General features: G+C 38.4%; 2 pseudogenes; one reads left to right on the top strand and one right to left on the bottom strand.

The window, feature by feature from the left end:
- Positions 1-52,396: 52,396 nt before the first annotated feature.
- Positions 52,397-120,485, bottom strand: LOC136329792 (large ribosomal subunit protein eL42-like; annotated as a pseudogene).
- Positions 120,486-120,747: 262 nt separating this feature from the next.
- LOC136329791 (fatty acid desaturase 3 pseudogene) lies at positions 120,748-132,530 on the top strand (annotated as a pseudogene).
- Positions 132,531-144,179: the final 11,649 nt, after the last annotated feature.

Genomic DNA, 144,179 nt, shown 5'->3' with positions numbered 1-144,179 from the left:
TAGATATAATTATAAATGCAACCGAGCTTTACTTAATAATTATTAGATAATTTTTTTGTGGTCATGCTTTATTGTAAAAGGTGAGACAGATCCCATGAAACAAATCATCATTGTTCATTGTCATTTTTTTTCCTTTTTTTAATTTTTTTAAATTTTTTTTACATTTTTTTTTCAATATCCTCGATTAAAGATTTGGGAATATGTCAATGAGATTAATGCTGGATTGATTTTGGAAGAAATGGAGATCGGACCCTGAACTGAAATTTTTCCTTTCTAGGTCCATAAGGACAAATGGAACTTGGGGCAAGAAGATGTCCCTGTCTTTTGTCTAACATCTGAAAAATTAAGACAGGCATATTGGCCCTCAACCAGGATCATATTTTTAAAAGTAGAGTTCACTGCTTTTCAGACCTCCATTTGAAAACTTTAAAGTGTAAAGCTGAGTCTCAAACTGAAGAAGTGAAAAAGTTCAGTGGCAAAACAATAATCACCAAATCAATACAATAGAAAAATGCATATATTGGGCAAAAGTAATTTCATAAAATAAAAATAAAATAAATGACTGTTGTTAGTGAAAAAAAAAAAAAAGGTAGTTTTCTTAAGTCCCCAAGCCAGTCCATTCTAAAATGACAAAATTGTTGGGAGCAAAAATTATCTTATTCAACTCTGCATCCTTTCTTCACAGGACTTCATAAAAAAGAGCATTCACAGAACAGTGTGAACAAAAGAGGGGCCCCATATGAAACCTGACAAGCTCAAGGCAGGCCTGCATGCAGGCTTTACAAACCCAGAGACCCAAGTAATTACACAGGGTGCTGTGCATGGAAAAAATCTTAACTAAGAGTGGGTTATGGTAGGTAGTCACGTCCTAGGCCTGTAGCTCCTTTACTTTTGAAATTATTTATTATCTTTGTGCATCTAAGATAACATATCTTTAAAATGTCAGAGCAATTTTCTTTTCCAGACCCTTCAGGATATAACCTCTGTACAGAGCAGGAGACCACAGAAACGTCATTTGCTATCTGTTCCCCGCATACCATCTCTGTGTGCTGGAAATGTGAATTAGTAACTACCCTTGACCCACCGATGTAAAAGAAGTATGTGTTTCTTCGTTTTGCTTTTTATCCAATCCCAGAGATTCTCCACTTTGCTTTCTCTTGCCTCTCTAGCCTACCACCTATAAATTTCATAGTAATCATAGTCACATCTCCTACTTTGATCCCAATGTATAAAATGATCCACAAAACTGCCATTCTCTGGAGCATTTTGTCAATCCGTTGAAATTTTGCTCCTTGGCAATTGTCAGTTTGGCTCAAATAAACTCTTCGGAGACTTTTTCTTAAATTGGATATTCTTTTGTTGACAACAGATCTTCAATAAAAAGTTTCCCATGTTAGTGTGTTGCTTGTCTTGGTAGAATTTCCAAGTGCTGCTTGAACAACATAGCTCAGCTTGTCTAAGGAAATTAAGTAGTTAGTTGATGGCTCTTACTTCTGAGTACATAGCTGTTCAAAAGCAGAATACAGTCCCTTACATACCTGCCTTTCTCATTTTAAGGAAGGTAATATGGCTCTAGTACTCACTTAACATTACTGGGAAGTAAGTACTTGTGTAAAAGTTTCTGAGGAACAGATGGAAAACAGCTGCACACTTATACTTACTACAGTTACTGTCTTTACTAAGAAACCAACACTTACAGATGTTAATAAAAACATTTATTTCCATAAATGTATAGCTTTTTTAAGTGAGCAGCAATCTTCAGTGGGGTCAATGTAATTTCTGCAAGCTATATGAAAGCTTAGATTTTGTTAGATCTTTTTAGAAAAAGATCTAACAAATTGATATTATTAACCCATCCTTAATGCCAGTTTTTCTTCGTTATGATGTAGTAGCATCCACAACTGTATAAAATAGAAAACTCTGCTTTTTCTCCTGACACTTCTAAAATGTAGTTTGCTTGTTATTTTGACAACCGTGGTTTTTTTCACTTTGGCTGAGTCTCCTAGGAAGGCTGTCAAAAGAGCAGTCCCAATATTTTTGCAGTTGCTTTAAAAGGCAGATTTGTCAAGTATTTTCCAACAAACCTCTGTTTAAAAAAATAGGACATCCCTAAGCCAGTGTTAACTCTTTCTTATGCTAAGTAGCTCTTTCTGGTTTCATGTAACAAAAGCCTCCATTTCAAATGTAAATATGTCAGAAAATAAAGTTGAAGTAATTTATTTCCTCTCTGATTTACATCAGTGCAGTTTTCCAATTAATGATTTAATTGCCTCTAAAGTCATCCCTCACAACACTCAAGCTAGAAGCTATAGCACAATACATTAGAGAAGTATATTACTATGATTTTTATTTTTTAATTAAATGTAATTGATTTTTAAAACTCTATTATTTGAAACAATTTTATTTTTAAAAATTATGTATTTAATTTTTTTTGTTAAAGTAAACCTTGCAAGGATTGACTTATTTATTCATTTAAAGTGATTGTTCTATTTAGTCTTGCTCCCCCCCCATACCATTAAAAAGACTATCTTCTTCCAAATTGTTACCATAATAATAATAGCTATAGTCTTAGGACACTCACTTTCAGTGAGTATTTTTAATGTATTCTCTTGGCTAATTTAATTAACTATCACAATATTTCAATGAGAAAGATCCTATATTATCTGTATTTTGTAGACAAGGAACTTAGGTTTACAAATATATAGTGCTCTACTCCAGGTCAAACATCTAGCAAGAATTAGAGCCTAGAATTGAACTTCTACTTTCAGAGTTTATATCACTAATCACTTTGTACTTGTTTCAACTTTTAAATTTTTATTTATGAGAATTTTTAGATAGTAGAGACATTGATCAAAATTCTCTATCCCTTTGCTAAAGCCTAATCCCCCTCATGTTTCTATATGTGTTTATGAAGTCTAAGGGTACCTTATATGAGGAGAGTTTTCTACACATTATAGCAATAATTCCCCATTATTGCTCTGAAATGAGAGACATGGAGAACCTTGTTCAGAACAAGACAATAGGCCCAAAATGGACTTACTTATGCTAAGTCTCACAGCACCAAAATGAGACTTAAGTTAACTACAGTTTGGGCCATTTCAGAAATGAAATATTAAACCTGTTTATTAGAAGTCTCCTGATCAGCACTAATCTGCCTGATAAACTCCCACCATACCCTAAAGAAAAGTAACCTTGAAATAACCAACCTGCTTTTCTTTTTTTTGGTATGGTATAACTTCCCTATTCTTGCTTCCTTTTGCCTGTATGTAACCCCCCCCCCAAAAAAAAACAACCTTTCATTTTTTACAGCTCCTTAAAGCTCCTTTCTATCTGCTAGACCAGATGATGTTGATTCATGAATTGTTGAATAAAACTAATAAGATCTTTAAAATTTACTCAGTTGAATTTTTAAAAACTAACTTAAAGAAGAATTTTCTTACAAGGAATCATCTCTCTCTTGCATTTGATAGGAGGGATCTCCTCCTTCCACCTAGCCAACCCAAGGACACTGGAGCACTTAGGACCTGGAAGAAGCTCAGGTAATATTAAATAATGTGGAGGTAAGTACATCTGCCTTTGTGCACCTGCACTCCCTATATCAGATCTTTATTCATCTTTCGTTTTTCTAGGCCTCAACATCTTTTGCAGGGCCTGATGGCCACATGCATTTGAAATTTTAAAATATGGTCACTATCCCAATGGCAGTCCTTAAATCCTGTTCTTAAACATTCCTACTTCTTTAATTAATCCCATGGGAATTTTAATTGCATGCATTACTTTTTCAGGACAACACCATGCATGATGCTTTATTTGGACCAGAAGTGAGTTCTAATCCCCAAAAGATGACTGATAACAGTTTAAATTATTGTGAACTCAATTATGGGATTAGACATTAGATGTAAAAGAAGCCAAAGGGTAGATGTAAAGGGTTCTAGCATCTTAAAATAAGAATGTTTGAACATTCAAGTTCTACTTTAAAGTCTTCTATTACCCTTGTGACATTCAAGGACCCTCCACTAAACAGCCATATATTATCAAAGTGTGGATCCCACTCCTCTAACCCCCAAATAATCCTGGAACTTTCACTTTTGGTTACATTTTATATTTTCTTCTGATGTTGTAGACCCATTGGTGGGAGAGCACAGATAGTGCCTGGATTTTGAAGCTTTTCACTCCCCCCACAGAGGTGTACTTGAGCTCCCTGTTGTGATTTGATGGGACTCTGTGACTGCGTAGTCCCCTCATGCAAAAACTGGCCCTGCTGACACTCTGAGGCTGTGATTATCCTGAGATTCATCTTTTATTACCTGCCTCCCCCCCAATCTTAACAGTTGGAGAATCATCATAGACCTAGACAGGATATAGAAGTTTGCTCTGGCTCACACATCTCTTTCTGTTCAATGCAACAGATTTGATGATCTCCCAAAACCCTCTATACAAACTTGCTGTGGTTTTAGGCATGCTCCCTAGGGCACGAGGTACAGGATAGATTTATAAGGACCTGCTTGGAGGCCACCACAGGCAAGGGGCTGGAGGTGTTGAAAACCTGAATCTGGAACTTGGCAGTGGGGATGGAAAGGTACAGGTGGATACAAAGACCATTTGAAGGAAAGATCAACACCACTTACCGAGCAGGAGCTCCTGGATGAAGGAAAATACTGAATGAAAGATGACTGCAACCTTTCAGAGTTGGGTGTACTAGCTGTTTACGTGGCTTTAACAACACACGCACATCTCCGGAGTTTTAGATTCTGTAAATTCAGATGATTAGCTAAATTAGTACAAAAGCAAAGCAGTGGATGGGAGATGTCTTCAGGAAGAAATTTTGAATGTGTTAAGATGAGATAATGGTGAGGGAGTTGGAAATACCCATCTCTGAGCTCAGGAGAGAGGTGAGGACTAAAAATGCATGCTGTATAATTGCATGTAGACAGCTGAAGCTTCTGGGCAAGGAGAGCTACAAAGAGCAGAGCTCTGCCCAAGGACTAAGATTGAAAGGAGCATTTCTTTTTGACATGGTAGTAGATACAGGAAAGTCTTTAGAAGTCCTGATTACCAGTAGCATCAAATATTAAGAGTTGCCCCCTTGTTGGACAAATGAGTTTGTAAAATTTGTATTTTTTGAGTTTGCTCACTTTTATTGTTAAAAAATGGTGCTGGGCAGCCATGTGTGTGCTTGCCCTCAGAGCAGGGCAGTTGATGGGAAATTGCTGATTGCATTCCTGCATGGGAGGGGTCATTGTTTTGCTAATGTTTGCTGGAGAAGGGGTCTTTGTGGGCCCAGCCAGTTTTGCAAAGAGAGAGAGAGAGAGAAGGTGTACAGATGTGGAACCAGAGCTGAGGGGTTTTGTGAGCTCCGCTGAGATTGGTGGGGTCTTTGAGTCCAGGAGGATTTTCTGGTTGTGGAACCAGAGAATGCATCAGAGCTTTGGGAGCCCTGAATGAAAGGGAAGTGTTTTCCCTGCCTGTTTGCTCATCGGCCTGTGTGAGACTTTAATAAAGAAATGACCCACCATTTTTTGGCTCCACTGTTTCTTTACCATCTACCTGAACCCAATGTGAACCTGTATGGCCACGATGGTGGTGGCCCCTGGCCCTACAGCCCTAAAATAATATTTTTTAGAATCTAATTTTTAAAGAATCTTCTTTTATCTTGGTCTTGTTTTTATCTGTGACTTTTTTTTTTTTACCCCAGCCTGTTTCTTTTCCTTCTGCTTCTCCCTCTCTTCTTTAACTTTTTTTAAATTTTGGTATAGTATACATAACAAAAGTCGCCATTTTATCCATTGAAAGTTGTACAATTTAGTGACATCAACTACACAATGTTGTGACAACAGTATTACTATCTAATGTTAGAACATTTGCATCACCTCTGTGGACAAGTCCTGCTGAGGGTGAAGATGACGGAGACACAAAGACCCGACTCCGGGGACCAGGTTCAGTGACGCAGATCCACTTTATTCAGGAAGTAAGCAAGCTTATATACACAGGTTCAGCCTATAGGGTGTTACAGCGTGTTCCTCAAAGCCAATGGCTGAAAAGATCAGGGAGTTGCGTGGTTAGCGCTGAGTCACTTCCTTATAGCGGACAAGCTCCCTTCCTGGGTATGCCCAGGAGGGTTCTGGGAGCTGGAGTATTCTCACAGCATTGCATCAGCCACAGCTGCTAGGAATGCGCTCTGTGCTCCACCCACAACCTCAAGAGGTAGCCTCACACCCAGGAAGCAAAATGCCTTAAAGCAGCCACTCCCCATCCCCTCTCCCCACAGGTTCTCACAATCGCTCATCTGCTTCCTGTCTCTATGAATTTGCCTATTCTGGATAATTCATATAAATGGCTTATTTTATTTAAAACCATGTTTTCAAGATTTATATATGTTGTAGTATGCATCAGTACTTTATTCCTTTCTATAGACAATAAATATTGAATTGTATGAATTTTATTTATTTATTCATAAATTGGTGGACATTTGTGTTGTCCACCTTTTGGCTGTTATGTATAATGTCATTCTAAATATTTGCATATAAGTCTTTTTGGTTTTTTTTTTTCTGTGTGGATATGTATCTGTATTGCTCTTAGGTATTTACTTAAGGAGTAGAATTGCTGGGTTGGATGACAATTTTTTGTTTAACTCATTGCAAGCCCACCAGACTGCTTTTTACATTTTATAGTCTTGCCAGCAAGGTATGAAGGTTTCAGTTTCTTGATATCCTTACTAATGCTTGTTATTTCAGTTTAATTATTTTTTTAAATTCTAGTTATCCTAAGTGGATGGAAAGTGGTGTATCATTGTGGTTTTGATAGCTAATGACATTGAGCATCTGTCTATATGTTTGTTGGACAATTCATATCTTCTTTGGAGGTCTATTTATGTTCTTTGCTCATTTTTAATTAAGTGGTTTTGAATTTTTGCTGCTGAGTTGTAAGAGCTCTTTGTATATTCAGGATACTAGACACCACCTCCTGGCTTTTAAACTAGGCTCTGAAGGAAAAGTGGAAGTTAACTTGGTAGAGACTCATGGGAAGATCTTTCTGGGCAGAGAGTACCCACACTGCTGTCTTAGTGTGCTCAGGTTGCCATAAGATACCACAGACAGAGTGGCTAACACAATAGACGTTTATTTTCTCACAGTTTTGGTGGCCAGAAATTTGAGATGCGAATACCAGAAATGTCAGGTTCTTGTGAAAGCCTTTTTCCTGGCTTCCAGATGGTTGCCTTCTTTTTGTGTCCTCACATGGGGGGGGGGGGATTCAGAGAGAGAGAGAAAGAGAGAGAGAGAGAGAGAAAGAGAGAGGGAATATGCTCTACAAGGGCATTAATCCCATCACGAGGATTCCAAGCCGATGACAGCATCTAAACCTAATTATCTCCTAAAGACCACATCTCTGAATATGATCACATCATGGGTTAGTTAGGGCTTCAACATATGGATTACAGGGCACACATTCAATTCATAGCACCTGGGAAGGCTCTGTAGAGGATAGGGGCATGGTGAGTGAAGCACTGAGGGTATATGTGTGCTGCTGGGTTACAGAGACCCTTAAGGAGGTTGGTCCCAATGAGGCTGGTGCAGTGGAAGGAGGGCCAGATCATGAAGACCAAACCTTGATTCTGATTTGCATAAGAATCCCCCAAGATCTTGTAAAAACGCTGTACTGATTCAGTATCTCTGGGAATAGGCAGAGATGCTGCATTCTGAGTTCTGAGGCAATACTGATACTGATGTAGTAGCAAGGACATAAAGCCCCAAAGAGCCTGCTAACAATAGTGATATTTTCTAAGAGCAATCAGTTATTGAATGGTTTGAAAAGAGAGTAACAAGTTCAACTTTGAGTTTGAAAAGATCACTCTAATTGCTCAGTGGAAAATATATTGTAATAGGATAAAAGAATGGGGAAAGAGTAGCTGAATTAATGATGGTTAAGTAAATTAATGTCTTTATTCATGTGACTGGATGTTCTATAAACATCAACAATAATGGTTATGAAGACATTTTCATTACATAGGAAATATTTATGATATAATACTAAATAAAAAAGCAGAAATGAAAATTATGTATACAAGTTGCTTTCAATTTTGTAAAAAATGAGTGTAATAGGAGGCAAATATACCAAATTGTTCACAGAGTCTCTTGGGAAAGATGATGGGTGATTTTTATTCTTTATGTTTCCTCTGTACTATTTTTCTACCATTTTCATTTAGATATTTTATTTGTTTAAATTGTTTTCTGAACAACTGAATATAACCAAAGTTATCAAAGACCTGGACATTTTTCTCTCTGAACCTTGAATAAATCTATACTAGAACAGCAGCTCTGATACAGTAAATAGGAATGCTGGTTGAATTCATTTCCTGGCCCTTCTTAAGGTGCCATGCTGCTGCTGGTTGTCAATTTCACACATGCTATTTCTGTCCATTCAGAGCTGACAGCTTGGATTTCCCCTTCCATTGTAATAGCTGTTCTCTCTTCTGGCTTCCCCAGGCTTGCATTTGGTAACCTTTGCCCTTTCATTTGGTGCAAGCCAAAATGCCATCTTTGGAAAACTAATGTACCAGAGAAAATGGTAGCACGAAGCCACATAACCTACTGGTTTTTTTCCTTTCTGTTTGTAAAGGTTATTATTAGAGCTCATTTTAGAGAATTTCAAATCCATTCAAAGTATCATGGGTTTAATTTTTTTCTAATGGAAGCAAAGCTTTTGATGTTTGGGTTTAGAAAGCTGCCTAGCTCTTCAGAATTCAAATTTTCATACATTGGCACAATTGATCAAAGACTTTATTTTAAGATGGAGAGAAAAGGCGATTTACCTATAGTTGTTTTGTATTTTCAACATTATCATTATACATTTTCTTTTTTTCTCAGCCATCTCCTTGTTTGCAAATCTACGTTTTTACTAACATAGATTGGCTTCACCTTCTTTTTGATCATGAGAAACCATCTGGAAACAATTGAGAGTGACGTCACAAATCCAGCATTATGATTTCAATGTAGGATCAAAGAATAAGAAAAAAAAAGTCACGGAGTGGAGAAGCTTTATTTAACCTTTAAGCACAAATAATCTAACAGGGTAGAAAGAGGCAAGAAAACATGATAAAATGAAAGGATTATTGATGGGCATTAAAGTATGAGTATTTGTTTTACTTTGAGGTTCAACTTAGTTGATATACTGGCACCCATTTTTATATTTATTGTAGGAAAAAGAAAAAACAACAGTCTTCCAGGGTCAGTTTGAGAAGCAATGCCAAAGTTAGAAAGACTTTGTAGCATTGGGTTTGGCAGAGGGTCCTGAAGCTACGGAAAAAGACTTACATGGGGCTAAAGGTCATAAGCAAGGACAATAGACCTGGAATTTAGAGGAATTCATAGTCTACTCAAGAATTCCTAGACCACTCATAAAAATAACAGATTGCCTACTCACTAGAGAAAAGGAAAAATAAAACTAAAGCTAAAACTAAGCCAACCTGGAGAATGAGACAATGATTAAAAGGGGGGAATTAAGGAGTATAAAAGAGTGAGAACCTAAAGTCTTGATGTGAGTGATCCCAAAATTACAGCTCACATAGGAAGTGGTGTCCTTTTACCTCCAGAAACTGACAGACAGTTGTTCTTAAGAATATTAGCTCACTCTGGAGAGAAGTGTATGTTTATAGCTAGTCAGAACATGGATCTTCTAGGTATGGGTTTCAGCCAGAAGCTAAAGGTGGTGAGTGAATTTTAGGGAAGTGATGGGTCTGGCAAGGTGTAAGGACTTTTCTTTGGGAAAATCAGAGAGCAGCAGCTCCAAAAATTTTTTCCTGCTATTTAAATCAACAATCTTTCATTTTCTAGAGCTATTCCCAAATATATTATATTTGGGTAACTTTTTAATATCACCTTTAATATTATATAAAGATAATTTATTAAAAACATCTTTGAATGCTATTTTAGTATCTTTGCAAAATATCTTTATACCAAAATTTAGTCATTCATTTAAAAAATCATTATAGGGTTGTGTGTTCCAATTTGGGTGTGGAAAATATGGTTGCTGTACCAGTTCACAAACTTCCTTTGACAACCAAGCTATGCCCAAACAGATTTTTCACTAAATTGGTTGCTGTTACTCTTATCACCATAAAGGTTATTAAAATATTCCACTGAAGCCTAGCCAGGTGGTGGTACAGTGGATGCAGCATCAGCCTGGGACTCTGAGTATCCAGGTTCAAAACCTAGAGGTTGCTAGCCTGAGTGCAGGCTCACCAGCTTGAGCATGGGGTCACTGGCTTGAGTGCGAGGTTGTCAGCTTGAGCGTGGGATCATAGACGTGACCCCATAGTCGCTGGCTTGAGCCAAAGGTCACTGGCTTGAAGCCCAAGGTTGCTGGCTTGAGCCCAAGGCCACTGACTTGAAGAAGAGGTCATTGGTTCAGCTGGAGCCCCCTGGTCAAGGCACATATGGGAAAGCAATTAATGAACAACTAAGGTGCCACAACTATGAGTTGATGCTTCTCATCTCTCCCTTCCTGTCTGTTTGTCCCTGTCTGCCCTGCCCCCTCTCTTTTGCTAAATAAAATAAAATAAAATATTCCACTGAAGGCATTCTTATCTAATACACTATTTATTCCTACCCTTAATTTTCTTCTTCTTTATTTAACAGCATGCCCCAAATAAAACACCATAGAACCTTATTTTTTAAAGTGAAAGTACAAGTGGTCATACCTAAGAAAAATTAACATTTAGAAGAAATACATACAAAGCCACATTCTACTGTCCTTAATTTGATGTGAGAATTTTGTAAACACTTAGGAAAGGCAAACACATGTCTTGTGTGCCCATTCTTACACCAATGGAACATCATAAACACAGTGCTGCAACCTTCTTTTTAACTTGGTCAAGACTTCAGAATCCTTCTCAACACAATATTCCAGAGACACTAACAATTTATTGTAGCTTACACTTGAGTTTAAAAAACATTTGCTACCTGGCTCTAGATGAAGAACATTTCACTTGTTGATAATTTTGAAGAAGGATATATGTGATTTTAATTAGAAGGGAATGATTTTATATTTTTTTGCTTAAACACAATTATAACTGTATAGGCATATATTTCCAATTTACAAATATTACATTTTTAGGTTGCTTAAGACTCATAAGCTATGAAAACAGCATTGGGGCATGGGAGGACAAAGGCGACAGGCAGAGAATATTTTGCTTATTTCCATCGGCATAGCAGAACACTTAAAGAACCAAGTCAGGTAGAATGAGATGCCTTTGGTTTTAATTTTCTTCTTCATCATGTATTAAACTGTGTAAACTCCCACCTTCTAGTCTTGATTTCCTCGTTTTTAAAATGGGACTGTTTTCAAAATTAAATACAGTAACTCAGGCAAAGTATTTTGCTTGGTACATGGTACATGGTAAACTTCCCATAAGTGTTTTCTTTGATTAACAGAGAAATTACTTCTTTTCCTGAGGAAATAAAGACAATCCTACCCAATTCTAAACTTTTTTCCCAGTAAGATCCTTGGCAAATTTGTCTAATTAGACATCACCTGGATCACAGAGAACGCTGATACAGTACAGGTGGTGGGGAACTGTGTTCTGGGCTCCCAGACATAAACCATAGGTCCTTCCTGGTCTTCAAAAAGTTGTTGAGCAAGTTATTTACCTTTACAGGGTCTTCAGTTTCCCACATGTAAGTTTGTGACTCTAAGATACTATGATATTAGATGGCATTATTTCAGTGGGGTTTGGAAATTGGGATACCAGTGAATCAGTCTTATCCACTTACTCTTTATGCTCTCCCCTGACTCCCTCCTCTCACTCTCCTTAGGCACTTACTCCCATCCTCAGAGTCTTTACCCATGTCATGAGTCAAGTCCAGTCTACATTAAGTTAACATTTATATGTGAATCTAAGAGAAATAAAAACATGTGTCTGCACAAAAACTCGTATACAAATGTTCAGGGCAGCATTTGTATAATAGCCAAAGGTGGAAATATTTCAACTGTCCACCAATTTATGCATGGATAAATAAAATATTTATATAACACATTATTAATTGGCTATAAAAAAAGAAATGAAGTACTGAGACATGCTACAATATGGTAAAACCTTGAAAACATGTTAAGTGAATTAAGCCAGTCACAGAAGACCACATATTGCATATTCCATTTATATGAAATGTCCAGCATAGGCAAATCCACAGACAGAGGTAGATTAGTGATTGCCAGGAGATGGGGGAGGGGAGAGTGGGAAGTACTGCTAATGGGGTTGGGGTTTCTTTTGGAGGTGATTAAAATTTTTGAAAGTTAGCCTGACCTGTGGTGGCGCAGTGGATAAAGCGTCGACCTGGAAATGCTGAGGTCGCCAGTTCGAAACCCTGGGATTGCCTGGTCAAGGCACATATGGGAGTTGTTGCTTCCAGCTCCTCCCCCCTTCTCTCTCCCTGTCTCTCTCTCATCTTTCTCTTTCTCTTCCTCTCTAAAAATGAACAAATAAAATTAAAAAAAATTTTTTTGAAAGTTATTGTGATGATGGTTGTGCAACACTGTGACCATAAGAAATAGCTTTAAAGAATACATTTTAAAGCACAGTATATGGATTATAACTTAATAAAGCTGTCATTTAATTTTTTTAATTCTAGTTGAAAAAGATGCTGAGAACAAAATGGTGACCCATTCAGTTTCTAGATAAATTTCTGAGGAGCTTCCTGTGATACAAAACAAGCTTGTCTAAAAGTGTAAGTCAACACTGAGTCAGGAATATATCTTTTATTAAGGATGAAAGAAATTAATTCACAGCAGATGGATAAAAAAAAATTCAGCAACTAAATTTTGTCATAGTGTAGGTGGGAAACAGAAATATTCCTCTAAAAATTAAGGTGACTAGCCAACAAATTTATATTAATTGTTCTTAGGTTTTTCCTGTAGATAGATAAAATTAAGTCTCATCTGAAGAATGTGACCATTTACAATTGCTCTTTACTGAATTAAAAATTTTAAAATACTTTATTATAATTTCTAAAGATAAAATTTTTTTACCAATAAGGCCGACCCACAAAATTTATGAGCTTATCAGGCAATGATTAGTCACCTTCTTTCTTCACAGACACATAAATATCTGATTCTGGGACCTTCAACTTCTGTTTTAGAACAAATTTTTGTCTTGCAAACCTACACTGGAGACTAATTTTGAACTGGTATTACCAATATGTGTGTAATTGCAAATCATCTATGTTAAGTGTCTAGACATCCTTCTATAATTCTTATCACTAGTATTGTTCTAATTATTGGGCATAGTGAAAAATCTTACCCATGGTGGTTTAAAAATAGAAGCCACAAAACCCCCTTAGAAACAAAATAGTCTCACCAATCAGCAGATAAAGGCAAACACTGAGAAAAAGTGAGCTAGCAGAGGAGTTTTGCTCTCCCTTCTTCAAGAAAACGGGAAGCGTTCCACAGCTGGTTGCCAGCTTTTTGATGTACCATTAATCCCCGATACCTGCGGGACACTGGACTTCTTTCTTCCACTTCTACTGTGAACACTTAAGCAATCACTCATCCTTAGCAATCTTGCCACTGGACGGTTGGCCTTGCTGCTCATCCTGATGAAGATGGGTGGCTCTAGCAGCACACAGAACATGTAGATAACTTCCTCTTCCCAGAGCAAATGAGCAGGAGAGCACGTGGGTTCCAAGTGCAGGATGCACAGAGTGCTGCCCTGAGCCCAAGTTTACTAAAGGCAGGGGAGAGGAGGTCGCCTGAGCAAGTGAGAGGTGGGAAGGAGGAGGGAATTGGGACTTCTGAAAATGAAGTAAAAAGCTGAGCCACTCCTTCATTTTTTGTGTGAAATATACATGCACATGCTTGTTCATAGCACTATTCACAATAGTTAAAAAGTAAAAAACAACCCAAATGTCCATCAACAGATGAATGGAGAGACAAAATGTGATCTATCCATACAATGGAACATTATTCAGCCACTAAAAGGGTTAGAGCACTAACACATGCTACAATACAGATGACCCTTGAAACACTGATGTTTTTATTTCTGTCCTTAGAAAGAATACAGGCATCATCAGGAAAGTGGTAGAACACCACAGAGGGTTCACAGGCCACGGCTCTGGAAAGGGTCTCTTTTCTATCCTAAGGCACCGATGAGGTCATCCATTTGGCACCATTCATTTAGGATTTCTGATGTTCCAGTTGAAAAATCAAGAGAAGCAATCCTGCTTCTGCATAAATTGATTTTTAGAATTGGAACTGGTCTTCTAAAGTACTTTATACGTACGTGTCTAAAAGCAGGCAGTGAGTAATTTAGGAGTAAGAAGGCATTAAAATAAATAAATAAAAATCAATCAATCAAGATGGGTGGCCTGATCAAGTGGTGGTGCAGTGGATAGAGTGTCGATCTGGGATGCTGAGGACCCAGGTTTGAAATCCTGAGGTTGCCAGCTTGAGCGTGGGCTCATCTGGGTTGAATGCGGGTTCATTGCCTTGAGTGTGGGATCATGGTCACTGGCTGGAGGCCAAGGTAGCTGGCTTAAACAAGGGGTCACTGGCTTGGCTGGAGCCCCCCCCCCCCGTCAAGGCACGTATGAAAAAGCAATCAATGAACAACTAAGGTGCTGCAACTATAAGTTGATACTTCTCATCTGTCTCCCCTCCTGTCTGTCTGTTCTTGTCTGCCCGCCCCCCTCTTTCTATCTCTCTCTAACTAAAAAAAAAAAAAAGAAAGATGGATAGAATGATCAGAGCCTACCTACCCTTTTTTTTCTTAACTTTTATGACTCACCTTTCTGAGCTACCTGCCCTCTACTCCCTACCTGTTCCTCAGCCCACACCTTCCTATACACAGACCTGCCAGGCTCTTCTACGTTCTATGAATCTGTTTGCAAGTTGTTCTCTTGTCTATGCTCAGGTAGGCCAACAACCTGCCTCTTTTACTCTGAAAAATATCAAAGAACTTTTTTTTATAGATTTTATTTATTGATTTGGTTGGGGAGGGGGGAAAGGAAGAGAGGGAGCAATAAGCATTTGTATGCACCTTGACTAGGCAAGCCCGGGGTCTTTAACTGTGACCTCAGCATTCTAGGTGACACTCTGTCCACTGTGCCACCATAGGTCAGGCATCAAAAAACTTTTTGAGAATAAAAAGAATAAATGTCTAAAGGGAATAGCATATTCTCTTTCATTTTTTAAATTAAATAATATCTATTTATTGAATTATTCATTGCTTTTTTGAATTATTATATAAACGCTTAAATTTCTTTTGAATGTGATTTGCCAGAACAATAAAACATCAGCAATCTGAATTTAGAGAGTAAAAAAAAAAAGACACAACCATGTGTGTCTATATGTTTATGTACATATACATTATGAAGCTATGGTGCAGAAGAAGAAAATATAAAACAAAAAGTACATAATACAAAACATTCTAAGTAACAATCAATAATAAATTTATCAACAGGTCAGTGTCACTGATTCTGAAATCTCTTCTTTTGGAAAGTCACTTTTTTTAATCAGTAAAAAATTAACCATTTTCATTTCCTCTAGTTTATCCACTCAGTTGATGGAACTCTGTTTAGGCAATTTCCCCTTTTCTTCACTTTCTTTTATTACCAAACACCCTGAAATGATAAGGGAGCAGCTTGTCTTGGACCATGGGGTTGTCCCATCACCCTGAAATTATTTCTATTTCATTTGTGCTTTTTTTAAAAACTCCTTTTTATAAGAGAACAATAGAAGGCCCTAAATTTCTGTCTTAGCACTAAGTGCCTCTCAGTGCTGTGGAAATATCTTGTTTTCTAGTGATTTCAGGGTCTGTACATCCCCTGCTGTTATAGTTTTCATCCAAATAAAAAGAAAGAAAAAAAGAACAGAAGAAAGAAAAGAAAAGAAGAAACCCAACATGACAGGAACATTAAACCCCGAGGGTGGTTCATTTCAATTTTGAAGTCTTTCTTCACTACTGTAGGGACACTTGTGTCAACGTCTTAATAAGGAAAGTAAAGCAGTTTATACGCCTCAGAGCACGCGCGCTCAAACCAGAAAATTGGCATGAAGGGGAGAAGGTCATGGCCGCCACATAGTAAGGGGGCCTCTTCTGGACAGGCCAGATGACACAATTTATAGAGGGCAGGTTTAATGTTGTCACTGTTAGGTCTGGAAGGAAAACATTTTTGAAGAAACATTTATTTTACCCTTCTTTCTCCCAAAATCTTGAGGTCATCCCATACACATGTTTAAAATAATTCTACCCACATTCAATGAAATTGTATGTTTATAATGTTGAAATAACCTTGCACTGCAAATCGAAAAGGCATTTTTGTAACTTAGAGTAACTGCTATCATGAGAACCGCTCTATCAGACATTGTATTTCAATTTTGAACATCATGAATTATTTTATGTATAAATGAATAAATTATACAGAATAATCTATCAACAGTTCAATCCCATTTGCATTTTAATATATAAAAGCAAATGGAAAACTAAGAGCCATTAGCTTGTTTGAAGTTTTAAATCTTTCAGAAGTAATATATAATGATATAGAATTTTCATTACCACATTTTTTGCTTTATGCTATTTATGTATTGAGGTTTTAAGTCATAATTTGCCAGAACAAAATAAAAGCATGGAAATTAAAAAAATGTTTTATCCAAATATTTTGAAGTGTTTGTTTTCTGTAAACATATCTTTTTTTCCTCAGTTTTCTTTTTTATTATGTAATTTGCTTGAATAAAAAATCCCAGGCTTGGGATAGGACACTTAGTTCTGGCTTTTATGTGGATTTTATCTTGTGGGTCATAATTAAAGGGCTCATGAATTAATGACAATCTCTTTTAAAAACTGTAATTTATACAACCTTGGTTTGATAAAAGATCTTTAATAGTTAAGTTCAAAATCAATTTTCAAAGCAGTTTTATATATTAATGAAAGTCATCATATATATATTAGCCTGCATTCTCTCAGTTGCAAGGGACAGCAAGAAACTCCTGTTAACTTTGGCATGAAAAGGTAGACACATTTTTTCTTTTTCTTTTCGTAACTATAAAGTCCAGAGATTTAATTTGCTTCACTATTGCAGGTTGTAGGAACTCTCTTTTCTCTACTTTCTTTTTCTTTTTTTGATGTATGTTTAGGGTTTTCTATTTCTTTCTCTTCTTTCTCCAAGTGAGAGAAGGGGAGATAGAGAAACAGACTCCTGCATGCACCCTACAGGGATTCACCCAACAACCCCATTTAGGGCCGATGCTCTGCCCATCTGTGGCTATGCTCGCAAATGAGCTATTTTTAGTGTTTAAGGCAGAGGTTCCACAGAGCCTTGGCCAGTGTGCTTGAACAAATCAATCCATGGCTGCTGGAGGGGAAGAGAGAGAGAGAGAAGGGATAGGTGGAAGGGTGAAGAAGCAGATGGTTGGTCACTTCTCCTGTGTGCCCAGACTGGGAATCAAACCCAGGACATCCATATGCTGGGCTGACACTCTACCACTGAGCTAACTGGCTAGGGTAAGTTTTAATCTTAATTTATTTTCCAGTGTTTGCAAAAAAAAGGCCTTCAGCAACTCTGGGCTCGCATCTTTAAACCTTAGTAATCTCAGGAGAAAGCCTCTTTACCTACATTTTCAGTCATTTATTCTAATTGGGACAGTTTGGGACATACAATTCTTGAATCAATTACCTACACATGTTCAGAGGAATGCACTATTCTAATTGGCTAAGCCTGGGACAAGAAGAGCTCATTTCTGAAGCTAAGACATAGGCTCATCTCCATCTGATCCATGAAGACTGGAATAGAGAACAAAATATTCTAACGCCTAATACAAAAACCTGTATCAGTTAGTTTGATAGTCAATGCCTGTTATCATTGTTCAAGATCAATAGTGTAAAAAGAAAGAGAGAGAGAGAAGAGAGGAGACTAGGAACCAGAAGGTCAGTCTTTATTATCTGATAGTCTTTAGGTAAATAACTATAAATTATATTTCTAATTTATAATTATGTATTATAAATAAGTATAACTTTACAACTTTATGAGTTAAATTTTTAACCTCTGAAATGGGCCTCGTCTCTATCTCTTTATTTCATTTGCAACCCATATGGTGCTAAATCCCTAAATGTAACCTATAGATTTCCCTCTGAGCTAGAATATTCTAGAATATTCTCTGTAGAAGGTATTCTCCAGATATCTGAATCTCCAGATCCACCTTCTCCATTCCCTACCTTGCTGTGGGCCCCAGGAGGTCCACCTTTGTGGACACATGAACAGGCTTTCTTGCCCCTTGACTTCCATTTGAGTTTGGTCAATGAAAACCACTGACGAGAAACTGTAGGAGAGTAAAGAGGAGAGCACGTTCTTCCCTTGGTGCCCTTGCTCTCAGCAGTGGAGTTGTTAGTGGTGGTGTTCTTGTACTGATGACCACAGCTATTGTTTACAGCTATAGCTAAAGGCCTCTTTGAGTTGGCAACTGCTCCCTTCATTTATCCCTTTGAGCTTGGGAGTGGAGAAAGCTTACCTCTGACTGCTAGACTTGGGGTACGTCATCTTTTCTTATTGATTTCTTTCAAAGCTACTCACAACCCTGTAAAGAGTTTCCTCATTAAGTCTATTCAAATACTTTTTTGAGTACACCATATATTATTGTGTTGGGATCATGACAGAAACAGCTCTAGATGAATTCCCAAAGGCATCCCAGGTTTAATATTTAGAAAATGGTAGTATTTCAATTTAACTCAAAAGCATTTTTTTCCTTCATTAGATACAACATTATCCATCAATCATTCCATCTTAAAACTTTGATGATGCTTTCAAATGTTTATTCTTTACCTTCACATTCAACTATTAAATATTGCCAATTTTATCTCATAATTATTTTAAATAATACTCTCCCCTGCTACCCTTAATGCCATTGCATAGTGCTTTAAAAATGTCTGTCCACCAACCAGATTATGGACTCATTGATGACAGGCGCTATATCTTATCTGTGTTTGTAGTGTTGGTCTCTACTTACAGAGCCTGGTACATAATGGACTCTTAAAGAATAAAGCACATTGAAGAGAATGAAAGGACAAATTATAGACTGGGAGAAAATATTTGCAAAACACATATCTGATAAAGGACTCATCCAAAACACACAAAGAACTCTTAAAACTCCATGATAAAAAACAGTACATCTCAAAACATGGGCATAAAATTTGAATAGATGTCTCATCAAAGAAGATGTACAGATAGCAAGTATGCATATGAAAATATGCTACAAATTATATGTCATTAGGGAATTGTAAATTAAAACAATGAAACACTACTACCAAACTATTAGAATAGCTAAAATACAAAAACCTTAAAACCAAATGCTGGTGAAGATGTGTAGCAACAGACGCTCATTTATCAGGATGCAAAATGGGATAGCCATTTTGGAAGAGAGTTGGGCAGTTTCTCACAAAGCTTAACATAGTCTTACCATTTGATCCAGCAATTATACTTTTAGGTATTTACTCATATGAGTCGACAACTTATGTCCACACAAAAACTGGCACACAAATGTTTATAGCAGCTCTATTTATAATTGTCAAACCTGGAAGTAGCCAAGATGTCCTCCAGGATGTGAATAAATAAACAAACTGTGGTACATTTAAACAATGCAATATTATTCCATGCTAAAAGAAATAAATCACCAAGCCATGAAAAGACATGGAGGCCCCTTGAATGCATATTACTAAGTGAAAGAAGTCAATATGTAAAGGCTACATATTGTATGAATCCAAGTACCTAATGGAACCATTCTGTTTCTGTTCTATGATACTATACTGGTGGCTACATGATGTCATAAACTAAATGCTTGTGTCTGTCAAAATCCCTGTGTTGAAGTCCTCAACCCCAATGTGGCTACATTTGAAGATAGAGTTAATAAGGAAATAAAGAAGGTTAAATGTCATCATAAGGAGGGGGTCCTGATCTGATAGGATTAGTGCTCTTATAAGAAGAGACATGAGAGAGCTCTGAGCACTCTCTCCTCTTTTGGTTCACCATGGGGGACTCAGTAAGAAGGTCAGAAGAGAACCTCATCCAGAACCAACCATGCTGGCACCCTGATTTTAGATTGCTAGCCTCCAGACTGTGAGAAAATAAATTTCTGCTATTTAAACCACACCATTCACTCACTCATTCATTCATTCATGTTTTCAGCATTTAGCAAGTAATGAACACCTGATATAAACAAAGCAAGAGCTACAAAACTTTCAAATATCATTTGAATGTGTACTTTCTTAATAAGATTATATTGATGTGACTACATTCATTTTTTCTGTGTAGAATGCATTCAATATCTAGTCATTTCTATTAAAGTATCATATCTAACTACAATACTTTTAATTGTTTTTAGTTTAAAATTTTCAACATAAATGTAATGTAGGAATAAAAATGTAGTATTATTTTAAATAGATTGATGTTTTAAATGAGTCCTTATTTGTGGGACAAACTCATTTAAGGAAATTAACATCTTTTTTTGCTGATGAAAAAATTGTGGGGGTCCTGTGAAAGAGAGGTCTGGCAACATGGCCTACATTTCAGTGGTAATAAAGAGGTGTTTCTTGGTTCCAGTTTGGAACAAAAGCCTTCATATCACTCTGAAATGAAAATTGACAAAGAAAGGAGAAGAGAAATATATCTTATTTTAGTAAGGTATTTCTTTTAATGGATGTCAGTGAAGTAGTCTTCTTGCTTTCATTTTTACTGGGAGTTCAGGAAGTCATATAGATTTGGCAATGTTTGACCTCATCACATATATATATATTTTAAATATTAGCCCTTCTTGATGATGTAGTCATTTCACAGGTTATAAAACCTCACATTTCTTTTTGGCAAATTACATATATGAAATATGTGTTACCCAAAGTCGGGTGTGTACATTAAGAACACTTTTGATCTGTATTAATGAAGTAATTCTGGTGACTCTGAGGTAAGTTAAAATAATGAAAAAAAATTTAATAATAACAATTCACAGCAATTTACAAAAGAGTAAGTAAATGTTTTGTGTGTAAACACAGGCAGCCACCTATGTGGCAGTTTCAAACAAACACACCATAAATGCTTTGTTGTGGGCTCACATCCATGGAAAGCCTGGGTTAGAAAAGTAATGGAACACAATGAGAACAACAGTGCTGCTCCTCAACCAGTATATCTGTATCACCAAACTTTAAAGCTCATTATAGATGTTAGAGTATTTGATCACCCCATCTCTATACGGTAGAGATGTAATTCCCAACCGGAAACTGAAGAAAAGGGATTAAGTGATTTGTACAGATCTCGGGAAGCCAAGCTAAATCCCTGTGATTCTGTAGTAGGAAAATAACTTTCTTTGCATACTTTCATTTAAAGTGACTTAGGACTTAATTAAAATTATACACATTTTGAAATCCATAAAATTCTACATGCCAATCAAGACTGACCTTGACCTTGTCTGCTCATGGAGCATAAATAAATTATTTGGTTATCATTTAAAAATTTTAAAGATTTCCCAATGATTTGCCCTTTAAAAAACAATTCAGAGGTTATTTTTATTTACTGGGAGCATATCCCATTTATTGGCGAGATCTGTAAATGTCATTTTCACTAATGTCTGAGTGTGGGTACATATGCGTGTGTGTATTAAAACTTTAACATTCTAAAAATATTAGAAAAGATCAAACAAATTGTGGTAGTTTGTGGATCATGTTGTGTGCTCAGCAGGTGTGCTTGCTCCTTCAATGATATATATACTGTTTGTACTCTAATTCTTTGGAAAATAATTAAAGTAGATTAGAACAGTTGATTAATGAATTCCTTTCACTGTACTATGTAATCTCACAGACCTCCTTTATGAATTTTTATAATCATTTCACCATATTTATGAAATGACATAAAAAACTATTTTTAGGTAAAAAAAATCACTTCATGAAGTTTATGTAATATATTTAATATCCATAAGATGGAGTTAAATTTCAAAGTTTCTCTATTTCTCAAGTGACCTATGCTATCCAATATAATTTAAATAGAAAAAAAGTGATTTGTAAACAAATATTATACATTACTTAAAAATTAGTGATTTAACACATATAACAAAGAAAACTGAAATGCAATTGACATATTCCAGCATCCAAAATAAATAGAAAGTTTTTTTTTTAGCCTAGAATTAATATCTATTGTATTAAAATGAATACATCCCAAATAATCCATATATTACCAGCAGAGTGCCTGTGGAACACATGCATAATATATGATTTTACTTAAAAAAAATTTTTTTATTAATTTTTAATTTATTGTGTTTACATGGATTCAAGTGTCCCACTGAATATAACTCCCTCATGCCCCACTCCTGTATTCCTCCATGTTTATTGCAGCATTGTTTACAATAGCCAAGATCTGGAAACAGCTCAAGTGTCCATCAGTGGAAGAGTGGATTAAAAAGCAGTGGTACATATACACAATGGAATACTGCTCAGCCATTAAAAAGAAGGAAATCTTACCCTTTGCAACAACATCGCCTAGGTTGTCCAATTTTTTTGGCATACAAATCTTCACAGTATTTTCTTACAATCCTTTGCATTTCTGTGGTGTCAGTTGTTACTTCTCCACTTTCATTTCTGATTTTATTTATTTGAGTCCTCTCTCTTTTTCTCTTGATGAGTCTGATTAAAGGTTCAACGATCTTGTTTACCTTTTCAAAAATCCAACTCTTGGTTTTATTAATCTTCTGTATTGTTTTTATAGCCTCTATGTCATTTATTTCCACTCTGATCTTTATTATTTCCTTCCTTCTACTTCCTCTGGGCTTTATTTGTTGTTTTTTTCTAGTTCTTTTAGATGCAGGATTAAGTTGTTTATTTGAGCTTTTTCTAGCTTTTTAAGGTATGCCTGTAATGCTATGAACTTTCCTCTCAGGACTGCTTTTGCTGTATCCCATAAATTTTGAGTTATTATATGTTCATTTTTATTTGTTTTAAGAAAATTTTTGATTTCTTCATTGATCTTGTTGTTAACCCACTCATCATTTAATAACATTCTATTTAGCCTCCAAGTGTTTGAATGTTTTTCAGTTTTTCTATTGTAGTTGATTTCTAATTTTATATTATTGTGATAAGAGAAGATGTTTGGATATGATTTCAATCTTTTTAAATTTATTGAGACTTGATTTGTGTCCTAACATATGGTCTATCCTAGAGAATGTACCATGAGCACTTGAAAACAATGTATATTCTGCTGCTTTGGGGTAAAAGGTTCTGAAGATATTTATTAAATTCAGTTGATCTAGTGTCATTTAAGGCTGCTGTTTGTTAATTTTCTGTCTTGAGGATCTATCCATTGATGTTAGTGGGATATTAAAATCCCCTGCCATTATAGTATTGCTGTTGATCTTTCCCTTTATGTCCATCAAAATCTGCTTTATATATTGAGGTGCTCTTATATTAGGCACATAGATATTTACAATGGTTATATCCATTTGTTGGATTGCTCACTTTATCCCTTTATTGTGACCTTCTTTATCCCTTACTATATATAGACTTTGTTTTAAAGTTTGTTTTGTCAGATATAAGTATTGCTACCCCAGGTTTTTTTTTTCATTTCCATTTGCATGAAATACTTTTTTCCATCCCTTCACTTTTAGTCTATGTGTATCTTTTGTTCTGAGGTGGGTCTCTTATAAACAGCATATGTATGATTCCTGTTTTCTTATCCACACAGCTACCCTATGTCTTTTGATTGGAACATTTAATCCATTTACATTTAAGGTTCTTATTGATATGTAGTTGTTTATTGTCATTTTATTCTTTAAATCTACAATCCTCTTTTTCTCGATTTTTTTCCTTTTTTTTTTTTTTTTTACAGCAGGCCCCTTAACATTTCTTGCAGTACTGGTTTGGTTGTAATAAATTCCTTGAATTTTGTTTTGTCTGGGAAACTTTTTATTTCTTCTTCAATTTTAAATGATAACCTTGCTGGATAAATAAGTCTTGGTTTTAAGTTTTTGCTTTGCATCACTTTGAATATTTCTTGCCAATCCCTCTGGCCTCAAGTGTTCTTGTTGAGAAGTCAAATGTCATCCTTATGGGGGCTCCTTTGTAGGTAATTAAATGCTCTTCTTTTGCAGCTTTTAGTATTCTTTCTTTGTCTCTTAAATTTGATACTTTAATTATGATGTATCTTGCTGTAGGCCTCCTTGGGTTCCTCTTTAATGAAACTTTCTGTGGTTCTTGAACTTGTATGAAGGACTATTTCCTTCATCAATTTAGGAAAATTTTCAGCTATAATTTCTTCCAACATATTCTCTGTTCCTTGTTTGTTTGCTTCTCCTTCAGGAACCTCTATGGTGTGGATATTGTTTCTCCTCATGTTGTCACAGAGCTCTCTTAGAGTTTCTTCAGACATTTTGAGCCTCTTTTTTTTTTCTGCTCTGCTTCTGTGCTTTCGTTTATCTTGTCCTCTCAATCACTAGTTTGATCCTCTGCTTCATTCAGCCTGCTATTAATTCCTTCTAGTGCAGTGTTTATTTCTGATAAAATTTATTTGTCATTTTTGACTGGTTCTTTTTTATGATTTCAATGGTTTTTTTTTTTTTTTGATGCTTGCTATTTCTCTATTTAGGTGCTCATTATGTCCATCCATTGTTGCTCTAAGATTCTTGAGCATCCTAAAAATCATTGTTTTAAACTCTGCATCTGGTATTTTGGTTACTTCCATCTCATTCAGTTCTTTTTCTGGGGATTTCTCTTGTTGATTCATTTGGGTCACATTTTTTTTGTCTGCTCATTTTGTCTGTGTAATAGGTAGCGCTGTCTGACTTGAAAATTTTTGTGTTGTCTTTATGAAGAAGATGGGCTCAGTGGTATTGTCCTCCAGACCACTTGTTTTCTTTGTTTTAGGAATTCTTCTTGAGGGTACTTATTTTCCCTCTTGTATGTGAGTATTCATTGCAGTTGGTCCTTTCGTGGCTATGGTTATTTCTTCAGGCTGGCTGGCTTTAAGGGTCAACTTTGATTATGTGTAATATACACTGTGCAATGTCTGTCCTGCTAGGCATATTTATTTTCCACAGTGTCTGTTGCCTGCTAGACTTTAACTTTGGGTGTGCTGCTTGTGTAGGTAGTTGAGTCTAGGGTTGGTGCCGTCTGCCACTCACTACCAGTAGTGTTGGCTCTAGTTCTTTTTGGGTTGGCATCAGTTGTTGTTTGTAACCTGCTGTGGGCTACCAGTCTACAGTTATTGTACTTTTTGCTGTTTGTGTCTGTGTTTTCTGTGTCTGGGTACTGTGAGAAGTGCCAACCTTTGTATAAGGATCAGCTTCCTCCTGCTTAGAGATGACAACAGCTCCATAAAAGCTCCAAGCTCTTTAAGATTTGTCTTTACTTTTCAGCTGCTTCTCCTCTTGCAGCTTCCTGGTCTTCCCACAGAGTCTTCTGTAGCAAGACTGTAGTGTGGGCTCAGATTGGCCTCACCCAACCAACCCCTCTACAGGTTGCATGCTTGGTATATTAGGGCAGCTGACATTGTGAATACAAATTTTGTGGGACCCCTACTTCAGGAGTCTCTTTGTCAGGAGCTCAGTACAGGGAATATAGCCCCTACTCTAGAGGTTGATCCCTTAGCCACTGCTGGATACTAAAATTTTATTTCTCTCTAACAAAGATAGCAGCAGGTTCAGACCAAGTGTGGCTGACTGCCCCCTCTGCAGAAGTTCTTTCAGCTGTTAAGACCCCGGTCGCAGAGAGGAAGACTGAGAGAGTCCTCTCCTGGTGCTAACTGTGCCACTCCCATATGTGCCTAAGCCCCTAGACCAGATCCAACAATAGACCCACACTTTAAATGTCCATGCTCCAAGGCTCTCTCCCTTTCCCCTGTGGAATCTGTTCTAGCAGGACAGAATATTCTGCTCCCAGGCCAGCTGACTGTGAAGCTCCACCCTATCCAATTTACATGAGCCGCTGTGCCAGTGCTGATCCCAGAGAGTGGAACTTGCCTCAGGTGGGCCAGGTGTGAGGAGCTATTCCTTAGGATACCACTCTAGCAGGGGCTGTTAGGTCCTGAACCAATGCTTTCCAGAAGTGGCCCCTGGATGTGCCCACCCAGGGCCTCGCAAGCAGGAACCCAGTACAGACCAGTGGGAGACACTACCCGTGACTGACCCTCAGCAACCTCTTGGAGCTACAAGCAATTCAGAGTTTGTGGCTGCTTCTGCTGGAGATCCCAGCTGCATACCTAGGCTGGCTTTTACCCACTCTGGTCCTGGGGAAAAGTCTGCTCAAATGGCCAAGTTTCCCTGAGTCTCACCTTCTTCAGACTTTCTGCTGGCTGCTTGTTGGGATCAGCCATTGAGAAAAACCTCTGATAGAGTCTAGCAGGGGTCTCAAACTCGCGGCCCACGGGCGCATGCGGCCTGCTCACCAATTTTGTGCGGCCCACAGACTAATCAAACTTCTTGGATTAGTCTGCGGGCCAGTCTGCGGCTGCACAAAATTGGTGGGCGGGCCGCATGCAGCCCGCAGGCCGCGAGTTTGAGACCCCTGGTCTAGAGCCTGCGGCAATTCAGCAATTAGGAAGGGTAATGGGTGTGGCTCTGCCCCTTGGCCCCAGGTGTTAGTCTGTCTTGATTTTTTTTCACAGATCTCAGTAGGGTGAGTTCTGAGGAGTCTGGTGGGTGTTGCCTCTGAGGCCCAGAGGTATGATCTGCCCCCTCTCTGGACAGTTTTGGCTGATTCTTCTGTGAGGTGGAAGCACCAGTCATAGACTTGGGAGAGTATGGCGGGGAAGCTCCTGTCTCAACACCAGAATACTGAGTCACTGATGTGCCCCTGCTTCCTGGCCTCTCAGAATAACCCATTGCCATGATGGGTAGGAGAGACTCCTAAGGGTAGACCTGTTGCTTTTCCCCAGGCTGATGTCACTCAGAGGGGATACACTCTCCAAGAAAGATGGTGATTGCAGTACTGGAGAATGACTTAGCACAGCGATTTCATTGGTTGTCCCCCACAGTGTCTCTCCATGGGCCTCCAACTTTACACTTTCCTCACTCAACTCCAGTCCTCTCAGCTCTCCCCCACTAGAGCCCTGGATAAGTGGCTGTGAATGAGGTTTTCTGCACAGGCCCTTTAAAACAGGGTCTGCGTCCAAGAGCTATGTCTCTTTCTCGCAGACAGAAAACTGGCTCTTTTCACAGCTAAATGCAGTCTGGGCACCTCTTCTAGGCTGTGGGGCTCTAGAATGGGGCTCCGGGCCTGGAGCTGAGGACCCACACCTCTCAGGGCAACCCACCCCGCTGTAAGAAAGGGTTGGCCACTGCTCGCTCCTGGGAGCGGGACAGCCCCCACTGCATCTCCGCACTTCCTACCAGACTCAGTGTGGCTTCTTTGGTGATCCTTGGTTATAGACTCCTCTTAGTTTAGTCCAAAGTTGGTTTTTCAAGATGATTTTTCTTAAATTATGTTGTAATCCAATTTGGTCCTGGGAGGTGGCAGTTGGAATGGCTGCCTACTCTGTTGCCATCTTTCTTCTCTTAGAATAAGTTCTTATAACATCTGTGAAAAGTCTGTTGTAAACTTTAATTGTTCAATTGATTTATTTTCATACATTTAAAAATTTTTAGTTATAAAAATTTATAAGAAATTTTAAAAATTATTTTTAATTTCTTAAAAAATTTTTTAAAGATTTTACTCATTTTAGAGAAGAAGGAGAGAGAGAGAGAGAGGGAAGGTGGGGAGGAGCAGGAAGCATCAATTTTCATATGTGCCTTGACCAGGCAAACCCAGGGTTCCATACTGGTAACCTCAATGTTCCAGGTCAATGCTTTATCCACTGTGCCACCACAGGTCAGGCTAAAAATTATTTTTATAAATTTAAAACATTTTATAAGTTTTTAAAGAGATTTATATATATGAGTTAATTTGCAAGCATCTATCTATAAATTATATTATGGTGCATATATATCATCTTGACTTACAATAAATGCAAAGTCAATTTAGATATAGTAATCACCATACTCTTTTTAATCCTAGTTCTAAATTACTAGAGATAACTTGGTATAAACAATTTAATTAGGTAAATGCTTTGTACAGGTCTGATAAATATATAGTATACTGGGATAATTGTGCATAATTTTTATTTGTATGGTCTTCTTTAATGTTCTATATTTAAACATCTGTTCCTTACAGTTCTTATATTTACTTAGGAATTCATTACTGGTGTAAATCGAACAATATGTGCCATGAATAAAAACATTTGAAACCTGCATAATCATCTAAAGCTCCACAGTCACTAATGATGCACAAGTAGGTGGCAAATATCAAAAAGATTGAAACGTAAACAGGTATTTCAATTTTCCTCATTAATTTGCTATACATTCTTACTCAATATGTACTGGGGACTCTTAAATTGTTCCTCTATAAGGCATAAATTATTTAAATATTTTAATTGTCATTTCAGCCTTCAAGAATATAAATGCCCATGAACTGTTTTCCGAGCTCCAGTATTTGCCCATTCTCTGTTTAGAGATGCACCTAAATCTTGAAAAGGCGTTTAAGCATACTGACCCAATATTTGGGCTATTTGAAAATTTAGGTAAAATCAATGAATGGAGACAAAAAACACACAAGAAAAGGAAAACCAAGAAAAAGCTAAAAAATAAATAAAAATGGGCAGTAGGCAAATCCTTTTTTGCAGCATCTTCCCTTGTCCTCTGTGCTACAACCACACCCACTTTTCCTTACCTTGAACCTCCCTCCAATCACTGGTCCTCTGGTCAGCCTCTCATGGCTCTCGTCCTTGTGCCCCAAGTTCATTCATATCATTGCTCCTTCAGCTCAGGCCGTCATTAGAAACCTTCGCCTTCTCCTCTGATCCAGGCTAGATTACATCAAACCCACCCTCACCCCTGCCAATCCTGTGGACTTTTGATCCACAGCTTCTATCAGTGTTGTTTGTTATTAATTTCATTCATGGGCTTATTTAATTAGGGCCAGTCTCTACCCTATCTTGTAAGTTCAAAGAGGAGAGGAAAATTACCTGTTTATTTCGTTAAACACTGTATTTTTGAGCCACAGTATAAACTCTGGTATTTAATAGGTGTTCAAATAAATATATGCTTAAGGAGGAAGAAAAGGAAAAAAAGGAAGGAAGAAAGGGAAGGAGAAAATAACAAACAAAAGAAAAAAAATAATGAGATATTAGAAGCGGAGATAATAAGACATGTTAAATTAATTTATCTGACTCAGCACACAATTATTTGATACTTAGTATGTGGACATAGGGCCAGGATAGCGACAGGCCCACATGTGGGTGTGTTGAGAGGAATCAGTGAAGTAGAGACTAGGCTGACCACATAACAGCCCCATTGCATTCCCCCCGGACATCTCACTGGTATCTCAAATCCAACACATGCACAACTCTACTTTCATTCCATTTTTATTTTGGTCTGGGTTTTTTTTTTTTTTCTATCACAGAAAATGTCACCACTTCATCTAAGTGTAGCCAATTCTTTCTGAAAAGTTGATAGCACAGGGTGGTGAGAGATAGGGGAGTATCTCAATGGAGATAGGGACCAAGGGAGATTTTAGGGCAGCATTATTCCCACTTGGAAATAGTGGTCTTTTCTCTGAACTTTTATACTAAGATTAGCAGATAAAATAAAAAAGAATATTTGCAGTCAGAATTTAGAATGTGAGGTTAGTGTTTAGTAGAAGTTGATCAATGTGTTGGCTCTTTGGTACAATACTTACTTATTCATCTGTTTACTCATTCAGAAAAACAGCTTTAATATTGCTGTTCAAAGACCCAACTTAAGATGCTCATCAGACATACAGTAATAGGTTAGAAACTGATCTTTAGCCGCAAGAAAATGATGAAGTAGGAAGAAAGGTATGAAATATACACAAAATTAAAATTCATCTTGAAATATAAGTCCCATAAAAGTTTTATCAAGAAGGGACTTGGCCCTGGCCGGTTGGCTCAGCAGTAGAGCGTCAGCCTGGCGTGCAAGAGTCCCGGGTTCGATTCCCAGCCAGGGCACACAGGAGAAGCGCCCATCTGCTTCTCCACCCCTCCCCCTCTCCTTCCTCTCTGTCTCTCTCTTCCCTTCCCGCAGCCAAGGCTCCATTGGAGCAAAGATGGCCCGGGCACTGAGGACGGCTCTGTGGCCTCTGCCTCAGGTGCTAGAATGGCTCTGGATGCAACAGAGCGACGCCCCAGAGGGGCAGAGCATCGCCCCCTGGTGGGCATGCCGGGTGGATCCCGGTCGGGCACATGTGGGAGTCTGTCTAACTGCCTCCCCGTTTCCAGCTTTGGAAAAATGAAAAAAAAAAAAAGAAGGGACTTGAGCCCTGGCCTGATAGCTCAGTTGATTAGAACATCATCCGAAGTGGAGAGGTTGCGGGTTTGATCCCTGGTCAGGGCACATACAGAAGGAGCTCAGTGTTCTGCTTCTTTCTCTCCCTTCCCTCTCTCTCTGAAATTAATCAATAAAAATTAAACAAAAGTGATTTGATAGTTTCATTGTTCATTTATTATTTAGGAAATATTTATAAATATTTATAAAAATATAAATATATTTCTCTTTAGTGGTAGGGAGAGTTTCCAGGCCTCCCTGTGGCTGGGTCAGGTCTGTGTGTTGCTAGAAGACTCTTCAAAAGTGCTGCATCTTCTCCACCATCTGCTCTTCTCCTACGGAATCATGGAACCCATCTTCTGAGGGCTCAGAGAGCCAAGAGGAGGTTGGGGGTTAGGCCATCTTCTTCCCAGATACCCTACACCAGTGATTTTCAACCTTTTTTTTTTCATGGCACAAACACACACTAATTACTAAGGTCAGTGCCCCTGACTAAATACAACCATTTTCATTTATGGCACAAATAAATTAGTTACTAAGGAAGAAGAGGATAGGGCCCCCTTTTTTTTTAGTAATTAGTTTATGAGTGTGTGAGAAACAAAGTTTGAAAATCACTGCCCTACATGATCTCTTCTTGCCCTGCAGCAGTGAGCTGTCCACAAAGCCTCTTGTTTCCAGAAATGTCAAGCTGGGCAACAGACAAACAGGTCAAGTCAGGTTCTCTGCCTGTCCAGTCTGACCGGTGCTTCCCCTCAGTGCCCTGCCTCTCACTGGGGAAAGGCTGTCTCTTTTCCTCAGCTCTGCAATTCTGTAAGGCTGGTGACCCAAATGGTTTTGTTCTCTGTTCTAGGTCTTTCTTTAGATTGACTAAGTGGTGAGGGTAGGATGAGGAGGGGTTATGGTGTTTGATTTTAGTCAGGTGGATTTCCCCATTTCTTAGTGAAGGTGGTGAGAGGGGGGCTTGTCTGGACCTGGCTCTGGTGGTTCTTGTTCAAATGTGGGTGCTTCCTGCTCTTTATTCTTCACTTGAGACCATAAATATCACTGACGCTGAGGCAATAAGAAAAGTTCTGCATGATATAGACTAGGTATTGAAAAGGGCTACATACTAAACCTGACAAGTCAGGGGATGCCTGCATGGTGGGCCTTACAAACTTACCTAAAGTGACCACACAAGATGGTCTGAAATTAAAACTTTCTAACTAAAAGCAGTTCATGGTGGAGAGTTGTTGGGCAGATAAAATGTATTATGCTCACTTTGTTAAAGATGGCGCTGCCCACGAGGAGGACGTTGCCCAGGTGATATTAATGTGTGTTGGGGGTGGGCTAAAGGCAGGCAGAATCCTTGTAGCCTGGGGCTTGGTTTTGGGATTAAGCCTTTCCCACCCTTTTTGATGTGGGGTGGTACAATCCTATCATGCCTCAGAAGGTGACTTTGTAGTAGAGACTTCCCTATTTTGTATATTGGATTAAAGGTTTGGATTTCTACATTGTAAAATAGGGGCAGAACGGGAGCTTGCTCTCTTGGTTCCTGGGATGATTAGCATGAGAGAGCAGAGGGAGCAGAGCAGAGAGCAGAAAGAGGCCATGTGGCCAGGAGAAGCAGCCAAGATGGCGGAGTGCTGAGTGAGATGCCAGTTTGTGTAGTGAGAGGGAAGGAGATGGGGAACTGAGGAGAATAAGGCTGGTGAGCTAGAAACCTTTGATTCTAGGAAACTCGGATAAGTCAGTGGCTTTGTGAGCACTGAATGTGAGTGGGTTTTGGAGCCCAGTGTATATTTTTACTTGCCCGCCGGGTGCAAGCTAGAATTAAAGAAAATGGCCTATCAGTTTTTGGCTCCGTTGTTTCTTTACCAACTGTCCGAATCCAGTGAGAACCTGCATGGGCCGGGCAGCTGTGATGGTAGCCCTGGCTGCTGGCTTTACAAGAGTCATGTCCTAGGCTGGTATTTTCCCTGACAAAAGTCAATCTTTACCTTAACTGAGACTGTCCATTGTCTTAAAGCTATGATAACATAGCTTTGGAATGTCAGGGAAATTTTTCCCTTACCCCTACCTCAGGGCACAACCAGCAATCAGAGCAGAGACAACAAATACCCTCTTTGTTATTCTAACATGTTAATTGTTGCCTGTTAACTTCTATACCCACCAATATATATGGAACAATGTAAAAGAAGTATGTGTCTATTTGGTTTACTTTTTATCCAATCCCAAAGATTTCCTTGTTTTGCCTTCTCCCACCTTCCTAATTTATCACCAATGGAGTTCATGTAACCCCTTGCACCTCCTCCATTGATTGTAATGTAAAATGAGGTGCAAAACTACCATTTTCTGGAGCCATTTTCTCAATTGGTTGAGATTTTGCTTTCCAGCAATTGAAGCCAGTTTGGCTCAAATAAACTCATAAAAATTCTTACAGGTTTGGACATTTCTTACACTGACAATATTTTGCAATGTTTGATCCTAGATTTTTAAAAGTTTTCTTTTAATCTCAGGTATGTGTTTTACACTTTCAAGAAACTTTTTCAAGTTTTCAAGAAACTTTTTGTTGTTTCTATTAAAATGTTCATTTAGTTTATCTATTTTGCCAGATGATTTATAATGTCACTCAGTTTCCTGATATTAAACCATTGTAACATTTTTTTTCTGATTCTTTTAAAAATTAGTTGACTCACACTTAGGTGTTTTTCCAGTGCCAAAGAGATGACATTTTGAGGGCAGGCATTCCTTCCATTGGAAAGAATTGCTTGCTCCTGACCACTGCCTGGATAAGACAAGTAGCAGAGCATGTGAATGGGCAGAATGCAGTCAATGCAACTCCATTCCTTTCTTGTTACCAGATCTAAGACACGTGATGCAGAATTTGAGAACTGCTGAGCTCTTGAAGCCAACTTTTTGGTACTTTAGTTTATGATCCACTTTACAAACATGAGTTCTTTGGTTAATACTTGCTTAATTTTTGTCCAGGCATTTATTTTTAATCTGTTATGGTCATTTGTGTATTTCATAAAGGGAATGGTTAGATTTTAAAAATAGAATTTAGGCCTGACCAGGCGGTGGCGCAGTGGATAGAACGTCGGACTGGGATGCAGAGGACCCAGGTTTGAGACCCCGAGGTCACCAGCTTGAGCGCGGGCTCATCTGGTTTGAGCAAAGAGCTCACCAGCTTGAACCCAAGGTCGCTGGCTCCAGTAAGGGGTTACTCGGTCTGCTGAAGGCCTGCGGTCAAGGCATATATGAGAGGGCAATCAATGAACAACTAAGGTGTTGCAACGCGCAATGCAAAACTAATGATTGATGCTTTTCATCTCTCTCTGTTCCTGACTGTGTCCCTGTCAATTCCTCTCTCTGATTCACTCTCTGTCTCTATAAAAAAAAATAGAATTTAGTTGAGACTTTGTCATTTTAATTATTTAAAATATTATAAGGATTAATCTATTTGTACTTAATTTTGCTGTTACATGGAAAATTACTCTTGTGCAACAATACCGCAAAATATGTTAGCTAGGCTAACTATCCCAATGGTCATGGAACAGAGAAGTTCACAGACCAAATTAAAATACTCAAATCACATGGTTTCTTAAAATAGTCTAAAACACAGAGTAAGGAGCAAGAGGAAAGAGAAGGGGGAGGTTAACACACTTAGGATAGATAGGGTGCAGTTAGGGTAGAAGGTTTACACTGCCTGATTCCTGATCATTTTGGACTCCAAAACCTTCCAGTTGATGGTGTGGTTCTGAAGAAATCCAACAGATGGAATTTACCAACATTAACACACTTGCTGAATCTGAAAGAAGCAGGTAAATATACCTGACTAATCCTGTGACTTGCCAGTTAGCCTACTGAGCGAGTCTGGGTTTTATCTGGATTTCTTGAGCAAAGCACTTGTAAGGGCCACAATGAGACCATGATGGATGTTACCAATCGGTGGCTAATTCACAGATGACATAGTTGTATGTGTAGAGGTGACATGATCTATAATTTATTACTTGGTCTTTCCATCTTTTCCTATCTGTATTATCCTTGTTTGTTCTGTCATATATTCCATTTATTTTATGTATCTTCACATGCCTTAGAGGTCACTAACTTATTTTATATTTAATAAATCTTGTGTATGTTGCCTATGTCTCTTAAGCTTCTCATCATTTACTCATTATCTATAATTAATACCTCTTATAAGTTTCATCTATATCTCATGAACTTGCTTAATGACTGTTTAATCTTTCCTATGAGTTTCCTTCATACCATTTATTTTGCTTGTTTTCTGTAGCAGTTGAATATCCTCAAACAAGGTAGCAAATATATATTATCTTTGTATTTGGCAATGATATGAGAGTTAAAGAATTTTAAACCAGTAATTCTTTATTAACCAAAGTCAAGAATATGTGTATATATGTATGTTTAGGAAATTATTTAGCTTGATTTTACTTTTTCTTCCTAACTCCAGATGTTTATTAGTGTTTGTTTTATTAAAGACACTGGCTGTTTCTACTAAATAATTAAGTTAATCTAATTGTATCTTGCTTTCCTTTCAAGGTTTATCAGTAGCTTTTTTATTTGATTTTGTTTCTGCAGGCATTTCACATGTAAACTTAGTGCTATGCATGTGAATTGATTTTCACACACCTGAGCAAAAGTACTTCAATTCTTCTCCATTTTTTTTTGTATTTTTCTGAAGTGAAAAGCAGTGAGGCAGAGAGACAGACTACAGCATGCGCCCGACTAGGATCCACCTGGCATGCCCACCAGGGGTCAGTGCTCTGCCCATCTGGGCCATTGCTTTATTGCAACTGGAGCCATTCTAGTGTCTGAGGCAGAGGCCATAGAGCCATCCTCAGCGCCTGGGCCAACTTTGCTCCAGTGGAGCCTTGGCTGCAGGAGGGGAAGAGAGAGACAGAGAGGAAGGAGAAGGGGAAGGGTGGAGAAGCAGATGGGCACTTCTCCTGTGTGCCCTGGCTGGGAATCGAACCTGGAACTTCCACAAGCTGGGCTGACGCTTTACTGCTGAGCCCACCGGGCAGGGCCTTCAACTCTTCTTGACACCATTGGATGCTGTTAACAATTGTTCATATCCTGGCAATTGGACTAATAAACATTTGGGCTAGTGAAAAACTCTTGGGAAATGAGCCTATCCTTAGTAGAGAAGCTTTTGTATTTTCTGATAATATATTTATCTTTCAAGAAAGCAAAAATAAAAAATTATTAATGAAAATTATTTGAGCTGTAAGATGATTTAATAATGTGGCCTTTAGCAAAACAAATACACCTAGTACCAATTATTATAAGCAGAAAACAACAGGATAAAATTCCAGTTTAATATATTAGAAATCTCATCAAATTTATAACATATTTGGAATAAAATTGATAAATCAACAAAGAGATTCAAATATTCACTCATGTACAAAAAAAGTAAAAAAAAAACAACTCAAGAGATATGACAAGGTCTCAGAAAATATGTATTACCCTGGAAAAGTTAGTTAGAGACATAATTTAGCCAAAATAAAGATGGATGAAAGTTTAGAATCCAAGAACGAGGAAGTCATGATTGAAAAAGTCTGTGACAGCAAAGAATCTGACTGCAATTCAAGACAAGAACCTCACCATCCAGGACACAGCATTCTGGCTCTGCACGGTCAGCAGTACATACTCTAAGATGATTGCAAAGAAAACTTGAACTTAGCAGGTTTGTTATTGTCACTGAAGTTGTAAATTGTTTTTATATGCATTGTAGATTAGAGCAAATGATATCGCTATTATTGGAAACCAGGGCTCTGGGATGATATACAAATACACCTTAGAAAAAGAAAGAAATATGGTGGTGTAGGATTTGAATTAGAGGTGTATCAACTAACTTTAAATTTTTTATTTCTAAAAGTGAGACTAAGAGACATTGATAAGAGTGTGGTGGTTACGGGGGGAGGGGGGAGAGGGAAAGGGAAAGGGGGACGGGGAGGGGCACAAAGAAAACTAGATAGAAGGTGACAGAGGACAATCTGACTTTGGGTGATGGGTATGCAACATAATTGAACGACAAGATAACCTGGACATGTTATCTTTGAATATATGTATCCTGATTTTTTGATGTCACCTCATTAAAAAAATAAAATTATAATAAAAAATTTTTTATTTCACAGCTACATCCACGGAAAGAGCCTAAAGCAAAGACACTCCAGAAGCAGTGAGCACATCTGGCATCTATATCTTGGTCTCTAATAGCATTCCCCAGTAAAAAGATCAAGTCTCCAAGGAAAAATTGCTGATTCCAGGTGTGAGTAGGAAAGTGCAAGGTGAATCTGGAATATTTTTTGCTAAAAAAAAAAAGAATATGCTTGAAGAGTAATAGAAAGATGGCAAAAGGACACAGAAACTGTTTTAAGAGGAGCTTCCCTTGACCCAATTCAAGCATCAAAATTATTAGTAGGTAAGGTATCATAACATGGTTGACAGAAATTAATCTATGGAACTATTATGATACTGAAAAAAAGGTGACGAGTCAGGGACAAAAAGCTCTTCTCTAAGTAATAAAATGCAGAGTACTAGTAGAAAATTACTAATGTACAATATAATCATAACATAATAACTGATTGAGGCAAGGATTAGCCATTGATGCTAAAATTACTTATTATTTTTTAATGTTTATTTTATTGATTTTAGAGAGAGGAAGGGCGAGAATGAAAGAGACAGACACATGGATTTGTTCCTGTATGTGCCCCGATCAGGGATCTAAGAGGCAGCTTCTGTGCTTTGGGACTATGCTCTAATCAACAGAACTATCCAGCCAGGGCATAAAATTACTTATTAGTTACAAAGAAATAAATGTACCTTTAAATAGAAGAGCTGACAGAAACTACCAAGAGATCAAATTTAGCATCATCACTATCAAACAAAAGGATTTATATGCCTCCTGAGGTGGTATAGGGGTAAGCACTCAATATCACTCAGGCTGTTTCTTGCCAAAAATGTTTTATCTGAATCTAATCATGAGGAATTGATCAGACAATTCCAGACTGTAGGACACCTGGACCTTTCAAAAGTGTTAATGTTAAGAAAGGCAAAAACTCCAGCCTAGAGTCTTCAGAAATTTACAATGAAGTACTATGGGGGTGAGGTGTCATATTTGCAACTTGCTTTCAAGGTGTTTTACATCTATCGATCAGTCCATCTATTGATCTATCAATCTACTACCTACCTATCTATCAGGAGAATGAGTAAATGTACCTTAATTGGTGAATCTAGACGAAGGGTACATAAACTCTTTTCATTCTTATTCTTTCAACTTTTCTTTAAGTTGGAAATCTGTCAAAATAAAAGGAATTAAGGTGGAGGGGTAAAATGTTCTTGGTTAGAAAGAGATAATGTGTAGTTGATGGTTTTAAATAAAACTAGACTCTGAAATAATTCCTGTATATAAATCTTGGCTTAAATTTAAATCTGTTAACCATGTGGCCTTAGCCAAATTACTAACTCTTTACTATAAGGCAAATGTAATCAAGTGGGACAAATTTTATTCTTATCTCTGCCAGTGCTGAGGAAATAAAAAAATAACAAATAATTGCTGATTTATTGATTCTCACTATGTGTGATACAGGATTTTAGAGGTGAGTTGAGGGCAAAATGGACTCCTCGAACATTCTGGTTTTTTTTTCACAACCATTTTCTTTATTATTATACTGAAGAGTAAATGAAGATAAACCCCAATGTCAAAGAGTTTGTTTCTATAGTAAGCATAGTTTCCTTATTTTCAAAATCTGTATTATCTAGCACAAGTATATTAATTGTTTGTTTTTTATGTAAGTGACAGAAAGTCATCTTGAAGTAGCTTAGATAGGCAGAGGAGTTTACCAAAGGGAAGGGGTCAAGAGTAAAGGGAAGGGTGCTAAAGAGAAAGGTACAAGGGTAAAGATATGACTAGATCTTAGGAAAACCTGGAACTGGGGACATAAATGCTCACAGGTATTTTTCATTCTATCTCTCACCTTTTAATTTCTCTACTAGTTTCTCTCCTTCTAACAGCTAATCATGCTCTTCCGTGTAGCAGGGGAAATGAACATTAAAAATGACTGAGTTTCCCATTATGTAGCTTCTACCACTAGAGATACACAAACTCTCCACATTGCATTCAGTATAAAGGTCTGGAGAAGGAATCTGATTGGTTATTTCAGGTCAAATGTTCATTCCTGGACCAATGAACTGTAGCCCTGTGTTTGAGAGTGGTAGGTAGTCATGAAAGATCACCACTGCTCCTTTTTGGACCTACTATAGTTGGATTTGGGAAAGGAGCAGGTCCAGAGGAAGTGGAGTGCTGGCCGGCGGTGGTGTACATGTCTACCAGAATCTCAGGTTTTACGTTTAGTCTAATTTTGATCAACAACAACAACAACAAAAATACAAGATAAAATTTATATTTTAATGAAAGAAGTACCTTATCAATGTATACTTTTTCAGAAAAAAAAAATCTTGTGACTCTGAAGAACGCATTGAATTTCCAGAGAAAATATGAAAACCAAGGACAAGGTTACATAAAAAGTAAGCAAAATAATTATTGTTTTTCATAAATGAGGTATTGTTTGAGTGTTTTTAGTGTGAGAGAAGGTAGTGTAGTTTAATTATGCATCTGGGACTGAAATTTAGAGTGATAATACACTGGACATCATGATGACTAAGAAAAATGCAAGTCACCCACGGTGTAGAGGTTAAGAGAGGTTAAACTGAAGAGTTACCACTTAACACTGTCCTTCTAAAGACCAGCTAACTCAAATCTGCAACCGCAGTATTTGCTTTTGACCTGTATTTGATTGACTCCTACCACTGACTATCTTTAACTCCTATATAACTGAAATTTTACCAAAAACTTCTGGGAATCTTTCCATTTATTAGCATTCTTAACTGGTGAACACATCCACAACAAACAAGTGAAAATAGAAGTATTTCCTGCCTCTGAAGTACTTCCATGCCTTAATGTGTTTAGCATCCCCCACCTCTCGCATCCCCCAGATGAGAGCAAGAAGCAAAAATCATGCTTCACATGTGACAGATGGCACGTACTCCTTTCAAAAAGTAGTTAAGGATAATTGTCCAATTACGAGGCAGTGAAGTTGTGGGTAGCAAAAGGAGCCCAATTTGCTCAGTCTAAGTAGATGATGTTGAGTGTTGGGTTCCCTTGGCGTGGTGTGCTGCAGCTTGTCTGCTTACAGCATTGCATGCCAAGCAGTTGGGCGTACTCAGCAACTGTGCTGTGTTAAACAACTTACGACAATGTGAATAGATTCAGTGTTAATACCTCCAGTTTGGTTCCCAATGAGAGGATAAGAAAATAAAATAATGAGAGAAAAGAACAAAAATGTTCCTCTCCAGAGCAAGCTTGTGCCTTTTCCCTTCTCCTTGGGTTTCCCGACAGGCATATGCATCTCCTAAACTATACAAGGGTTACTATGAGACTTGGAACCAGGTAAGCAATGGGCAGCGGCAGCTTGTCCTGGGCTAAACCCCAGAAAAGGCCTCCTTTTCTCTGACTTCTTAGTGAGCCAAAGCAGCCCCACCTAGGCTCTCTTCTGTTGCTACTTCTGCCCAAAGGCCTTCCATATTTCACTATCTCCAGCTTTAGTAAATGTTCTCTAAATAAATAAATAAATAAATAAATAAATAAAAAAGTCCAAAACGTATGCATTAAGAAGCCACTTTCATAAAATAATCTATGGTTTCAGGTCATTAAATATTACGTGCAATAAATATCAGCACCACTATAGAGGTCTAGCTGGCCACAGTCAAAGCTTTCCTGCCTAGAGGTGAGTCACATTGTTCTGTGAAAGGAAGCAGTAAAAATTCAGTGCACTTACAGATTGTTGGGCAGATAAAATGTATTATGCTCAGTTTGTTAAAGATGGCACAGCCCACGTGGAGGCCGTTGCCCAGGTGATATTAATGTGTGTCTCTGTGGGCTGTGGGCAGGCAGAATCTTTGTAGCCTGGGGCTTGGTTTTGGGATTAAGCCTTTCCCACCCTTTTTGATGTGGGGTGGTACAATCCTATCATGCCTCAGAAAGTGACTTTGTATTAGAGACTTCCTTATTTTGTATATTGGATTAAAGGTCTGGATTTCTACACTATAAAATGGGGGCATAACGGGATCTTGCTGTCTTGGTTCCTGAGATTAGAGGAGAGAGCAGAGAGGAGAGCAGAAAGAGGCCATGTGGCCAGGAGAAGCAGCCAAGATGGCGGAGTGTTGAGTGAGAAGCCAGGGAGTGCAGAGTTTGTGCAGGGAGAAGGAAGGAGATGGGGAACAGAGGTGAATAAGTCTGGTGAGCTAGAAACCTTTGATTCTAGAAAACTCGGATAAGTCAGTAGCTTTGTGAGCACTGAATGTGAGTGGGTTTTGGAGCCCAGTGTGTGTTTTTACTTGCCTGCCGGGTGCAAGCTAGAATTAAAGATGACAGCCCATCAGTTTTTGGCTCTGTTGTTTCTTTACCGACTGTCTGAATCCAATGCGAACCTGCATGGGCCGGGCTGCTGTGATAGTGGCCATGCCTACTGGCATTACACAGATATTGTGATCTTGGACCTAGAGTCAGATATATTATAAGCATATATTATTCAAGAAATTAGAATTTTAAAAACACATTGCTTTGTTTGCTGAAAATGACCAGGGCAGAAAAATAAGAGCAAATATTAAAATAAATTAGAACTTTCTATCTTTGATCTGGTGACCTACAGGATATTTGCAAAACGTGCTATGTTTTAAATTTAATTTAATATTTTTATTTTTATTGTTTGCTTTTATAGAGCTAGAGAGAGTAAGGGAGAGAGACAGAAGCATTTCTTTGTTGTTCCACTTAGTTGTGCATTCATTGATTACTTTCTTTATGTGCACCAACCAAGGATTGAACCCAGCACCCTGGTATTTTGGGATGATGCTACAACCAACTAAACAAACCAGCCATGGCCTATGTTATTAATTTTTAAAAAGAATAAAGAAAAAAAGAAAAAGTAGGTGCTTTTGGCAAATTTTTAAATCACCTATACATCTGAATCACAGTAGATATACTATATGACTTAGACACATAATATATGTATTTAACTCAATAAAAAGTGTTTTTACAAGTTACGTATGAATCTTAGTGGAATCCCTCCCAATCTGGTGTTGTATGATAAATTCACAAGCCAGTCTTAGCTGGGAGAGCCTGGGGAATTGTAGAGTTGGGGGCAGTTAACACCGAGGAGCCACGATTTCTGCATCTGTACCTCCTGTTTGCTATTTGGTGTTCATGTTCAAGGTAGCCACATTATTTCCTTAGCAAAATGGTTAGACCAACTTCTAACATATGGAAACATCTCTACACTGCAAAATAGAAAAGAACAAGATTTCAAAATAATGTACTATGGAATATACAATTCCAGTGGAGAGTCCTAGATAATATTTCATATAGCAAAGGTAAAAATCAATGGAGTTTGTCTCTCTCCCCTTTTTCTTCTCAAAGCCGTTACTTATTTATTTGTTTTACAAGTGCTTTTTGAATTTACTTGACACAGTAGGGTACATTTTAAAATATTGATTCTTCTCTCTTATAGTCTTGGTTTGTTTCTCATATTCTAAAAAAGTTAAGTAAGAAAGAAGTGTTGGATTCCATAAAATTTAACAGCATAAGCTTCTATTTATCTAAAAAAAAAGAAAAAAAGAAAGAGGAAGGAAGAAAGGAAGGAAGCAAGCAAGGAAGGAAGGAAGGAAGGAAGGAAGGAAAAAAGAAGGAAGAAATACAAGTAGTAACTTTTATGGTGCTTGATAAGATTTATTTTAAAATTTAATATAATAAATATGATTTTATAAGCAAATCAATTTCTACATAATATAGGTAAAATTCATAAGGTAGCAGAGTTCTTTTTCTGTGGGTGTGACAGAGACAGAGAAAGGGATAGATAGGGACAAACAGACAGGAAAGGAGAGAGATGAAAAGCATCAATTCTTCATTGCAGCTCCTTCGTCTCCTTAGTTGTTCATTTATTGATTTCTCATATGGACCTTTATTGGGGGGCTACAGCAGAATGAGTGGCCCCTTGCTCAAGCCAGTGACCTTGGGCTCAAGCTAGTGACCTCTGGGCTCAAGCCAGTGACCTTTGGGCTCAAAGCCAGCGACCATGGGGTCATATCTATGATCCCATCTCAAGCCAGCAAGGCAGCACTCAAGGCAGATGAGCCTGTGCTCAAGCCAGCAACCTTGGGGTTTTGAACCTGGGTCCTCTGCATCCCAGTCCAACACTTTATCCACTGCACCACCACCTGGTCAAGTGGTAGCAGAGTCCTTAGATGAAAATATCCTTGACTATTTCCATGATTTTAGTATCTCCACTAGCTTCCTCCCTCCTTCCCTTCCTCCCTCCCTTCCTCCCTCCCTCCCTCCCTTCCTTCCTTCCTTTCCTCCCTCCCTCCCCCCTTACCTCTTCCCCTTTGTTTCCTCCCTCCTCCCTCCCTCCCTCCCTCCCTCCCTCCCTCCCTCCCTCCCTCCCTCCCTCCCTCCCTTCCTTCCTTCCTTCCTCCCTCCCTCCCTCCCTCCCTCCCTCCCTCCCTTCCTTCCTTCCTTCCTTCCTTCCTTCCTTCCTTCCTTCCTTCCTTCCTTCCTTCCTTCCGTTTCCCCCAGTGAAGAAGAGAACCCTCATAGCATCAAAATGTCCAGAAATGTTAAATCTCTATTTAACATGTCCCAATGTTAGCTGAAAATATCTGTAAGATTTGGACTTTTCTTTTAGTAGCGATAACTTGGTAAGTTGGTAACTTTTGAGAGTCTGGATGAAAGGATTTATATTCACTTGTGTGAGAGCATTGTGCCCACTTTACAATTATTTCAATTATTTAATTTTTAAACATTTCATTCCAAATGTCTTTCTTTTTTAGCACTCAGTTTTGGCAGATAGTTTAACATCACCAGTAGCCCCTTTTACTTGCATGACATTTATTTGAAACTATTGTGTTCAGCCTTTAATAATTATGTTGCATAGCAATGAAAACTGTTGTTCTACTAAAGACACATTGGCCCTCATATCTCCAGTGGGGGAAATACAAGCTCCATCCTGTTTTTAATTAGTGTTTGGCCATATAGCACAGGAATATAAAAAATGCTTATTTTATTGTATCAGATAAAATTTGTGCCACATTTGAGAATGCAAGCCCAGCAGCGTGCTTTAGTAGGCGCGCGGAAATCAAACACAGCTTCTCACCTCTAAGTCTGAAAACGAAGAAAGGTTGACAAAGACAAATTGAGCACTTACTCAACCAATAAAAACATAACAAAAAAAATCATGTGGGCCACAAATGAAGTTACAGTTCTAAAAAATGGAGAGTATAATATTTTGTATGAACCCTCAAACCTTCCCCTGTGAAACAGCCAATAGGGTGATTTCTTCAGGTTTGTGTCTAAGGGGTACAATCTAACGAATCACATGCTACATAATTTTGAAATAAAAGTCTTGCCAAAAAGAAAAATGTAATCAGCCTCGAGCCATAGGATACCATTTTCAGCAGTAAGGAAAAAATAATTAGTGAAGCAACTAGTTGGTTGCGATGAGGAAATAGGGAGCGATAATTATCAGTTCGTAATCGCCATGACCATTACCCCCGCCTATAGTCTCCTCTCCAGTGAGGCTTCTGCACCTGGCCCTCATGTTCACCGGCAGCTGAGAGGACACAGAGGCCAGACCATAATGGCCTGCTTCCCGGCCTTCTGAGAGGTCGCATCTCAATGGCTGCAGATGTTTGAGAGAATGATCACTCTTAGGTAGCCTCCTTCAGTCGTAATTCCAGAGTCCTTGTTGCAAACAGCAGCTTGAGCTCTTTAACATAAAGGCGAGCCCTGAATTAAGGGTCTCGGGGAAACCTTTGATAGTTCCGGCTTTAGATGTTCTAAGCAGATTGTGAAAATAATTTACTACAAAGGGTCAGGTTAATTTAAAAATAGTTTTGTTTTTTTTTTTAAAACAAAAAACATTAAATCCATGTTATGCTGCTTCTGATGAGTTTCTATAGACTTATAAGCTTATCTGATGTAGCTTTCTAAATTTTAAACACATATGCACAAGCTAGCTACGCTATAACTGGTTCTTATTAAGCTATTAAAAGGGAATACTAAAAGGAGGCTTAAAATCAGGTGCATCCAATAAAACTCTGTTTGAGTTGGCACAGAGGCAGTGCATATGTTTTCTAGTTGAGCTGGTGCTTGAAGTTTATCACCTGTATTACCTATACTTAAATAGTGTTTTGCTTCAGTAAAAGTACCATTTATAATTTCCATTAACTATCATTACAGCATATTCACAGTTGATGAATTAACTTGATGTGAGTATACCCATTAGATTTGCTGTATTTGAATAATGATTTTTTACCTGTTGATGACTTTCAGTAGAAATAAGGGGAGCTCAGAGAGGAATCCTTAGGGCAGAATAAGTGCTCCATTTAAATTAATAGATTAAACATGTTGATTACTATTATCATTATCATCCAACTGAGACAAGAAATGATTCCCTATAAAGAAGGCAGCCGACATCCTACTTTAAGGGCCAAATTTTTGTTCTTTCTTTATGATTCTAATGGAAAGAATTTTTTTCTTCATTGTTCATGGAATGATTTTGAAACTTGGCTTAAACTGGAATTGTTGACCCTGTATTGTGTGCCCTTCAATGCAATCTGTCTTCCTCTGGAAAAACACTTGTCCTCCCTGGAATTGTGAACACTCTTTGAATTGGTGCAAAGGAGTTGCCAAGAGGCAAACTGAGCTGCAAGAGGTGTCAAGATCCAAGAATGGAATCATGATTTCAGCAACACACACTCCATCCCTTGGACCAACAAAACACCATATACTCTGAGCTGTGTTCTAGGCACAGCTCAGATCATTTTTATTCAATATAATATGAATGCTGTCTAGGGTATACACACTCACTTCCTGGAGAGAGTAGTTATCTAAATTTGTTAACTTTCTAACTGAATACAATATCTGAGATGCACTGGATGTTAATTCGCTACAGCAAATGTTGTTTTATTTAAAGCCAACAACCTCCCACAAGTCTTGGAGAGATGTTGGCCATGGCTTTCTCTTCTGGTCTCCCAGTGACGGTACTGTAGTGACATATTCTCAGACACACATTTCTCATGACTATTTCTGAAATAATGAAATTAAACTAGATCTTAAAATTGTGTTCATTGTTTGAAAAAGATTGTTATGAGGCTTTAATTAGAAGTTATGTGCACTGAGAGATTTATGGCTGTAAATTTCCCTGTACACATGGTTTTCATTATAATGGCAGCCAACCAATAATTTTTAAGTGATTCCCATCACCCACTCCTCCCTTGTCCCCACTCCCATGAAATTGAAATCATTTTAGAGGTCACCCAGGTTTTTGAAAGAAAAGTGGACATTTATAGATTTTTCTGGAAACAGGAATCCTTCTGTTTAAGAAATAAGCCAGAAATACCATAGAAAAAGATTAGCTACATTATTCTTTGTCATATAAGTGTGGGAAGATAAAAATTATCTGAAACTCAGTCTTGTTCTAACAGTAATACATATTTTCCTATGAAGAACATCTTACTCAATTCAGGGTTGTGGTGGTGGTCACAGACTGATTAATGTGCCCCAGTCACATCACCATCACATTATATATCGTTAAATCAGAGATCTGTACAAAAACACAGCCATTGCCCTCTTTGAAACACCCCCCCCCCCCGACCCCAGTTGGATTGTTGCAATATAATGTGGCCTATGTTATGAAATAACTTATTTTCCCTTGGTAAAAATTATGAGTATTATGTATGGTTAAGCAATCTTTGTAATAAAAGCTGTAATTCTGAAATTTCCCTGTTCCCTATGGTGGCTGACGAATTCATCATCTTTAACACCAGAAGAAGGAGATGAGTAGAAATGACACTTGAACCTTTGTGAGCAGAAGGACCCTTTTCACAGAGAAAGTATTTTCTAGATCCTGGCTGGGTAACTCAGTTGATTGGAGCATTGTCCTGATATGCCAAGATTGTAGGTTCAACCTCTAGTCAGGGCACATACAAGAGTCAACCAATGAATGCATAAGTAACTGGAACAGCAAATCAGTGTTTCTCTCTCTAAAATCAATCAACAAAAAATAAGAAAATATTTTCTATATTCTTATATTGTAATTATACTTTCAACAACCATTGGTTGAACAAATTATTTCACTAAAACTAATATGAATAAATTTAGTAGCACTTTAAAATAAATTGATAAATATAATTGTATCTGCATACATTTGAGGAATAAAATAAAAGCTGTTTGTAATATATTTTTTATTTAGCCTGAAAATTTGATGGACTTATATAGATTCCAGAACTTCCCTGACTTGGCCCCTACCTCAAGGTTAGGGACCAGAGGTTTGAAACCATTGCTTTAAAATTATATTTACAGAGTCAAGCCCATTTTATAACAACATCAATGACAACAATAACAATAACAACATTTTTCCAGAGCCCTGAGAACATGTCTGTGGACTTCTGGCCACCTCTAAGAGAAGTAGCATTTGAAAAAGTTAAAATCAACTTTATAAAAATTTCTCCAAATTCTGTATTAACACTACAAACAAATTTTATTTATAAGCTTATCATGGTGCTGAGAATGTAATATTTAATAATGTTGATAAACTTGTGGGTTCCTGAAAATATGTGTCAAGAACCCTCCTCCGGGTTAAAAAAGTTATCTAGATGGAACACTGGTCACAGACTGTGATAAACATTTTGGCTTTGAAAATGGATTTTAAACTTAGTATATTACTCAGCTTAGAAACAAGAATATTCTGGAACATCCTTTGGGAACTGAAGACCTTTTGAACTAAAGATGAAGGGGTCAAAAATTATTATGCATTGAGTACCTACAGTGTGCTGGACAATGTTATAGGTGACATATGTGTCCTATTGACCTGTCAAAATAATCCGATAATGCAGTTGTAACTATCCCCCAACTGTAGCCAAAAAAAGCAGTGAGCATGTGGAAGCAACATGCTGGACAAATAAACTCCTGGGAGGAGATTTTCCCCATCTGGACCCAATGGCAACCAGGAAGCTTTGTCTTAGACATTAATTTAGAATAATAGGTGAATTCCAGCAGCACTGAAGGGGTGGGATAGCCTTAGCAACCACATAGCTATTGTGCTGTAGACAACAACACACATTAAGATAGAACTGGATCAAGGGGAAGACTTTTTTTTTTTTTTTTTTTTTTTTTTTTACAGAGACAGAGTCAGAGAGAGGGATAGACAGGGACAGATAGACAGGAACGGAGAGATGAGAAGCATCAATCATTAGTTTTTTGTTGCGTATTGCAACACCTTAATTGTTCACTGATTGCCTTCTCATACGTGCCTTGACCGTGGGCTTTCAGTAGACCGAGTAACCCCTTGCTCGAGCCAGCGACCTTGGGCTCAAGCTGATGAGCTTTTGCTCAAACCAGATGAGCCTTCGCTCAAGCTGGCGACCTCGGGGTCTCGAACCTGGGTCTTCCGCATCCCAGTCCGATGCTCTATCCACTGCACCACCGCCCGGTCAGGCAAGGGAAAGACTTTTGAGGACTAATGCCAAGTAGACATTGCAGTGGAAGAGGCAGCTGCAAATCTTCTGAGGACCAGGAAAAGTTTTCTTTAAGAATGAACCAGTAGTCCTGGTAGAGACTAAAAATGCTCATCAAAGAAATATTAGGAACTCAATAAGCTTTAAAAAATAGATGAATGGTTCTAGTAACTATTACTACATTATAAATGCTCCTAAATCTTAGTGGAATAAAACAATCATTATGTTCAAGAATTGTGAGGATTAGAAATTTACAGAGGCTACAGTGGGGATGGCTTGTCAGAGTCTGGAAGACTCAAGAGGTAGGTGGAGCCTGGATTCATCTGGGCTGCCTCACTCACATATCTAGAAATGGCTGCTGGCTGGAGCATCTCTAGGAGCTCACTGGTGCTGTTCACTGGAACACCCTATCTTGCCTCTCTAAGCAGTCCCTCCAAGTGGGCCACTTGGGGCTGCCTCACAGCAGGGATTCCAAGAACAAGCCATAAGCCATGACACCCAAACAGAAGCTCTATCACCTTTGATGACCTAGCCCCAGAAGTCACATGATATCACTTTCACTATTATTACAAATTCAAGGGAAAGGAACATACACCTCACCTAGGAGAAGAGTCAGAATCATATTGTAAGAACAGCATGTAGAAGGGGAAGGTATTTTTGCAGCCACTGTGGAGAAATCACAATTTACCACAAATATAGTAGCTTCCAATTCTAGGAAAGAATGAGACAGGAGTCTATAGTTGGTTTGGAAAGGTCTGAAGAACAGGGAAAGAATCTTTGGTGTGAGGAGCATACTCTCTCCACATGATCACAGCTGGTCTTGACATTAAATCTCCGCTGTGAGCTGCAGAGGAGTCTAGACAGGTTAGCTCCAAATCTAGGATCAACTGAGAGAGCCTTCTTGTGAGAGGGGCTGCTGAGTATTAGCCAATAAATAAAGTTTCAGGAATTGGAGAGTAAGAGACAATGAAGAAGCAAACATATTAAGAGCCTAAAACCTTGCCATTTTCTCTGATTTGTTATAATGATAAGAGGCACTGATCTCTTAAAGGGGGACAGCAAAGAAATGTGAGGCTTAGAAGACTGCTCTCCTCAATCACTCTTTAGTTAATTAAGTAATCAATCAATTCACCAAATATTTGAGTGCAACTGTGTGTCTGTCAAGGCGAAGGGAGAACCTGTAGAAAAGAAGCCTAGTTGGTGGCTACCCTGAGAGGGAACGACAAGCAGTCAAACCTTGGAGGTCAATGGGGGTAAGAGGAGAGGGCCATGACTCATCTAAGGAAAGAGCGCTCGCTGGAGGAGCCCTCACACCTACCTTATTTACAGTCTGTTTAAAATGACCAGCCAAAGCTCACAGAAAAGCAAAGCTAGGCTAGCCACTGGTTGGCCCATCCTCTTTTGGCTGGAACTCAAATTAGATCCACTGCGAACATATTTTGATCAAATGCTGTGATTTAGATTAAAATGTTGCTCCGTGGCCCTTTGTCCCTCACTTATTTATTTCTCTAGGCTTATCAATTTAAAATTTTACTTTGAGCTGTTTTACTCAGAAGCCTCGAAGTTTTCAAATTTCTTGTACATGTGTCTTTTTCTATCACCTTAAATATTTTATTGTTGGTGAAAACCTCACAGGATGGAAACATTCAGCCATTGCTCAGTTTTTCCTTGGCTGGTTATTCAATAAATGAGGAAGGGATCTTGTTTTCCTTCCTGATCACTGTCTTCCTATCAGTTTTTCTATTACTTACTAGTACATTGAAGGAGGAGGCATGCAGAAGCAAAAACAAAATTCAAAACACTTACTTTGCCACTTATTAATTAGTATTTCCATCCACTAAAATGATCAGTAAAAAAAGATGTTAAGTGCTAGTTAAGATGGTTTCCTCCAACTACCCATTGGCTTCAGTTGTCCATGCCACCTTGTTCTACCTCTGCACTCTAATAAACAGCACTCTTTTGTTACCAATGTAAATTTGTACAGCATAGCTTTTACATAGGGTTTCTCATTTCATACACTCCAACCTCGCCCTAGGCTCACTTCAGCTAGGATCCTGAATTTTACTTTGGTTTGTCAATCAGATGCTCAGATACTCTTGGTAAGTTAGAAGCAAGACAGCAACTATATTCCCAATGCTTCTATTTTTTCTTAGATGACATTGTGTGGCATTCACTGGTGTTTTTTTGGTAGCTTTCTGACTGTGACGGGAGTAGATGGTTCTAGATATTTCCAATCTTACAGGCGACTTCTTGATCACAGAGGACAGCTTTGCCCTTTGTAATTCTGAGGAATGTTTGTTTCTTAGACCTGCATTTCTCAGGCCTTTCCAACAATCCCATAGTCCACTTGATAACCTTTAATCAATCTTTCCATAAACCTTCATGAGCTAGCTAGAGGAAATTTGGCTGGACTGGATAGGAAAGAAAATGAGCTTCCTGTATGGTCCTTGGATATACAGTAATATTAACCCAGTATTACACCTCATATTTGGAAAACTGGTTTTAATGCTAGTTTTCTAGAGAATATCAGCCTACATGTCACTCTACAGAGGCTTGTGGTTCTTTAGAATCTGTGATGGGGTTGGCTTTAAAGACCAAGTCTCCTCCAAAGTAAAAGAAACGTGACTTGTTTTCAAGAACAATGAGGCCCACATTTTTCCCCTCCCTTGGATCTACACATGAACATATGACATGGCGCTATGCATCACTAGCCAACCCACAGGCCTGCGAGTCAGACTGTCCTGGCTGCTGCTCTGACTCTGCTGTCCACTCCATAATCGCCCTCCCCCTTTGATGAGTGCTGCCACTTTGGAGGGTGAGTGACTCCTGTCACCTATTCCCATTGTATTTATTTGAGCCACACTGATGACAATTGCCAGGAAGTGAAAATCTCAGTGGCTTGAGAAAGTGCTCCAGAGAATGGCAGTTCTGCACTTTATTTTATACATTAGATTCAAAGGAGGATGCGTAAGAGGGTTACATGAAATTCACTGGTGATCGATTATGGAAGCAGGAGAAAGAAAAGTGGAGAAATTTCTAGGATTAGATAAAAAGTAAAACAAAGAGACACATAATCCTTTTACATAGGTGGTGTTGGGCAGATAGAGTATATTATACTCACTTTGTTAAATATGACGCTGCCCACGAAGAGGCCGTTGCCCAGGTGATATTAATGTGTGTTGAGAATCCTTGTAGCCTGGGGCTTGGTTTTGGGATTAAGCCTTTCCCACCCTTTTTGATGTGGGGTGGTACAATCCAATCATGCCTCAGAGAAGTGACTTTGTATTAGAGACTTCCCTACTTTGTATATTGGATTAGAGGTTGTGAAGCTACAGTATAAAGTGGGGGCGGAATGGGAGTTTGCGCTCTTGGTTCCCGGGATGATTAGTGTGAGAGAGTAGAGCCAGCAGCAGAAGGAGGCCACGGGGAGTAGGCCAGGACAAGCAGTCAAGATGGCGGAGTGCTGAGTGAGATGCCAGTTTGTGCAGAGTTTGTATCTGGGACAAGGAAGGAGATGGGGAACTGAGGAGAATAAGTCTGGTGAGCTAGAAACCTTTGATTCTAGGAAACTCGGATAAATCAGTAGCTTTGTGAGCACTGAATGTGAGTGGGTTTTGGAGCCCAGTGTGTATTTTTACTTGCCCGCCAGGTACAAGCTAGGATTAAAGATGAAGGCCCATCAGCTTTTGGCTCCATTGTTTCTTTACCGACTGTCCGAATCCAATGCGAACCTGCATGGGCCAGGCTGCTCTGATGGTGGTCCTGGCTCTGGCTCCTGGATTTACAGGTGGGTAAAAGATAGCTAACAATTAACATGATAATAACAATGAAGAATTTCTGGTTTTTGTTCTGGTGTGGTGGTCATGCTGTGAGGGCCCTAAAAAAAAGAAAATTACTTTGATATTCCAAAGATATGTTATCAGGTTCATTATTATAGATGCAAAAAGACAACAGACAGGATCATTTAAGGTAAAGAGTAACTTTTGTTAGGGAAAAATACAGCCCTAAGACATGACTACCCACCAGGAATTGCTTTTAGTTAGAAAGTTTTAATTCAGACCATCCTATGTGGTTACTGTAGGTCTCTGAGTTTGTAAGGCTGCCATGTAGGCCTCCCCTGAGCTTGTCAGGTTTAGTCTGTGACCCCTTATTCGTCCACATAGGTTTTACAGTTGAGCGGCCATGGTTCCCACTCTAAGGCATGACCTACAGGGAAGACCAATCATAGGATTCTTCAAGGACAATGGGATCCCCTCACAAATTTATTTCTTAAAGTCTTGGTGAAAAGTTTGTATTTGGACTGCTCCTAGTGTGGGTGAGTAGGTCTTGAATGACAAATCCACTCTAACATTTCAATCTAATGTGGCCTATTTCCTCTACATTAAACCAAAGAATGTTGGTGAAGAGAACCCAAATCCTGCCATCTTGAAGATATCCTTTTATGACTGATTTTTTTTTTTATCCTCAGGGTTTTATTGTTACATAATAAAACAAAATATAAAGCTTAGAACTGGATCGCTTGGCCCTTTCCCTTCTTATCCCAGTTTAAAATGCTTGCATCTCTTAATAGCCAGTGTTCTCTTAGTTCTGCAGTTGGGCTCAACACATTCACGCCTCAGCACAATCCTCTTTGTAGTTTTAGTTTTCTTGCACAAAATCAGCTTAGTCTGCCCACCATAGCCACTCTGCTTCCTGTCACAATGCCGCTTTCCCTGGGCACACAGAGACTCCTTGCCCTTCTGGTATCATTACCTTGTGGGGTTGATGCTTGCCTACTTCTTACAGAAAGTCCGGCGGGTCTCAGGAACATTTGCCACATTTGCGAGAGCGCTATTGGCATGGAAGGGAAGCCAGATATTGATCTTAAGCTGTTTATTAAGAAACAAGGCCCACTGGGAGCCTTTGACTCCCACCCTCTACCTTTTCTGCCCAAGAGATTCAGAAAGAAAAACGTGCTTCCGGAAGGAGAGTTTAGGATGTCACCTTAGCATAATTTGAATTAAGTATGGTAAACAAGAGGGCTTTTGGTAGGGTCCTATTGGCTAGATACTTCCTGTGTCCCATTGTTTCTGAGTTGCATAGCAAAGATTTTCCTCCACCCCCTCTGTGCTCCTTAACTACCTATAAATTACCCATTCTCATTTCTGAAATCTAATACCCCAACCTCCCCTTTCTTCTTTGTCCAAAATGTCTTAACTACCCAATGTTGTCTCACTGTCTTGGAATTTTCATGCTTTTGTGAATTCCCCATGCACATGTATTACAACTTTGCTTTCCTCCTGTTAATTTTCTCTGTTAATTTGATGGTTACCCTAACCAGAAGAATTTAGAAGGTGGGAGGAAAAACGTATTAATACATTTAGCTCCCCCATTGGACATTTCCAATTTGCTCACAGTGGGCCATCTTTTGGTTGAGATTTCAGCCAAGTAACCCAACCTATTAACTCCTCAAGTTGCATGCACACCAGTGCAGATTTCTGCTTAGCAAGTTAATATCACTTTCGGTCTGATCCAACTTTATGTTCCTTCCACTATTATCTAACACCTTTAGTCTCCATCCCCACATGTGTTCCCCAGATTTCTGCTTCTATAAGTGCAGAAAACACAAATAGTTATTTTGGAGTTGAGTGTACTTCCTCAGAGGTCACACATTGTACGTCACTCTTAAGGGCCTGCTGGAACATGAGTCTAATCATAGGTTTAGAAGCAAAGAGGGGTTAGGGGGCAGGGATCGCAAGGAGAATCGGCATTGTCTTGCACATCAGAGGAAGCCATTGTTTCTTCAGGCAATGCAGGATGAATCCTCTCAGATGGAAGTGGAGAGGCTCCTACCACTGGAGTTGGGGGGGGTCAACCTCCGTAGGTGGGCAGACCTCTTCCATTGGCAAAGAGGTTTCCCAAAATTTAGGTGCTCAATGACCCCAGCTTTATGAGGGTTTTCCCACATGCCCTACCCCCTCTTACAGGATCCCATTCTTTCCTAATCAATGCTTTCCCTTTATTAGGAGGCACCATGCAAGGTGGGGAGTTCAAGTTTTGTTGCAATTCATCATTCATGGATAAGAGTCTGCATTGATTTCCAGCAGTTTTAGCCCTGCAGCTACAGAAGAGAAGGCCTTCGTCAGGGGCTCCTGATGGTCCATATCTCTGACCTTATTCTTTTCTTTTATTTCTTTGTCCAGCAACATTACAAGTGGCTAATAAATGCTGTTATAGTCCTTATTCTCCAGAAATGTTTGGAAGTGTCACATGTAGAGTCACTTAACTCCTTGCTTTTCCTCTCTCTCCCCCTCCCCTTATTTCTTGCCAGTGGTTGATTAGGAGTGTTAAATACACGTATTTTGCATATCTCTATAAACACTTCATCACACAATGAATTATGCTCTCTTTACCACCAGAAATAGGTTTAAACTGGTCTAACTCTACTCAGATCACACTGCCAACTCCAGAAACATCAGTACCAATTCAGAAAACTTGTCCTTAAAATTCTGTTCAGGATTCCTTAGGCAATCTCTAAGGAGAAAGAAGCTTTTCTGACAGCACCTTTCTTTTCCTTCTGAGACCTCACCAGAATAACCTTTAGAGGTCCGTTCACGGTGAGGCAGGATAGTAAGTATAAAATTTCCTTGGGAAGTGGAACAGGGAAACTGAGACAGGTAGCTGAACAAACTGGCCAAGCAATTTACAGCCAGATACTGGTCACCAGGGCAGAAAACCCAGGTGCTTCGCAGCAGGCAGAACTGGTGCCAGACCTTGCCCCAGGGTGGCCTTTCCTCCCCTGGCATATGGCTGGTCATGCAGTTCAGAGGCTCTAAACTGACATGTGGTTTACCCCTGGTCATGTGGTTTACCCCTGACCTTTCTCCCTACAGATAACATCCAGGCCTCAGTTGTATTTCAGCTTCAGGCTCAGAAAAGCAGCAGAACCTGTTGGGTGATACCAGCCCTAGCGGCAATGACTAATGACCTCCTGCCTTGGTGCTGTCCAATCAGTGGAGACCATGACCCTGAAAGGGCACACCTGTAAAAGCTGATGAATATTCTATTTAGATTTCCCCTAAAACGTCCCCTAAAATCCCCACGTGTGGAAAGCAGATTAAAAACCCTCAAGACAAAGAAGCCAGCATGCACCCTTCTCCAAATCACCTTTTCAAGTGCAGTTTCTTACTCTCAAACTTTAAGGGCCCCACGAGACTTGTAACCTGGGGAGCAATGGGCAGCGGCAGCTTGTCCAGGGCTGAGCCCCTGAATCTGTCCCCTAGGCCACCTTTTCTCTGACTCTCCAGTGAGCTGACAGCAGCCCCGCCTTGATTCACTTCTTTCCCATAATGTTTCTAGAGAGCCAGAGCAGCCAAAACTAGGCTTTCTCCTGTTGCTTTTTCTATCCTAGGTTCTTTCTAGTTTCTGTTGGAATCCATGGGAGTCCGAAAGACCAGAGTCACAGGCTTTATTGAAAGGAAGAAAGGAACCCTGCCGGGCACTTCTCCCGGGGGAGAAGAGCACCGGTTACAGACTAGGGGCCAGTTATATAGTGTTTGGGAGAGCCTGAGGGGATACTGAGGCAAAAGTCCTGGTATGTCCGGAATGCTCCTCCTTGGGGGGCTTCGAGCATGTGGGTGTTGAACCCCTCCTTGGGGCGGGTTGTCAACTTTTTGGAATTCCTCTGTCTCAGGGTCAATAGTCCAGTAAGGGTGAGGTCTGACAGATAAGCGGAACATCAAGAGGGCAGTTTGGAATTCACGTATCTATCAGTTTCACTGTCCCCAACTTTAGTAAATGTACTCTCAAAATTGTCTGGATTCATGTTGTAAAGTCTCTCCTGTGTGAAGTCAAGAACCCACATGCTACAGACCGGCCCTAGACAGACCTACTCCAGTCCTCGTTCCCTTTCTGGTAACCATGGCAATATGGAATGTTCCATAATACACCTCAGAACTCTTCCAGTCTTCCCGTTACCCAGCTCTAAAGCTGGCCTCACATTTTTAGGTATTTGTTACAGCAGCAAGCCATTTCTTAGGCATAGTGCATTAATTTCTTTGCCAGTCTGTTCAAGCTACTGTGACAAAATGTAAGAGATATTTATCTCTCTGCTTATAAACAACAGATTTTATTTCTCACAGTTCTGGAGGCTGGAAAGTTCAAGGTTAAAGTACTGGTGTCTGGTGACAGTCAATTCCTGGTTTATAGATAGCTATTTTTTTGCTGTGTTTTCACATGGTAGGAAAATGAGAAAGTTCTCTGAGATTTCTTTTGAGACTTTATTTTGTAAAAACACTAATTCCAATTCTGAGAGCTTTGTCCTCATGACATAGGACATGCAATTAGTAGGCTCTACCTCCTAACACCCTCACATTGGGGATTTGATTTCAAGATATGAGTTTTGTGGGATACAACATTCAGTCTATAGGAAGAGTTCAAGTCAAAGAGTTTAGAGTTCCTCTAAAGAGCAGAACTGAATCTCTCTTGAACTTTAGGGCTCAGGAAACAGAGATCCAATCTTGGCCACATCCAAGGAGAAGGTAACATACAGAAACAAAATGAGTCTTAATATTTTGGAATTCCTTCTTGACCCAGTTCATTTTTTTGATTGAATTGAGGCAATCAGCTAAATCTCTACTGTTCTTTTTTTTTATTTATTTATTTTTTATTTTATTTTTTATTTTTTCTGAAGTTGGAAATGGGGAGGCAGTCAGACAGACCCCACATGCACCCGAGCGGGATCCACCCGGCATGCCCACCAGGGGGCGATGCTCTGCCCCTCTGGGGCATTGCTCTGTTGCAACCAGAGCCATTCTAGCACCTGAGGCAAAGGCCACAGAGCCATCCTCAGCGCCCGGACCATCTTTGCTCCAATGGAGCCTTGGCTGCGGGAGGGGAAGAGAGAGACAGAGAGGAAGGAGAGGGGGAGGGGTGGAGAAGAAGATGGGCGCTTCTCCTGTGTGCCCTGTCTGGGAATCGAACCTGGGACTCCCGCACACCAGGCTGACACTCTACCACTGAGCTAGCCAGCCAGGGCTTCTACTGTTCTTTTAAACACAATGCCTGTTATAGAATTACTTGACATACTAAGAAGTAGTGATATGTGACTGATAGTTATAAGAAAAAAAACAAATAATATAAGGCCAAGAGATGATATAAATCTGAAATCAACAGACAAGAACTTTAAAATAACTGAGGAGTTTTTATATACACCACTCATAGTGATTGATAGAGCAAGTGGGAGAATCTGTAAGAATATAGAAGTTATGAAAAAAATAATAAGTCAACTTGAATTAATTGACATATATGGAAATCTAGACCCACAACTGCAGAATGTACATTCTTTCAAGTGCTTATGGGACATTAACCAATAGAGATCTCATGCAACACCATAAAGCAAGTCTCAATAAATTAAATCATGCAGAGCATGGAACTAAATTAGAAATCACTTACATAAAAATCTCCAAGTGTTTGGAAATTAACTAACACACTTCTAAATAATTCATTAAACACAGGAAAAAATCACAATAGAAAAGAGGAAATATTTTGAATTAAATAATAATGACAATATCATATATCAAGAATCATGGAATGTAGCTAAGGCAGTGCTCAGAGCAAAATTTATAGCTCTAAATGCATGTGTTAGAAAAAGAAGAAAGGTTTAAAATCATTGATTAAGCTTTCACCTTATTAAGTTAAAGAGGAATAAAGTAAACCCAAAGAAAGTGGAAGGCAGAAAATAATAAAAGAAGTGTTGTAATCAATAAAGTAGAGTAGAAATATAATAAATCCCCCCAGCAAAGCCAAGTATTGATTCTTCGAAAAGATGATAAAAACTGACATACCTCTAGCAAGACTGATCAAGAAAAAGAGAAAATACTAAATGGCCTGTGTTAGAAATGAAACAGGGACGTATCTATCTGATGCCATATATATCATAAAAATAATAAAAGGATGTTATGAACAGCTTAATGCTAGGCTGGGGAGGAATGCTGAGGGTTTCTGCCTGTGACATGTGAAATCTCACTTAACCCCTTATTTTCAGATGGCATCTATGCACTCTGTTGTGCCTGGTCTCTTCAGGCCCTCTTTGTAGAAAATATACCTCCAGTCTTCTGCTGCAGTGGAGCAAAGACTAATGGTGAGGGGAGATAGGAGTTGGTTTTAGAGCATACTTTCAACTGATCTTGCTGGGTTTGGTCCTGCTTCTAGTTTCAGAAAAACCTGGTGAATACCTGGTGTTTTCATTTTTAAAGATTTTCTGGGATTGTTCAGTGGTAAAAATTGGCCTAATTCTTGATTTTTCCCTGCTGGCTAGGGATTTCATTTTCTCAGAGCTGCTAATTTAATTCAGTTGTCACTCATTCTTTGGCTTTCTCGCTTCCGGCACTGGGAAGCTCTCAATTTCCCTTCCATTCTCTGTGTTTCTGTTTCTCCTCGTGTTCAGAGCTCACTCTTCTATGAAGTCTTTATTAACACGTCATTCCTTCCTCCTTCCACCTGGGAATGGACCACCCCCAGGGCATTCCTACCATGTGCTGTCTACACATTAGCTACAGTGCTTTATAGAATTTTTAAAACTTGTCCTTCTGTTATTTATTGGCTCTGTGACAGTGGGCTAGTCAAAACACCTTTCTGGACCTGATTAGAATCTGTAAAATAGAGATTCCTACTTCAGAGGGTTGTTTTGAAAGTTCAAGGGACGGTGTGTAGAGGTAACTAAGGGACACACGAGGACTCTGTAGATGTTTTATTTCTGTCCTTTGATAGGAGCAAGAGGTTGGAGAGGAGAAGGCAAGAGTGTGTGTCAGGTGAAGGGGAGAGGACAGGACAGCATCCCGGGTGGCCCTGTGGGGGATAATGTGGAGCTTCATCACCATGTCAGCTGAGAGTCATTGTCCATATGGCACATTTTGGTTCCTCAAATTAGCTTCTTTCTTTTTTCCTTCTGCAGTTTAATTAACAATCACAAAAGTCTGAAAGTTATACCAAACATATGAGGCTTAAATCAGCCTTACAAAATCCTTAGAGATTTAAATCAAACAAGTGAAAAGTAAAAAAAAAGAAGTTTATTATTATTTTTTCCATGTGAATACTTTCTTCTGAAGAATCTACAACTGACTTTTTTAAGGTTACAATCAGACCTTCATTGTCTGGCCATACGTTTTATCATTTCTGTACGTAATTATGAAAACAGAAAACAAAATGTAGCTTAAGAATCTGAGAACACTGAGAAAAAAATCATTATGTTTAGAAAAGTGTTCAGGAGAGAACTAGTTTAAAATTAGTTTATTGCTGATATTTGTCATCTAGTTTTAAATCATTTAAATTTAATGTTTAGCTTTGTCAGACTCCATGTGAAAATTCTGTTTCTAGCCAGAGATGCTCATGAATAAAAAATAGTTAATAGATATATTTATAGGTATGAAAACCATAAACCAGCATAAGGAATTCTCTGTTTGGGTCTGGTAAATGTAGACGTTGTAATGTAGGGAATATGCAATGAGGAACTGAAATTTAAATTGCTGGGAGCCCACAGACATCCTGTAGTCAGATAAAGTCAGTTCATACTCATGTAGCAACTGTTGTATACTTGAAACTTCACTCGTTACCATCACTCTTTTATTTAAAAAAAAAAAGACAAAAGGGAAAAGTAAAGAAAACACATGCACGCGAGCGCGCGCGCGCGCGCACACACACACACACACACACACACTTTTTCCAGGCAGAAAGCTCAGGGAACAAACATGCTCTCAGCCTGAGGCACAGTGGTGGTGCTGGGTGGGGGTAATCTTGACAGCAGGGAGTGAATTGACAACCTAAGACCAAGCAGAAGGATATGGTAGGCCATCATCTCTGTCTCCTAACCATCCTCTTTAGGTTGAAATGCAGCCCCTTTCTCAAAGACCAAACTTTTGTGATATATTTTGGCCCACCATTATTAAATACACATGCTTATACACAAATAGAACAAGGAAAGTTTTTCCTTGTCCTTCATGAAAACTTTCTGCATTCAATCAAAACAAGAACTTCATTAAGACCTATTGTTTCTACTCTGATGATGCAAGACAAGAGGCCCCTGACTTTTTTATTTCCCTAAGGAGGATAACAGTAAAGAGCCTAACTCTGCAACTGAACTAATCTGTAAACTCCACAGGCCTCCCGGAGAAAGGCAGAAATTTGATCTGGGCATTCATTATAGTAGCATATTCACAAATGCTACAGATTAATCAGCATTTCTGTTGGGTTTTAAATATCCATGTAAAATTCACTACAGAAAACTCCCAAGTCTTGCCTTAAAATATGTCACAAGACTTTAAAAAGAAAAACTCAAGTCTCTTCTGGAACCGATAAGCAGCTAGCCTGGGGTCTGTAGCATTCTCCACGATGCCGCTTTATCTTAAGGCCTGTATGGCCAGTAGTTGCGGCCATCACAGCCACCTGGCCCGTGCAGGTTCCCATTTGATTGGGACAGACGGTAATGAAACTTCAGAGCCAGGAAATGGTGGGGCATCCTTTATTCTAGCTCGCAACCAGTGGGTGAGAAAATACACACAGTGGGAAAACACTTCCCTTTCCATTCAGTGCTCCCAAAGCCACTGACTTTTTCTGGTTTTTCCTAGAATCAAAGGCCCCACCTCTGTTCCCCTTCAGCTCCCTGCCATCTTGCTCCCTGCCTCCTTTGCAACCACGTGGCCACTCTGCCTTGCAACAATGTGGTCTCCTCTTAAATGGCCTCCTAGCTCCTCCCTTTAAAACTTTTTGGCAGGAAAGCCCTCCTCCAGCACACATTGGCATAACCAAGCCCCTTCCCAAGCAGAAAGGTAATTAGCTGTATCACCTGGGTGATGGCCAGTTCCATGGGGAGCACCATTTTTAACAAAAAAAGTGAGCAAAACCAGAAAATACAGATTTTACAAACTCATTTGCCCAACAAAGGCAGAGAGGGAGTGGGAAGTTTTTAATGCTTTTCTTCATTTATAACCCTGATTCGGGGCTGTCCTGGCCAATTTAGGGCCTTGAAAAGCAAATGGTGCAGATATAGCAGAGGAAAGGTTCGGAGAAGAACAGAACCGACCCAGTGTTTGAGAGCAGCAGTCTCTCGAATGCCAAATTTGCTGTAATAATTTCATTAAGAAAACCAGGAAAAAATATATAAAAGCTTACTATCATGCCTCTTTTACTATATCACCAATCTTTCTTTTTAAAATTAAAAAAGTATTTTATTTATTGATTTTAGAGAGAGAAAGAGAAATAAACATCAACTTGTTTCACTTATGCATTCATTAGTTGATTTTTAAAAATGTTTATTTTATTGATTTAGAATGAAGAAGAGAGAGAGAGAGAGAGAGATCTGTTGCTGTATGTGCCCTTATTGGGGATCAAACCAGCAAGCTCTATGCTTTAGGAAGATGCTTTAACCAATCAAGCAAACTGGTCAGGGCCATTGGTTGATTGTTGTATATGTTCTGACCAAGGATCAAACCTGCAACCTTGGCAGATCCAGAGGACATTCTACCAAATTGAGCTACCCAGCCAGGGCATCACCAATCTTTTAATAGGACAGATGTAGGTAGGTATTAGTACCTGAGTTTTTCCACTTACTGAAGCTAGGGTTGTAATTCATAGTTTATTGGTTTTTTTGGTTTGTTTGTTTTATCTTAAAGCTCCCTAAAAGGGATAGAGATAGGGAAATAAACAAGCAGAGGGAATAGCAAATGTGGGCCTGCAGCTCCTTTAAACCTGCAGCTGTCACATGACTGAGAATAGCTTATAGAGAAATGCATGTTTATTGGAGGCAGCACACTTCCTCACATGATGACTGAAAACTTAGCTGGGAAAAAAGTAGATTAAATATTAATTCCTAGGTAATATACTTATTCAGCCCTGGATGGAGAGCTTGGCTGGTTAGAGCATCATCCCCACATTCCAAGGTTACAGGTCAGGGTACACACAGGAACAGATCAATGTTTCTATGTCTCTCTCTGTCTCCTTTCCTCTCTCTTTTAGAAAAACAAATAAACAAAGAAAGAAAAAAAAAATACACCAAAAAACCCTACACTAACTCAAAGCAAGTAGATGCAGGAAAATCATTGAAATTGTATACTGACCAAGACTCTTTCTCAAAGTATTGATGAACATGTAAAGGAAAAAAGCAGATTTTACTTTTATTTATTTATTATTATTTTTAAAATTAATTTTAATGAGGTGACATTGATAAATCAGGGTACATATGTTTAGAGAAAACATCTCTAAGTTATTTTGACATTTGATTATGCTGCATTTCTATCACCCAAAGTCCCATTGTCTTCCGTCACCTTCTAACTGGTTTTCTTTGTGTGCCCCTCCCCTCCCCCAACCCCCTCCCTCTCCTCCCCCCCACCCCGTAACCCTCACACTCTTGTCCATGTTTCTGAGTCTCATTTTTTATGTCTCACCTATGTGTGGAATCGATGAACCTTTAACCAGATTCACCAAGAAAAAAAGAGAGCAGACTCAAATAAATAAAATTAGAAATGAGAGGGGAGAAATAACAACTGATACAACAGAAATACAAAATATTGTAAGAAAATACTATGAAGAACTGTATGGCAAAAAACTAGACAACCTAGATGAAATGGACAAATTCCTCAAAACATATAATCTTCCAAAAATTAATCTGGAAGAATCAGAAAACCTAAACAGACAGATTACAACAAATGAGATTAAAACAGTTATCAAAAAAACTCCCAAAGCCAGACCTGTGGTGGCGCAGTGGATAAAGCGTTGACCTGGAAATGCTGAGGTCGCCGGTTTGAAACCCTGAGCTTGCCTGGTCAAGGCACATAGGGGAGTTGATGCTTCTAGCTCCTCCCCCCCCCCCTTCTGTCTCTCCTCTGTCTCTCCCTCTCCTCTCTAAAATAAATTAAAAAACAAACAAACAAGCAAAAAAACTCCCAAAAAAGAAAAGTCTTGGGCCTGATGGCTTCACAAGTGAATTTTACCAAAGTTTTACTTTTAAACAGAATTTAAATCTGTGTGGATCACACAGTTTCTAGAAGAGTAAAAATTCTGACTGGAATCTGAAAAATGAATTTTGTTCTTATCTCCTTACAGATTTAACAAGCCACTGAATATTAAACAAGGTTATCACGAAACATACTTTTCAAAAAATATATTCTGTGTTAAAGAGTTTAGCCCAAGAACATTTTTTTAAATAAATTTTTATTAATGTTAATGGGTGACATGAATAAATCAGGGTACATATATTCAAAGAAAAGATGTCCAGGTTATCTTGTTATTCAATTATGTTGCATACCCATTGCCCCGACTCAGATTGTCCTCCGTCACCCTCTATCTAGTTTTCTTTGTGCCCCTTCCCCTCCCTTTCCCCTCTCCCTCCTTCCCTCTCGCGTCCTCCCTTCCCCCACCCCTGGTAACCACCACACTCTTGTCCATGTCTCTTACTCTCGTTTTTATGTCCCACCAATGTATGGAATCATATAGTTCTTGTTTTTTTTCTGATTTACTTATTTCACTCCATATAATGTTATCAAGTTCCCACCATTTTGTTGTAAATGATCTGATGTCATCATTTCTTATGGCTGAGTAGTATTCCATAGTGTATATGTGCCACATCTTCTTTATCCAGTCTTCTATTGAAGGGCTTTTTGGTTGTTTCAATGTCTTGGCCACTGTGAACAATGCTGCAATGAACATGGGGCTACATGTGTCTTTACATATCAATGTTTCTGAGTTTTGGGGGTATATACCCAGTAGAGGGATTGCTGGGTCATAAGGTAGTTCTATTTTCAGTTTTTTGAGGAACCACCATACTTCTTCCTAATGGTTGTACTACTTTACAGTCCCACCAACAGTGAATGAGGGTTCCTTTTTCTCCACAGCCTCTCCAACACTTGCTATTACCTGTCTTGTTGATAATAGTTAATCTAACAGGTGTGAGGTGGTATCTCATTGTAGTTTTGATTTGCATTTCTCTAAAAACTAATGAAGATGAGCATCTTTTCATATGTCTGTTGGCCATTTGTATTTCTTCCTGGGAGAAGTGTCTGTTCATGTCCTCTTCCCATTTTTTTATTGGATTGTTTGTTTGTTTGTTGTTGAGTTTTATGAGTTCTTTGTAAATTTTGTATATTAGGCCCTTATCTGAGCTGTTGTTTGAAAATAACATTTCCCATTTAGTTGGCCGTCTGTCTATTTTGTTGTCAGTTTCTCTTGCTGAGCAAAAACTTTTTAGTCTAATGTAGTCCCATTCATTTATCTTTGCCTTCACTTCTCTTGCCTTTGGAGTCAAATTCATAAAATGTTCTTTAAAACCCAGGTCCATGATTTTAGTACCTATGTCTTCTTCTATGTACTTTATTGTTTCAGGTCTTATATTTAGGTCTTTGATCCATTTTGAATTAATTTTAGTACATGGGGACAGGGTGTAGTCGAGTTTCATTCTTTTGCATGTGGCTTTCCAGTTTTCCCAACACCATTTGTTGAAGAGGCTTTCTTTTCTCCATTGTGTGTTGTTGGCCCCTTTATCAAAGATTATTTGACCATATATATGTGGTTTTATTTCTGGGATTTCTATTCTGTTCCATTGGTCTGAGTGTCTATTTTTCTGTCAATACCATGCTGTTTTGTTTGTCATGGCCCTATTACTATACCCTGAAGTCAGGTATAGTAATGCTCCCAGCTTTGTTCTTTTTCCTTAGGATTGCTTTGGCTATTCGGGGTTTTTTATAGTTCCATATAAATCTGATGATTTTTTGTTCCATTTCTTTAAAAAATATAGGAATTTTGATGGGAATTGCATTAAATTTATAAATTGCTTTGGGTAATATGGCCATTTTGATTATATTTATTCTTCCTATCCAAGAACAAGGAATACTTTTCCATCTCATGTGTCTTTTTCGATTTCTCTTAACAGTGCTTTGTAGTTTTTATTATATAGGTCCTTTACATTCTTTGTTATGTTTATTCCTAGGTATTTTATTTTTTTGTTGCAATCGTGAAGGGGATTATTTTTTTGAGTTCGTTCTCAAATGTTTCATTGTTGGCATATAGAAAGGCTATGGACTTTTGTATGTTAATTTTGTATCCTGTGACCTTACTGTATTGGTTTATTGTTTCTAGTAGTCTTTTTGTAGATTCTTTGGGGTTTTCGATGTATAGGATTATATCATCTGCAAAAAGTGATACCTTTACTTCTTCTTTTCTGATATGGATGCCTTTTATTTCTTTCTCTTGTCTGATTGCTCTGGCCAGAACTTCTAGCACCACATTAAATAAGAGTGGAGAGAGTGGACAACCCTGTCTTGTTCCTGATTTAAGGTGGAAAGTCTTCAGTTTTATGCCATTTAATATGATGTTGGCTGATGGTTTATCATATATGGCCTTTATCATGTTGAGATATTTTCCTTCTATACCCATTTTGTTGAGTGTCTTAAACATAAAGTTGTGTTGTATTTTATCAAATGCCTTTTCTGTATCTATTGATAAGATCATGTGGTTTTTGTACTTTGTTTTGTTGATAATATGGTGTATTATGTTAACCGTTTTACGTATGTTGAACCATCCTTGAGATTCTGGGATGAATCCCACTTGATCATGATGTATTATTTTTTTAATATGTTGTTGTGTTTAATTTGCCAGTACTTTGTTTAGTATCTTAGCATCTGTGTTCATTAGAGATATTGGTCTGTAGTTTTCTTTTCTTGTGCCGTCCTTGCCAGGTTTCAGTATGAGTGTTATGTTGGCCTCATAAAATGTGTTTGGAAGTATTGCTTCTTCTTCAGTTTTTTGGAAGACTTTGAGTAGAATAGGAACCAAGTCTTTGAATGTTTGATAGAATTCACTAGTATAACCGCCTGGGCCTGGACTTTTATTTTTGGGGAGGTTTTTAATAGTTTTTTCTATTTCCTTCCTGCTAATTGGTCTGTTTAGGCTTTCTGCTTCTTCATGACTCAGTCTAGGAAGGTTGTATTATTCTAGGAATTTATTCACTTCTTCTAGATTGTTGTATTTGGTGGCATATAGTTTTTCATAGTATTCTACAATTATTCTTTGTATATCTATGATGCCTGTGGTGATTTCTCCTCTTTCATTTTGGATTTTATTTATATGAGTCCTTTCTCTTTTTTCCTTGGTGAGTCTTGCCAAGGGTTTGTCAATTTTGTTGATCTTTTCAAAGAACCAGCTCCTTGTTTTATTATTTTTTTCTATAGTTTTTCTGTTCTCTATTTCATTTATTTCTGCTCTAATTTTTATTATTTCTTTTCTTCGGCTGATTTTGGGTTGTCTTTGTTCTTCTTTTTCTAGTTCCTTAAGGTGTGAAGTTAAGTGGTTTACTTGGGCTCTCTCTTGTTTGTTCATATAGGCCTGAAGTGATATGAACTTCCCTCATATTACTGTTTTTGCTGCATCCCAGAGATTCTGATATGTTGTATTATCATTTTCATTTGTCTGTATATATCTGTTGACCTCTGTGCTTATTTCTTCTTTGACCCATTCATTTTTTAAAAGTATGTTGTTTAGTTTCCACATTTTTGTGGGATTTTTTTCCTCTTTTTTGCAGTTGAATTCTAGTTTCAACGTTTTATGATCAGAAAGTATGCTTGGTACAATTTCAGTTTTTTTGAATTTGCTGATGTTATTTTTGTGGCCCAACATATGGTCAATTCTTGAGAATGTTCTATGTACACTAGAGAAAAATGTATACTCTATCGCTTTGGGATGAAATGTCCTGTAGATGTCTATCATAACCAATTGCTCTAGTGTTTCCTTTAAGGCCAATATATCTTTATTGATTTTCTGTTTGGATGAACGATCTAGAGCCAGCAGCGGTTTATTGAGTTCTCCATGTATGATTGTATTTTTGTCAGTTTTTGTTTTTAGGTCAATAAGTAGCTGTCTTATATATTTTGGTGCTCCTTGGTTTGGTGCATATATATTAAGAATCATTATGTCTTTTTGATTCAATGTATCCTTAATCATTATGAAATGACCATTTTTGTCTCTCAGTACTTTTTCTGTCTTGTAGTCAGCATTATTAAATATGAGTATTGCTACACCTGCTTTTTTTTGGATGTTATTTGCTTGGAGTATTGTTTTCCAGCCTTTCACTTTGAATTTGTTTTTATCCTTGTTGCTTAGATGTGTTTCTTGTAGGCAGCATACAGTTGTATTTTCTTTTTTAATCCATTCTGCTACTCTGTGTCTTTTTATTGGTAAGTTTAATCCATTTACATTTAGTGTAATTATTGACACTTGTGGGTTCCCTATTGCCATTTTATAAATTGCTTTCTGTTAGTTTTATATCTTGTTGGATTCTTCTCTTTTGTTTTTCTATCATTTGTTTTTGTTTTTGTATTCCATACTTCTTTCTTCTGTTGCTACCTTTTTTTTTTTTTTTTTTTTTTTTTTAATTTTTCTGAAGCTGGAAACAGGGAGAGACAGTCAGACAGACTCCCGCATGCGCCTGACCGGGATCCACCCGGCACGCCCACCAGGGGCGATGCTCTGCCCACCAGGGGGTGATGCTCTGCCCATCCTGGGCGTCACCATGTTGCGACCAGAGCCACTCTAGTGCCTGGGGCAGAGGCCACAGAGCCATCCCCAGCGCCCGGGCCATCCTTGCTCCAATGGAGCCTTGGCTGTGGGAGGGGAAGAGAGAGACAGAGAGGGAAAGCATGGCGGAGGGGTGGAGAAGCAAATGGGCACTTCTCCTATGTGCCCTGGCCGGGAATCGAACCCGGGTCCTCCGCACGCTAGGCCGACGCTCTACCGCTGAGCCAACCGGCCAGGGCTGTTGCTACCTTTTTAAAGTCATGTGCTTCTGTGGTGGTTTTTTCAAGTGTGGTTACCATAAAGTATTGAAAAAGGTACCTACCATATTCATTGTAGTACCCTATCTTATGAGTGTTTCTGCACTTCATCATCCTTTGCAACTATTAATCTCTGTCCTCTCCCCCCCTTTTATTTCTTTTGTTGTCACAGTTTAAAATTGGTTTTATTGTGTTCTTGGTGGGGCTGTTACTTGTGGTTTTGTTTTGTTCTTTGAATCTGGTTGGAAAACCCCCTTTAGTATTTCCTGGAGTGGGGGCTTTCTGATAATAAATTTCCTCATCTTTTCTGTATTTGTGAATGTTTTTATTTCTCCTTTGTACTTGAAGGATAGCTTTGATGTGTATAGTATTCTTGGCTGAAAGTTTCTCTCTTTCAGGGCTTTAAATATTGGGGTCCACTCTCTTCTAGCTTGTAGAGTTTCTGCTGAGAAATCTGATGATAATCTAATAGGCCGTCCTTTATATATTGTATTCTTCTTTTCCCTGGCTGCCTTGAGAATTTTTTCTTTGTCGTTGGTTTTTGCCATCTTCATTATGATGTGCCTTGGAGTAGGTTTGTTGTGGTTAAGAAAACTCAGTGTTTTGTTTGCTTCTTGAATTTGAGGCTTTAGTTCTTTCCACAGGCTTGGAAATTTCTCATCTATTATTTTTTGAGTATATTCTCCATTCTATTTTCTCTCTTCTCCCTCTGATATACCTATTATTCTTATGTTATTCTTTTGATGGAGTCAGACAATTGCTGTGGGGCTTTCTTGTTTTTTATTTTTTAATTTTTGAGTCTCTTTCTTCTTCTCTCTGTTGTGCCTCAAGTTGCTTATCTTCTATTTCACTAATCCTACCTTCTATCTGGCCTGTTCTATTAGCTAAGCCTGTTACCTCATTTTTTAGCTCGTGAGTTGAGATTTCCTTTCTGTTTGATTTGTTTTTGTAGTTTCAATTTCCTTGGTAATATATTCTTTGTGTTCATTTAGTTGTTTTCTGAGCTCCCTAACTTGCCTTTCTGTGTTTTCTTGTATATCTCTGAGTATTTTTAGGATTTCTATTTTAAATTCTCTGTCATTTAGCTCCAAGGTTTCCAATATATTAAATTTTTTCTCCATAGATTTTTCCATATCTATCTGTGTTACTTCTCTATCTTTTGTATCCATGATATTCGATTTCCTTTTTCTTAATGGCATCTGAGGGTGGTTTTGTTGATAGCACTAATGAGAATTAATAAAGAATAAAAAGGAAAAAAAAAAAAGGAAAAAAAATTTAGAAAAAAAACCCCCACAAAAAAACAATAGTAATTTATTATTTTCCCCCTTTTCTTTCTTATCTTCCCCTCCTCTCCCCTCCTCCTTAGGAAAATATCGTGATGACCTGTAAATTATATTATGCTAAATGGAACAAAAACTGCCTATAATGGAGGGCCTGAGTTGGGGGGAAGTGTTCAAGGGGTAAAAAAGGAAGTAGGGACCTACAAAATGCAAAAAGAAAAAAATCTTGGTCAAGTATAAAATGATTTGCTTGTAAGTGATGGCCGACTTAGAAATATAATGAGAGGGATAAGAGGAAACAGAAAAAAGGAGAAAAAAGAACTATTGTATTAAGTGGAACAAAGACTAAATAGAATGGAGATCCTGGGTTGGGAGGAATACTAATGAGTTAAAAAGCGAAGTAAAAAGCATCCAAAATGCCACAGAATAAAACTTGAGTCCCAAATTAAATAATTTGTTCGTGATTGAGGATTGGATGAGAGGAAAAGTAAAAGGAGAAAAGAACAAACTAATATAAAGGGAGAAATAAGAAAAAGGGGAAAAATAAAGGAAAAAAAAGGAAAAGAAAAAAACAAAAAGAGAGAGAGAGTTAAGGATTTTGGAGTGTAACCCTCATGGAGAGCAAGGAAGAAGAAAAGAAATAAAATGTAACACTTATGGGTAGTGTAGTTCAAGAAAAGGGAAGAATAAGATGGGCAGAGAATAAAAGGACCAAGGTGGAGGAAATAGAAATAATAATAATAAAGGCAAGATAAAAGTAACCAAAAAAAATAGTGGAATAATTTATAAAGTCTGTGGATTTTTCTTGATTTTGAGAGGTTAACTTCTTCCTTTTTCTTTCCTATCCCTCTTCCTGGTCGGTGACTCTGTACCCCAGGCTCTGCTCCTGTGTCACACTTAGGTAGGAATTTGCAGTTGATGAGATTCTATGGCAATGTCATATAGTTGGCTTCCATCTCGTTGGTAGTCAAGGCTTGTTAGCATTTGCAGGCTCTGACAATGAGAGAGTCTGTTTTCCCGGAGCCTCTCTACTAGTCTCCCCTTCCTGAATTAGCAGCCTGGTGATCCAGCTATGAGGCTGCCGCTTCTTCTGCCTGGGGAGTAAGAGGCTCCAAGAGCTGGCAAATCCCCACTCTAACCCCACTCAATGCAGGGCTCTGGGTAAGACTCTCGCAGTTTGAGTCGCCAGCATAATCAGGCAAGGCTGGGAGCCAATTGCTCTCAAGGTGACTTTCAATGAGCCTCCAGGACTGTTCAGCATGCCTAGCACTCTGTGGGACCACTCTCCCCAGGCTTTCCGCACTTTGTAGCCTGTTTTGGCTGGGAAGAAGATGCCCTATTCACTGCCTGCAGTACAGGTCTTAATATCTGCCAAGTCTCTCTTTTTAGCATATATCCCTGAGTATGAAAGCTCTGTCAATCTGAAGTGCCCCCATCCCTTTAGCAAGAGGCACTAAAAAATATCACACCTCTTGTCTTGGATTGCTGAACTGAGAGAGATCTTGTCAATTAGAGCCACGTAGGTCAGTTGGGAGGTGCGCAGACTGTGGATTAAGCTAATTTCAGTGATTGGATCTGCAGATGTGCTCCAGGATGGACTGCAAGCTGCCCGTGCGCCCCCCTCCCCCACGCTTGATTGTTAGCTTGAATGGCTGGGTGAGGTGCCCCACCTGCGGAGAGAAGCTCGCTTTGGCTCACTCCCTGCTTGCCGCTGGCGGTTGGGGTGCTCTGGGCGCGCCTGCAGCTGGGGACGCTCACGATGCACCAGCCCGCAGCGCGGGGCAGCCCAAGAACAGTTAAAGAGATTTATCATAATTTTAGTTTTAAGGAAAGACCATTTTTTTTATCAGTCTGCGCCTGTAATGAGAAAGGTTGATATTCTTCAAAGAGACACAGTTTCAGGCTCAGACATGGGCCACAACCAAAGGACCAGTGTGCTTTTGGCCAACTTTGCTTGCTGGGAGGTGCCCGAAAGTGCCATGCGTGCAGCCACGGCAGAACATTCTTTACCTCCATGGGAATTCCAGAAGGTGGGAAACCCAGTGTACCGGTATCCTTTTTTGACAAATCATGACAAGATTAATACAGAAAATACAAAAAAACAAACAACGACAACAAAAACAGGGTCTGGCTTATTCCCCTCAAGTAGCAGAGGGGAAACTTTTAGGGTGATCAGGTTTTGTTTTTGTATAATTACACAATCCACTGAATTGAATTATTTTGTAGTTAAAATCCTAGAAGACAAACGTCTCCTCAGTATATACCTGCATTTTCTTTCTGGTATAATCACATATTTCCAGATTGTTTTGAGGAGTAATTGTGTTTTAGGTAATGTTTAAAGTCTGGTATAAAATGAGAGAGGTCTCTTTGTGAAGTGCTTTCACTGATATTTGGCTGAGCTCATTTTATGTGAAAAATTGGAAATTGGTTCAGACTCTTTATTTTAAGTTCACAAGTACCTATTCCCATCTCATTCAGCTTTTGGAGGCTACTGTTGGACTTTCCAAGGTTTGATTATGAGGCCATTTAAAGGGTCAGTTTCTGCCTCGGCCACCCTGCTGAGCTGGCAGCATCCTGGAAAGGAGATGAGGTTTTGAAAGATTTATCTCAGAGACCGGAGATTTGCCCCTAACATCAGACATTCTGTAACTTTTCTCCCTGTGAGTCTGACAACTTCATCTGGCTACATTAGGTCCCAAGTAGATTGTTGCCAAGTGTGGTCATGGGAAGAATGCTGGTAGAGAGACCTGGTTTCTTTCTAAATGTAGCTTTGCCACTAATTTGCTACGTGACTCCAACTTTCAATCAACCCTTATACAGCCTTTTTGAATGCCTCTTATGTGGCACACTGATGGTGTGTTACTGTTTTTCTTCTTAAACGAGGGACGAACTATAGAATAATAGCAGGGAGCTGACTTTGAGTCCCAACTTTGTGACTAACAAATGTGTTTTTGTGTACTTGTTTACTCTCTCCAGGCCTCAGTTTCCTTAATTATAAATTGAGAATAATAACTTATACTTCACATATGACTGTGATTTAAAGAGATAATAAAGGTGACTTTCCTGGCCAACTGTATTGTTCTTTACATAATAGCTATTGCTATCCCATTGAGGCATTGAAGCCAGCAGGGACCAGTGGATTCTCATTGGCATGAGAATTAGATGATCTAGTTTTAGTGTTCTATCTACCACTTGGCCTTGGGCAAGTAACTTAACATTTTTTAATCCTGAATCCATATCTGTACAGAGAGGACAAGGAAGTCTTGCCTTCCTCAGAGTTCTTTATTGAAGTAAAAGAGATGTGAGGCCCTGGATGGTGGTGCAGTGGAGAGAGCATATTACCAGAGCACCAAGGTCTCCAGTTTGATTCCAAGGTTGCCTGCTCTATCCCAAGTGTGGCAGTTGGAGCCCCCGTCAGGAGATGTATGAGAAACGATCAATGTGTACACAATGAGTGGAACAACGAGTTGATGCTTGCCCCTACCTCTCCTCTCTCTCAAATCAATAGGAGGAAAAAAAGAGACATGTATGAAGATATTGCTTTTAGTCTACCTCTGCACTCCCTCGACCCCACTCTAGAAGAAATATTGTAAAATACAATTTCAGTCTCACTTAACATTTGTCAATCACTCCTAATTTTCTCCTGAGTTAAGTTCAAGTTCATTAGCATGGCGTGCTTAGCTGTGCACCCCATCTCCTTAGGTTACCATTGCTGTTTAATGCCCCTTTCCATTGTCTCCAACTAATTTCTAATCACATGAAACCAACACACATTTTCTTGACCATACGTTGCGTTTGCACAGCCTAGCGTGCCTAATTAAATGTGCTTTCTTTGATTTACCAAATCTCTCAATAGCCTGATAATTTTTACCAACACATCTATTTTCTTAAGAACAAGACAAGTGTTGTATTTGGCTTTGCATCCCAAAAAGCTAGAACAATGCTAGGCATATCTTTGGCATTCAATAAATTATTTTTAAACCAAAAACAAACAAACAAACAAATAAATAAATAGATAGATAAAAGAAAGCAAGCATGGATGTCATCATTATTATTAAAGTCATTTTTACTGTAATAGACAGATGTATAGTTTTTTTAAAAGTTAAATAAAGACAAAGCCCCAAGCACTTGAAACACATTGCTCCAAAGAGTCAGCCTGGGCTGAGCTGATTTCAGGCAGGAAGAAGCTCTCTAAAGTCAGCTATTTTTCCAATTTGTAATATCAAAGCCCTGGCAGCGTGGCTCAGTGGATAAAACATTATCCCAGTGAACCAAGGTCATAGGTTCAACCCCTAATTAGGGAATGTAGAAGAAGGAATTGAGGAGTCTACAACTAAGTGGAACAATGAGTTAATACTTTTCTGTCTCTCTCTCCCTTTTTTCTCTCTCTTGTTTTTTTTCTCTTCCTCTCTCTTTCTCTTCTTCCTCTCTTTCTCTCTGAAGTCAATGGAAAAATTATTTAAAATAGTTATTTCAACATTTGTTGATATTAAAACAAAGTAGTGAGCTTTTTATTTCTTCTAGTACATACCAATAATACAGAGATGTTCCTGAGGGGAAAAAAAGCATTCACTAATTTAAAAGTGAATTAAATGTGTCTGTGTAATTCATATAGGATAGTTCTTGGTGTGGGTCTTAACAGAAAAATCATAACTGGTCTTTATATAAATTGAAAACAAGCCCTGGTAAGCTTTGCAAAATTTCAACATAAATGACTAAAAAGAAATTACCAATTCAAAATGGAAATAGAAAATTGGTGGGAGGGGAGGAAAATCGGTACAGATGAGGAGGAAAGAACAAATTTTAGGGTTTTGAAGCTTTCTCAAATTGTGACTCCTTCATGAGATGTCTTCATCTAAAGTTTTGGGGTACAATTAAGTTTGCTTTGGGTTTATTTCTAGTTCCTTTTCTTCTTTTCTTCACATTGACGGGTCCAGATAATTTTGCTGTCTTCTCCCTCCCTTGTCCCCAGGTCTTAGCGGTCTGTGACCCTCTGAAGTGAGTTCAGTCCCTAGGTCCCCTTTCCTCTGCATTATGACCATGTGGCTTCAGCAGCTCTCAACTACTGTAAATCTTCAACAAACGTACCCTAGGGTGCAGCCTTCCCAGGGGCTTTCACATTTGAAAAGAGGTCAGCAAGGTAACCAAAACGCCTGTCTGATGGATAGAATTTCAAGGGGTGTGAGAAAGTGAAGTGTGGAATTTCTTGCCTTCTGAGGAAGGCAGTTTTAGCCTTAGGAGTATTCTCAGGACCTGTTACCCAGATCGTTGCTGCTGGGTTCCCTGTCACTCTAGGAATTGGAAGGGGCTGGAGGACATGGTGTTGCGGGGGTTGGTGGAGCAGGGCCGGAGCTGGTAACAAATGGTTAGACACCAATATTAGGAAATGCCTATGTACCAGGGAGGACTGCAGTGTTTCCCTCTGCCCAGTGCTCGCATCGAAGCTTTTCCCCCTCTATTCTCATAAATAACGTTTCCTAAAGCCCATTTTTGTTTATACAAAGTTGAAAATGCACTGTTTTCCATGACAAGTTTAGTGAAAACAAAGTCACTGAGCAGTCTACTTCTGATCATTGGTCTGGAGCAGAGGACATAACTAGGGGAATGGTCCTCCACCTTCATTAAGACACTAACTTTCACTTTAACCAGTGTGTAAACTATGCTTTTTAAATGCCAAGCAAGTCTCTTACAGCCAGTAGCTATGAAAAAGGCCTCTAGGTGTTGACTAGGATAAAATCATAAAGTCTAGTGTTGGGAGGAAATTTAAAGGTCATCGTCCCTCTGACTTTTACAAGTTGCTATTATAAGAAGAAATGGGAGCACAGGGCAGAAGGAGTAATTTTGTTTTGGGATCCAGAAACCTCAATTATTCTCTCAATGTTGCAGTCTTGTTGGCAAACTCCTGTTGGCATGATGTTAGACGAATCATGTGCTTCTATAAGGGGGTGGTAAGCTGTTAGTTAAAGGCCAAGATTCAGTTCAAACATATGTTGTGTTTTTCCTACAGCATTTAGAAAACTGGAGGATTCCACCTATCTGGATTTCCAGTTTCTCCTTGGGGGGAGGGGGCGGGGAAGGATAATCTGTTGATGTTAGGCCTGCTTTTTCCATGGCACTTGACCAGAGGTGAGTAGTACCATCTCCTTGAGTTGCAGCATGTGTTGTCTCAGTGACCACTGTTCCACTCCACTCCCTACTGTTTTATTCGGGGCCAGCCCATTCATTCATTCATTCATTCATTCATTCATTCATTCATTCATTCATTATCTGTGTCCCTCATGACCCTGAGTTTGCACCTCTGAGCTAGATATCCCTGTATCAGTGTTGCTATCTGTAAATGGGCAGTGAGGAGGGTGACAGGTGATACTAGAAAAGTAGTTTCTGAATTTAGTTGATTATAGAAATAATTTGATATATCAATAAAAATACATATTCTTGGGCTCCATTCATGTGGACTCTGACTTAGTGAATATGGGATGGGGGTCTCTGATTCAGTTTTGTTTCATGTTTTAAATTCCTATGCTTAGAATTCTAACTTAAATGATCTCTAAAATTCTATTAATCCAACTAACCCTAGAACGGTAGTTTGATAATTCTTTTTCAGGTCAATGGACTTCAATGCACTAAAGGCTCTGGTGCAATTATTAAATCCAATTAGCCACTGAGTTAAATTATTTTCAATCAGCCTTAGGCTATTTACCATAACATTCACCAACCTGTGATCTTGAATAAGAACAAAGGGACATGCAGAGTAAAGACTGCTCATCAATCACTTCCACATTGAAGTGACTTATTCTCACAGCAGGTAAAAGTTCCCACAGCCTGGTCTCACTCTCCTGAAAATATACATATTAATAAAAAGTTAGGGAAGGGAAGACATTCTTATCAATGAGCCATTAGGTTGTAAGTACCAGAAAGGGATATTCAGAATTAAGGGCACTGTGATAACTGGTACATTTTATATTTTATATTGACTTCTTAAACTTATGTTAGGGCCAGTTTCTAGGAAACCTGAAAAAAAATACAGGAAGGATTTAAATTTGATGTAGTGGCATCTTTAAAAATTTGGCACAAGTCTTTTTGTTCTTTCAACTCTCCCTTCAAGATATCACAGTGTGAGAGAATGCAGGCTCTGGGCTCAGACTGCCTAATATCAGAAAACTGTGGACTGATGTCTGTAGACAAGAGGCTTGGGGAGCAGAGCGGTTTCTATGGAGATGGGAATTAGTGAGGAAGTGCTTTCCTTTTGATTATTCTCCACCCTAATAGGGACAACTGCAACCATTTATCTTTTTCTGAAGGAATAAGGACATCTTTGGGAACAATAGCAAGGACTTGAGTGAGACTGTCCCATATTAAATATCCTAAAATATCACCCCTTGGTTTCTTTCATTGTAAATCATAAGGTCTTTGAAGGTGGTCTTTGCCTAAGACATGTGGCTTTGATTTTGCCAGAGGACAAAATTAGGAACCCAGTATGAGCTTATTGTAAGTTATTGCATTATTTAAAACTAGGATGCATACTAAATATTTGCAATGGTACTAGCTTGGATTCTTATTTAGATTCTGGACAAAACAATACTTTCATTTATCTCTAAAAAAGAGATATGAACCATCTTTCCCATTTTTCAGATAGACAAACTAAGGCATATAAACAACTTAAGTGATTTTTTTATAATCTGTGGAAAACAAATGTGTGACTATAAATAATGTTTTTGGAGTCCAAATTTAATGACTTTTTTTTCTTATTCTTTGTGAATATATAACTATAACTAGTTGAATTAAATAGAAATGTATAAAGTAAAAGTGAAAGTTACACAAATTCTGCTACCCAGAGCTAACAACTCTTATCTGTTTGATTTCCTTCCAGATTCCTTTCTTAACCTTTATATACATACATAAATATACATAGATGATTATTTTATTACATTTTATTATATTTTATTAAAATCAGCTCTTATAGGTTATATAGTTTTGAAACTTGTTTTCCTTGATAATACACCATGTACTTTTTTCTAGGTCAGCATATCTGCATCCACATCTTTTTTTTTTTTAATGGTTAGATGGTAATTTATTGTATGAGTGTATAGATTGCCATAATTTATATAATAATTTTTTTTAAATTTGGATATTTAAGTTGTTCTTTGTTTTACTTTTTTTTCTTTACAATGTTGCTTTAACATTTAGAAGTTTGAAAAAAACAAGAAGTTTGATGAGTACTATCTATATGTTCTCTAAACAGGACATTTCATTACAGCTAACCTTCTGAGAAAGTACATTGTTAACACACTGATGTACAGTAGGTTTTGATTTAAAAAACAATCCACATAATGGTACAGTGAAAATCGGTAACTCATGGCCCCAGTATGTACTTCTTTGGATAGTAGTGAGTTCTTTTGCTCTGGCTCTCTAGAAACACTATGGGAAAGGAGTGAGCCAAGGTAGGGTTTCTATCAGCTCACTGGAAAGGAAAAAAAACAGGGGGCTTGGAGACAGGTATAGGGGCCTTGCCTGGGACGAGCTGTCACTGCCCACTGCTCCCCTGCTTGGAAGTCCCATAGGGACACTTAGAGTTTAGGAGAAAGATGCACTTGAAAAGGATATTTGGTGGGCATGCCCCAAGGAGGACTAGTTTGGCTTCTTTGTCTTGAGGGCTTTTATCTGCTTTCCAAAGGTGGGGGTTTTAAGGGAGGTATCAGGGAACATCTCAATAGAATATTCATCAGCTTTCCAGGTGTGCTGTTTCAGAGTCATGGTCTTCACCAACTGATAAGTGCCAGGGTAGGGGGTCATTAATCATTGCTGCTGGTCCTGGTATGCCTGCCTGGTTTTAAGAATCACTGGACATTGTACAAAGCCCTCTCTCCCTTCTACTTGGTCCCCAGTGTGACTGTTCCATTGTACTTCAGTGACTTTTGGTGTACTCCACAGAAGCACAGATTTTTGTATTCCTCCCAAGAACTACTAGAATGCCAACTGTATAGCAGACACTCCCTAAATATTGTGGAATAAATTAATGACGAAGTCTGCGAAGATCTAATGCTCTAATATCTAAGTTTACTCCTCACACATGTCCACGCACTCATGTGATTTATCAGCCACAGCCTGATGAACACTTCCTGCTGACGAATGTTTTTGCTGTGGGTTCATAGTTCTCACTCTGCGTCTTGGAAAAGCTTTACTATCTCTTGGTTGTCACCATAAAGTTTGATGACACACAAAATTGTCCTTTGTGCCTAGAGGAAGGTAGGCTCTGAGGAGCATTTTTTAAAAGGTCTTATTGGTAAAACTGAGTTGTTTATTTCAAGATTTGTGATGAGCTTGGAAGTCCCCAGAACATGAGAGTTAGAGTAGACAATGAACTTTATGAATGTCCTCCAGAGAGCAGTGCCTAAGCCCTGTGTTTAAGCTGACTTCTTTGTTTGAAAGACCCAGAGTGGAAGTGGACTGGCAGGTCTCCCTGCAGCTGCACTGGGCTTGGGCCTGGTGGAGTTGGTTACCTGGAAAGGTGACAAGGATCTAAAGCAGGGGTTGGGAACCTTTTTGGCTGAGAGAGCCATGAATGCCACATATTTTAAAATGTAATTCTGTGAGAGCCATACAATGACCCATGCATTATCCAATAAAAATTTGGTGTTGTCCCAGAAGACAGCTGTGATTGGCTCCAGCCACCCACAACCATGAACATGAGCGGTAGGGAATGAATGGATTATAATAGATGAGAATGTTTTATATTTTTAATGTTATTTTTTTATTAAAGATTTGTCTGCGAGCCAGATGCAGCCATCAAGAGCCATAGGTTCCTGAGCTCTGATCTAAAGGGAAGGAAATTGGAGGGAAGTGTGGGGAGGTCAGAAAACAAAATGATAGAGTTAAAACAAAACAACTGAGTCATTTCCAAAATTAGGAAACAAAAAATTTAAAATGTTTCTGCATTAAGATTCCTTGGACTGCCTAGTCCTGAGCATCTTTTCAGAACCTCCATAAAGCTATAGAAGTTTAATTATTGCCTAAGACTGTCAGCATCAGAACCTAGAGGCGCTATGCAAATGAACTTGGGTTTTTGACATTACATAATCAGATCAAGTGGTGTTGGCCTCACGGAAATAAAAGAGAAGAGGATTATATTTAGCTTAGTGAGCATCACAGGCACAGATATTAATTTTTTTTTTTAATGAAAAGTGGACTGTTTACCATGCACAAAGGATCATTTGTGCTAACCAAATCTATGCTAATCTCCATTCCAAATTCCTTAGCAACTGTTACTTGGTAAAAAAGGTTCAATTTTCATGTAAGAAAAAAAACATATTCTAAATGTGTTGTAGCAAAATTTTGTTTTGGAGTATTAAATTATTATTATTATTATTTATTTTATTTATTGATTTTTAGAGAGAAAGGAGAGAGAGAGAGAGAGAGAAGGGGGAGGAGCAGGAAGCATCAACTCCCATATGTGCCTTGACCAGGCAAGCCCAAGGTTTCGAACCGGCAACCTCAGTGTTCCGGGTCGACGCTTTATCCCACTGCACCACCACAGGTCAGGCAGGAGTATTAAATTATTAAAAATACTTTTAAAAATCACATAAAGTAATAAAATAGTTATTTAAAATAAGTTTGAATTTTTCTTTAAATGCAATAAAATCTTTCTAAACCTGCTGCTCAAATGAGATGCCTTAATTCTTTCATTCTAATAAAAGATAGCAAATAATAAAAATTTAAAAAGCATATCAAAACAGCATATGAACTAGAGATAAAAACGACTTCCCACAGTTTTCTTTAAGTGGACATTCATTTATTGCTCACTCAACAAACAGTACATGAGGATCTGTCACATGCTAGATTTCAGGTCAGTACAGATACTGCCTGGCCTGCAGGAGTTCAGAATCTAGTGGGAATATGAATTTATCAACTTATAAATGCATGAAACATAATCACTGACATGATACCATTATAAAGAACTTTATTCATACATTTTAAAACAAGTGAATGGAAAAATTTCTAGGAAAAATATTACTCACAATATTAAATCAAGAAGAAACCAATCAATAATATATTGCATCAGCAATTAAAAACATAACAACAGGCCTTGGCTGGTTGGCTCAGTTGGTGGTAGAGTGTCAGCCGGTGGGTGGAAGTCCTGGGTTTGATTCCCAGTCATGGCACACAGGAGAAGCACCCATCTGCTTCTCCACTCTTCCCCCTCCCCTTCCTCTCTCTCTCCCTTTCTCTTTCTGTCTCTCATCTCCTCCTGCAGTCTTGGCTCCAATGAGCAAGTTGTCCACCAGTGCTGAGGATGGCTCCATGGCCTCACCTCAGGTGCTAAAATAGCTCAGTTGCTGAGCAATGGATCAGTGACCCCAGATGGGCAGAGCATCAGCCCCAGACAGGGGTTGCTGGGTGGATCCTGGTCAGGGCGCATGCAGGAGTCTGTTTCTCTGCCTCCCTGCCCCTTAATTGATAAAACAAAAACAACAAAAAACAAAACAAAAAACCTAACAGCAAAACCAAATAAAAAAAACTATTCCATATCCAATTTATATATAGACACATTCTCTAAACATTTAAAGAACAAATAATTCCTGTACTTTATAGCAAGTTTGAAATAAGTATTGGTTAAATAATTGTATTACTGAATAAATAAAGAGAATAAGCAAAAAAGGAATGCTTCCCATCTCCTTTTATGAGGCTAATATAACTTTGATAACAAAATCAGACAAGAAAGGAAAATTATGATCTAATAACATTTATGAAATAGATGTTTATATTAGATTCATATGCATACTTGTGTATGGGTGTGTATGTGTGTATAATATTATAATGCATTATGATCAAGATGGGTTTAGCTCAGGAATATAAAGAAGAATTAAAATGAAAGATTTGATGTGGTTCTCTATATTAAATATTAAGTGACACAAACTATTTGATTATCTCAATAGATGTAGAAAAATCACTTGATAAAACTCTACTTCCTTTTATTATAAAAACTCTCAGCAAAACAGAAGTAACAGTGACTTTCATTTAGCTGATAAAAAGAATTCATCAGAATTCTATAGCAACTGGCATATTTAATGATGATCAGAGGATTCCTTTTGAAGCCAGGAACAAGAGCAGGAACATTGCTCATCACTGTACTGGAGACACAAGCTAGTTAGAGTCAGCCCAGAAAAAAAGCATAAAGATCGAAAAGACAAAGCAACACTCCTAAGGTTTATATGTTATATTGATAAATTTGTGATTAAAACCCAAGAGACTCAAAGAGAGTCAAAACATATCTTATTAGATCTGACAGAGAATTTGACAAAGATTCTGATGACAAAAATCAATTATATTTACATACTGCAGCAACAAATAATTAGAACATACAACTTAAAAGGTTATATTTTGTAATAAAAATAAAAGCTCTAATGTGCCTAGGAATAAATCTGACAAAAGTCATGAGGTAGTTTTAGCTGTTAGAAAAGAAAATAAGACTTAAGCCATGAGGACATTTATTGTTTAGTTAAGAAAATGTCTGAAGGTAGTTTGTTTTGGCAGCTCAACAATGAGGCAATGATCTTGGCTCTTTGCACTTTTTTTGCTCTGCCATCTGGGCTGGCTTCACTGGTGTGTGACCCATAAAGTCACAGAGGCTCCACACTCAGAAAAGGCTCTGTGCTCTGTTATTGCTGTTTTGAAAATCTTGACCAATTTATCTTCGAACTTGCATTTGGTAATGGAGACCAATGGGACAAAGGGGCCTGCATGTGAGCAGAGAAGACACATGCAGCATGTATGTCTGTCCTCCTTCCTCGCCTTTGTGATGGCCTGCAACCACAGAATCGCAATGGACCCATGATGCACGAGGCAGGGCTGTTCAGTGAGACACGAAGAAAGGTGTGCTGTTACACCAGTGAGAAAGTTGGAGAGATGACAGCCCAGAGAGGCTACATTTTCCATTTGGACCAGAACTTGCTTTAAATACAGAAAGAAGGCATAAATTCTAAGATACACAAACAACTAAGGAACCCTACCACATCCTTTCTTATTTAGTTCACTTCCCTAGTAGCCATTTCATTTATGTGGAAATAATGACACAGAAGAAAACAGAAAGGCAGGGCAACCCCATTATATCTTTTCCTTTCTGTCCCTCCTTATTTATCAGGAAGTCCAGGCTAGGGAGTATTGCTGGAATGTGTGCAAATCAAGACACGAAATAAAGACAATTGAATTAGCATCACCGGTGTTCAGGTAAGAATGGAATACATATGCAAGTGTGAACTACGAAAGACAAATTGTGTAATTTTGCATGTGAGTTGAATGCTCTTATACTTTCATTTAAAACTGGCATTGCATAATATAGAGAAAATGGTAAAATTCATGCTAACAAGTTGAGGTTTTAATTTTTTTTTACTGGAACACCATTGAATAGCAAATAAGAAATGACATGTCAACAGAGACACCACAGAAAGAAGAGAAAAGGTTTATATTTTATTTAGTACTTTCAACGTTACTTTTTTCTTCCTTTTTGAACAAGGGGCCTTGCATCTTTATTTTACATTGGGACTTGCAAATCCTTTAGCTGGCTCTGTCTGCCATCCTCAGCTCACTGCTTGCCCCATAATTCCAAGGTCACTCTCGAAGTTCCAGACCTCAAGTCTATCTCAGAGGTAGGAAAATGGTGAAAGAGTTGGTGACAGCAAGCTTTTCTTTTATAGTCACTGCCTTTATCAGGAACTTAAAAGTCTTTTCAGAAACATTCAGCCAACCCTGAGCCCCTTGGACATGTTAGGTTGAAAAATAGAATGCAACAGTAAGCTTCTGGAAAAGAGGATAGAACGACCCAAGCCAATAGCTGGCTGAGAATACCATTTAGACCAGGAGCTGGCAAACTTTTCCTGTAAAACAGCCAAGTAGGATTTGGTGGCCATATAGTCAGACTCTGTTGCTAGTCAAGTTTTGTGTCATAGTGTGAAAGTACAGACAACTTATACGTGACTGGTTCCAATGAACGTTTCTTTACAAATGTAAGAAGTGGGACAGAACTGGCCTGTGGACCATAATTTTTAGGCCCCTCCATAGAGCTTTCTTTTACTTTGGTTACAAAATGGTGGACCATAGAGTGATGACAGTTAGTACCTGCCACTTATTGAATACCTGCGTGTGTTCATCTCTTGAGGCCGGGCATGTTGCCACCTCTAAAAAAATATTTGCATTTTATTCTCAAGGAAGAGAAGAAAGGAGTTTGTTGGAAAAGCAAGTGGCAGAACCTGCCACACTGTAAATGAAGACTTGGTTAAAAGGAAAGAGATATAAATACATAGATGAAAAGGTTTGATGTTGTGACAATGTCACTTTTCTCTAAATTCATACATTGACTTAATGCAATTCCAATTAGCATTCTTATATATTTTTTTATGGAATGGGACTAGCTGACCTTAAAATTGATATGGAAAAACTAATGTTGAGAATAGCCTGACAGTTTTGAAGATGGGTAGTAGAGATAGCAGGGGAATGTGGCCTGCTCATTATTGATACTTGTTATAAAGCTGAACTAATTAAGGTAGTGATACTGGTTCTAGATTAGAAAGACAAATTAATCAACAGAAGAGAGGTCTCTGTGCTGATCTGATGAAGGAGGCATTACAACTAAGTAAAGTATGAATAATAATCAATACATAATGCTGGGGAAATTAGTTATTTCACTGAAAAAAAATTAGATTCCTACCTCATTTGAATCACAAAAATAAATCCAGGTAAATTAAAGACATACATGTAAAAAGCAAAATGCTAATACTTTTGGTAGAAATTACAACTTGAAATAGGAAAAAAAATTTAAAGACACAAAAAGCATAAGCAAAAAAGATATATTTTAATGAATCTGTTTTCATTAAAATGAAAGATGCCTGACCTGTGGTGACGCAGTGGATAAAAGCGTCCACCTGGAACACTGAGGTCGCCGTTTCGAAACCCCAGGCTTGCCCAGTCAAGGCACATATGGAAGTTGATGCTTCCTGCTCCTCCCTCTGTTCTTTCTATTTCTTTCCTCTCTCTGTCTCTTTCTCTCTCTGTGTCTCCTCTGTCTAAAAAAATGAATAAATAAAATGTAAAAAACAACAACATAAAATGAAAGACTTTCATAGAATAAAAGACATCAAAAGTGAAAAAAAATTCCACAGAGTGGTGAACATTAGTAATGTATATTGAAAAAATGATTAGATCTGGAATATATAAAAGCATTTGGAAAAATGTGGGTGAATGATGTGAACCAGAAATTCTCCAAAACCCTGAGAAGCCCACAAATATGTGAAATCATTTCTCAGTCTCTCCAGTATCAGAGAAATGGAAATTAGACAACAGTCAAGTTTTATATCCTATCCTTTAGATAGGCAATAATTTTTTAAAGGTGAAAATTTAGGAGTTGGCAAGTATGTGGAACAGTTAAAGTTCTCAACCAGTGCTGGTGGGATAATCAACCAGCCTAACTGCCGGACAAGGAAAATAGTAAAATACGGGGAAGCTGAGGATGCATGTGCTACTCACTCTGCAGCATCTTCACTCTGGCAACAATTCTTTGCCTATCAGACCGAATATTTTCTCTTTTTATACCCAATATTTTGTAACACTCCCCCACACAGCCCCTTTTTTATTTTAAACAAACATCAGTATAATACCATCACATAAATATAAAAAAGATAAATGAAATAATAATGAAATATGTATGTATTTCAGTATGTACATGCTTGGGCATGACTAAACTAGACAAAATAATGAGGAGGGACAAGCCTGTATATACCATGTGAATAAGCCTGCTAAGAATGCAGACCATTGTTTTGGCCATTCAAATATTGTGTTACTATTGGTGATATAATTTTTCAAAATAGCATAGAGCTAGTAATGAAGTTGTAAACAAAATACAATCTTTCTCAATTTATACTGTGGTTATATTCCTTGACCATTTAGGGTGCCTGATCAATAGTTTGAGTTTATGTATATAAGGTGGAGTAAGGCTCTGTGCTTGGGTTGCTTATAAACAGACGTACACTAACGTCTTACTGTAGGACATAAGACAATTCTTTGTGCTCCGCTGGCTTTAGCACAAGAAATGTCTAAAGTGCTACTCAATCACGTGACAACCAAACTCTCCTCCTCAAAATGCTGAACTGTTTCTTAGGGAGTAATCCTGCCCCATTTGGAACCACTGCTCAAGAAAAAGTCTCATGTGGCCACAGAAAAACATGTGAAGGCATTTCCATTGCTACATTCTTTGTAATTGCAAATAATTGGAAACTAACATCCATTTACAGAACCTAGCTTCTCTCTCTCTCACTCTCATCTGTGTGTGTATGTGTCTGAGTGCATGTGTGTGCTTTTGTTACATCTATATAATAAAATTTCATATACTGAAATGGTAAATTAGAGTTACAGTATCAAAATAGATACAGCTAAAAAATGTAATGTAGTAAGAAAAAATTTGCAAAGTATGATACTTCAAATAGTATGGCACCACTTAAAGTTTTTAAATATTCATAACAATACTGTATTTTATGTATAATCGTATTTAGCAAAATAATTAAAAAATGTGCATGAAAATGGGAAATGTCTAATTCTGAATAGCGGTTACTTCTGGAGAGGGAGGAAGAGCAATGTGAGGGGTTAGGAAAGGGTAAACAGCAGAATTTAGCAACAATCTATAATGTTTTACTTCATAAAACAAAATTTGATCAAGACATTGCAAAACATATCTTAATATATTTGGTAAAACTGATCACAAATACACAGGTGTTACTTTTTCTCTATGCCTTTTTGTGTGTTTGAAAGTATGATATTTCATCATACAAATTCTAACTGTCTTCTGATGGAATCTTTGACGTATTTTATAGAATGTATCCATGTCTTGTTATTTCTATTTGTGTAAAATGATGTAGATTGTGAGTCTCTTTCTGGCATTATTCCTTTTTGAAACTCTGGTTTTCTTAAGGCTCATTTAGACATGGCAAATAGAGCACTAGGAATCCCACTGCCTTCAACCATTAGGTGACATTTGGAATATTTGAGCTGTCTCTGTGCTTCAGAATCATGCTCTAATCAACTGAGCAATGGGGCCAGGGCTAATTGAGCTGCCTTAAACTGTAAGAGGGCTCCTCCTGGAACTGTGAACTGGGTGCCGAATTGCACTTCCACCCTTCTTGTGACTGAAGCTGAGATGACAGCCTTCTCCTGAATCTTGGCATTCTTGGCCAGACTCTGATATTGTAGTTTCTGTTCTCTCTCCTTCACACCGTACTGCACCAAACCAGATGCCTCTCCTACCATATGTTCTCATAACTGCCTCTGTTTAGAAACTCTTTCTCCATACCCCTCCATTAAGGTAGACCATCTTGTGCTACAAAACCAGCCAGGGTCAAATCTGATATTTCACACACCTCAGTGTGTGCCTATCTGCAGCATATCACCCTTCTGGGACCTACTTCTCACCTTCTTAGCTCCTCTATCTATTCTTGTCATGCTCCCCAACTCTGTGCTTGGAACATCTTTGTATATGTCCATTATTACAGCACAATTATTATCACAATCCCCTTCCATACTTAAAATGTCTCAGTTTAGGTGATGAATTATAGGATTACTCATGAATCATGTTGATTATGCATCTTGACAAAAAAAAATACTCAGTATTACCCAAAGCAGTTTCCAGTTAAAACAACAGCCTACAATGAGCTTGCATTTTGGGAACACAGAATGCTCGTTCATCTGTTAGGTCTCCACATAAAGGAGGGGCAGAAAAATCTAAATGTGGTTATATGTACACTGAAATGGCAACTTTCAATCATGAGGTATGCTACATGTACTTTATTATCTAATAGTCAACAAAACCAAGATTTAAAAATTTTATTTTATAAGTTGGAATGAACTGCTGTTTGTTCATCCTACCAAATACTTACTTGCATTACAATATACTTTCTTTTTTAATAATGTTTTCTTATTTTATTTGATTTTATTGGTTTGATAGAGAGGAGGGAGAGAGAGAGAGAGAGAGAGAGAGAGAGAGAGAGATATTAATCTGTTCCTGTATGTGTCCTGACTGAAGATCGAACTGGCAACCTCTGCGCACGGAAACAACATTCTAACCAACTGAGCTATCTGGCCAGGGATAATATATTTTCTTGATAAAAGAAGAAAAAGTGTGGAATTACAGTTGGTGATTCTGTTCTTCTAGCTCTTTGGGCTAAAGAACAACAACAATGGAATGATCCTTGACAGTTTTTTTTTTTATTCATTCCTCAAACCTGATTCATTAGAAAATCAGATTATATCCCAAACGTGATCACACCTCACCCTTCCCTGCTGCTGCCCTGGTGCAAGCCACCATCATATTGCTCCTGGTCTATTGCAGGAAGCTTCCTCCAGTGGTGTCCTTGTCTCTGACCTTGGTTACCTTTGCTACAAACACATTAATAAATTCTTATTTTATTTACAATGAAAAGAAATCACAAACTCTTTCCCTGTCACTCTCTGGAGCCATGGGCTCCTTGCTGTCCCTCAGACACATGAAACTCCTGATTCAGAGCCATCACTCTTCTTGTTCCCTCCGAACTTTTCTCTTCCCACCCCCTGCACTCCAACATCTCTGTAAGGCTGCCGCCTCATTTCTTTCTGGTCTCATCTCAAATGTCACCTCACCAGAAAGAATGTCCATGATGACTCTACCTAATATAGCCTCTTATACCTCCCCCCAAAACTATCATTCATGTTTCATTTTTTATTACACTGCTAACTCCTGACATGTTATATTTTTATATGTTTGTGTCTTGTCCCCAGAAGAACAGGGACTTTAAGTTCTAAAGCAGAACCCAACACCCAGGAGTGGAGAGAGGAGGGTTCCAGTGAATTGAGTATAATCCTGGTTGTATCCTTCAGTCAGTGGCCAAAGATAATATCTAATTGTATGTGTTCCAAACCAATATTACAAGGTGGTATAAGATACATGCTTTGACTGCAGAAAATTCATGGCTCTTTCTTTGTTTTTTAAACAACAAGAGAGCAGGTGGATCTATTGGCTCTGAAGGCGACTAGCTGACTTGCCTTTCCTGCCACGTCACTGAATCCTCCTGGAGGCATAAAAACTGATGCAGAGTTCCAACACTGGAAACTAGAAATATCAGGTAATGGATTGCCAGACACTGGAAAGAATGTCGGTAACTAGCACACAGATGATGAACCTTTAGTGGCTGACACAGACTTTGAAATTGCTGAAACAGAACAGCAGGGTCAGACGGGAAAAGCTGAGGGCACGCAGGTGTCCTGCTTGGGAGCTGACAGTCTATATGAGGTTTCTGCTGATGAAATAAAGATATAAAAAGGCCAATTTAAAAATTAAGACCATTTTATTATAACAGGACCTACGGTCAGTGCCATGCAGCATAGTGTTTCATTTTCTCTAATAGTTACAAGAATGTAAGATATATTTATAATACTGAATATGTGGTATTTTCTGCAGAAGTTGTAATATGGGCTGCTATTAACATAGTTTACAGATTGTATATTTTTGATCTATGCATTTTTATGGATGTATTTCAGTCTACAGTTTTTATCAGGTGTGTCTGGTATTTTGGCTGAAACCACATGGCAATCTTAGAAATAAAGAGAAAAGATTTCCAACCATGCTATGTATTGGGCCAGTTCAGAGGAGAGGCTAAGCAGAGAACTCTTCCTTGTACCACATGGTCAACGCTTCCTGTGGGTAGCCACATCCATTTTTAAGACCAGCTTCTTGGGCATGCAACCTGTGCAGCTGCATAGGGCCTTGTGCTTAGAAGCACTAGGCTCAGCGCTCTGCTCTTATCATCTTGAAATTCTTGATAATGTTACAGTTGAACTTGTGCATGTGTGTAAATAGAGAAGATACATGAAATGTATGTATGTATGAATGTACAAATTTATTTATATTTTTAAATTGTTTAGCAGGAGAGAATGAGAGAGAGAGAGAGAGAGAGAGAGAGAGAGAGAGAGAGAGAAAGAATAGACATGGACAGACAGGAAGGGAGAGAGATGAGAAACATCAACTCAAAGTTGTGGCACTTAAGTTATTCATTGATTGCTTTCTCAATGTGTCTTGACCAAGGGTGGAGGGTACCAGCTAAGCCAGTGACCCCTTGCTCAAGCCAGTGACCTTGGATTCAAGACAGGGACCACGGGGTCATGTCTATGATCTCACACTCAAACCAAATGAGCCTGTACTCAAGCTGGCGACCTCAGGGTTTTGAACCTGGCTCCTTAGCATCCCAGGTCAATACTCTATCCACTATGCCACTACGCAGTCAGGCAGAGAGAGAAAGTGGGAGAACTGGAAGGCATCAACTCATAGTAGTTGCTTCCCATATGTACTTTGACTGGGGAAGCCCAGGGTTCGAACTAGCAACCTCAGCATTCCAAGTCAATGCTTTATCCATTATACCACCACAGGTCAATGCCTTCTTAATGGTCCAGGAGCACAGAACTGCAATGTGTTACAGTTCAGTGAGATGCAAACAGAGTACAAGAGTATAATGTTTAGTAGAACATGACAGCCCCCAGAGCCACACTTTCTATCAGAACCAGCATTGACTTTGAATGCAGAAAGAAGGCAATGCCATTCTAAGAAGGCATTGAACAACCAGGAAACACTATTACAACCTTTCTTACTGTGATGGGCTAAACCGTGATTTCCCAAATTCAAATGTTGAAATCCTAATCCCAATGCTACAGAAGGGACTTATTTGGAGATTGAGTCTTTCAAGAGTTAATTATGTTAAATGAGGTAATTAGTATAGACTCCAATCCAATAACTTTATAAAAGAGAAAATGTGGACACATGCACACAGAGAGAAAACCATCTGAGACATAGTAAGACAACTACACACCATCTACACACCAAAGAGAGAAGACTGAGAAGACACCAATTCTGACGGCATCTTGATCTCGGACTTCCGCTTCTAAAACTGTGAGAAGATAACTGTTGTTTATGCCACACCATTTGAAGTACTTAGTTAAATGGAAGCCCTAACAGACTAAATATACTTACCAGGTTAGTTCTCTGTTGGCCAGTCACTTATGCTAAAAATGATGACACAGAGCAAAGGGGAAGATAGGGCAACCCATAATTTCTTTTGCTTTGAGTTCTTTCTTACATGTCAGCAAGCCAAAGGTAGAGAATGCTGGTTGAATGTGTGTGAATCAAAGAGTGAAATAAAACCAGCTGAGTTAGTTCATCAGTTCTGTAGCATGTATCAGCATTTTATTCTCTTTTGTGGCTGAGTAATGTTCCATTGTGTGCATATGTCACTTTTTGTTTATACCTTTATCATATACCACATATTATACCACATTCATCCATTAATTGACTTTCAGATTGTTTCTACCTTTTGAATATTGTGAACATTTGTGTACAAGTACATTTTTGAACACTTGTTTTCAATTCTTGTGAATGTGTCCCTACATGTGGAATTGCTGGGCCATATGGTAATTCTATGTTTGATGTTTTGGGGGCCCACCAAACTGTCTCCTACAGTGGCTGCAGTGCACAGGGTTCTGATTTCTCCACATTTTTATATATATTGATTTTCCATTTAAAAAAATTATAGCCATACTGGTGTGGGGGTATCACTGTGATTTTGATTTGCGTTTCCCTTGTGACTGGTGTTTGGTATCTTTTCATGTGTTTCTTGGCCATTTGTGTGTCTCCTTTGGGGAGGTGTCTATTCAGGTCCATTGTCCAGTTTTTATCTTTTGCTGTTGAGTTGTAAGAATTCTTTCCATGTGTCGAATAAAGACACTTATGAAATAAAACAAACAAACAAACAGCTGAGTTGATTTTTAGCATTTCCACCATTTTGGTAAGAACAAAATACATATAAATGTATTGCTTTGTTAGCATTAGCATTTCATGATGTAATAAATGTAAAACACTTCCTTTAGTGTTGGTGATAACTGAAACTATTTTAATTGGGAGTTAGATCTAAACAATAAAAATAAATGAAAATGAAAAGGTGTTCCTTAAAAGCAAACACCTATAATGTTAAGGGACGTAATATTAGGTTCAAAGTCATATATCAGAATAATGAAGATTTAGAAGTTGATGGAAAGGGTAGGTTAAGGAAAGGGTCTAACATTCTTTTTCTTGTGTGAGCACTACCAAAGATACCTTTTCTAATTTGATTCAGATAAAGAGAGAATTTTATCTCTTCTGTTCTGGATCTGTTCCCTCTTGTGTTTTAGACCATGCTCCTTTACTTTCCTTTTTCTTAAATCACTAGCTGTGTCCTCTCTACTGCATCATTTCTGTCATCATTCCAAGATTTAGTGCCCCCAATATTTTTTATCAGTTTTCCTTGATGGCTCTTCTACCTCTACCAACTTTTAAAGGTTGAGGCACCTTGACACCTGGTGTTGAGCCATCTTGTCTTTTCTCCTTTCCCTTGTCTCTCCTTACTTCTTTCTGTTTCCTCTCTCTAGATGATTTCATATAATAACAGGGCTCTAACTAGCAGCTAAAGGTTTATGATTCCCAAGTTTTCTATGTGCTATGTGGGCTTCTCCCCTGAGCTACAGACTGGAAACCTGACTGAATGGGTAACTCCACTTGAAAGTTGCAAGGGCATATCAAGGATAATATGTTTAATGCAGGGCTCTTTGTTTCATCTCTTCCTTTTCCTCTTCCTCTTTCAGTGATCTTTATAATAACTAATGGCACCATCATTTACTCTCTACCTTATTACTTTGTTTAGTTCACATAACATTTTGTTTACTTTTTCATTTGTTTACTACATGTCCATGTGTATCCCCTCCTTGAAGGCAAGTTCCATAGGATAGGACCTTGCCTTGTTCTCTTTAGTAATTTTAACCTCATATTAAATACAAGATAAACATACTTAATATGTGGGTTCTAAAATTAAAATGTTGATATCTACCAAATTTAAAACTACAAGTATATATGTCATTTCACTTGAGAAAACAAAACAAAAAACAAAACAAAACAAAACAAAAACACAGTTGTAAGACACAGGAAATAAAGGTAAGAAAAAATGAGAATAAAAAGCAAAAAGGGTAAAAATATGACACATTTATAACTAAACATGTTAATCATCACAATGAGCATAAATTGATTAAATTACCTGAGGAAAAGTTAAGTCTTAGAATGAATTTAAAATATTTCCAGTTATATTTTGAATATGAGATACATGCAAAACTAATGGCATGCCTGATTACTTCCTTTTATTCAGATTTTAAGAGGGTTTTCAACTGATAGATATTTTGAAAAGATCTGCAGTGCAATTTCCCTTTGGAGTTATAACATCTAAATATATATTTTACAGCAGAATTTTTTTCATATTCTATCAAGCTGTTTCCTAAAACATTCAAATCCAGGAGGCCATAAGGAAGATTGGTTACAGTAAGTAGAAATTCAAACATAAATACATTTTGACATACAAGAATGTAATTGATTTTCAGGTGTATAATTTCCAAGGTTAATGTGACTTGAGAATGGGCAGCCCATCCGTCTTTCCTGGCCACTCTCCAGGATCTCAGAAGAACCTGCTCTAAACATCAGGCTCTGGCTCTCGAGAAAAGCCTGAGCTAACAGGCCTGGCCCTCCAGTCCACGGTGTTGTGTTAGTCTGGCTTATAACCACAGGGGGTATTTCTTCCAATCCTTTAAGAAAAAGTGGGCCCAGGAATCTTCCAGGGCTTAGACTGTCTTCCTCAGCCACCCCTTTCTAAAGTAATGGGCCCTGGAATCTTCTACTCTCTTGTGGACCCTAGTCTGCTTCCACTACTAGATCTGTGGTTAGGATGTGACGTTGATCTTGCTTTTCTTTTATTCCAAACTGGTCCTCTGTGCAGGGGCCACTCATTTAGAGGAAAAAAAGGTGTTTTTAGTTGTTACTTTGAAAAGACTGATAGGCAGAATAATGCCTACTTTCCTGACTTCCCCAAAGATTTCCATGTCCTAATCCTGGAGACTGTAAATATGTCAGGATACATGGCACAGGGGAAGAAAGATTGAAGATGGAATTAGGTGGCTATTTGGCTGATCTTAAACAGGGAAATTATCCTGGTTGATCTTATTGGGTCCAATAAAGTAGAAGATGGAGAAGCAGAGTAAACAGAGCCAGAAGGAGATGTGACAAGAGAAGGCCCAAGTGATGGCATATCAGAAAGAGTCAACCACAGTTGCTGGCTTTGAAGATGGAGGAAGAGGCCACAAGTGCCTTTAGATGCTGAAAAGGACAGGGAAACAGACGGTCCCTTCAGGATTTCAGAAAGGAATATAGCCTCAGCCCATCGAAAGCTGTGTTTGACTTTTAACTTACGGAACTGTTAAATAATTACCTTATGTTGTTCCAAACCACTAAGTTTATTATTACAGCAATAGAAAATGAATACAAACTAGACTAAAACAATAGAGAATGCCAATTTTCATTAGGAAACATTTCCAGGCTCAATGCTTAAGTTTTTACCATAAAAACAACCAGTTAGTATTCACGTGTCTTTTATAGATTATGGACAGGTAATCATTTTACAAAGACTAATGTTGCCTTCCTATGAGAAAACATAAATTTGTGCAAGCCTTCCTTGTGCACTTTTTGATTTCTCATGCTTTGATAATGAAAGAGATTTTAAGAATAACATCTTACCAGTTAGGTATGGATCTAAAGGAAAGGAGAACAGATAATTTGTCATAAGCTAGGCATGAAAATCTGAAAAAGCAAGAGAAATGACTGTGAGAATGGAAAAAAAAATCAACCTTTTTGTTGAATATGACATTATGGAAAATATTTGGAAAGGTTTTACTACAGAACATTTTGCGGTACATGGGAAAAAAACATTTCAATTTTATTGTGACACAGTTATCTATAACATACCATTGTGAAGACTAAACTCTTACTATTCTTTGAAAACTCAACTCATGCTATAATTCCCCAAAGAGCATCACTTTTTAAGTCTCCAACTTACGAATTTAAGGAAAATGGTGATAAAATTAGCAGTAAAAAATGGTGGGAAGGAATGTTGATCTAGGGAGAAATAATGTTTTGAATCTTCAGCATGCTGCGTTTCATATATTGGTATATTCCATTTACATGAAGTGTGACGCACATGCAAAAAGACATGATAAGTATAGTTGTGGAGTGAGTGAAAACACCCAGACTTATCTAATCACCTTCAAAGAAAAGACTTGGGAACCTAATTTTCAGGGCAGCCACAGAGAATCAATATAAAGATGAAGAGAAGCCAGTAATGGAAAAAGAGGCAGAGTCATCAGAGAAAGACAGCAACATGGAAAGCAGACTGAACTGGGCCTTAACCCTGATTCTGCCACTTCCTGTTTGACTCAGAGGCCCTTCTCTCAGGCCATCAGTGCGATACAAGGGGTGGGACATGGTAAACTCTAAGTTCTTTTAGAGCATGTAGATTTGCTGTTCCCACTTAGGGAGTGTGGGAAAATTTCAAGAATAAAATGTTGGTTAAAAATGGTCAAATACAGTGACATTCCACCCTCCCTATCCCCTGCCCCTGCCTTTGCCACCTCACATCAAAATTCTAGCACCATGAAAAAAATATTGATGAGCATGTCAGTAAAAGTAACTACATAATAAATAATGTTGGATACTCCATCATAGTTTGATGAAAGAATTGTTAAATTTTAGAGTCTGACTAGTTTTACTTCTGTCATTTCCTTACCAAGTTTAAAATGCCTAAGTCACAGATTGGTAGACATAATATTCCAAATCCAAAAACAAACAGGGAAACTATATTTCCTACACACATGTTACTGTCCACTTGCAGATGTAGCAGCAGGTCATAGGTGGGAGGCATTTTGATACAACAGTTCCTCTGAGGACTTGGAAGAATATCTTTTGATTATAGGAGATTTTTTTTTCATATGAATGGATTTGATTTTGTTGGGCTATCTCTATTTGCAGAAATCTTCTAGATCTTAGTGTTTTTTCCCCCTCCCCCCATTTTCAAAATATAATTTAAGGGCCTAATGTGGGAACACAGTATTGAATCTAGCTACTGCCAAATCCATGAGCTCTAACACATTTGTTCAATTCCCTCACCAAAGAAAAGAAATTCAAACCTAGCTAGCATTAGTGTTTGGTGGAAAAATAAAATTGTTCTCAGCTGAATGAAAAGAAACATATTAGCAACCAATTTAAAATTGTATTAATAAAGTTCTTATGAGCCATTTTATTCTTGATCGTTGATGAAAGGATAATTTTTCAATTTATTTACTTTCTTATTGGGGAAAAGAAATTTGACTATGGTTTCTCTGTTAGTAAAGTGTCTTGCTAGTTAAAGAAAATGTTTCCTTCAAATTTTTAGGTATTAAGTGGGCTTTTTAGGAGCAAGAATTCTATTTTTTGAGTAAATATTAAACAACAAATTCTTTTTAAAAAGATTATTAAAAAGTATAACTATTTGGACTTAAATCATCATGAAATGACTTATTTGGACTGTGATTATATGCTTTGGGTCAGAAACTCAAATTCTGGGCCCTTAACTTTCAAGTTGTGTGACACTGAGAAAGTTACTTAGATTCTCACAGTCTCATTTTCTTTATGTATCAAAGAAAAATAATAATAGCATCTACCTCATTGGCTTGTTTTGAGAATTAAGTGGAATAAAACATGTGATTGGCACATTAAAATTATAACAACTCTAATGACTATTATTCTTATTATCTTAATTAACCAAAGATTATTAGGAAAGTTATAAAACCCACAGAATCAAAGCTTTAAGTAATTTTTTTTAAATCAAACTGAACATTTGTTGGACACAATAGTTTTATTTTTATGATAAAATATGTGCAATGGTCACAAATGAATAAATGTTTCACACTTAGATTTGTTATTGTATTTGTCATTAAGTTTTTTGAATTTCCAGAGAAAATTTTAAAAGATAGTATCTATCTGGGATAGAAAGAGAAAGGGTAGTTACATAGTTGGTTGGAAAATATTTTAATAAGAAAAATATTTAAGCATATTTACTTGTTCTTCTGTTTATTTATATACTTATTTATGTCTAACCTTATTCTAAAAATAATGTGAGGTGGTAAATAAAAGATTAAAATTTGGCTCATTAAATTTAATAACCAATGAAAACAATAATAATATGTTGCACATATAAAAGATAGGATTAAAAAATAGGTTAAGACTATAGTGGTGAAAAATTCTAATTCACTTAGGATAAAACAGGTCAAATAATAAATTATAATATTATAAAAATAAAACAATAAAACTGAAGAAGTATCTATCTTAATAATGTTCTCTTAACTGCGTAGCTATAAAGTTTAATTTGAAACAAGACGCAATTTTCTTGGGAGCCAACGAATTTAATATTGTACCAAAATGCTACATTATTAGTGGTACAATATCTGAGACCCTCAGATAAATGAGATATCAATATAGTAAATATTTGTGGAAGACAAGTTTTCTCTACCAAATGAATAAAAAGAGATCTAACAATAAGAACTTCATTGCATACATATTAAAGATTGGTGTCATCTTCAACTGTGACCAAAGTACTATTTAAAAAACAAGTGAACAAACAAACAAACAAACAAACAACAAGGATTAATAATTTTATTTGCCCTAAAAATACTATGAGATTCTTGGCATATTCACACATTGTATGTGCTTTTGTGGAAGACATTGTTGTAGGTTTTGGGGAATACCAACATGAAAAAAAGACATACTTAATTCCTGACTTGGAAACTATAACAAAGTAGAAAAAAAATTACAAAGTGTGGTGAATGCTACAATATTGAGGCAGGCATAGAGTCACACCAACAGCCTTTGTCTCTATTTCTCTCTCTCTCTCTCTCTCTCTCTCTCTCTCTCTCACACACACACACACACACACACACACACACTCATACAAATAAATTTTATTGGCTCTGAATCTAACTGTAAATTTGAAGGTAAGACAGTAGGATTTTTCCTCATAATACTTTCAGCCAATTACTGTCCTTTATATAGTAGGTAATATAGTAGAATAATTTGTGAGGATCATCGTTTTTAGTACAAAGCTAAACAATGAATTCTTCATATGGTGACTTTAGATGACTTCTCTTCCTGGTAAGATTTCCTAAGATTTTCTAAGACGAGTTCATAGGTCAAATTTTCTACTTTAGTTGAATTTGCAATTTCTCATCACTAAGCTAGTGTGTGGTTGGGAAACTAAAATCAATTAAAATGTTTATTAATTACTATAATATACAAGGCACTATTAATACCCTTTTAATTTTGTCCTAACCCTAAATCCAAGCCTAAGCCACTATTTTCCCAAATTGTCTTCCGTGGTCAAGTCAATTTGTAAACATTCCATATGTCTATCTCTCCACCCTAAAGATGTACAGAGCACATTAGAATATTAAGTGCTTGTCTAAGTATTTATTTTAAAAGCTTGTTTAACTTGTATTTCCCAAGCTTAATGAATAAACAGCTTTCCAAGAACAGCTATTACATGTTATTGCATCCTAGAATAGAGTCTAGGATATTTTTGCCAAAGAAAAAAATGGTATGAAATTAGCTGTGCTTCCCTCCAAAGTCAAATATAAATGACCTTTGGAAAACATGCTATTCTACATGATGGGCACCCTCATTCCTTCATGGCTGCAGTTCATCAAACTGAAATAAGCACATTTCAGTATATCATGATTACCGCTTCAGGTCAATAACCAGGCAACCTGGCTACTAGGAGACTGGTACAACCTATAAAATAAGGTGACCAACTTTTTTACAATAAAAAGGAGAACAAAAATAAATGGAAGAAAACAATATCATAAATAAAAGAAACAATTTGTTCATTGCAACAATAATACACTATAATATGATAAATGCATAATAAAAACATTTGTAATCTTTTATATTGTAATTATGCTTACATGCCTACTACTTTTTAATAATAATTGTGAGAAAAAAGTACTCATTAAGATAAAAATACATTACATCACATGCAATGGATCGACTCTGTATTGATTAAATACAGACATTTACAAATTAGGCTTTCAATATCAAAAAGGAGGACATTTTTCGAGGGAGGATGGAACTTACAAAAGAAAGAAGGACTGTTCTTCCTAAAGGAGGATGATTGGTCACCTTATATAAAAGCAAGTTCTTGAGAAATTTTGCAATGAAGGAATGTCTTCCCTTATCCTCTGCTTATGCAGAAGGTAATTTGCTATGCTTAGTCATGAGGAAATCATTTACTATTCAAATTAGGACAGTTTTGAGAGTGAAAGGGACACTACTCTTATCTGTTTAGGTGCAGGACCACACTCCCGCTCTGTACACACAAGCTATGCACTTGTCATAAGGAATACAGTTCAAAAAAAAAAAAAAAGGAATACAGTTCATAGCATTGTAGTAACAATGTATGGTGTCAGGTAGTTACTAGACTTGTGGGGGATCACATGTAAATGTCTAATCACTACATCGTACATTTGAAACGAATGTAATATTGTATGTCAATTTATAACTGGAAAATCAATTATTTAAAAATGCACTTACTTATTTCCAAAATTTTATTAATAAAAGAAAAATAAAAGAATAAACTACAAAAAAAGCATTTACAATTGCATGCCTCTTTATTGTTCACCACTTCACAGTTCCTACACAAAATTTTTGCTACAGTGACAACTATTTTAGATGAAGAATATGCAGGAGGCATGCAAACAAGGAAATAAAAAGATGAGGAACTAATGAAATAAAAAATAGAGGTTTTTAGAGTTGATTTTATAATGGAAAAGAAAGCTCATAAACCAAGTTCCCAAGAGTTCCCATGTTGGAGAACGGACGGCTTGGGTTTTTTCTACACGCAGTATGGTGACATGGTGGACAGAGTGCAGACTGGGAAATCCAGTTGCTAAACTGGAATCCTGCTAGTTGTGTGGCATTAGCCATACCTTATCTGCAACATAAAGTATTTCATGATACCTCACAGGGTTACCAGGGCTTAATGAGGCAACATATGTGAAAATGCATCGAGAATTGTAAAGATGTGTCAACAATAGTTGTTATTTTACCTTGTATTTAAAACTAAGCATCTGCATCACCACCTCTGAGGAGCTCCAGCTTGCCCTTTTAGATTATCTGCCTTTAAGAGATAAGCAGGGAAACTGAGTGCAGGTATCAGACCAAGTTCTACATTTCTGTTCCTGGTTACCCCCAGAGAGTGGCTTTTAAAAAAATTTGCTGTGCCTAGGGGCTTGAAACAAGCTCTTAAAACAAAATTACAACAGGGGAGTGTAACAAAGACAAAGGCTCTCTGGGCAGACAGTAATGTACAGAAGAGCCACAGTTTAGATCAGTGGTAGTCAACCTGGTCCCTACCACCCACTAGTGGGCATTCCAGCTTTCATGGTGGGCAGTAGTGGAGCAACCAAAGTATAAATAAAAAGATAGATTTAACTATAGTAAGTTGTTTTATAAAGATTTATTCTGCCAAACTTAGCGAAAATCCAACATAAAGTACTTGGTAAGTAATTATTATATGCTTTAACTTGTTGTAACTCTGCTTTATAAATTTTATAAAGTAAAGTTACTTCCCTATTTTATAAATCACCATTACTGTGGAACCAGTGGGTGGTTAGAAAATTTTACTACTAACAGAGATACAAAAGTGGGTGGTAGGTATAAAAAAGATGACTACCCCTGGTCTAGATGGTGGACACCATGTTTCTATACCGAGAACTCTCAGTGTGGCCCTGTCATAAGACATTTTGATTCCCATGACTTTTATATGCTCATCACTTGCTAGAACACTGTTTGTTGTGCAGAGCAAATCAAGGATCATCTTTAATACCTTTGCCTTAAATAGTTTGATAAACATCAATAACAACTTAAAAAACAAAGAAGCAAGCACAATTTAATAGATGAGTTTAAATTAACCAATTTTAGTCATGTTTGGCCCTTTCTGTAATGTGCGTAGTGCACAGCCCCTTTCCAACTCCGCTGTGTCCCTGCTCCCCACGTCACCCTTCTCCCTTCCTCACCAAGACAACAAAGCTTTGTATCTACTCCATTTATTCTATAATTTTCCACTTAACTTCTGTGATTTCCCAGATCATGACAGATACTCCCTACCTTGAATTTTTCATCTTCCTGTTTAATTTGCACTTCCATGCAGGATGAGAACGTGTGTGATGATTGAAGATGAAGAATTATTTTTTTCACTTCTTTTTATGGCTCTAGAATGAAGGAGCAGCATGTAGGGGTTGCGGTGTGGAGATAAACATGAGGGCATCCAAAGGGTAATATCTTTGTTACCAGCTGTGAAAGTTCTGTTTGGCTATTTGCAATCATTGCAAGTAGCTAGAGCAAGTTCTGGTAAAATGGGATCAAAATCTTCTCTTTGTCTTCATGTTAGTTTTTTTTCTTTCTTTTTTTTTTGGTGTGTGACAGAGACAGAGAGAGGGACAGATAGGGACAGACAGACAGGAAGGGAGAGAGATGAGAAGTATCAATTCTTTGTTGTGGCACCTTAGTTGTTCATTGATTGCTTTCTCATATGTGCCTGGACCAGGGGCTACAGCTGACTGAATGACCCTTTGCTCAAGCCAGTGATCTTGGGCTCAAGCTGGTGAGCCTTGCTCAAACCAGATGAGCCCACGCTCAAGCTGGAGACCTCGGATTTTGAACCTGGGTCCTCTGTGTCCCAGTCCAATGCTCTATCCACTGCGCCACTGCCTGGTCAGGCTCATGTTAGTTTTCTACTAGCCTCTGGTGCTATTGCCCCTGTACCCTTATAGAGAATGGGTGTTTTCTTAGGATTATTTGTCTGCTATAAGACCAAAGCAAGGAAAACTCAAAGTAATTAAGTTTTAATGATAGAATATGGGATGATATGGAATTGGGATTTTTAAAAACTGAATGATTTCAAGTCAAACCACATCACAGAACATACAGCATAACAGATTTATGTTTAATGTGTTGATATTGTCCAAGATTGGAACACATAGCTGGCCCCAAGCCTAGGGACAGAGATTTAAAAATGAATGAGGCACAGTCTCTATCTTTCATGGATCAAACTCTAATTAAGTAGTAACTGGTGATTGTCGAAAATGGCGATGGAGTAGGCAAACATTACAACTCCCACCTCTCATACCCAAAGTGGATTACAACTCAACTTTTCAGAATCAACCTGAAAAACCAACTTTGAATTAACTAAGAGGAATCTATAACCAAGCATCACTGAAGAAGCCACACTGAGACTGGTAGGAAGGGCAGAGACACAGAAAGGGCTGTCCCACTCTCAGGAGCGAGAGGTGGCCTGGAGGGTCTCTCATGGCAGGGTGGGTTGTCTGGAGAGTTGTGGGTCTTCAGCCCCAGGATTAGAACTCCAGTCTGGAGCCTCAGAGACTAGAGGAGGTGTAAGGATAGTATTTAGCTGGGAGAAGAGCCAGGTTACTATTTTCCAGAGGGAGACAGAACTCTAAGACCCAAGCTCTGCCTTAAAGGGACTGTACAGAAAACCTCATTCACAGCCACTTACCCAGAGCTCTGGGAGCAGGGAGTGCTGACAGGACCAGACTTGTGAGAGGAGAGTGTAATCTCAGGGGCACAGGGAGAACCTGTGGGGGACAGCCACCCTGACCCCTATACTAGGTCTCTCCCCAAACCTAAAGTGCTCATTTTTCCTGGGAGAACCAATGCCAACAAAGGGAAGCAATTACTCTACCACCGGAGGCTCTCCTGCTTCAGTCAGTGCAAAGAGATGCTTAGAAGCAGGGGGCGCATCAGGGACACAAGTTTTGAATGCTGAGATCTGGTCTGCACCGCCTCCCCAAACTGCTGAATACCTTCCGAAGGGCAGAAAGGCCTGGCTGCAGTGGCAGCCACAGTGCTTGACCTGCATGGAGGCAGGGGGCAGAGCCCGGTGAGGCAGCCTGTGTGCCAGCAGAGCAGCCTGAGCTGTGACCTGCAAGCCTGTGTGTCCAGCAGTGCCAGTGCCAGAGTGCCCAAGGAGGCAGCGACAGCGGGGGTCTGGTGGAAAGACCACACTTCAGGAATAGAGAGGCCACACACACTGGCCAAGAGTAGATTAAAGCCAACCTAGAAGTGCAGCTGATATTTACAATGGCATCAGAGCCCAGCAGAGGCAGCCACAAATTTTGGATCACCTGTAGCTCCAAGATGGTTGCTAAGGGCCAGTCATAAGCAGTGACCCACACTGGTCTGCACCAGGTTCTGGCCAGGGAGTTTCAGGGCTGGTATATCCAGTAGCCAGATAAGTAGAGCATCACCTCAGAACTTAACAACCCTAGTTAGAGTGGTATCTTAAGAAAGGGCTCCTTACACCTGACCCTGCTAAGGCATAGAAACACTGACACAAATAGCAAAAAGAGCAACTGCAGCAGACAAGTATCCCACAGTAGATTACAAACAATATCTGAGGCCAACCCAAGAAAATCTAGAGACAACACAACTGAAAGTTGGAGGCACACAACACCAATCCAAGACTCAGCTAGCTACACAAACAGCACATGCAAAGGAGCAGTCTATACAGAGACAAAATGAGGAAACAGAGAAATGCAATTCAAATGAATCAACAAGAGAAATCCCCAGAAAAATAACTGAAAGAGATGGAAATAACCAAGATACTGGATGCAGAGATGAGAATAATGATTGTTAGGATGCTCAATGATCTTAGAGCAACAATAGATGGACATAATGAGCATCTAAACAAAGAGATAGCAGGCATCAAAAACAATATTCAAATCATAAAAAAGAATCAGATAGAAATAACAAATACATTATCAGAAATAAAGACTAAACTAGAAGGAATTAAAAGCAGGCTGGATGAAGCAGAGGATCGAATCAGCAATTTAAAGACAAGATAAGTAAAAGCATGAAAGCAAAACACCAAAAAGAAAAGAGGATCAAAAAGTCTGAGGAAACTCTAAGAGAGCTCTGTGACAACATGAAGAGAAACGGCACCAAAAAATAGGGATTCCTGAAGGAGAAGAGAAAGAACAAGGAATAGAGAACCTGATTGAAAAAATCATACCTGAAAATATCCCTAAATTGAAGAAAAAAGCCACCCAAGTTCAGGAAGCACAGAGAATCTCATTAAAGATGAACCTAAAGAAACCTACACCAAGACACATCATAATTAAAATACCAAAGCTAAGAGATAAAAAGAAAATACTAAAAGCTAAAAGAGAAAAGCAGCCAATTACCTATGGATAAGGCCTATAAGGATAACATCTAAATTCTCAACAGAAACACTTGAAGCCAGAAGGGAATGGAAAGAAATATTAAAAGTAATGCCAAAGAAGAGCCTACAACCAAGACTTCTTTATCTAGCAAGGCTATCTTTTAAAATTAAAGGAGAAATAAAAAGCTTCCCAGATTAAAACAAAACAAAACAAAACAAAAAACCGTAAGGAATTTATTACAACCAAACCAATGCTTCAGGAAATGTTAAGGGGCCTGTTGTAAACAAAACAATAAGAAAAAATCTAGTAAAAATGGAATGTAGATTTAAAGAATAAAATGGCAATAAAAAACTACATATTAATAATAACCTTAAACGTAAATGTACTGAATGCTCCAATCAAAAATCATAGAGTTACTGTTTGGATAAGAAAACAGGACCCATACATATGCTGTCTACAAGAGACTCACCTTAAAACAAAAGATACACATAGACTGAAAGTAAAGGGATGGAAAAAATATTTAATGCAAATGGAAATGAAATAAAAGCTGGGATAGCAAAACTTATATCTGACAAAATAGACTTTAAAACAAAGGCTATAGTAAGAGATAAAGAAGGTCACTAAATAATGATAAGGGGACAAACAGAAAGATATAACCATTGTAAATATCTATGCACCTAATAGAGGAGCACCTAAATATATAAAGCAGATTTTGATGGACATAAAGGGTGAGATCAACAGCAATACTATAATAGTACAGGATTTCAGTACCCACTAATGTCAACAGATAAAACCTCAAGAAAGAAAATTAACAAAGAAACAGCAGCCATAAAACACACACTAGATCAGCTGGATTTAATAGATATCTTCAGAATTTTTTACCCTAAAACAACAGAATATACATTCTTTTCAAGTACTCATGGTACATTCTATAGGATAGACCACATGTTAGGACACAAAACAAGTTTCAATAAATTTAAGAAGATTGAAATCATATCAAGCATCTTCTCTGATCACAACGGCATAAAACTAGAATTCAACTACAATAGAATAACTGAATAACATTCAAACTCTTGGAAACTATATAACATGTTATTAAATAATGAATAGGTTAACAATGAGATCAAGGAAGAAATCAAAAACTTCCTTGAAACAAATAAAAATTAACATATAGCAATTAAAAATTTATGGAACACAGCAAAAGCAGTCCTGACAGGGAAGTTCATAGCATTACAGGCATACCTGTAAGAAGCAAGAAAAAGCTCAAATAAACAACTGAACTCTGCATTTAAAAGAACTAGAAAAAGAAAAGCAAATAAATCTCAGAGAAAGTAGAAGAAAGGAAATAATAAAGAACAGAGCAAAAATAAATGACATAGAGGCAAAAAAAAAATACAGAAGATCAATGAAACCAAGAGCTGGTTCTTGGAAAAGCTAAACAAGATTGATGAACCTTTAATCAGACTCACCAAGAAAAAAAGAAAGAGGGCTCAAATAAATAAAACTAGAGATGAGAGTGGAGAAGTAACAGCTGACACAGCAGAAATACAAAGGATTGTAAGAAAATACCATGAAGAACTGTGTGCCAAAAATTAGACAACCTAGGCAAACCTGACAAATTCCTCAAAACATATAATCTTTCAAAAATTAATCTGGAAGAATTAGAAATCCTAAACAGACCAATTACAATAAAAGAGATTAAAACAGTTAACAAAAAACTCACAATAATCAAAAGCCCTGGGCCAGATGGCTTCACAGGCAAATTCTACCAAATATTCAAAGAAGAACTAACTCTTATTCTTCTCAAGCTATTTCAAACAATTCAAGAGGAGGGAAGACTTTTAAGCTTCTTTTATGAGGAAAGCATAATCCTCATTCCAAAGCCAGGCAAAGACACTACAAAGAAAGAAAACTATAGGCCAATATCCCTGATGAATTTAGATGCTAAAATTCTGAACAAAATATTAGCAAACCAGATCCAGCAATACATGAAAAAAAATTATACATCATGATCAAGTGGGATTTATTCTGGTGAGGCAAGGCTGGTACAATATTTGCAAATCAATCAATGTGTTTTATCATATAAACAAAAGAAAGGAGAAAAGCCACATGATAATATCAATAGATTCAGAAAAAGCACTTGATAAAATACAGCACCCATTTATAATCAAAACTCTCAGCAAAGTGGGAATACAGGGAACATACCTCAACATGATAAAGGCCATCTACTACACACCCACAGACACCATTATAATTAATGGGCAAAAATTAAAAGCAATCCCCTTAAGATCAGGAAGAAGGCAGGGGTGCCCCCTTTCACCACTCTTATTCAACAGTGTTCTGAAAGTCCTAGCCACAGCAATCAGACAAAAAGAAGAAATAAAAGGCATCCAAATTGGGAATGAAGAAATAAAACTGTCATTATTTGCTGATGATGTGAGACTGTAAATAGAAAACCCTAAAGTATCAATGAAAAAACTACTAGAACTGATAAATGAACTCAGCGGGATGGCAGGATATAACATTAATATTCAGAAATCAGAGGCATTTATATATACCAACAATGAACTGTCTGAAAGAGAAATTAAGAAAACAATTCCCATCACTATTGCAACAACAACAACAAAAAAAGTACCTAGGAATCCATTAACCAAGGAGGTTAAAGACTTGTACTCAAATAATTATAAAACATTGATAAAAGAAATCAAGAAAGATACAAACAAGTGAAAGCATATACCATGTTCATGAATAGGAAGAATAAAATAAATATATTACTGAAAACAATTTATAAATTCAATGCAATTCCTATTAAAATACCAATGACATACTTCAAAGATATAGAATAAATATTCCAAAAATGTATATAGAACCAAAACAAACAAACAAACCATGAATAGCCTTAGGAATCTTGAAAAAGAAGAATAAAGTGGGTGGTATCACACTTCCTGATATCAAGTTATACTACAAGGCCATTGTACTCAAAACAGCTTGGTACTGGCATAAGAACAGGCATATAGATTAATGGAACAGAACAGAAAACCTAGAAATAAAGCCACACCTATATGGACAATTGATATTTGACAAAGGAGGTAAGAGCATACAATGGAGTAAAGACAGTCTCTTTAACAAATGGTATTGAGAAAATTGGACAAATACATACAAAAAAATGAAACTAGACCACCAACTTACACCATTCAAAAATAAACTCAAAATGGATACAAGACTTAAATGTAAATCATGAAACCATAATTATCTTAGAAGAAAACATAGGCGGTAAGCTCTCCAACATTTTTCACAGCAATATATTGCTGATTTATCTCCACGGGCAAGTGAAATAAAGAGCAGAATGAACAAATGGGACTATATCAAACTAAAAAGCTTTTTCATATCAAAAGACAACATGAACAAAATAAAAAGACAAATCACACAATGGGATAACATTTGACAGTATGTCTGATAAGGGGTTAATAACCAAAATGTATAAAGAACTTGTAAAACTCAACACCAGAGAGATAAACAATCCAATAAAAAAATGGGCGAAAGTACTGAATAGACACTTTTCCAAAGAGGACATACAGATAGCCAATGGGCATATGAAAAAAATGTTCAACATCAGTAATCATTAGAGAAATGCAAATTAAAACCACAATGAGGTACCACCTCATACTTGTCATAATGGCACTCATTAACAAAACAACACATAACAAATACTGGCTAGAGTGTGGAGAAAAGGAAACCCTCCTGCACTACTGGTGGGAATGCAGACTGGTGCAGCCACTGTGGAAAATAGTATGGAGATTCCTCAAACTTTAAAAATGGAACTGCTTTTTGACCCAGCTATCCCACTTTTAGGAATATATTCTAAGAATACCAAATCAGTGATTCAAAAGAAGAAATACACTCCCATGTTTATTGAAGCATTGTTTACAATAGCCAAGATCTGGAAACAGCCCAAGTGTTCATCAGTGGACGAGTGTATTAAAAAGCAGTGGTACATACACACAATGGAATACTACATGGCTGTGAAAAAGAAGGAAATCTTATCTTTTGCGATAACATGGATGGACCTGTAAACTATTATGCTAAGTGAAATAAGCCAGGCCGAGAAAGAAAAATATTATATGACCTCACTCATTTGAGGAATCTAATGAACAATGTGAACTGAGGAGTGGAATAGAAGCAGAGGTGGGATCAAAGGGACCAGAGGGAAAGAGGACAGAGAACAAGGGGAGGAGAGGATGGGATCAGAGAAGGGAAAGAGATTGGTGAAATTATATATACATAACACAGCATTACAGAGAGCAGGAAAGCAAATTCTGGAAAGAAGGGGGGAGGACATTGGAGGGCTGATGGCAAGGGGGATGTTGAGGGGAACACAAGGGTGGGGGGGATGTATTTGGTGGGCATTTGAATCTATGTAAACACAATAAATTAAAATCAATAAAAATTAAAAAAAATTGTAACTGGTGACTTTAGAGATGTGCTAAATGATGCCATAGAAACTGTATATTAGAGAATCAAGGACATTTAGTGAAGGTCTAGTTTGTGTTAGATACTCCAATATATTGTCTTACAAAATACCAAAACGACAACAGGAGTAGGCTATATATGTACTACCCTTCCAATTTTCAAATAAGATATTTAAGACTGTGGGAGCATCCATTATTTGATTTAAATTTTCTAGCAGTTACGAATAAATTAGGTTCAATTAAGAAAATCCATAGGTTTTGAGTAAAAGATTTTCAAAAGAAAAGAGTTGGGCTTTCAGAAAATCTTCAAAGAAAATAAAAATACTACTTACTGTCTTTATGTCTTTAAACTGGTTTTAGACATCCAAGTATTCTCAGGAATGCTACAGTGTCTGCATTTATCATTATTAACTGCTGTTGGGGAGGGGGAAATGAGTTTCACTTTAAAAGTTCAAATTCAGCCTGACCAGGAGGTGGCACAGTGGATAGAGCGTCAGACTGGGATGCGGAAGACCCAGGTTCAGACCCAGAGGTCACCAGCTTGAGACCGGGCTCATCTGGCATGAGCAAAAAGCTCACCGGCTTGGATCCAAGGTCGCTGGCTTGAGCAAGGGGTTACTCGGTCTGCTGAAGGCCCTCAGTCAAGGCACATATGAGAAAGCAATCAATGAACAACTAAGGTGTTGCAATGAAAAACTGATGATTGATGCTTCTCATCTCTCTCTGTTCCTGTCTGTCCCTATCTATCCCTCTCTCTGACTCTTGCTCTGTATCTGAAAATAAATAAATAAATAAAAATTTAAAAGAAAAAAATAGATAAAAGTTCAAATTCAAATTTCTAAATTTCTATTCCACACTTCCACAATATTTGACTAATTAAAAATATTTTAAAAGGACTTATTTGTAGTCCCTTTGACTACAAATATAATAGTGAATGTAATAATAATGAAAAGCAATTTTATAAATAACATAGCTGTTCAGTTAGTAATGTCCAAATATTTGGTGTACATATAAAGCTATAACTCTGTTTAATAAAATATGTTCTAGCTTTTTTCTTGATAAATAGGACTTAATATAACAAAATAAACTATAGTATATGTGTAAAGTTACTTTATTAATATGATTGAAATTAGGCAAAATATCAAAGATGATTATGGTAATTTTTTCTTGTGCTTGCCTAAATGTTCTTTTGATAGGCTAATGACATTTGGATTAGTTATCAAATAAAAGCATATACACTTTATAAATTATTATAAACTTGACCCATATAAATTAATTTTTTGTTATACAAAATCACTAATTTATATGATTTTTGTTCAAATTATGTTTTCCTTTATGTAAGAATCTATTACTATCAGAGAAAGTTTTTAATTGAGTTAATTTGACATAGTGTTGTGTAAGTTTAAAGTGTATAGTATATTACTCTGATACATTTATATCTTTATATTGTAATATAATTCCTAATGTAGTGATATTTACCACATTATAATACAATTCTTGTCTACATTAATTATGCAGTATATTAGGTCTCTATGGCTTATTTACTACTCATTACAAGTTGGTATCCCTTAAACACCATCAATTTTATCTCATTCTCCCTCAACCATCCACTTGTAACCACTATTTTACTCACTGTTTTTTTTGCAGGGTTAAATTTTTTAGATTAAAGATATAAGTACTATCATACAGTACTTGTTTTTCTTTGTTTGACTCATCTCCCTTAACATAATATGTTCAAGGCTTACCCCTGTTGGCACAATAGAAGAAGAATACCCTCTTTTCTCATGGCTGAATGATATTAAATTGTGCATATGTACCATATCATTTTTTTAATCTTAATTTGCTGTGTTTACATAATTACAAGTGTTCCCCCAAATTTATCTCCCTCCTTCCTGCCATTGTTCTCCTTGATACCCCCTTTGTTCCCTCCCCTCATCGACTGCCCCCCTTCCCTCCATGATTTACTATCCTGCCCTCTATCTCTCTGTGCTATGTGTATATACTTTCCCAAATGTCTTTCCTTTGTTTGATCCCATCCTCTCATTTCCTTTCCCTCTGACCACTTTCCCTCTAGACTCTTTAACCCCTTCTCTGCCTCTCTTCTCTTCCAAGGTTCACATTGTTCATTGGATTCCTCATATGAGTGAGGTCATATAATATTTTTCTTTCTCTGCCTGGCTTATTTTACTTAGCATAATAGACTCCAGGTCCATTCATGTTGTCACAAAGAGTAAGATTTCCTTCTTTTTCAAGGCCGTGTAGTATTCCATTGTGTATATGTACAACAGCTTTTTAATTCACTCACCCACTGATGAACACTTGGGCTGTTTTCAGATCTTGGCTATTGTAAACAATGCTGCAATAAACTTGGGAGTACATTTCTTCTTTTGAATTACTGATTTGGTATTCTTAGGATATATTCCTAAAAGTGGGATGGCTAGGTCAAAAAGCAGTTTCATTTTTAATGTTTGAGGAATCTCCATACTGTTTTCCACAGTGGCTGCACCAGTCTGCATTCCCACCAGTAGTGCAGGAGGGTTTCCTTTTCTCCACACTCTAGCCAGTACTTGTTATGTGTTGTTTTGTTAATGAGCACCATTCTGACAGGTGTGAGGTGGTATCTTATTGTGGTTTTAATTTGCATTTTTCTAATGATTAGTAATGTTGAACATTTTTTTCATATGCCCATTGGCTATCTGTATGTCCTCTTTGGAGAAGTGTCTATTCAGTTCCTTAGCCCAATTTTTGATTGGATTGTTTACTTTCCTGGTATTGAGTTTTAGAAGGTCTTTATACATTTTGGTTGTTAACCCCTTATTGGATGTGTCGACAAATATGTTATTCCATTGTGTGGTTTGTCTTTTTATTTTGTTCATGTTGTTTTTTGATGTGAAAAAGTTTTTTAGTTTGATATAGTCACATTTGTTCATCCTGTCTTTTATTTCACATGGCGGTGATGTTAAATCAGCAAATATATTGCTGCGAGAGATGTCAAAGAGCTTACTGCCTATGTTTTCTTCCAATATGATAATGGTTTCATGACTTACATTCAAGTCTTTTATCCATTTTGAATTTTTCTGAATGGTGTAAGATGGTGGTCTAGTTTCATTTTTTTGTATGTATTTGTCCAATTTTCCCAATACCATTTGTTAAAGAGACTGTCTTTACTCCATTGTATGCTCTTACCTCCTTTGTCAAATATCAATTGGCCATAGTTCCATTGATCTCTATGCCTATTCTTATGCCAGTACCAAGTTGTTTTTAATACAATGGCCTTGTAGTATAACTTGATATCAAGGAAGTGTGATACCTGTCCCCCACCCCACTTTATTTTTCTTTTTCAAGATTGCTGAGGCTCTTCATGTTCTTTTTTGGTTCCATATAAATTTTTAGAATATTTGTTCTATATCTTTGAGGTATGCTATTGGTATTTTAATAGTAATTGCATTGAATCTATATATTACTTGGTCTAGTATAGACATTTTAATGATATTTATTCTTCCTATCCATGAACAAGATATATGCTTCCATTTGTTTTGTATCTTCCTCGAATATTTTTATTAATGTTTTATAATTTTCCGAGTTCAACTTTTGACCTCCTTGGTTAAATTTACTTCTAGGTACTTTATTTTTTTTTGGTTGCAATAGTGAAGGGGAATTGTTTTTTTTTAATATCTCTTTCAGATAGTTCATTGTTGGTGTATAAAAATGCCTCTGATTTTAATATTGATTTTATATCCTGCCACCCTGCTAAATTCACTTATCAGTTCCTGTAGTTTTTTTGACTGAGACTTTAGAGTTTTCTATGTACAGTATCAAGTCATCAGCAAATAATAAAATTTTTACTTCTTTTCCAATTTAGATGCCTTTTATTTCTTTCCTTTTTTTTTTTTGTCTGATTGGTATAGCTAGGACTTCCTGAACTATGTTAAATAAGAGTGGTGAAAGGGGGCACCCCTGCCTTGTTCCTCTTCTTAAGGGGAATGCTTTTAATTTTTGGCCATTGAGTATGATGTGGATCTGTCATAGATGGCCTTTATTATGTTGAAGTATGTTCCCTGTATTCCCACTTTGCTGAGAGCTTTTATCATAAATGGATGCTGTATTTTATCAAATGCTTTTTTTGCATCTATTGATATTATCATGTGGTTTTTATTCTTCCTTTTGTTTATGTGATGAATCACATTGGTTGATTTGCACATATTGTACCAGCCTTGCCTCCCCAGAATAAATCCCACTTGATCATGATGTGTTTTTTTCATGTATCGCTGGATCTGGTTCATTAATATTTTGTTGAGAATTTTAGCATCTAAGTTCATCAGGAATATTGGCCTATAGTTTTCTTCCTTTGTAGTGCCTTTGCCTGGTTTTGGAATGAGGATTATGCTCACCTCATAAAAGTAGCTTGGAAGTCTTCCTTCCTCTTGAATTTTTTTCTTTTTCTTTTTTGTATTTTTCCGAAGTTGGAAACAGGGAGGCAGTCAGACTCCCACATGCGCCCGACCGGGATCCACTTGGCATGCCCACCAGGGGGCGATGCTTTACCCATCTGGGGTGTTGCTCTGTTGCAACCAGAGCCACTCTAGTGCCTGAGGCAGAGGCCATGGAGCTATCCTCAGTGCCCGGGCCAACTTTGCTCCAATGGAGCCTTGGCTGCGGGAGGGGAAGAGAGAGACAGAGAAGAAGGAGAGGGGGAGGGGTGGAGAAACAGGTGCCTCTCCTGTGTGCCCTGGCTGAGAATCAAACCTGGGACTCCTGCACACCAGGCCAATGCTCTACCACTGACCCAAATGGCCAGGGCCCCTCTTGAATTTTTTGAAGTAGCTTGAGAAGAATGCAAGTTAGTCTGCTTTGAATATTTGGTAAAATATATCTGTGAAGCCATCTGGCCCAGGGCTTTTGATTGTTGGAAGTTTTTTGTTAACTGTTTCAATCTCTTTTGTTGTAATTGGTCAGTTTAAGTTTTCTGATTCTTCCAAACTGATTTTTGAAAGATTATATATTTCAAGGAATTTATCTATTTCATCTAGGTTGTCCCATTTTGGGGCATACAGTTCTTCATAGTATTTTCTTACAATCCTTTGTATTTCTGCTGTGTCAGTTGTTACTTCTCCACTCTCATTCTAATTTTATTTATTTGAGCCCTTTTTCTTTTTTTCTTGGTAAGTCTGATTAAAGGTTCATCAATTTTGTTTAGCTTTTCAAAGAACCAGCTCTTGGTTTCATTGATCTTCTTATTGTTTTTTGTTTTTTGGTTTATTTTTATTTTTTGCCTCTATGTCATTTATTTTTGCTCTGTTCTTTATTATTTCCTTCCTTCCACTTTCTTGGGCTTTACTTGCTGTTCTTTTAGGTGCAAGGTTAAGTTGTTAATTTGAGCTTTTTCTTGCTTCTTACAGGTATGCCTGTAATGCTATGAACTTCCCTTTCAGGACTGCTTTTGCTGTGTCCCATAAAATTTTAATTGTTATATGTTCATTTTTATTTCTTTTAAGAAAATTTTTGATTTCCTTCTTGATCTCATTGTTAACTCATTCATTATTTAATAGCATGCTATTTAGTTTCCAAGTGTTTGAATTTTTTTTAGTTTTTGTATTGTAGTTGATTGATAGTTTCATGCCATTGTGATCAAAGAAGATGCTTAATATAATTTCAATCTTCTTAAATTTATTCAGACTGGTTTTGTGTCCTAACATATGTTCTATCTTAGAGAATGTACCATGAGCACTTGAAAAGAATGTATTTTCTGCTGCTTTAGGGTGAAAGGTTCTGAAGATATCTATTAAATCCAGTTGATCTAGTGTGTCATTTATGGCCACTGTTTCTTTCTTAATTTTCTGTCTGGAGGTCCTATGCATTGATGTTAGTGGGGTATTGAAATCCCCTATTATTATAGTATTGCTGTTGATCTCACCCTTTATGTTCTTCAAAATCTGTTTTATATATTTAGGTGCTTCTATATTAGGCTCATATATATTTATAATAGTTATATCTTTTTGTTGTAATGCTTCTTTTATCATTATTTAGTGACCTTCTTTATCTCTTACTATAGCCTTTTTGTTAAAGTTTATTTTGTCAGATATTAGTATTGCTACCTCTGCTTTTTTTCTTTCTGTTTGTGTGAAATATGTTTTTTCATTCCTTTACTCTCAGTGTATGTGTATCTTTTGTTCTGAGGTGAGCCTCTTGTAGACAGTATATGTACGAGTCCTGTTTTCTTTTCCATGCAGCTACACTATGTCTTTTGATTGGAGCATTTAATCCTTTAAAATGTAAGGTTATTATTGATATGTAGTTGTTTATTGACATTTTATTCTTTAAATCTATAATCCTCTTCATCTATATTTATTTTTTTATTTGCTCTTTTTATAGCAACATTTCCTGCAGTACTGGTTTGGTTGTAATGAATTCCTTGAGTTTTGTTGTTATTTTTTTGTCTGTGAAGCTTTTATTTCTACTTAAATTTTAAATTATAACCTTGCTGGATAAAGAAGTCTTGGTTGTAGGCTCTTCTTCTGGAATACTTTAAATATTTCTTGCCATTTCCTTCTGGCCTCAAGTGTTTCCGCTGAAAAATCCAATGTCATCTTCATGGGGGCTTCTCTATAGGTAATTGACTTCTTTTCCCTTGCTGCTTTTAGTATTTTTTCTTTATCTCCTAACTTTGGTATTTTAATTATGATGTGTCTTGATGTAGGCCTCATTGGGTTTCTTTTTACTGGGACTCTTTGCTCCTTGAACTTGTGTGATTTTTTTCTTCATCTACTTAGGGAAGTTTTCAGCTATAATTTCTTCAAACAGGTTCTCTATTTCTTGTTCTTTCTCCTCTCCTTCAGGAACCCTTATGATGCGGATGTTATTTCTCTTCATATTTTCACAGAGTTTTCTTATATTTTCCTCAAACATTTTGAGCTCCTTTTCTTTTCCTTGCTCTGTTTCTTTGTTTTTATTTATCTTGTCCTCTAACTCGCTGATTTGATTCTTTGCTTCATCCAGCCTGCTATTGATTCTTTCTTTATTTCTGATATTGTAACTGACACTTCTGATTATTTCTTTTATGATAGCAGTGTCCTTTTTGATGCTTGCAATTTCTTTATTTAGGTGCTCATTATGTCCATCTGTTGTAGCTCTGAGATCCTTGAGCATCGTAAAATTTATTATTTTAAACTCAGTATCTGGTAATTTGGTTACTTCCATCTCATTCAGTTCTTTCTCTGGAGATTTCTCTTATTGATTCTTTTTTTTTTTGTATTTTTTTGAAGATGGAAATGGGGAGAGACAGTCAGACAGACTCCCGCATGCGCCCGACCGGGATCCACCCGGCACGCCCACCAGGGGCGACGCTCTGCCCACCAGGGGGCGATGCTCTGCCCCTCCAGGGCGTCGCTCTGCCACGACCAGAGCCACTCTAGCGCCTGGGGCAGAGGCCAAGGAGCCATCCCCAGCACCCAGGCCATCTTTACTCCAATGGAGCCTTGGCTGCAGGAGGGGAAGAGAGAGACAGAGAGGAAGGAGGGGGGGTGGAGAAGCAAATGGGCACTTCTCCTATGTGCCCTGGCCGGGAATCGAACCTGGGTCCCCCACACGCCAGGCCGACGCTCTACCGCTGAGCCAACTGGCCAGGGCCTCTTATTGATTCTTATGGATTACATACCTGTCTTCTTATTTTATCTGTGTGTGATTTGCAAGCTTGTTGGGGTTGTGGGTCTGAGATTGGTATATCAAATGCGGCTCCTCCTCCAGGTCTTGATCCCTCAGCCTCTGCTGGTTGCTTGGCTTTTAATTCTCCTTAACTAGTAAAGCCACTTAAAAGTCTTAATTTCCCTGCTCTTTTCTTGCTGTGCCCAGCATGGAACTTCTGTATTTAAGAGGGGTGTGGGGTGTGGGGGTGGAGTGCATATCATGCTCTTTGACTCCAGTTGAAACTCTATTCAGGAATGAGGAAGGTGTGACCTCTGAGAACCAGAGGTGTGGTCTGCCCAGTTACTCTTTGGGGGCGGGGCATGTTCTCTGTATCATAAAGGGGAGGTGCAGCTCAGGTCCCCCTGGAATCCTAAGTCACTGCCCCTCCCCTTTACTTCCTCCTTTCCGAATGTCTTTCATGGTGATTGGAGCTGGAGAGCTTTTTGGAGGTGTGTCAACTGGCTCCACGCTAGGCTTGTGCTGGACAGAGGGAGCAACCCTCCCCCAGTTATGGCTGCCTTGGCATTGGAGAATGCCTCAGCTCAGGTATTCTCCCCATCACCATTTGTGTCCCTGTGCCTCGATCTCACTCCCCCTCTTCTCATGCAAGTCCATTCTTCTCAGCCCTGTTCACCCCTGGAGCCCCAGGCAAGTGGCTGTGAGTGATATTTCTGTGCTGGCCCTTTAAGGCTGCAACTTCTTCACCAGCCATTTCCCACAGACAGAAATCCCACTCTTGTTCTCACTCAATGCTATCAGGCTGTCTCCTCCAGTCTCTGATTTTCTAGGTTGAGGCTCTGGTCCTGGGACTAAAGACCCCTTCCTCTCAGGGTCTCTCTCTTTGCAATGAGAATTCCTCTGGACCCTCAGCTGCCTCTCACTCCTGAGAGTGGGGGAGTCCCACTAAGTCCCCACACTTCCTACCAGGCTCTGTGTGGTTTCTTCTGTGCTACTTGGTTTTCGAGTCCTGTTCTTTTAGTCCAAAGTTATTGTTTTTTTTATGATGATTGTCCTTAAATTAATTTGTAATCCAGTTTGGTCCTGTGATGTGGCAGTTCATATGTTTGCCTACTCTGCAGCCATCTTGGAATCCCAGAGAGATTGTTTTTTGTACCATATCATATTTACCCATTCATTTGTTGATGCCATATCTTGGCTATTGTGAATAATGCTGTGATAAACATGTTGTATATCTTGTCAAAATCCTGTTTTTATTTCTTTGGGGTATATACCCAGAAGTGAAATTGCTGAATCATATAGTAGATTTGTTTTTAATTTTTTTTGAGAAACTTCCATATAATTTTCCATAGTGGTTTAACCATTTTACATTCTCACTAACAATGTATAAGAGTTCCTTTTTCACTACCTCCAGAGTAGAAATATATGACACACTAATTAATTTGTCTTTTTCTTACTTAATAAATGTTTCTACTTCTCAAATCTTCTCTATACTAAGAAGCATAGTTTATCTTGGATGCCATCAGAAACCCACACAGAAAACTTCACATTTGGACACAGTCACCTTTTGTTTATTAGCCATAGAGCAAGAGATATGGAAATAGCTTGGTTTTGTTAGTCATAAGAGGGGATAGCCAAGGTCACCAGCAGTGCTGATGCTGAAGTGAATCCATTGATGGCATCTTTCCCAATTCTGAAGTCAGTGACATCACACTGAGGGCCAGCACATGCTACAAATCAGGTTCCCTACCCCCTTGAGCAGGCTGTTAATCATCAATCAGCACTGGTTATGACAGAGGTGTGCAGGGTCATTTAACAAATTTATTCTGTGCCTGGTTTGTGCTATATAAAGCTCTGTAAAACACTCTTGCCTCTCTTGCCTGGGTCTAAGGGCAGCATCACTTTCATTAGATTGTTCTTCTCTTTGAAGCTGTCAATTTCTATAATTCTCTGAGCAAAAAATATTTGGAGGGAGATCATAATTTTTCCCTTCAAAGAAGACTATATACATTTAACCAATTTGATACTTATCCTATAACAAAATAAATGTATAACATTATATGTTGGGCACCACATTGTGAAATAAATCTCTTTTTAATTAGTCTAAATTGATATAATGTTCTTAATTTTTTTCTTCTTTTTCATGGTTAACAAAACAGATTTTCTGTTCCTGAGCACTGATTGCTTCTAATAGAAAAATGAAATGTCTCTGCATAAAATTACCTAAGGAAGTTGTATGTGTGTGTGTGTGTTACTAAAGTGGCATAATTATTTAACTATTAAAAATATAGATTTTAGGCCCTGGCCAGTTGATTCAGTGGTAGAGTGTCAGTCCAGCATGTGGAAGTCCCAGGTTCAATTCCTGGTCAGGGAACATAGGAGAAGTGACCATCTGTGTCTCCACCCTTCCCCCTCTTGCTTCTCTCTCTCTCTCTCTCTTTCTCTCCTGCAACCATGGCTTGATTGGAGCGAGTTAGCCCCGGGTGCTGAGGATGGCTCCATGGCCTCACTTTAGGCACTAAGAAGAGTTCAGTTGCTGAGCAATGGAGCCACATCCCAGATAAGCAGAGCATCCTCCCCCTAGTGGGCTTGCCAGGTGGATCCTGGTCTGGGCACATGTGGGAGTCTGTCTCTGCCTCCCCTCCTCTCACTGAATAATAAAAGAAAAAGAAATACAGATTTTAAATTTAAAAAGATTCTCAATTAGAAAAAAAGGTATTAATAAAAAGATGGAACATTATAGGGAAAATGGGGCTGGTCAGATTGTGTAAAATTATATTAACATAGCACACAAAAATGCAAAAGTTCACCATATAATTTTTGTTCTAGATAATCTAAAAAAGGCAAAATAGTTTGGTTTGCCAAGAATTCAGCATGGTAATTAAGGAACTGATACATAAAGCAGAGAAGGAATTCATGTAACTATACAGCACAAAGCAAATCTTCCCATGTGGAATTATTTCCATCTTGTTTTTTATATGATAAGTATGCTTAGACCAGAGTCCTGTCAACTCTTATAACATACTCAACTATTCATCCATTTCCCTCCAAGGCAAATAAATTACTAATTCATTCTTGGACTTTATGAAAATACTATTGTAAAATTAGGCTGACATATGTTGAATATCAAAGCCAGGTACTCTTCTTTTTCCTCTTACAATAAATTCAATTCAGTTGATTAAATATGTTTAATATACTCGGGGTTTAAATTAATTTCATTCAAAATGCTTTTCTGTGCATATTTTTGTTTATAAAAATGGTAAAATTATGCCTTTTGATAAAAAGATGGATACTAAGTGAGTGTTTTCTCAGTTTTGAGTTGGGGATTTGTTTTCACATTTGAGCAGGAAACTACTGCTAGCCTAGGAGAAGCAGGGCAGCTTATAAGGAGTATAGAAGCTAAGAAATAGAACAGAATATGCATTCATTCCTTTGCTTCCAGAGTAGGAGAAAGAAAGAAGTTATTTACCTACAAATTTAAAAATGCATATATTTACCCAAGCTTTTGTCTATGATTTCAGCCATTTTTGCTATAAATTATGGGCTACTGACTGGGGACTTTCGGAAGGACTTTACCAGGAGCTGCATAGTCTTGAGTTCCAATCAGAGGTCCCAATATATAGTATCTCTTCCACTCACTGAAACCATTTCCGCATCTCTGCCTGCTTTGTCTGTTGTATCACAGTGCCTTGGGGCTTAGTGTACATTTCTATTATACTTGAGACTGGACAGGACCATTGTGCAGGGTCTTCACCTGTTAGCTTTTCCAAAAGGGAGGACAGAGCACTGAAAGGAACTAAGGTAGGGAGTACCAGGTGAAATGTATGATGATTTACAAAATTGCACTGCAAGCCTTTTCTGGCCATAATTTTATTAGATGGCTGAGCTCAAGAAGGGGCAAGATGCAGCTGCCTTAATTGGAATAAAACAGGGAGGTAGTGGAGTGAAGGCACAGGGTCAGTGGATGGAAGAAAAATCACAAAAATACAACTTAAAAAAGTCATCATTTATAGTCAATGTTTCAAGATCTAGAATGGTATCATTTAAGATTACAGAAAATTCTTTAAACCTTTAGGCCTTATTAGAACTACAGAGAACAAATCAGTGGTTAATTTCATAAGACACTCTTTATGTATCCTAATTCTTACATATTTGTCAGAAATAAAATTTAACCTCTTGGCATGTTTTAGACCAGACAGGACTGGAGAATCTGTTCATTAGGTCCTAGCTGTTTGGTGTGGCTGTGTTGAGGACACTGCCTAGATGGCCTCCTTAGGATGAAGCCCTCATTATTCCAGCTGCTGGAAGTGTTGAAAGACCATCTCAGCTCCAGAAGTCTCTATAGATTTGGTTGAGGCCTCCTTGGTGACACTGTATCACATTTTACCTCCTCTCTACCCTATCCGACTTACTTTACTGTGTAATACTAGTGATTCCAATCAACCACCCACACTGAATGTCTATCCTAGAGTCTGATTCCTGAGTGGTATCATTGATGAAAACTTGGTCTTACATGGTCTGATGCCTTCCTTTGAAATGGGGCTGCTGAACAGCTCTAGTCACCTGCACAGCTGCAGTGGGGCTCAAGGATTGAGCTAACATTACAGCTTTTTAAAAATGTACACTCATAGCATGAACAGGTGGTGGTGCAATGGGTAGAGCATTGGACTGGGACACAGAGGACCCAGGTTCAAAATCCCGAGGTCGCTGGTTGAATGTGGGTTTATCCGGCTTGAGTGTGGGCTCACCAGCTTGAGCGCGGGGTCACTGGTTTGAGCATGGGATCATAGACATGACCCCATGGTCACTGGCTTCAGCCCAAAAGTCACTGGCTTGAGCCCAAGGTTGCTAGCTTGAGCAAGTGGTCACTTGCCCTGCTGTAGCCCTCCACTACCCCGCCCCCCATCAAGGCACATATGAGAAAGCAATCAATGAACAACTAAGGAGCCACAACAAAGAAATGATGCTTTTCATCTCTTTCCTTTCCTGTCTGTCTGTCCTTATCTGTCCCTCTCTCTGTCTCACAAAAAAAGTATACTTATGTACAGTCACTGTCCTTAAAGTGTGCCTGTTAGGTAAGAGGGGCTCAGTCATGTGCTGTGGTAAAAGTAGCTATTCTCTGAAGGTCAAGCACATGTGTTGAAATGTGTTTACTCAACCTTTATGGAAAATTTCAGGTTGGGGCTCTTGATTTCTTTTCTTACCAGGAAATCTTCATTAAGACTAAGAGAATTCATTCTGGAGGAGGGTCTGGTATTATTAAATTACCAAAGAAGAGGTATTCTAGGCATTAACCTTTTTCTCCTGGGATGTACTTTTAGTGTTATTTAGATTAGTCCATTCTCTTTGCCTGTGGACAAGGCCCACCAGGGGTGAGGACAACGGAGACGCAGAGACCCAACTCCAGAGACCAGGTTCAGTGATGCAGATCCACTTTATTCAGGAAGTAAACTAGCTTATATACATGGGTTCAGCTAATAGGATGTTATAGTAGGGCAAATGGCCAAAATAAGTCAGGAGGCTGCCTGGCTGGTGCTGAGTCATTTCCGTATAGTGGGCGAGCTCCCTTCCAGGGTGTGCCTAAGAGGGTTTCAGGTCCTGGAGTATTCTCACAGCATTGCATCAGCCACAGCTGTTAGGAATGCACTCTGCACTCTACCTGCATTTGCCCATCATCACGCCTGTAAATCCAAAGATATTGGAATGAGTAGTCTCTTTTAGGTCACATCTTAATATATCTATTCAAATCCTTCTAGACAAGAGGGAATACACAACTGTTGGGGAAGAAACAATAAAAATCTGCTCCAAGGTAGCCTTTTGTATTTATTTACTCAAGCAAAGAAGAAAATTATAGCATCTTTCACAAAAAATAAAATGGTATATAAGTTTTCCTTTCTAGTAACATTTACTACTATAAAGACAAACGCTAAATCAAAATAGTATCAATGATGTAACAAATGATTAAAATGGAAATTGCTTCAATCATCATCCTTTTTTAAAAAAAATTTATTTATTAAATTTAATGCAGTGACATTGATAAATCAGGGTACATATGTTGAAAGAAAACATCTCTAGATTATTTTGACATTTGATTGTGCTGTATACCCCTCCCCCAAAGTTAAATTGTCTTCTGTCACCTTCTATCTGGTTTTCTTGTGCCCCTCCCCTCCCCCAACCCCTCTCTCCTTTTTCGCCCCATCCCCCTTTCCCCCACTCCCCACCCCTGTTGCCATCACATTCTTGTTCCTGTCTCTGAGTCTCATTTTTATGTCCCTTCTATGTATGGATTCATATAGTTCTTAGTTTTTTTTTCTGATTTACTTATTTCACTCTGTATAATGTTATCAAGGTCCATCCATGTTATTGTAAATGATCCAATGTCATCATTTCTTATGGCTGAGTAGTATTCCATAGTATATATGTACCAAAGCTTTTTAATCCACTGGTCCTCTGACAGACACTTGGGCTGTTTCCAGATCTTTGCTATTGTGAACAATGCTGCCACAAACATGGGGGTGCATTTCTCCTTTTGGAGCCGTTCTATGGTGTCCTTGGGGTATATTCCTAAAAGTGGGATAGCTGGGTCAAAAGGCAGTTCGATTTTCAGTTTTCTGAGGAATCTCCATACTGTTTTCCACAGTGGATGCACCAGTCTGCATTCCCACCAGCAGTGCAGGAGGGTTCCCTTTTCTCCACATACTCGTCAGCACTTATTGTGTGTTGTTTTGTTCATGAGCGCCATTCTGGCTGGTGTGAGGTGATATCTCATTGTGGTTTTAATTTGCATTTCTCTAATGATTAGTGATGTTGAGCATTTTTTCATATGCCTATTGGCCATCTGTATGTCCTCTTTGGAGAAGTGTCTATTCATCTCTTTTGCCCATTTTTGGATTGGATTGTATGTCTTCCTGGTGTTGAGATTTACAAGTTCTTTATAAATTTTGGTTATTAACCCCTTATCAGACGTATTGTCAAATATGTTCTCCCATTGTGTAGTTTGTCTTTTTATTCTGTTCTTGTTGTCTTTAACTTTGCAAAAGCTTTTTAGTTTGATATAGTCCCATTTGTTTATCCTGTCTTTTATTTCACTTCCCCGTGGAGATAAATCAGCAAATATATTGCTGCGAGAGATGTCAGAGAGCTTACTGCCTATGTTTTCTTCTAAGATGCTTATGGTTTCATGGCCTATATTTAAGTCTTTTATCCATTTTGAGTTTATTTTTGTGAGTGGTGTAAGTTGGTGATCTAGTTTCATTGTTTTGCAGGTAGCTGTCCAATTTTTCCAACACCATTTGTTAAAGAGGCTGTCTTTACTCCATTGTATTTCCTTACCTCCTTTGTCAAATATCAGTTGTCCATAGAACTGTGGTTTTATTTCTGGGTTCTCTGTTCTGTTCCATTGATCTATATGCTTGTTCTTATGCCAGTACCAGGCTGTTTTGAGTACAATGGCCTTGTAGTATAACTTGATATCAGGAAGTGTGATACCTCCCACTTTATTCTTTTTTTTTAAAGATTGCTGAGGCTATTCGTGTTCTCTTTTGGTTCCATATAAATTTTTGGAATATGTGGTCTATATCTTTGAAGTATGTCATTGGTATTTTAATTGGTATTGCATTGAATTTATAGATTGCTTTGGGTAAAATAGACATTTTAATGATGTATATTCTTCCTAACCATGAGCACAGTATATGCTTCCACTTGTTTGTATCTTCCTTGATTTCTTTTATCAATGCTTTGTAATTTTCTGAGTACAAGTCTTAGTCTCCTTGGTTAAGTTTACTCCTAGGTACTTTATTTTTTTCGTTGTAATTGTGAAGGGGATTATTTCCTTAATTTCTCTTTCTGACTGTTCATTGTTGGTGTATAAAATGCCTGATTTCTGAGTATTGATTTTATATCCTGCCACTTTGCTGAATTCATTTATCAGGTCCAGTAGCTTTTTGACTGAGACTTTAGGGCAGGGGTCCCCAAACTATGGCCCGCGGGCCACATGCAGCCCCCTGAGGCCATTTATTCGGCCCTCGCAGCACTTCCGGAAGGGGCACCTCTTTCATTGGTGGTCAGTGGGAGGAGCATAGCTCCCATTGAAATACTGGTCAGTTTGTTGATTTAAATTTACTTGTTCTTTATTTTAAGTATTGTATTTGTTCCCGTTTTGTTTTTTACTTTAAAATAAGATATGTGCAGTGTGCATAGGGATTTGTTTATAGTTTTTTTTTTTATAGTCCGGCCCTCCAATGGCCTGAGGGACAGTGAACTGGCCCCCTGTGTAAAAAATTTGGGGACCCCTGCTTTAGGGTTTTCTATATACAATCATATCATCTGCAAATAATGATAGTTTTACTTTTCTTTTCTAACTTGAATGCCTTTTATTTCTTCTTCTTGTCTGATTGCTGTGGCTAGGACTTCCAGGACTATGTTAAATAAGAGTAGTGAAAGGGGGCATCCCTGCCTTGTTCCTGAACTTAAGAGTATTGCTTTCAATTTTTGCCCATTGAGTATGATGTTGGCTGTGGGTTTCTCATAGATGGCTTTTATCATGTTGAGGTCTGTTCCCTATATTCCCACTTTGCTGAGAGTTTTGATTATGAATGGATGCTGAATTTTATCAAATGCTTTTTCTGTATCTATTGAAATTATCATATGGTTTTTCTCCTTCTTTTTGTTATGTGATGAATCACATTGATTGATTTATGAATATTGTACCAGCCTTGCCTCCCCAGAATAAATCCCACTTGATCATAGTGTATGATTTTTTCCATATATTGTTGGATCCAGTTTGCTAACATTTTGTTGAGGATTTTAGCATCTATATTCATCAGGGATATTGGCCTATAATTTTCTTTCTTGTGTTGTCTTTGCCTGGTTTTGGAATCAGAATTATGCTCGCCTCATAAAAGGAGCTTGGAAGTCTTCCTTCCTCTTGAATTTTTTGAAATAGTTTGAGAAGGATAGGAGTTAGTTCTTCTTTGAATATTTGGTAGAATTCCATTGTGAAGTCATCGGGCCCCGGACTTTTTTTTGTTGGGAGTTTTTTGATAACTGTTTCAATCTCATTTGTTGTAATCGGTCTGTTTAGGTTTTCTGATTCTTCCAGATTGATTTTTGGAAGATTGTATGTTTCAAGGAATTTGTCCATTTCTTCTAGATTGTCTAGTTTTTTGGCATACAGTTCTTCATAGTATTTTCTTACAATATTTTGTATTTTTGTTGTGTCAGTTGTTATTTCTCCTCTCTCATTTCTAATTTTATTTATTTGAGTCCTCTCTCTCTTTTTCTTGGTAAGTCTAGTTAAAGGTTCATCAATCTTGTTTACCTTTTCAAAGAACCAGCTCTAGTTTCTTTGATCTCTGTATTGTTTCTTTAGCCTCTATGTCATTTATTTCTGCTCTGACTTTTATTATTTCCTTCCTTCTACTACATTTGGGCATTACTTGCTGTTCTTTTTCTAATTCTTTTAGATGCAGTTGTTTATTTGAGCTTTTTCTAGCTTCTGAAAGTGTGCCTGTAGTGCTATGAACTTCCCTCTCAGTACTGCTTTTGCTGTGTCCCATAAATTTTGAGTTGTTGTATGCTCATTGTCATTCGTTTCTTCAAATTTTTTTATTTCTTCTTTGAACCCACTTTTAATCCATTCATTATTTAACAACCTGCTATTTAGTTTCCATGTGTTTGAGAATTTTTGAGCTTTTTTGTTGTGGTTCATTTCTAGTTTCATGGCATTGTGATCGGAGAAAGTGCTTGATATGATTTCAGTCTTCTTAAATTTGTTGAGAGCACTTTTGTGCCCTAACATGTGGTCTATCCTAGAGAATGTACCATGAGCACTTGAAAAGAATGTATATTCTGCTGCTTTAGGGTGAAAGGTTCTGAAGATATCTATTAAATCAAGCTGATGTAGTGTTTCCAATAAGTCTGCTGTTTCTTTGTTAATTTTCTTTCTTGAGGATCTATCTAGTGATGTTAGTGGGGTATTGAAATCCCCTACTATTATAGTATTGCTGTTGATTTCACCCTTTAAATCCACGAAAGTCTGCTTTATATATTTGGGTGCTCCTATATTAGGTGCATAGATATTTATAATAGTTATATCTTCCTGTTGGATTACTCCCTTTATCATTATGTAGTGGCTTTCTTTATCTCTTACTATATCCTTTGTTTTAAAGTCCAATTTGTCTGATATAAGTATTGCTACCCCAGCTTTTTTTTCATTTCCATTTGCATGAAATGTTTTTTCCCATCCTTTTACCTTCAATCTATGTGTATCTTTTGTTCTAAGGTGTGTCTCTTGTAGACAACATATGTATGGGTCCTGTTTTCTTATCCACGCAGCTACCCTATGTCTTTTGATTGGATCATTTAATCCATTTACATTTAAGGTTATTATTGATATGTAGTTGTTTATTGCCATTTTCTTCTTTAAAGGTGTATTCCTTTTTTGCTATATTCTTTTCCCACTTTGGTCTGTTTACAACAGGCCCCTTAACATTTCCTGCAGCATTGGTTTGGTTGTAATGAATTCCATGAGTTGTTTTTTGTCTGGGAAGCTTTTTATTTCTCCTTCGATTTTAAACGATAGCCTTGCTGGATAAAGTAATCTTGGTTGTAGGTTCTTGTTCTGCATTACTTTGAATATTTCTTGCCATTCCCTTCTGGCCTCAAGTGTTTCTGTTGAGAAGTTGGATATCATCCTTATGGGGGCTCCTTTGTAGGTGATAATTTTTTTTTCTCTTGCAGCTTTTAATACTTTCTCTTTATTGCTTAGCTTTGGTATTTTAATTATGATGTGTCTTGGTGTAGGTTTCTTTCGGTTTCTCTTTAATGGAGTCCTCTGTGCTTCTTGGACTTGTGAGAGTTTCTCTTGCATTAATTTAGGGAAGTTTTCAACTATGATATGATTGAACAAAGTCTCTATCTCTTGTTCTTTTTCTTCTTCTTCAGGAACCCCTATGATGTGGATGTTATTTCTCTTCATGTTATCACAGAGCTCTCTAAGAGTTTCCTCTGACTTTTTGAGTCTCTTTTCTTCTCTGCTTTCATGCCTTCATTCCAGTTGTCCTCCAACTCGCTGATTCAATCCTCAGCTCTATCTATCCTGTTTTTAATTCCTTCCATTGTGGTCTTTATTTCTGATATTGTATTTGTCATCTCTGATTGATTCTTTTTTATACTTGCTATTTCTTTATTTAGATGTTCATAATGACCATCCATTGTTGTTCTAAGATTCCTAAGCATCCTTACAATCATTATTTTGAACTCCGCATCTGGAAATTTGACTATTTCCATATCACTCAGTTCATCTCCTGAAGGTGTCTCTTGTGGTTTCATTTGTATTGCACTTCTTTGTCTTCTCATTGTCTGTTTTTGGGCATTTTATTTGTAGAGTTTGTTGAGTCTAGGCTTGGTGTTATCTGCCTCCAGTTTTCAGTTGTGTTATTTCTAGGTCTTCTTGGGTTGGTATCAGCTGTTATCTGTAATTCACTTTCGGATATGGGCAGCTTTGAAGTCTTGATTTGTTTGTTTTCTTAACAGGTGATAGTCTTGTTTACTGATCTCAGCAGGGGGCTTCCTTGAAACTGTATCCAGGAATGCGATGGGTGTAACCTGAGTCTCTGAAGGCCACTTTAGCCAATTAATCTCTCTGGGGGCAGGGTGTTTTCTCAGCTTCAGTAGGGGAAGGTGTATCTCTGATCTCCATGGAGACCTGAGTTACTGCCCCTCCTCCCCACTTCTTGTTTTCAGCTGTGTCTTGTTGCATTGATTGGAGCTGGATAGATGTCCGGAGATCTCTGATCTGGAAGCAATTCAGCTCTGTTTTGTGAAAGGTTCAGTCCCTCCCCCAGCTATGGCCGCCTCCAGCACGGATGAGTCAGCTTTTTTAGGTCGTCTCCTTCATTCCTTAGCCTCTCACAGTCTGTCCCTTTCTCTTTTCTTTCCACTTGGGAGATAAGCTAGTCTTTTCAACACACCTCGCTCCCTGGTCACCAGGCAAGTGGCTGTGAGCAGTAGTTTCTGCTCTTTTCCCTTGTGTGAGATCCCCTCTGGGCTCTCAGCCTTACCCCTCCTCCGTTCCTGTCAGCAGGGGAGATTCAGGCACTCCCTACCAGGTTTGTTGTGGCTTCTACTTTGCTCCTTGGTTGTTGTTTTTTTTTTTTTTTTACTGTTTTTTTTTTTTCATTTTTCTGAAGCTGGAAATGGGGAGGCAGTCAGACAGACTCCTGCATGCGCCCTACCGGGATCCACCTGGCATTCCCACCAGGGGGCAATGTTCTGCCCCTCTGGGACATCGCTCTGTTGCATCCAGAGCCATTCTAGCGCCTGAGGCAGAGGCCACAGAGCCATCCCCAGCACCCGGGCCATCTTTGCTCCAATGGAGCCTTGGCTGCTGGAGGGGAAGAGAGAGACAGAGAGGAAGGAGAGGGGGAAGGGTGGAGAAGCAGATGGGCGCTTCTCCTGTGTGCCCTGGCCAGGAATCGAACCTGGGACTCCTGCACGCCAGGCCGACGCTCTACCGCTGAGCCAACCAGCCAGGGCTGCTCCTTGGTTTTTGAGAGCTGTTCTTGTAGTTCAGAGTTGGTTTTTCATGCTGATTTTTCCTAAATTGATTTGTATTCCAGTTTGGTGGTGAGAGCTGGGCATCTGTGCATCCACCTACTCCACTGCCATCTTTTCAGTCCCATCCTTTTTTTCTTAAAAACTTATTCAAGTTTCTTTGCTTAATACCTTTAGTGAGATATTTATAAATTTTTCTTTTGAAAATAATACACATATTAAGACATTCTTTTTTCCCTTGAGTTTAGTCCTCTATCTGAATGTCTAAGTTGTCAGAGTTTATATTCTGGAGTATTTAGATATACCTCTCTCCTTCATTCTTTTTATTTTTCTGTATTTTTCTGAAATTAGAAGTGGGGAGGCAGTCAGACAGACTCCTGCATGTGCTTGACTGGGATCCACCAGGCATACCCACCAGGGGACAATGCTCTTCCCATCTGGTGTGTTGCTCCGCTGCAGCCAGAGCCATTCTAGTGCCTGAGGTGGGAGCCACGGAGCCGTCCTCAGTGGTTAGGCCAACTTTGTTCCAATGAAGCTTTGGCTGTAGGAGGGGAAGAGAGAGATAGAGAGAAAGGAGAGGCGGAAGGGTGGAGAAGCAGATGGGTGCTTCTCCTGTGTGCCCTGGCCAGGAATTGAACCTGGGACTTCCACATGCCGGGCCGATGCTCTACCGCTGAGCCAACCGGCCAGGGCCTCCTTCATTTTTTATGCCCTTTCCCATCCTCTTGGGCCTTGTCTCTGTTGGCTTGCTTTACCAGCTGTCTCCTTCACTCATGTAAGCCATTGGAACTAAGTACAAGATTTTTTTTCCTTCTTTTCTTTTATAAGTCCTAAGGTTTTAATGTAAAATTTCTACTCTTCTACCATGTAATTTATAATTTTCTGAACTTTGGTTCTGTTTTTTTGGAAATTATCGTTAGGAAAAGTCACTCATAATTTTAACAATTTGCATATACTGAAACAAAACTTCTTGTAACTGCCAAACAAATGGAAAGAAGTAAATTGATATACACACACATCCTTTCTCCTTTTTGCATATTGTATGGCCAGTGGCCGCCATCATGGCCATGCAGGTTCTCATTGGATTTGGGCAGATGGTAAAGAAACAGTAGAGCAAAACATGGTGAGCCATTGTGTTTACTGAAGTCTCGTACCGGCAGAAGAGCCAACAGGCAGGGAAGACCGCTTCCCTCTCATTTAGAGCTCCCAAAGCCCTGACTCATTCTCTAGTTCCACAACCCTGAAAACCTTCTCTGATTCCTCCTGGAATCAAAGGCCCCCACCAGTCTCAGTGGAGCTCTCAAAGCTCCTCAGTTTTGGTTCCACATCAGCACTCTTTCCTCTCTTCCTGCAAAACCCAGGCTGGGGAAAAAAATTCTTTCTCCAGCAAACATTAGCAATACAATGGCCCCTCCTAAACAGGAGGATAATCTGTAATTTCCAATCTGCCCTCCTGAGGGCAAGCACTGCAGCTTTGCACAGACTACATATAGATGGTACTGCCCAGGCCAATACAAAATATAAGTGAGCAAACCTAAACAACACATTTTACAAACTTATTAGCCCAACACATATATTGTTAATTTTATGTAAAATGCTTTTTCTTAGTGTGTCCACCTGGAAAAATAAAAGCCCACTTATATATGACTACTTCTTTATACCTTCCCACACATGCCTGTATTTTCCTGACAAAATTAATGAACCATCTCTGCCTTGAGTAGATTTATTATGATGTCAGCTACCTCTTGCATACTAATAATAATAATTATTACTTTATGTTTTTATTTTTACTTGTCTTCCTCCTAATAGACTCTGGGATTCTTGAGATAAAAATTTATGTACCAGTCATCTTTGTATTTCCAATGTCTAGCCTAGTTCAGAGTATAGGTAAGATGACCAGCGAATACTGGAAAAATAAGTAAAATGTGTCTAATTAAGATGGTGAATGAGACTATTTTCTATGGATGAAACCACTATGAATTAGTAGATAATAAATATTCTTATTTTAAAAATATTAAGGCCCTAGATGATTGAAAAATAGTAGTTGTACTGTTATTAATAAACCAACACCTTTGTACTACATTTATTTTTGGAAACCCCTATCCCAAAATCTGTCTACAGAAAACATCAATTTGGGAAGAGTTTCTAAAGGAGAAATAAAAAAATTATAGAAGATTAGACACGGTTTAAAAACCCATGCACCCTATGGGACACCTTTATGCTCAAGATTTGCTTAAGAGGAGCTGCACCTATATTTTTAGAGAAGTTAATGCATTCCTATATGTAGGAATAATAGATGAGTGTATCTAATGGCTCTTGTTTTCTCATGCTTAGCCATGTACCATGCTTTGCTTGCCTTTCTTGTTCTTACAAAGGAAGGACAAATAATAGCAGGGGAATTAGATGCGACAATACACGCCTCTCTTTCAATGGGATTCTAATCCATTAAATTATAAACCCAGGCTTCATCCTCATTATAATTTTCCACATGGACCACGGACCACCAGGTGCAATCTGACATTTGTCTTTTGTTTGGGAGTGGCAAGATTCAGGAGATTCTTGGCTGTTAAATTTACTCAAAATGAATGACAGAATTTTGTAACTGGAAACAGCTCTTATGTCATTAAACTGACTTTCTCATTTGAAAAGCAATCAGAAATCTTAGACCTTTTTGTGATTTGTACATGGTTGTAGAGATGGACCCATGGCATTATCTTTCCATTACACTAAGGTGACTTTATCATGTCAAATTTATTGCCCTTTAAATACTGAGAATGGCTAAATCGTGTAGGAGCTAGTACCTAAATTTATTTGGTATTTCTATTATGATCAACATTATTCTTTCCCTCTATGTAGGCAGATTAATGGCCACCCAAAGATTTCCATTCCCTAAGCCACAGAATCTCAATGTGTTAGCTTTTGGAAAAAGAAAACTTGTAGATGGAATTAAAATCACAGACCTTAAATATGTAGATTGTTAGGCAGGCCCAATGTCATTATATGGGCCTTTCAAAGTGGCAGAGGAGGGCAGAACAGCAAGTCAGAGAAGTGAGACAAAAGAGGAAGAAGACATTTGAAGCCCCAGGCCAACTAACTCCACAGATTGGAAAGGTCCAAGGTGCCTGAAGGTTTTTGTCTGAAGCCAAGGGCGGCTCCAAGGAGTCCTGGTAGAACCATGTGGCTCAGCAGTTTGTGATGGGACAACTGAGTGTTTCTCTGTGCCCTGGTGGAACTGCTGCCACACACAGCAACACTCCAAACCAACATCTTTCACAAAGATCCAGATGTGAGCCTGGTGCCTGTCTTCCTCCTGAGGGAGTTGTCCATTGAAGACGGAAGGAAGAAATCCAAATCTTCACTCTACAATCAATGGCACCTGTTCTTCCTTTTGATGGGTCCACTGCTACTCCTCCTGGGAACTAAGGTGGAAAACCTGGAGTCCATGCTGGTATGCATGCAGTGGACAGGCTTGCTCTGGGCTCCAGCTTACATTCTTATTTCTTCTTCTCCTATATCCCCTTCTAAGTGTTCCCAGGGCTCTGTCTTTCTTCCTGGCTTTCAGGGTCCTAGACAGCCACTGTTTATGTGCATCACATAGATGAATCATATCCTCAAGGAGACTGGCCACAAGAAGCACTGGGGCTGGGCTGGCTCTCAGTGGGTTGTGCCTGCAACATGGAGTCCTCTCTCTCCATTGACTGGCTCAGTGGCACTTCAACTTTCAGATTGAGCACCACCTCTTCCCAACGATGCCTAGGCACAACTACCACAGGATGGCATGGTCAGTCAAGGCACTGTGGGCCAAGCACAGATGCAGCTACCAGGTTGTATGGCCAGTTGCCATGGCCACCATCATAGCCTCCCAGCCTGTGCACATTCGCATTAGATTTGGACAGACGGTAATGAAACAATGGAGCCACGAACTGGTGGGCCATCATCTTTAATTCTAACTTGCACCTGGTGGGCAAGTAAAAACACACACTGGGCTCCAAAATTCACTCACTCAGTGCTCACAAAGCTACTAACTTTATCCGAGTTTCCTAGAGTCAAAGGTTTCTAGCTCACTAGACTTATTCACCTCTGTTCCCTATCTCCTTCCTTCTCCCTGCATAAACTCTGCATCAACTGGCTTCTCACTCAGCACTCCACCATCTTGGCTGCTTCTCCTGGCCTCCTCCATGTGGCCTTTCTCTGCTCTCCTCTCTGCTCCCTCCTCTAATGCTAATCTCAGGAACCAAGAGAGCAAGCTCCAGTCTGCCCCACTTTATAGTGTAGAAATCAAAACCTTTAATCCAACATACAAATAAGGAAGTCTCTAATACAAAGTCACTTATCTAAGGCATGATGGGATTGTACCACCCCACATCAGAAAGGGTGGGAAAGGCTTAGTCCTAAAACCAAGCCCCAGGCTACAAGGATCCTGCCTGTCCACACCCCTCCCCCAACACACATTAATATCATCTGGCAACAGCTTCCACGTGGGCAGTGCCATCTTTAACAAAGTGAGCATAATATATTTTATCTGCCCAACACAGGTGAAATCCTGCCTCACTGCCCTGGAAGTCATCATTAGGCTTCAGAAAAAGTCTGGTGATGCCTGGCTGGAAGCCTCCCTCTACGAGGGAAGGCGGCATCCAGGGCCCCAGCAACCACCAAGCCAACTCAAGGAGGCTCAACAGCACCACAGCCCCCACATCTGGGCTTGGGGGGCCCTGCTGACCTCCTGATCCTGCCATCTCCCCTTTGGTCCCCTTGCCTGACTGCCCGGCAGACTGGACAAGGGCTAAGGGGAATAATGCATGAAACAACATCATGAGCATGGCATGTTTTCCTGGAACAAAAATGTAGGAAAAAGTGTTATTTTTATATAAAAACAAACCCAGATACATATAAAAGCCACAAGCCAAGATATGCAATCTTTAGAAGCTGGAAAAGACAAAGAGAGAGATTCTCATTTTAGCCTCCAGGGGGACAGAGCTGATCTCTTGATTGTGGCCTTGTGAGATGTGAAGCAAGGAAATCAACTGAGCCCAGGAACTGACCATGAAGTATGTGTCCATTTGTTACTGGATCAATGGAAACTAACACATCTTTCTCCATTTCCTTCATCTCCTCTATTTCCACACCCTCCTCATAAACATCATTACCATCATCATCGTCATCATCACCACCATTGTCCCCTTTTATGGTATACCTATTAAATGGGAGGCACTGGGTTTCGTGTTTCATATCCATCGTCTCTGATCTTTACAACACTCCTACAAGCTAGATGTTGTTAACTCCTTTTGACAAACGAAGAGGCAGAATGCTGGAAAGTTAAGCAAAGCTAAGAAGAATAGGATGCTAGAGAGCTAGCTCTGGAGGAAAAATTACTCCAACTTTCTAGGTAGGCCAAAGCTATTATTCTGGATTGTCTATTTCCAATGTAACTTCTTTATGAGGGATTTAGAAAGACTGAAAAAAAAAAACTCTTTTGAATTGATAAACTCTGATACTTGGGCAAGTAATTATCAGCAAGGTTTAGCAGTGAAGAAAGATTAAATATGTATTTATAAACTTAAATTTTAAATTAAAAAAATTTAGCCATATATATCCAAATGAACATGGTATTTTACATGCTCATATTTCATTAGAGCAGGGATCTCAAACTCGTTGCCATGCGGCCCGCCCACCAATTTTGTGCGGCCTGCAGACTAATCAAACTTCGTGGATTAATCTGCGGGCCAGTCTGCGGGCCGCACAAAATTGGTGGGTGGGCCGCATGCGGCCCGCGGGCCACGAGTTTGAGACCTCTGCCTTAGAGTATGCAATGTAATAAACATTCCATATATAAGCCTAGAGATTATTAAAATTACATGATATTGCAAGAAGCTTTTGCTGATTAGAGAAGGAGGTTTTCTAATCTCTTCTTTAACTGATCTAGAATTTAATTTGCATTGGCTAAGCACTGCTATGTGTTGACATCATCTGAATGAATTGGGTGAAAATATGTATTCTAGTCTCAGAATGTTGAAATGATTAAAAATATGCAGGTAATTGACACTTACTAAATACTTTTTACTGATGGTTTCTGAATCTGTAGATTGCAGGGTGGCCTGGAGACTGTGAGTCTGTACTACTCCCTATGGTACCTGGTAGGAGGTGTCAGATGGAATTCTAGAGTTCACCTCAGAGTTAGTAGAGGTTAGAAAGGGGACCTGGTGAACATCCTAGACTGTATGGAACCTAGAAAAGGAAATAAGTAAAAGGCAGATGAAAGGCTCATAGAAACAAAAACATATACACTGAGAGTGTATGGAACTGACCTAGAAAAAAGACAAAATATTCAGCACAGAGGTGTCAGGAAAGGTACCTGTAACCTAAAGAAAATCAGTTTGTTGTTTCAGTCCACAAAGTTTAGGATGACTTAAGTTAAAAACCAAAGAATGAAAGAGCTGGGATTTGGTTCTACTTCTTCCTGATATTGAAGTTCATTTGATTTTAACTGGGATACTGTAATTTTGAAGATATATAGAATTCTAGTCAGGAAGATGAAAGACTTTCATTTATGCTGTGAAATCCTGGGTCTAGCCCTTAAAGAACAGGGAAGATGGGGCAGAGATGGATCAGGTTCATGTTGGGCAGAACCCCTCTCGGAAATGCAGGCATCATCCTGTCTCTCAATGCCTACATGAAGAAGAAGGAAAGCAGGGTGGAAGAGACTGAGAGTTGGCACACATATCTATCTTTTCATTTTTCTCTAATAATAGAACATCCAATGCTATTTTGAATGTCAGTGTTTGTAGCATTTTAGCTTTTGCAACCCCCCCCCCCTTGCCTATAAGTATACTCATGTGATTATGTTATACTCTAGACAATAAAAGTAAAAGAACAGTTGTGTGAAACCTCAAAGAAGACTCTGAAAGGGAGCTGGATCATTAGGAAGAATACTATTTTGGTCCTTCTGCCATTACATTTTCCCTGGAGCAGACGGAATAACTGGAGCTCTAGCAGCCATTTTGTACTATGAGGTGACCTTGTGGATAAAAACCAGCATTAAGATGTGGAGCAAAAAGACAGCTCTTTGGTTACAATACTGGCCTTTCTGCCCCTGGACTTGAGAAGAATAGAATTTGATGATCATCGAGACAGTGCTATTTTGTGATTTCTAATATAATCAATACAATGTAATCACAACTGATAACAATAACTGCATGAATCTGAGTCCCTGTAGAAGTAGATATCAAGACAGCATTGAAGATTTAAGAGATTTATTGTGCTAAAGGTTATGGTCTGGGTGGAGGGACAGAAAGAAGCCAGACATGGGAAGAAAAGCCCTGGAAAGAGAAAAGAAAAGAAAGGACAGGGAAGGTGGAATGGAGGAGGCAGTCTTAGTTCTAGGAAGGTTTTGGCCAGGACAAAGCTGCTCCTGTGCGGAGCCCTGCTGCCCGCAGGCTAGGTCTTCCAGCACCCCGGTGTGTGGCTGGCGGCACTGCATTTGTGGTGGATTCAAAGCACAGATACTGGGCACTTAACAGGCAGGCTTCCTGCAGCAGAACTGAAGGAGGTGCACTGTCATGATCTCCGGAGTGGTCCAGTCTTGTTTAGGTCTTTTTATGTGTAGACTCCTTCTCCTCAAACATATTCTTACCAATGGCTGTGGTGGAAAACTTCCCTCTCCCAAATTTAAATTGGAACAAGATAAAAAAAAAAACAACTACTACATTGGTGGCATTCTGGTACCAATGTCCCTCAGTGATGGGGGTACTTGTTACAGGCTGAATCCATTTTTGGAGTTGAGAGTGAGAAAGCATACGTTTGTGGTTTCTCCTAGTTTGGAAAGGAAATGGGATGGGAGGATGGATTCGGAGCATGAAATAGGTCACAGCCAGCCCGAGGCGGGAGGGCTAAGAATGCCATACTCACCCTTGTCCTGAGTCACAATCTACCCGATGCCACAGCTCAGCATCACCACTAAGAGCCACACACTGCCAGAAACATCAGGCTCATGAATTCACTACAAAGGCTATAAATGGAAAATGTGCTTTTCCTATTGACTTGCTTGTATAAATAGCTTAGAGATATTTTCCAAGTGCAAATCCTAACACTTTAAAATTTTTATTCACCTAGTAGGAAGAAAAGACCCAAACCTCAGCTTCCTGGTAGGAATTTTCAGCTCATTACATGGTAATTAACACTAATCTATATGCAAAAAAGTTAAAAAAAAACCAAACCCCAAAATAGAAACCTTTCTTCTTTGTTGCAACTTTTATACTGCTACTCTGCCAGACAGCCAATAAAACTAAAGCAATATTTTCATTTTTTTTTTGACAGAGACAGAGAGTAAGAGAGAGGAATATATAGAGACAGACAGGAAGGGAGAGAGACAAGAAACATCAATTCCTCTCTGTAGCACCCTAGTTGTTCACTGATTACTCTCTCATATGTGCCCTGACCGCAGGACTACAGCAGACCGAGTGACCTCTTGCTCAAGCCAGCAACCTTGGGTCCAAGCTGGTGAACCCCACTCAAACCAGATGAACCCGTGCTCAAACTGGCAACATTGGGGTCTGGAACCTGAGTCCTCTGTGTCCTAGTCTGAATTTCCATCCATTGCCCCACCACCCGGTCAGGCAATACTTTCATTTTTTTTTAAGAGGTTCTAATGTAAATGAAAAATTTCATGCCTTGGCTGAAGAGATCTATACATTTCTAGGCTCTTGCTGATAAAGGTTTATTAGTGTTTTTTAAATGACTAGCATTGCTACAATATACTCCAACAACTCTAGACCTATAATCAGTAAAAATAATGCAAACAGTTGCAGGAATCCAAAAGCTCTTTAAACCCACATTTTAGATTATGGTTTTATGTGGACTAGATTGCTTAATCATGTGATCTCATTAACGGGGATTATATTTCATATTCTATCTGGTACCAGCTATGCCAGGCTCATTATGGAATTTAAAAGCATGATCTCTGATGATTATTTCAAATGAAACCATACAGAATAAAAGAGTGACAAATAGCTTGTATCTTAGGAACAAGAACTATGGAATGTTTTAGCTTGCACTGCTGTGCTCATATTTTTGGGAAAAAATATAATAACAGAAGAGAGCTAAGAAGGAAGTGCTGTCTGTAAGATTTCCGTGGCAGAGGACTACTGGAAGCTTGCACCCAGTCTCTGCTCCATGTGTCTTTTACCTTTGCTGATTTTAGTCGGTATGCATTCACTACAGTAAAATGTAACCATGAGTAGGACCACTTTTCTAAGTTCTATGCATCCTTCTAGCAAATTATGGAACCTAAGGGTGGTCTTGCAGACCTCTGAACATAAGTAATCACTTGGGTAAAAAGTAGTGCCATTCACGGAGCCAGGGCACAAGAAAAACAGATTTGGAGGAAATTATGAGTTCAATTTTGAACATGTTGAGTAGAGGCACTCAGGAAACAGCCAGGTGGAAATGTCTAGTAAGAGGATATATAAACATGGAACGGAGGAGAGAGGACTAAGTAAGACTGGGCAATCTGGGAACTGTATTGGTAGAGATGTTATTTAAATCCATGGGTAAGGATGAGACTACTGGGAATAAGAAAAGAGTTAAAGATAAGATTGGGGAACCCTAATCTTTAAGGGAGAGAAGAGACACCATCTTCTAGCCAGAAAGGAATCAAGTAAGCAGTGGTATCTCAAAAGCCAGAGGGAAAAAATATTCCAAATAGGGGCTATTATCTAACAATGTAAAAAAACACAGATAAACCATAATTACAAATACATAAGTGAAGAACATTATTGGACTTTAAACCATAACATTGATATTGTCATCTCCACTTGATAGATGAAGAAGGAGGGGCTCAGAGTTTTAACTTAGCAGAAGTTACACAGAGAGTGGCAGAGGATAGATAAAATTTAGGACTTCCTATTAAACCCCCCTGCTGCCCAGTCTCCTGAATAGACAGGGACCCCTACAGACCATCTGAGTCTCACTTACCCTTCCAGATGTACACAGGGCCTATTTTCTGCGCGAAGCCTTCCCTAACCATGTAGGCCCCCTTCCTTCTCTCCCATCTCCACTTCCTGTAGTACACAGACCTCTGCACATCTACTTGGTGTGAAGGTGTGCTATCTCTCACAGTGAGATTTCTAAATTCGCAAAGGCAGAGAACTACATTTCAATATATAGCTATATGAAGCAATGACTTATGGCATAATTCCTAACTCCCTATTCTTGTGATGGTGCTTTAGATATAAAAGGCATTTTTCACCCCAGGGAATGCAAAGGGGAGAAAAAAATTAGTCTGTGGAGGTTTCACTATGGATCCAACCCATACATTATGACAACACGTTTGTTTGTTTTTCTCCTTCTAGGCACAGGTAAGAATGATATATCTAGACAGCAAAACTGGTAAGGAAGTAAAAAGAGTTAAAATCCCATCTCTCTCCTCTGGAGGATTGAGTTGAGGGTCGTGGGTGATGTTAGGTGTCCAGGAGGTTAACATGAGGGAAGTTCTCAGGATGATCAAGGTGGGACACTAGGCACTATAAAAGAAAAAAGAAATACAATTTAAAAAAGATGTTGGTGAAATTATAACTGTTGGCTACAAAATAAATAGGGAAATTGGTTTCTGGTAAATAGGAAGTTATTTTTTTTTCTTGGTTAACTCTGTTTATTGCTGGGAATCCTGTATGTTTGCAGAATGAGCTGGTGAGGCCCCAGTTATTAGCAATGACCGCATTTGCTCAGAAGTGGTTCCTGGGATTTGAAAATATTCCCTGTTCTCACTGACCTATTCCTTCTCATTTCTCCCAGACTAAGTTTGAAAATTCTGAATGCATCTAGAGAAAATGAGGAAGGGGGAATTATAGTCTCAATATGTTTCCTGCAGAGTAAACGTGTTTTGTATTTTCTGATCAATGACCACATTTACCAAATGCTTATGTTATCAGCACCTACAATATGGTGGTGGTTGTAGAGTTAAACATGACTGTTTTATTAAACATTTCTTTCCAGTAGTGCTGGGAATGGATAGGAATCATTTCTTGATGCTAGTGAACTGATTTCCATGAAGAATAGAAGAATAATCACTGATTATTTATAGTCTCAAATATAAGAGGTTGATACTCAGGCATACTGATCTATGCAAAGTATGTTCTTTCCTCAAAGATATTTATAAGTGATTTGGCAAAAATGAAGGGATTTGAATGTATTAAAATAGTTCCAGATCCTTTGCAATTTCTTATGCAAACATTTTAGCAACTTACAACTGAATCACCAATGACTTCCCAGAAATGGGAGTTTATATCCCCGAAAACAATTTATTGGTATGAATTGTACCATGACAATTATTCTGTGATTTTTAGGTAGCAAATTAAGGTTGAAGTTTTCAGAAGATATTAAAATGCTTAATTTACAAGGGAATTTTTTGGCGAACTTTCAATGCAGAGTAAAACTGATGTACCCAATATCAGTTTCGAATGTACAGAGAATTTCTAGAGAAAATTTCTTCCTAAGGTTTATCCCTGAAAATGAAGTGGAATATAATATAACTCAATGGAAAAATGAATTTTCAAATATAATGGTTTTTCTTCTAGATCTCTTTACTTGGTGAAATTGGAAAAACACAAAAAACCTTTCTGAGTAAAAAATTATAAGCAAATCATAAACTCTTCAAGTTAATTATTTTAACCCTCTTATTTTGCAGATGAGGAAACTGAGACCTGAGGGCAAAGATATTTATTCAGGTTCATGTGGCTAAATGTCTGGAGACTGAGGTCCTCAACCCTCAAGCTAGAGGTCTTGCAGTTAAATAATTTAAGCTTCTGCCTGACCTGTGGTGGCACAGTAGATAAAAGTGTCGACCTGGAATGCTGAGGTCGCTGGTTCAAAACCCTGGGCTTACCTGGTCAAGGCACATATGGGAGTTGATGCTTCCTGCTCCTCCCTTCCCCTTCTCTCTCTCTCTCTCTCTCTCTCATTCTCTCTCCTCTCTAAAAAAAAATTAATAAAAGTAAACAAAACAAAACAAAACAAAACAAAAATAATTTAAGCTTCTGTGTCCCTTGGGAGATCGAGAATTCTTCCCAACTCGAAAGGCTCTGTTTTTCCATCATTTTAGAGAAGCTCTTATATTAAGATTAGAAAAATCATCTAGCTGTTTGGACTGCTTCAGAAACATGGTGTGAACTTTGACCTTTAAACATTTACTTGGGAACAGGTTAAAAAATGACCCAGCCTTTTGCGTTAGAGACCTCTATAGTTGTGGGTATGAATTTTACTCCATAATACTGGATAAAAGCTATGTCATCTTACCTTTAAATACAATGAAATTTAATTTGTTACAATCCTCCATTCTCTTGGGCTGTCAAGTAATTAAATAGTCATTACTCGGATCCTCTTCTACAAAGGCCAGAGTCAAGTGGAGGCTTGAAGAATCTCACATAATGTAGAACATCCATCCAAGTTCCCTTGTTTCCAAACCTCCCACCCCTTTCTTGTTTTTTGAGAAGCAGTATATTCAGGTGGTTTGGAGAACAAATGCCCTACAGCCAGACTGTTATACCTTGAATTTTAGCTCTATTTCTTGATAGCACACTTAGTGGGTTGAATGGTGCCCCCCCCCAAAGATATGCTTGTGTCCTACTACCCCAAACCTGTGAATATGACCTTATTTGGGAAAAAATGGTCTTTGCAGATATTATTTAGTTGTGGATCTCAAGGTGAGATCATCCTGGCCCTAAATCCATTGACAAGTCTGCTAGAAGAAGAGGAAACACAAAGGAAAAGCATGTGAATGAATGTGAAGCACAGATTGGAATGATGTAGCCAAAGCCAAGGGACCCTGGGACCACCAGAAGTTGGAAGAAGAAAGGAAGAATTCTTCTTCTTCATCTTCTTCTATTTTTTTTTTTTTGAAATTTTGAGAGTACGTTTATTAAAGTTGGGACAGTGAAACAAGGAAGAGTTTAGGATAGAAGAAGCAACAGGAGCAATTCTAGGTGGGGCTGTTCCGGCTCTCTAGAAACATTATGGGAAAGAAATGAGCCAAAGTGGGGCGGCTGTCAGCTCACTGAAAAGTCACAGAAAAGGGGACCCTGGGGACATGTTCAGAGGGTTAGCCTGGGAGAGTTGCTGCTGCCTGTTGCTCCTCTGGTTACAAGTTTCTGGGGGAACTTTAGAGTTTAGGGGAAAGAAAGTTCAATAGAAAAGGAGATTCATGCCTGACCAGGAGGTGGCGCAGTGGTAGAGCATCAGACTGGGACACTGAGGACCCAGGTTCAAAATCCCAAGGCCACCAGCTTGAGCACAAGCTCATCTGGTTTGAGCATGGGTTTACCAGCATGAGCGTGGGATCATAGACATGACCCCATGGTTGCTGGCTTGAGCCCAAAGGTCACTGGCTTAAAGCTCAAGGTCACTGGCTTGAAGCCCGAAGTCAAAGGCTTGAGCAAGGGGTCACTCACTCTGCTGTAGCTCCTGTCAAGGCATGAATGGGAAAGCAATCAGTGAACAACTAAGGTGCTACAATGAAGAATTGATGCTTCTCATCTCTTTCCCTTCCTGTCTGTCTGTCCCTTTCTCTGTCTCTCTCTCTGTCTCTGTTACAAAAAAAAAAAAAGAAAAGGAGATTCACATGAGTGTGCCCCAAGGATTGAGCTCTAAGGTGGGTGTTGTGGTAATATAATGTTATAGTAATTAACTATATAGAAATATAGAAAAATATGGAAGATATATAAAAGTAATTAAGATATAATATTAAAAGCAATTAAGGAAATTAAATAAAGTTATGTTGTCTGGATAGAAATTAATATAATATGTACAAATAGGATAAACAGACTCTGCCTTTTGTGCAGGGCCCAGTTAGTGTGTGTGTGAAGTTATATATAGATTAGTAGTGGCATGATCTCATAACTCTGTAAGTTAACATAAACAAGAAGCTTCCCTAGGAACATCTTAAAGGTGCCTTGATGTGACATTTCAGTAGATTAACATAAAAAGGGCTCCCTGGGAGAAACCCCCAAAAAGGTAGTTTGAGGTGATAATCCTATAAATTGACACCTGTTAGAAGGTGGGTTGAGATAATAATCTTGTAGATTGACACCTGTTAGAAGGCATTGGCGCCCTGGCCGGTTGGCTCAGCGGTAGAGCATCAGCCTGGTGTGCGGGGGACCCAGGTTCGATTCCTGGCCAGGGCACATAGGAGAAGCGCCCATTTGCTTCTCCACCCCCTCCCCCTCCTTCCTCTCTGTCTCTCTCTTCCCCTCCCACAGCCAAGGCTCCATTGGAGCAAAGATGGCCCGGGCACTGGGGATGGCTCCTTGGCCTCTGCCCCAGGCGCTAGAGTGGCTCTGGTCGCGGCAGAGCGATGCCCCGGAGGGGCAGAGCATTGCCCCCTGGTGGGCAAAGCGTCGCCCCTGGTGGGTGTGCCGGGTGGATCCCGGTCGGGTGCATGCAGGAGTCTGACTGTCTCTCCCCGTTTCCAGCTTCAGAAAAAAAAAAAAAAAAAAAAAAAAAAAGGCATTGGCCAAGAAAAGGTACTAAAGCTAAGCTCCACCCCCCACCTCGAGGTAGTTGCCCAGACTCCAACCTTGACATGGACTGTCTTAGTGCCACTCTGACCAAAGACAGCCTAGAGGAGCACACACTGATGGAGCCCCCGTAAGCTGTACCCAGGCATGCCAAAAGGTTTTGTGAGTAATAAACTGCCTGTGTGATTCTTGCAACTAACTTGTGTGTTGGTCGGGTCTTCTCTGGTGGCAGTTGGTCTCGGCAGTGATAAGTAGAATCCTCATAGCTGCCTCCAGAGTAGTCTTGGCCAGCCCTACTGATAAGCAGGAGTGTCCCATTGCACAGGAAAGTGGAATCAGGGAAACCTGATGACGTAGAGCTTGGGCTCTACTGGAACAGTGAGATTCTTCGAAAATTACTTTTAAGGGGGCACAGCCCTGCCGACATCTAAATTTCATACCTCTGGCCTCCAGAACTATGAGAGAATAAATTTATGCTGTTTTAAACCTCTGAATTTGAGGTAATTTGTTACAACAGCCACAGAAAACAAACACAGTACGGTAACAGTGGGGAAGCCCATTACCTTCCCTGTATCTGTTTCCTCATGTTTGTTAGGAGGATATAATATTAGTGCCTATACCATGGAGCTGTTATGAGAATAAATAGTGAAGAGCCCAGGAAACCTTCAGTCTTGTGTTAGTTCCTGCTGATCACCTCGGATAAGCTCATGTTCCAAGGTTTTAGGGACTTCTGAGGGTTCACTTCTCTGCTTCTGCTATGCAAAGCTTAAGGGAAAGGTGGTCGATAGACTCCAGGGCCCTGAGACCCCGCACACCCCTTTTGTATTGCTCTATACAGCCCTCCTGGTCTGAGAAGGTGGGATCTGACCTGGCAATGCAGGAAGCAAGCAGCAAGTTGGAACTACAACACTGACATCTTGTTCCCTTATCTGCTGTAAAAGCTATTTCTCTTTCCTGAGGCAAATATGTTAACATACATTAATTTTTTTCTTACTAACTCACCACATACAATGCTATATATTTTTAATCCGTAAATTAATCAGTTCCCTCTAAACTTGGTAATATTTTACTTCTGAGAGAAAAGGGTGATTTCTTTTTAATTTGTCTTGCTGTTATGGATGGCTTATTTAAATTGTGACTTGATTGAGGGCAGTGGCTGGGGCAAACAGTGGCTGTATCATGCATCTTTGTTCCCCTTGCTCTGGGCCTTGAACATGGCAGGTACAATCAACATGCAATATAGGATTTGCTAGGAGGCTTTAAATTGTAAAGCTTTTGAGCTACAGACAAAAAAAGCTTTAGCACACACACACACCAAGAGAGACTGTTTTTTCCTAAAACCCAAACAAAAAGACCCTTAACTGCTAAAAAAATACATAAATAAAAATCTCTTTTGACCACTGTATTTGCTCACTAATCTCACAAAACACTGATTTTACCTTTTCACATGTTGTTCCTTCTGCTTTTAATATTCCTTTCCTCTTTGGCCACATGGAAAACCCCATTCAGTCTTCATGTCCCAAGTTAAATGTCATTTCCTCAGTGAAGTCTTCTTGGATTTTTCTACAACTGATTCTTCTCTCACCACCATCGTGACACTTGTCACATGGAATTGTAATTACTTACTTGCATTTCTGTCTTCTAGGCTGTGAGATTCTAGAGGCTCCTCTGCCCTTTTCATCTCTGTACTCTACTCAGGAAGACTATGGTGCCTGGGTGTGTACTTACTCAATATGTGTTTGTTAACTGACAATGTAACTGACTACATCAGTGAAGGAAGGCATAGAATCACAGTATTCAAATGGAAAGTGCAGTTTCTGCCAATTGATCAATAGCCACAGGAGAGATTGGATCAGGGTAGGGGGATGTCTT

The sequence above is a fragment of the Saccopteryx bilineata genome, chromosome 3 (assembly GCF_036850765.1).
Source record: "Saccopteryx bilineata isolate mSacBil1 chromosome 3, mSacBil1_pri_phased_curated, whole genome shotgun sequence".
In the NCBI taxonomy this organism is placed as follows: domain Eukaryota; kingdom Metazoa; phylum Chordata; class Mammalia; order Chiroptera; family Emballonuridae; genus Saccopteryx; species Saccopteryx bilineata.
This window is presented reverse-complemented; position numbering and strand designations above follow the sequence as displayed.